General features: G+C 46.4%; 1 protein-coding gene across 2 annotated transcripts; it reads right to left on the bottom strand.

Annotated features, from left to right (window-relative positions):
* Positions 1-2524: 2524 nt before the first annotated feature.
* APMAP (adipocyte plasma membrane associated protein) lies at positions 2525-55789 on the bottom strand. Of its 2 annotated transcripts, none has more exons than XM_063918131.1 (9): positions 55623-55789; positions 45254-45370; positions 39022-39137; positions 36972-37064; positions 33608-33724; positions 33341-33515; positions 17322-17456; positions 5370-5562; positions 2525-4849 (listed from the first exon to the last, which is right to left on the bottom strand). In XM_063918131.1, exons 1-9 carry the CDS (start codon positions 55718-55720, stop codon positions 4640-4642), a joined length of 1254 nt encoding a protein of 417 aa, XP_063774201.1. In that variant the 5' UTR covers positions 55721-55789; the 3' UTR covers positions 2525-4639. The 2 variants fall into 2 exon arrangements, with proteins under 2 accessions (XP_063774201.1, XP_063774202.1); XM_063918132.1 differs by lacking the exon at positions 55623-55789 and adding an exon at positions 55479-55579.
* Between the last annotated feature and the right edge of the window lie 66107 nt (positions 55790-121896).

The raw sequence follows: 121896 nt of genomic DNA, 5'->3' as shown, positions 1-121896 counted from the left end.
TTTAGATGCCAGCCGGCAGATCTCCCTCTGTGCATCTCTCATGTATAAGACTGAGTCTTTTATATGCTCTATGATTAGGAGAATAGTATCCCTGTCTAGGGTGTCAATATTTTCTGACAGGGAATCTGACCATGCAGCGGCAGCACTGCACATCCATGCTGACGCAATAGCTGGTCTAAGTATAATGCCTGAGTGTGTATATACAGACTTCAGGATCGCCTCCTGCTTTCTATCCGCAGGCTCCTTTAGGGCGGCCGTATCCGGAGACGGAAGTGCCACCTTTTTAGACAAACGTGTGAGCGCTTTATCCACCCTAGGAGGTGTTTCCCAACGTGCCCTATCCTCTGGCGAGAAAGGGAACGCCATTAGTAATTTTTTAGGGATTACCAATCTTTTATCGGGGAAAGCCCACGCTTCCTCACACACTTCATTTAATTCTTCAGATGGGGGAAAAACTACGGGTAGTTTTTTCTCCCCAAACATAATACCCTTTTTAGTGGTACCTGGGTTTATATCCGAAATGTGTAATACCTCCTTCATTGCCTCAATCATGCAACGAATGACCCTAGTGGACATTAGATTTGACTCATCGTCGTCGACACTGGTATCAGTATCCGTGTCGACATCTGCGTCTGCCATCTGAGGTAGCGGGCGTTTTAGAGCCCCTGATGGTCTTTGAGACACCTGGGCAGGCACGAGCTGAGAAGCCGGCTGTCCCGCATTTGGCATGTCGTCAAATTTTTTGTGTAAGGAGTCGACACTTGCACGTAATTCCTTCCATAAAACCATCCACGCAGGTGTCTGCCCCGCAGGGGGTGACATCACTTCTATAGGCATCTGCTCCGCCTCCACATAATTTTCCTCATCAAACATGTCGACACAGCCGTACCGACACACCGCACGCACACCGGGAATGCTCTAACAGAGGACAGGACCCCACAGAAGCCCTTTGGGGAGACAGAGAGAGAGTATGCCAGCAAACACCAGAGCGCTATATAATGCAGGGACTAACTGAATTATGTCCCCTATAGCTGCTATAATATTTACTGCGCCTAAATTTAGTGCCCCCCCTCTCTTTTTTACCCTTTTCTGTAGTGTAGACTGCAGGGGAGAGCCAGGGAGCTTCCTTCCAGCGGAACTGTGAGGGAGAAATGGCGCCAGTGTGTTGAGGGAGATAGCTCCGCCCCTTTTTCACGGACTTTTCTCCCGCTTTTTTAAGGATTCTGGCAGGGGTAATGATCACATATATAGCCTCTGGGGCTATATATTGTGATTGTTTTGCCAGCCAAGGTGTTTTTATTGCTGCTCAGGGCGCCCCCCCCCAGCGCCCTGCACCCTCAGTGACCGGAGTGTGAAGTGTGTATGAGGAGCAATGGCGCACAGCTGCAGTGCTGTGCGCTACCTTGGTGAAGACAGAAGTCTTCATGCCGCCGATTTTCCGGACTTCTTCTTGCTTCTGGCTCTGTAAGGGGGACGGCGGCGCGGCTCCGGGACCGAACACCAAGGCCAGTTCCATGCGGTCGATCCCTCTGGAGCTAATGGTGTCCAGTAGCCTAAGAAGCCCAAGCTAGCTGCAAGCAGGTAGGTTCGCTTCTTCTCCCCTTCGTCCCTCGTTGCAGTGAGCCTGTTGCCAGCAGGTCTCACTGTAAAATAAAAAACCTAAATTATACTTTCTTTCTAAGAGCTCAGGAGAGCCCCTAGTGTGCATCCAGCTCGGCCGGGCACAGAAATCTAACTGAGGCTTGGAGGAGGGTCATAGTGGGAGGAGCCAGTGCACACCAGGTAGTCTAAAAGCTTTCTTTTAGTTGTGCCCAGACTCCTGCGGAGCCGCTATTCCCCATGGTCCTTACGGAGTTCCCAGCATCCACTAGGACGTCAGAGAAAGGGGGGAGGTCAGTGGGTAGGAGGACATGAGGGAGCTGAGGAACATACAAAGTTGGAGGTGAGAAGGGCATAGGGATGGTCACAGAGGAGGGGTCAGCCCATACTAAATAGCCACACACTGTAGGGGTTGGAGCTGGATGCAGGGCGGAGGGGGGCCCTGGAGGTAGGCAGAGAAAGACTATGGGGAGGGAGGCGGTGGAGCAGGTGGAAAGGGTATTATCCATCTTAAGAGTAGATAATGTAAAATACAAAACATTGTATGTTTTTTAACATATAGCTGTAAAATCAACCAGCTGGTGGTTATGCATCGTTAATATATATTTTTATGTGTTTTAAATAAATTTTTCATATTCAATCTATATGCGCTGTAATACCAGTCTATTATCCATCTTGACATTGCTCGTATTGACTGTAGATGGTGGCCAGACTGTGCCCACCACCCAGGACATGATTGGCGCCTCTCAAATATTTGAAGGGGGGCGTGAGCCGCCCCTTAACCCCCTTTTTCAGCACCTATGCATTTAGTATATTCAGTCTATTTCACAAAAAAAGGTTTAGTACCTCTTTAATGCACAAATGGAAAGGAATTGCAATAACTGAACAAGAGTCCACAAAAAAAAAACAAATATACAAAAATATGTTTATTACCAAAAAAAAGTTTATTAGATTAACATTATGTAGAGATGCAAGTATCTCTGCTACTATATAAATACATTTTCTGGGGATTTAATATTGTCTTATGTATGTGGGTGATCACAATAATGCACACAAGTCTAATGCTAATGACCAAACATTGCCAGTGATTATAGTATGTGTGTCAGTCCTATTAATAAGACTTCTGATTTATGGGAAATTAACAGTCCTGTGTAGAAATGCATGGCTACATCATGTGTGGGGCAACATGGGAGGGAGCATGATCAGCTGTACATATGACCCCTGGCCTGCTTGGTCTTTGCTAGCCCTTTTCATAGCAGTGTGACAATGACATAAATTATATAACACATGAAACTACTGAAAGAACAAATAATTACCAGAATAGCATTATTCATGGATCTGAATAAATTGTACAAATTACATGTTTTTAATGAATAGCATTTTCCAATATTGTTAGATCAAAAGCATCCACAGTACTTGTCAGGGCAAGTTTTAGGGTATTAGGTTTCTCCTAGTCCGTCAAAGAGTGGCCTTGGCGAGGAAACACCTTAGTTGTGTTGGGGCACAAACTATAATCTGGGGTCTTTCCTAAGAGCCGCTTACAGCAAGTGGCTATCACCTGCCTCTATCCCTCATAAATACACGATGACTGACACTATTAAAGCCCCATGTAAAGTGCTAGGATACTCATCCGAAAGTCCCCAGTATTCCATTTGGGATTGGTATGAAATCCTAGTCGTCGGGATGCCGGTGGTCACATGACTGATACCGGCATCCCGACATTGAAGATCTCGACGTTGGAGGGGGCAAGTATTTTTTTTTTTTTTTTTTAACACCCCCTTCTCTACCCCTCTTGGGGGTGGCGGCTAGGGCTAAAAGTAGTGCCTAACCCTAACCTCCCCTTCCCCAGGCTCTAACCTTAACAGATACCCTGATACTTACCTTGAGGATGTCTGCCGTCGGTGTTCCAGCGTCTGTCTCCCAAGTGGTGTTGGGATTCCGGCGTCAGTCACGTGACCGCTGGCATCCCATCCATCAGGATGCTAAATGCATCCCTTACATTTAGGTATTATAGGTTATTGTGCTCTAGTAACATAATCCAGTTACATTTATCTGTAAACTGGATCCATCAAGAAGAGATATGTGAGATAAGCTTCCGTTTTCCCCAAAGTCAGGTAGATTTACCTCTTTCTGTATTTCTATTAGTGCTAGCTTGCTGCATGCACTACCAGTGTAGCTTCATGCCATAACGCATGCATATGCAGGAAATATAAATAGGTTTTTCTATAAAAACCCCACCAGCATCGTATGCTGCAGTGTTTGATCATGTCACTGTTTCTATACATTATAACTTCATCATCCTAAAGTAATGGACTAAACTGAAATCCTATTAAGAAAGAAAAAATAGTCGATTAATCAGTGCTCTAAAAATTATTAGAAAAAAAATAAAAATAAAAAATATAAACAATCCTTCATTTCTAAAAATAAGAATATGGCACGGACTCAGGTAATGGACTAAAAATAGAAAACGAATCTCTATAGATTTGTTGTGGCTGAAACACAAGTCACAAGCTCAGTACTGCAGCAATTCCTATTGTACATTAATTAAACCTTCTAGTTAACTGCCATAAATGTACTGTTATGTACCATGAAATGTACCAAATCGCAGCTTAATTAAAAAGTATAAACATTAATCATTTCCTTGTGTTATAAAGCAAGTGTAAAACCCTTATTGTGCTTCTCAGCAAGAATAACAAATGGCTGACCCCTTTCTGGCAACCTGGCGGAGCATTCTACATCCTGTAGGAGCCGTTCAGGGCAAGCCAGTTATGCAGTATCTGTACACTTAAACCACATGCTTACAGAATGTCTAAGACAGGGAAGGAACAAACCGATGTTGCCAGACTCCTCTACTATCTGAATACTCAACATACACTGTAAGCCAAAATATTTCACAAAAATCATAGTATGCCTCTACAATCCACAACAGAGAGTGGTCAGGGGCAGCAGACATGATGAGAGCGGTCTCCTTAGTCAGATCACGGGCGCATAAGTCCACTCTATGTCCTGCTCTTAGACAGAAGGGCTGACTTGGCCAACCTCAAACATCTTTAAGGTTCAGTTTACACAGGAAAGGTGAGCGGAAGGATCCCAAGTACAAGTATCCATCATGTTCGTGTGCCTCGCTGATATACGTTGCCACCTCTCCATTGGGATCATGGAAACTTCTCCTGTAAGAGCCTTTCTCGCCAAGTTCCACGACCAGGCTGTACCTTGGGACAAACTTCATAACGGTCTCTTGGCTGAGCAGCTACAATTAAAATAAAAGCCTTGGATTAGGAGTAATAAACAGACCATGGAAGATGCTGCACAGGTTTAGGACAATCCGCTTCTTGTGACAATATCGACAAAACTCTGCATCCTGTACCTTAGTTCAAGCCAGGTGTCAGAGTACAGAGATACATGAATTACTGAGCAAAGCTAACAGGGGTGGCTCAATCTTATTACAAAACCACAGAGATCCATGTTGGGAAATCACAATGTGACAGTAATATCTATTACAGGATGTCACCTATTATGTAACATGTAAGTGCAACATTCCACTAAGAACGTTGCTTGGTCTATATAATAAAAGGACCCCCTGTAAATGATAGAAATAGCAACATGAACTTCATGCCACTACAATTATTGTAGCTGATTTTTCATATGGTATTTTAGGACAAACACTTGGAAGACTTCTGGTTTTACAAGTTCCTTGGCTGGTTTATTTTTTAGCTTTGTGTGTTCAAAGGTTGAATTATGTTCAGCAATCTAAGAGATTATTCACATACCTTGAAAATAATTTTTTTAATCCACGGTTTGTCCGCTAAGAAATCCATCATAGAAAAGCCAGGATTGAGTCTCACGGCAGACATGGCCACCCAGTATCCACCTGTACTACTAAGACGAATATTATCAGGAAATCCTGGCATGTTGTCCACAAACATGTCTACGCCTCCTTTAGTGAGACCGGAAACATAGTATCTAAAGACACGATAAAATAAATAAGATTTTACTTACCGATAAATCTATTTCTCGGAGTCCGTAGTGGATGCTGGGGTTCCTGAAAGGACCATGGGGAATAGCGGCTCCGCAGGAGACAGGGCACAAAAAGTAAAGCTTTTTCCGATCAGGTGGTGTGCACTGGCTCCTCCCCCTATGACCCTCCTCCAGACTCCAGTTAGGTACTGTGCCCGGACGAGCGTACACAATAAGGGAGGATTTTGAATCCCGGGTAAGACTCATACCAGCCACACCAATCACACCGTACAACTTGTGATCTAAACCCAGTTAACAGTATGATAACAGCGGAGCCTCTGAAAGATGGCTTCCTACAACAATAACCCGAATAAGTTAACAATAACTATGTACAATTTATGCAGATAATCCGCACTTGGGATGGGCGCCCAGCATCCACTACGGACTCCGAGAAATAGATTTATCGGTAAGTAAAATCTTATTTTCTCTATCGTCCTAGTGGATGCTGGGGTTCCTGAAAGGACCATGGGGATTATACCAAAGCTCCCAAACGGGCGGGAGAGTGCGGATGACTCTGCAGCACCGAATGAGAGAACTCCAGGTCCTCCTTAGCCAGAGTATCAAATTTGTAAAATTTTACAAACGTGTTCTCCCCTGACCACGTAGCTGCTCGGCAAAGTTGTAATGCCGAGACCCCTCGGGCAGCCGCCCAAGATGAGCCCACCTTCCTTGTGGAGTGGGCCTTTACAGATTTAGGCTGTGGCAGGCCTGCCACAGAATGTGCCAGTTGGATTGTGCTACAGATCCAACGAGCAATCGTCTGCTTAGACGCAGGAGCACCCATCTTGTTGGGTGCATACAATATAAACAACGAGTCAGATTTTCTGACTCCAGCTGTTCTTGCAATATATATTTTTAATGCTCTGACAACGTCCAGTAACTTGGAGTCCTCCAAGTCACTTGTAGCCGCAGGCACTACAATAGGCTGGTTCAGATGAAATGCTGACACCACCTTAGGGAGAAAATGCGGACGAGTCCGCAGTTCTGCCCTGTCCGAATGGAAAATCAGATATGGGCTTTTGTAAGATAAAGCTGCCAATTCTGACACTCTCCTGGCAGAAGCCAGGGCTAGAAGCATGGTCACTTTCCAAGTGAGATATTTCAAATCCACCTTATTTAGTGGTTCAAACCAATGAGATTTTAGAAAATCCAAAACTACATTGAGATCCCACGGTGCCACTGGAGGCACCACAGGGGGCTGTATATGCAGCACTCCCTTAACAAAGGTCTGGACTTCAGGGACTGAAGCCAATTCTTTTTGAAAGAAAATCGACAGGGCCGAAATTTGAACCTTAATAGATCCCAATTTGAGACCCATAGACAATCCTGATTGCAGGAAATGTAGGAATCGACCCAGTTGAAATTCCTCCGTCGGAGCACTCCGATCTTCGCACCACGCAACATATTTTCGCCAAATTCGGTGATAATGTTGCACGGTTACTTCTTTCCTTGCTTTAATCAAAGTAGGAATGACTTCTTCCGGCATGCCTTTTTCCATTAGGATCCGGCGTTCAACCGCCATGCCGTCAAACGCAGCCGCGGTAAGTCTTGAAACAGACAGGGACCCTGCTGAAGCAAGTCCCTCCTTAGAGGTAGAGGCCACGGATCTTCCGTGATCATCTCTTGAAGTTCCGGGTACCAAGTCCTTCTTGGCCAATCCGGAACCACTAGTATCGTTCTTACGCCTCTTTGCCGTATAATTCTCAATACTTTTGGTATGAGAGGCAGAGGAGGAAACACATACACCGACTGGTACACCCAAGGCGTTACCAGCGCGTCCACAGCTATTGCCTGCGGATCTCTTGACCTGGCGCAATACCTGTCCAGTTTTTTGTTTAGGCGAGACGCCATCATGTCCACCATTGGTCTTTCCCAACGGGTTACCAGCATGTGGAAGACTTCTGGATGAAGTCCCCACTCTCCCGGGTGAAGATCGTGTCTGCTGAGGAAGTCTGCTTCCCAGTTGTCCACTCCCGGGATGAACACTGCTGACAGTGCTATCACATGATTCTCTGCCCAGCGAAGAATCCTTGCAGCTTCTGCCATTGCACTCCTGCTTCTTGTGCCGCCCTGTCTGTTCACATGGGCGACTGCCGTGATGTTGTCCGACTGGATCAACACCGGTTTTCCCTGAAGCAGAGGTTCTGCCTGGCTTAGAGCATTGTATATTGCTCTTAGTTCCAGAATGTTTATGTGAAGAGACGTTTCCAGGCTCGTCCATACTCCCTGGAAGTTTCTTCCTTGTGTGACTGCTCCCCAGCCTCTCAGGCTGGCGTCCGTGGTCACCAGGATCCAATCCTGTATGCCGAATCTGCGGCCCTCCAATAGATGAGGACTCTGCAACCACCACAGAAGAGACACCCTTGTCCTTGGAGACAGGGTTATCCGTAGGTGCATCTGAAGATGCGACCCTGACCATTTGTCCAACAGATCCCTTTGGAAAATTCTTGCGTGGAATCTGCCGAATGGAATTGCTTCGTAAGAAGCCACCATTTTTCCCAGGACTCTTGTGCATTGATGTACAGACACCTTTCCTGGTTTTAGGAGGTTCCTGACAAGCTCGGATAACTCCTTGGCTTTTTCCTCCGGGAGAAAAACCTTTTTCTGAACCGTGTCCAGAATCATCCCTAGGAACAGCAGACGAGTTGTCGGCATTAACTGGGATTTTGGAATATTCAGAATCCACCCGTGCTGTTTTAGCACTTCTTGAGACAGTGCTACTCCCATCTCTAGCTGTTCTCTGGACCTCGCCCTTATTAGGAGATCGTCCAAGTATGGGATAATTAATACGCCTTTTCTTCGAAGAAGAATCATCATCTCGGCCATTACCTTTGTAAAGATCCGAGGTGCCGTGGACAATCCGAACGGCAGCGTCTGAAACTGATAGTGACAGTTTTGTACAACGAACCTGAGGTACCCCTGGTGTGAGGGGTAAATTGGAACGTGGAGATACGCATCCTTGATGTCCAAGGATACCATAAAGTCCCCCTCTTCCAGGTTCGCTATCACTGCTCTGAGTGACTCCATTTTGAACTTGAACTTCTTTATGTACAGGTTCAAGGACTTCAGATTTAGAATAGGCCTTACCGAGCCATCCGGCTTCGGTACCACAAAAAGAGTGGAATAATACCCCTTCCCTTGTTGTAGAAGAGGTACCTTGACTATCACCTGCTGAGAGTACAGCTTGTGAATGGCTTCCAAAACCGTCTCCCTTTCGGAGGGGGACGTTGGTAAAGCAGACTTCAGGAAACGGCGAGGTGGATCCGTCTCTAATTCCAACCTGTACCCTTGAGATATTATCTGCAGGATCCAGGGATCTACCTGCGAGTGAGCCCACTGCGCGCTGTAATTTTTGAGACGACCGCCCACCGTCCCCGAGTCCGCTTGAGAAGCCCCAGCGTCATGCTGAGGCTTTTGTAGAAGCCGGGGAGGGCTTCTGTTCCTGGGAAGGAGCTGCGTGTTGCTGTCTCTTCCCTCGACCTTTGCCTCGTGGCAGATATGAATAGCCCTTTGCTCTCTTATTTTTAAAGGAACGAAAGGGCTGCGGTTGAAAAGTCGGTGCCTTTTTCTGTGGGGGAGTGACTTGAGGTAGAAAGGTGGATTTCCCGGCTGTAGCCGTGGCCACCAAATCTGATAGACCGACTCCAAATAACTCCTCCCCTTTATACGGCAAAACTTCCATATGCCGTTTTGACTCCGCATCGCCTGTCCACTGTCGCGTCCATAAAGCTCTTCTGGCCGAAATGGACATAGCACTTACCCGTGATGCCAGTGTGCAGATATCCCTCTGTGCATCACGCATATAAAGAAATGCATCCTTTATTTGTTCTAACGACAGTAAAATATTGTCCCTGTCCAGGGTATCAATATTTTCAATCAGGGACTCTGACCAAACTACCCCAGCACTGCCCATCCAGGCAGTCGCTACAGCTGGTCGTAGTATAACACCTGCATGTGTGTATATACTTTTTTGGATATTTTCCATCCTCCTATCTGATGGATCTTTAAGTGCGGCCGTCTCAGGAGAGGGTAACGCCACTTGTTTAGATAAGCGTGTTAGCGCCTTGTCCACCCTAGGAGGTGTTTCCCAGCGCTCCCTAACCTCTGGCGGGAAAGGGTATAATGCCAATAATTTCTTTGAAATTATCAGCTTTTTATCAGGGGCAACCCACGCTTCATTACACACGTCATTTAATTCTTCTGATTCAGGAAAAACTATAGGTAGTTTTTTCATACCCCACATAATACCCTGTTTAGTGGTACCTGTAGTATCAGCTAAATGTAACGCCTCCTTCATTGCCAAAATCATATAACGTGTGGCCCTACTGGAAAATACGGTTGATTCGTCACCGTCACCACTGGAGTCATCGCCTGTGTCTGGGTCTGTGTCGACCGACTGAGGCAAAGGGCGTTTCACAGCCCCTGACGGTGTTTGAGTCGCCTGGACAGGCACTAATTGATTGTCCGGCCGCCTCATGTCGTCAAACGACTGCTTTAGCGTGTTGACACTATCCCGTAGTTCCATAAATAAAGGCATCCATTCCGGTGTCGACTCCCTAGGGGGTGACATCCTCATATTTGGCAATTGCTCCGCCTCCACACCAATATCGTCCTCATACATGTCGACACACATGTACCGACACACAGCAGACACACAGGGAATGCTCCTAACGAAGACAGGACCCACTAGCCCTTTGGGGAGACAGAGGGAGAGTTTGCCAGCACACACCAAAAGCGCTATATATATATCAGGGATAGCCTTATAATAAGTGCTCCCTTATAGCTGCTTTGTTATATCAAAATATCGCCATAAATGTGCCCCCCCCTCTCTGTTTTACCCTGTTTCTGTAGTGCAGTGCAGGGGAGAGACTTGGGAGCCGTCCTGACCAGCGGAGCTGTGAGAGGAAATGGCGCCGTGTGCTGAGGAGATAGGCCCCGCCCCTTTTCTGGCGGGCTCGTCTCCCGCTATTTAGAAAAATTAGGCAGGGGTTAAATATCTCCATATAGCCTCTAGGGCTATATGTGAGGTATTTTTAGCCTTTATAGGTAATCATTTTGCCTCCCAGGGCGCCCCCCTCCCAGCGCCCTGCACCCTCAGTGACTGCCGTGTGAAGTGTGCTGAGAGGAAAATGGCGCACAGCTGCAGTGCTGTGCGCTACCTTTTGAAGACTGCAGGAGTCTTCAGCCGCCGATTCTGGACCTCTTCTGTCTTCAGCATCTGCAAGGGGGCCGGCGGCGTGGCTCCGGTGACCATCCAGGCTGTACCTGTGATCGTCCCTCTGGAGCTTGATGTCCAGTAGCCAAGAAGCCAATCCATCCTGCACGCAGGTGAGTTGACTCCTTCTCCCCTCAGTCCCTCGCTGCAGTGATCCTGTTGCCAGCAGGAATCACTGTAAAATAAAAAACCTAGCTAAACTTTTTCTAAGCAGCTCTTTAGGAGAGCCACCTAGATTGCACCCTTCTCGGCCGGGCACAAAAATCTAACTGGAGTCTGGAGGAGGGTCATAGGGGGAGGAGCCAGTGCACACCACCTGATCGGAAAAAGCTTTACTTTTTGTGCCCTGTCTCCTGCGGAGCCGCTATTCCCCATGGTCCTTTCAGGAACCCCAGCATCCACTAGGACGATAGAGAAAAGATTATAATCATTAAAAAAATGAGGGGGGAGGGGGGGTGTTTTACAACTGATGCTGTAAATCTAGACAGGAGCAGTGCTACTAGTAATGGCACAGATTACGTTTGGTTACACAGAAATATACAACGCTCTAGGGCCTTCATTCCGAGTTGAACGCTCGCTAGCTGCTTTTAGCAGCAGTGCAAACGCTAGGCCGCCTCCCTCTGGGAGTGTATTTTAGCTTAGCAGAAGTGCGACCGAAAGGATCGCAGGACGGTGGCAAAAATGTTTCATGCCGTTTCTGAGTATCTGCAGACCTACTCCTACCTTGCGAACACTTCAGTCTGTTTAGTTACTGTTTTGACGTCACAAACACGCCCTGCGTTCGGCCAGCCACTCCCCCGTTTCCCCAGGCACGCCTGCGTTTTTATCTGACACGCCTGCGTTTTTTAGCACACTCCCGGAAAACGGTCAGTTACCTCCCAGAAACGCCCCTTTCCTGTCAATCACTCAACGATCAGCAGTGCGACTGAAAAGCGTTGCTAGACCTTGTGTGAAACTGCATCGGCTTTTGAGAAAGTACTTCGAGCGTGCGCAGTGCGCACCATACGCATGCGCAGAAGTGCCGATTTTTTGCCTGGTCGCTGCGCTGCGAACAACGGCAGCTAGCAATCAACTCGGAATGACCCCCTAGGTTTCTAACCTTAACAATCGCTATCATTAAGACACCGATGGTGTATGAACACATAGTACATACATTAAGCATTAGCTGGTAGGTGGGCAGAGGTAGGGGTAATTTACATTAAGTGCAAGAACGCAGAAGCTCCTGAGGTCACAGGTTCTATTCCAACAATGGTCCTATATGTAGGCCCCCCTGATTGGGTGGGTTTCCTCCAGAAGCTCCAGTTTGCTCCAAAAATCCAATTAAGTAAACAAACAGGAATCTACAGCAATCTGTTAAATCTGCCCATAAAAAATAAGAATTTACTCACCGGTAATTCTATTTCTCGTAGTCCGTAGTGGATGCTGGGAACTCCATAAGGACCATGGGGAATAGCGGGCTCCTAAGGAGGCTGGGCACTCTAGAAAGATCTTAGACTACCTGGTGTGCACTGGCCCCTCCCACTATGACCCTCCTCCAAGCCTCAGTTAGGATACTGTGCCCGGACGAGCGTACACAATAAGGAAGGATTTTGAATCCCGGGTAAGACTCATACCAGCCACACCAATCACACCGTACAACTCGTGATATGAAACCCAGTTAACAGTATGAAACAACAGAGCCTCTCAACAGATGGCTCAACAATAACCCGATTTAGTTAACAGTAACTATGTACAAGTATTGCAGATAAACCGCACTTGGGATGGGCGCCCAGCATCCACTACGGACTACGAGAAATAGAATTACCGGTGAGTAAATTCTTATTTTCTCTGACGTCCTAGTGGATGCTGGGAACTCCGTAAGGACCATGGGGATTATACCAAAGCTCCCAAACGGGCGGGAGAGTGCGGATGACTCTGCAACACCGAATGAGAGAACTCCAGGTCCTCCTCAGCCAGGGTATCAAATTTATAGAATTTTGCAAATGTGTTTGCCCCTGACCAAGTAGCAGCTCGGTAAAGTTGTAAAGCCGAGACCCCTCGGGCAGCCGCCCAAGATGAGCCCACCTTCCTTGTGGAATGGGCATTGACAGATTTTGGCTGTGGCAGGCCTGCCACAGAATGTGCAAGCTGAATTGTATTACAAATCCAACGAGCAATAGTCTGCTTAGAAGCAGGAGCACCCAGCTTGTTGGGTGCATATAGGATAAACAGCGAGTCAGATTTTCTGACTGTAGCCGTTCTGGAAACATATATTTTCAGTGCCCTGACAACGTCTAGCAACTTGGAGTCCTCCAAGTCCCTAGTAGCCGCAGGCACCACAATAGGCTGGTTCAGGTGAAACGCTGACACCACCTTTGGGAGAAACTGGGGACGAGTCCTCAATTCTGCCCTATCCATATGGAAAATCAGATAAGGGCTTTTATAAGACAAAGCCGCCAATTCTGATACTCGCCTGGCAGAAGCCAAGGCCAATAACATGACCACCTTCCACGTGAGATATTTCAGATCCACGGCTTTTAGTGGTTCAAACCAATGTGATTTTAAGAAACTCAACACCACGTTGAGATCCCAAGGTGCCACAGGAGGCACATATGGGGGCTGAATATGCAGCACTCCCTTTACAAATGTCTGAACTTCAGGTACTGAAGCTAGTTCTTTCTGAAAGAAAATCGATAGAGCCGAGATCTGTACCTTAATGGAACCCAGTTTTAGGCCCATATTCACTCCTGCTTGCAGGAAATGCAGAAATCGACCTAGTTGAAATTCCTCAGTTGGGGCCTTTTCGGCCTCACACCATGCAACATATTTCCGCCATATGCGGTGATAATGATTTGCTGTAACCTCTTTCCTGGCTTTAATAAGCGTAGGAATGACTTCCTCCGGAATGCCCTTTTCTTTCAGGATCCGGCGTTCAACCGCCATGCCGTCAAACGCAGCCGCGGTAAGTCTTGGAACAGACAGGGCCCCTGCTGTAGCAGGTCTCGTCTTAGCGGCAGAGGCCACGGGTCCTCTGAGATCATCTCTTGAAGTTCCGGGTACCATGTTCTTCTTGGCCAATCCGGAACCACGAGAATTGTGCTTACTCCTCGCTTTCTTATTATTCTCAATACCTTTGGTATGAGAGGCAGCGGAGGGAACACATAAACTGACTGGTACACCCACGGTGTCACCAGAGCGTCCACAGCTATCGCTTGAGGGTCTCTTGACCTGGCGCAATACCTCTCTAGTTTTTTGTTTAGGCGGGACGCCATCATGTCCACCTGTGGACGACCCCACTGATGTACAATCATTTGGAAGACTTCTGGATGAAGTCCCCATTCTCCCGGGTGGAGGTCGTGTCTGCTGAGGAAGTCTGCTTCCCAGTTGTCCACTCCCGGAATGAACACTGCTGACAGTGCTAGTACATGATTTTCCGCCCATCGGAGAATTCTTGTGGCTTCTGTCATTGCCATCCTGCTTCTTGTGCCGCCCTGTCGATTCACATGGGCGACCGCCGTGATGTTGTCTGACTGGATCAGCACCGGCTGGTGTAGGAGCAGGGATTTTGCTTGACTTAGGGCATTGTAGATGGCCCTTAGTTCCAGAATATTTATGTGAAGGGAAGTCTCCTGACTTGTCCATAGTCCTTGGAAGTTTCTTCCCTTTGTGACTGCCCCCCAGCCTCGAAGGCTGGCATCCGTGGTCACCAGGACCCAGTCCTGAATGCCGAATCTGCGACCCTCCAGAAGATGAGCACTCTGCAGCCACCACAGAAGAGACACCCTGGTTCTTGCAGACAGGGTTATCAAGCGATGCATCTGAAGATGCGATCCGGACCACTTGTCCAACAGGTCCCACTGAAAGATTCTGGCATGGAACCTGCCGAATGGAATTGCTTCGTAAGAAGCTACCATCTTTCCCAAGACCCGCGTGCAGTGATGCACCGATACCTGTTTTGGTTTCAGGAGGTCTCTGACTAGAGAAGACAACTCCCTGGCTTTCTCCTCCGGGAGAAACACTTTTTTCTGGACTGTGTCCAGAATCATCCCCAGGAACAGTAGACGTGTCGTCGGGACCAGCTGTGACTTCGGGATATTCAGAATCCAGCCGTGCTGGTTTAGCACTTCCTGAGATAGTGCTACTCCCACCAACAACTGTTCTTTGGACCGTGCCTTTATTAGGAGATCGTCCAAGTACGGGATAATTAAAACTCCCTTTCTTCGAAGGAGTATCATCATTTCCGCCATAACCTTGGTAAATACCCTTGGTGCCGTGGAGAGTCCAAACGGCAGCGTCTGGAATTGGTAATGGCAATCCTGTACCACAAATCTGAGGTACTCCTGGTGAGGATGGTAAATGGGGACATGCAGGTAAGCATCCTTGATGTCCAGGGAAACCATGTAATCCCCTTCGTCCAGGCTTGCAATAACCGCCCTGAGCGATTCCATCTTGAACTTGAATTTTTTTATGTACATGTTCAAGGATTTCAAATTTAAAATGGGTCTCACCGAACCGTCCGGCTTCGGTACCACAAATAGTGTGGAATAGTAACCCCGGCCTTGTTGAAGTAGGGGTACCTTGATTATCACCTGCTGGGAATACAGCTTGTGAATTGCCGCTAGCACCGCCTCCCTGTCTGAGGGAGCAATCGGCAAGGCAGATTTTAGGAACCGGTGGGGTGGAGCCGCCTCGAATTCCAGCTTGTATCCCTGAGATACTATTTAAAGGATCCAGGGATCCACCTGTGAGCGAGCCCACTGATCGCTGAAATTCATGAGGCGGGCCCCCACCGTACCTGGCTCCGCCTGTGGAGCCCCACCGTCATGCGGCGGACTTGGAAGAGGAAGCGGGTGAGGACTTTTGTTCCTGGGAAACTGCAGTTTGCTGCAGCCTTTTTCCCCTACCTCTGCCTCTAGACAGAAAAGACCCTCCTTTCCCCGCTTGTTTTTCTGGGTCCGAAAGGACTGAACCTGATAAAATGGCGCCTTCTTAGGCTGTGAGGGGACATGGGGTAATGGAAACTAGGTCGGAGAGACCATCCCCAAATAATTCCTCCCCTTTATAAGGTAAAACTTCCATGTGCCTTTTGGAATCTGCATCTCCAGTCCACTGGCGAGTCCATAAGCATCTCCTAGCAGAGATGGATAATGCACTTACTTTAGATGCCAGCCGGCAGATTTCCCTCTGTGCATCTCTCATGTATAAGACTGAGTCTTTGATATGGTCAATTGTTAGCAGAATCGTGTCTCTGTCTAATGAGTCAATATTTTCTGACAGTTTATCTGACCACGCAGCGGCAGCACTGCACATCCATGCTGACGCAATAGCTGGTCTAAGTATAATGCCTGAGTGTGTATATACAGACTTCAGGATCGCCTCCTGCTTTCTATCAGCAGGCTCCTTAAGGGCGGCCGTATCCTGAGAGGGTAGTGCCACCTTTTTAGACAAACGTGTGAGCGCTTTATCCACCCTAGGGGGTGTTTCCCAACGTAACCTATCCTCTGGCGGGAAAGGGAACGCCATTAGTATCTTGCTGTGCGCTACCTTGGTGAAGACAGAGTCTTTATGCCGCCGATTTTCCGGACCATCTTCTTGCTTCTGGCTCTGTAAGGGGGACGGCGGCGCGGCTCCGGGACCGAACATCAAGGCTGGGCCTGCGGTCGATCCCTCTGGAGCTAATGGTGTCCAGTAGCCTAAGAAGCCCAATCCGGCTGCAAGCAGGCGAGTTCGCTTCTTCTCCCCTTAGTCCCTCGCTGCAGTGAGCCTGTTGCCAGCAGGTCTCACTGAAAATAAAAAAATCTAAGACTATTACTTTCTAAGAGCTCAGGAGAGCCCCTAGTGTGCATCCAACCTCGGCCGGGCACGAAATCTAACTGAGGCTTGGAGGAGGGTCATAGTGGGAGGGGCCAGTGCACACCAGGTAGTCTAAGATCTTTCTAGAGTGCCCAGCCTCCTTCGGAGCCCGCTATTCCCCATGGTCCTTACGGAGTTCCCAGCATCCACTAGGACGTCAGAGAAATTAAGATTACAGGGTGACCAGGTAATGACCCCAGCTAATGTCTGCGCACATCTGCAGATTACAATCACTGAACCCGATTTACAGACAGCCTTTATCTCAAGATGAGTAGCTGATAATATTGGGTCTCACAAAAGCAGAAATTGGCTCAGCAAACCTAAAGCAAATGATCTATGCTGAATTGCTGTGTGTGGGCAGCATCACTGTGCTCCAGCAGTACAAAGGTAAATCACACAGGCAGAATCTTGCACAATTTACTCTTAACACAAAGGTCAATAAATTTGTCCTACACAACTTTTTGGGACTGTGACACTGTCCTGTAACCAGGCTTTTCATACAGAGATGTTATCTAGGAAAACAAAAGAAGCGGTGTTTCCACATAGGCTGGATGCCAGCAACATAAATAAAGCTCCATGTGTCGTTGTGTGAATGCTTTGGCACGGGAACAAGCCATATAAGAGTGTGTAAAGCAGGCACCAGGCAGTGCGCACTCACCTCCTTACACGTGCCATTGAGGTTTCTGCAACAAGCAGGAAGTCTTCGGCGGGTGAAAGCTGCACGCCATTGGGAAAGCGCAGTCCTCCCATTAAAACCTTCACCTCCTTCGTCAGAGTGTCATACTCCAGCAAGCTACAAAGTAACACACAATTACAGGTTTAGCCTAATCCCTTTAGTATCATGTAGCTAAACAGGCAAGGCTTCATCCGTGTCAGAGAGACACCTTTCATTGTACCAAACACAATCCAGTATAATCTGTGTTTAGAAACTGACAAGTTAAATAATTCATTAAGTAGCTTCTCAAAAATGACTATACATCAGTCAGAGCTATGCAAGTTGTCACATGTTTGAGTCCATGTCTAGCATACACTCAGTGGCTTCAGAGAGGAGGAGGCCTGTGTGCAATCTACTTCTGGGCCCCCTCCTCACTAAGCGGCAAAGCTCTTGACTCTGGGCACTAGGGGACACTAACTAGCACTGTCCCAGAGTCTAGTACGCATGCGCAGGTCTGTGGGAAAACGGTGTGGTGGCCATTTTCCTACTGTGCATGCATAAAACACTGGGAAAATGGGCGCCTACCATTTTCCCAGTGATTTCTGCAGTACTGCGGGACTCCAGAGGGTTTTTGCATCGATTAAAAATGGGTGCAGGGTGTGCAGTGTGGGCCCCCCTGGATCCCGGGGGCCCGTGTGCACCACACACATTGCATCCATTATAAATATGCCAGTGCATACATTTCACTCTAAATCTGATCTATGGCTACCAGAATATAGGGGGAGATGTATCAAGCAGTGTAAACAGTGGACACAAAAAAAACCCGGGCAATGGCTGCCCCGTTACATCGGGCGCTAATAAATTAATTAAAGAAAACACCTGATATATAATGATTAATATAATAGCAGCTCCTACAGGGCAACTGGATGCCAAAGACAAAAATGTATACTTAATGTTCTATAAAAAACATTTAAGGAGCGCTGATATCCAATAAAAAATCTTTTAATATTAGAAACAGTGGAAAACCACTTATGATGATTAGTTTATGAGTTAAAAACATAAGCAGTGCAAATGCATATACATGTATAAGAAATCACATTCACAGTAAAAATAAGAATTTACTTACCGATAATTCTATTTCTCGTAGTCCGTAGTGGATGCTGGGGACTCCGTCAGGACCATGGGGATTAGCGGCTCCGCAGGAGACAGAGCACAAAAGTAAAAGCTTTAGGATCAGGTGGTGTGCACTGGCTCCTCCCCCTATGACCCTCCTCCAAGCCTCAGTTAGGATACTGTGCCCGGACGAGCGTACACAATAAGCAAGGATTTTGAATCCCGGGTAAGACTCCTACCAGCCACACCAATCACACTGTACAACCTGTGATCTGAACCCAGTTAACAGCATGATAACAGCGGAGCCTCTGAAAAGATGGCTCACAACAATAATAACCCGATTTTTGTAACAATAACTATGTACAAGTATTGCAGACAATCCGCACTTGGGATGGGCGCCCAGCATCCACTACGGACTACGAGAAATAGAATTATCGGTAAGTAAATTCTTATTTTCTCTGACGTCCTAAGTGGATGCTGGGGACTCCGTCAGGACCATGGGGATTATACCAAAGCTCCCAAACGGGCGGGAGAGTGCGGATGACTCTGCAGCACCGAATGAGAGAACTCCAGGTCCTCCTCAGTCAGGGTGTGCCCCTGACCAAGTAGCTGCTCGGCAAAGTTGTAAAGCCGAGACCCCTCGGGCAGCCGCCCAAGATGAGCCCACCTTCCTTGTGGAATGGGCATTTACATATTTTGGCTGTGGCAGGCCTGCCACAGCATGTGCAAGCTGAATTGTACTATACATCCAACTAGCAATCGTCTGCTTAGAAGCAAGAGCACCCAGTTTATTGGGTGCATACAGGATAACAGCAAGTCAGTTTTCCTGACTCCAGCCGTCCTGGAAACCTATATTATCAGGGCCCTGACAACATCTAGCAACTTGGAGTCCTCCAAGTCCCTAGTAGCCGCAGGTACCACAATAAGCTGGTTCAGGTGAAACACTGACACCACCTTAGGGAGAAACTGGGGACGAGTCCGCAGCTCTGCCCTGTCCGAATGGACAATCAGATATGGGCTTTTGTGAGACAAAGCCGCCAATTCTGACACTCGCCTGGCCGAGGCCAGGGCCAACAGCATGGTCACTTTCCATGTGAGATATTTCAAATCCACAGATTTGAGCGGTTTAAACCAATGTGATTTGAGGAATCCCAGAACTACGTTGAGATCCCACAGTGCCACTGGAGGCACAAAAGGGGGTTGTATATGCAGTACTCCCTTGACAAACTTCTGGACTTCAGGAACTGAAGCTAATTCTTTCTGGAAGAAAATCGACAGGGCCGAAATTTGAACCTTGATGGACCCCAATTTGAGGCCCATAGACACTCCTGTTTGCAGGAAATGCAGGAATCGACCGAGTTGAAATTTCTTCGTGGGGCCTTCCTGGCCTCACACCATGCAACATATTTTCGCCACATGTGGTGATAATGTTGTGCGGTCACCTCCTTCCTGGCTTTGACCAGGGTAGGAATGACCTCCTCCGGAATGCCTTTTTCCCTTAGGATCCGGCGTTCAACCGCCATGCCGTCAAACGCAGCCGCGGTAAGTCTTGGAACAGACATGGTACTTGCTGAAGCAAGTCCCTTCTTAGCAGCAGAGGCCATGAGTCCTCTGTGAGCATCTCTTGAAGTTCCAGGTACCAAGTCCTTCTTGGCCAATCCGGAGCCACGAGTATAGTTCTTACTCCTCTACGTCTTATAATTCTCAGTACCTTGGGTATGAGAAGCAGAGGAGGGAACACATACACTGACTGGTACACCCACGGTGTTACCAGAGCGTCCACAGCTATTGCCTGAGGGTCTCTTGACCTGGCGCAATACCTGTCCAGTTTTTTGTTTAGGCGGGACGCCATCATGTCCACCTTTGGTCTTTCCCAATGGTTCACAATCATGTGGAAGACTTCCCGATGAAATCCCCACTCTCCCGGGCGTCGGAATGAACACTGCTGACAGTGCTATCACCTGATTTTCCGCCCAGCGAAGAATCCTTGCAGTTTCTGCTATTGCCCTTCTGCTTCTTGCGCCGCCCTGTCTGTTTACGTGGGCGACTGCCGTGATGTTGTCCCACTGGATCAATACCGGCTGACCTTGAAGCAGAGGTCTTGCTAAGCTTAGAGCATTGTAACTTGCCCTTAGCTCCAGTATATTTATGTGGAGAGAATTCTCCAGACTTGATCACACTCCCTGGAAAAAAATTTTCCCTGTGTGACTGCTCCCCAGCCTCTCAGGCTGGCATCCCTGGTCACCAGGACCCTTCCTGAATGCCGAATCTGCGGCCCATTAGTAGATGAGTACTTTGCAGCCACCGCAGAAGAAACACCCTTGTCCTTGGAGACAGGGTTATCCGCTGATGCATCTGAAGATGCGATCCGGACCATTTTTCCAGCAGATCCCACTGAAAAGTTCTTGCGTGAAAACTGCCGAATGGAATCGCTTCGTAAGAAGCCACCATTTTTCCCAGGACCCTTGTGCAATGATGCACTGACACTTTTCCTGGTTTTAGGAGGTTCCTGACTAGCTCGGATAACTCCCTGGTTTTCTTCTCCGGGAGAAACACCCTTTTCTGGACTGTGTCCAGAATCATCCCTAGGAACAGCCGATGTGTCGTCGGAAACAACTGCGGTTTTGGAATATTTAGAATCCACCCGTGCTGTCGTAGAACTACTTGAGATAGTGCTACTCCGACCTCCAACTGTTCTCTGGACCTTGCTCTTATCAGGAGGTCGTCCATTTTCTTTGAAGAAGAATCATTTCGGCCATTACCTTGGTAAAGACCCGGGGTGCCGTGGACAATCCAAACGGCAGCGTCTGAAACTGATAGTGACAGTTCTGTACCACGAACCTGAGGTACCCTTGGTGAGAAGGGCAAATTGGGACATGGAGGTAAGTATCCCTGATGTCCCGGGACACCCTATAGTCCCCTTCTTCCTGGTTCGCTATCACTGCTCTGAGTGACTCCATCTTGATTTGAACCTTTGTAAGTGTTCAAATATTTCAGATTTAGAATAGGTCTCACCGAGCCTTCTGGCTTCAGTACCACAACATAGTGTGGAATAATACCCCTTTCCTTGTTGTAGGAGGGGTACTTTGATTATCACCTGCTGGGAATACAGCTTGTGAATTGTTTCCAATACTGCCTCCCTGTCGGAGGGAGACGTTGGTAAAGCAGACTTCAGGAACCTGCGAGGGGGAAACGTCTCGACTTTCCAATCTGTACCCCTGGGATCCTACTTGTAGGATCCAGGGGTCCTGTACGGCCCCAGCGTCATGCTGAGAAACTTGGCAGAAGCGGTGGAGGCTTCTGTTCCTGGGAATGGGCTGCCTGCTGCAGTCTTCTTCCCTTTCCTCTATCCCTGGGCAGATATGACTCTTATGGGGACGAAAGGACTGAGGCTGAAAAGACTGTGTCTTTTTCTGCAGAGATGTGACTTAGGGTAAAAACGGTGGATTTTCCAGCAGTTGCCGTGGCCACCAGGTCCAATGGACCGACCCCAAATAACTCCTCCCCTTTATACGGCAATACTTCTTTGTGCCGTTTGGAATCTGCATCACCTGACCACTGTCGTGTCCATAAACATCTTCTGGCAGATATGGACATCGCACTTACTCTTGATGCCAGAGTGCAAATATCCCTCTGTGCATCTCGTATATATAGAAATGCATCCTTTAAATGCTCTATAGTCAATAAAATACTGTCCCTGTCAAGGGTATCAATATTTTTAGTCAGGGAATCCGACCAAGCCACCCCAGCTCTGCACATCCAGGCTGAGGCGATCGCTGGTCGCAGTATAACACCAGTATGTGTATATATACTTCTTAGGATATTTTCCAGCCTCCTATCAGTTGGCTCCTTGAGGACGGCCCTATCTGGAGACGGTACCGCCACTTGTTTTGATAAGCGTGTGAGCGCCTTATCCACTCTAAGGGGTGTTTCCCAACGCGCCCTAACTTCTGGCGGGAAAGGGTATACCGCCAATAATTTTCTATCGGGGGAAACCCACGCATCATCACACACTTCATTTAATTTATCTGATTCAGGAAAAACTACAGGTAGTTTTTTCACACCCCACATAATACCCTTTTTTGTGGTACTTGTAGTATCAGAAATATGTAACACCTCCTTCATTGCCCTTAACAAGTAACGTGTGGCCCTAAAGGAAAATACGTTTGTTTCTTCACCGTCGACACTGAAATCAGTGTCCGTGTCTGTGTCGACCGACTGAGGTAAATGGGCGTTTTAAAGCCCCTGACGGTGTTTGAGACGCCTGGACAGGTACTATTTTGTTTGCCGGCCGTCTCTGTTGACATTATCACGTAATTCCTTGAATAAGCCATCCATTCCGGTGTCGACTCCCTAGAGAGTGACATCACCATTACAGGCAATTGCTCCGCCTCCTCACCAACATCGTCCTCATACATGTCGACACACACGTACCGACACACAGCACACACACAGGGAATGCTCTGATAGAGGACAGGACCCCACTAGCCCTTTGGGGAGACAGAGGGAGAGTTTGCCAGCACACACCAAAAACGCTATAATTATACAGGGACAACCTTTATATAAGTGTTTTTCCCTTATAGCATTTTAATATATATAGTCATATCGCCAAATAAGTGCCCCCCCTCTCTGTTTTAACCCTGTTTCTGTAGTGCAGTGCAGGGGAGAGCCTGGGAGCCTTCCCACCAGCATTTCTGTGAGGGAAAATGGCGCTGTGTGCTGAGGAGAATAGGCCCCGCCCCCTTTTCGGCGGGCTTCTTCTCCCGTTTTTCTGAGACCTGGCAGGGGTTAAATACATCCATATAGCCCCCAGGGGCTATATGTGATGTATTTTTAGCCAGAATAAGGTACTATCATTGCTGCCCAGGGCGCCCCCCCCAGCGCCCTGCACCCTCAGTGACCGCTGCTATGAAGTGTGCTGACAACAATGGCGCACAGCTGCAGTGCTGTGCGCTACCTTATGAAGACTGAAAAGTCTTCTGCCGCCGGTTTCTGGACCTCTTCACTTTTCGGCATCTGCAAGGGGGTCGGCGGCGCGGCTCCGGGACGAACCCCAGGGTGAGACCTGTGTTCCGACTCCCTCTGGAGCTAATGGTGTCCAGTAGCCTAAGAAGCCAATCCATCCTGCACGCAGGTGAGTTCACTTCTCTCCCCTAAGTCCCTCGGTGCAGTGAGCCTGTTGCCAGCAGGACTCACTGAAAATAAAAAACCTAACAAAACTTTTACTCTAAGCAGCTCTTTAGGAGAGCCACCTAGATTGCACCCTTCTCGGCCGGGCACAAAAATCTAACTGAGGCTTGGAGGAGGGTCATAGGGGGAGGAGCCAAGTGCACACCACCTGATCCTAAAGCTTTTACTTTTGTGCCCTGTCTCCTGCGGAGCCGCTAATCCCCATGGTCCTGACGGAGTCCCCAGTATCCACTTAGGACGTCAGAGAAAATAAGTTTAGATTAACTGCAGTTGGCCTTTGTGCCAATTATTTAGGTATTTCAGTCCACAGTCATAGATAAGGCTGGTGGCATCCGTACTGATACAGGGGTAAGTAAATTGTCTCCACAAGGTAATTAGGATTTACTAATGGATTTATGCAAAGGGGTTGTTATATTTGTAGTATGCTGTTGCTCACCCCTGGCATTAGGATCCGGTTTCTCACTCGTAATTGTAGACGCTGATTCCCGTCAATAGCAAGTAGCGGAGGTGATTCTCGACAGCCGACAGCGTCTATAACGGGTTACCCGGCAAGGGAATACCCGAGATGAGGCAGCACCTCAGCAGAACGGGGCTTTTCCAAGCACAGCAACAGGAGTTGAGCAGGAATGGATCCAATAATCGTGATGGAAAGAGACCGTACTAATCCCTTAGTAACAGTAACGGATGATCCGTGGAAGTCTCCAGCAGTGGACAAGCAGTTAGAATGACCCTCTACGCGTTTCTCCGCCCACGATATCGGCGGTTTCCTCAGGAAGTGTGTATACTAGTGATGAGCGGGTTCGGTTTTACTCGGTTTTACTCGGTTCTCAAAACGGCATCTTATTGGCTCACGGATGTCACGTGTTTTGGATAGCCAATAAGATGCCGTTTTGAGAACCGAGTAAAACCGAGTAAAACCGAACCTCGCTCATCACTAGTGTATACCCACTTTGGCAGGTGTGGATGTATTTAAGTAGATATCAGCCAACCAGCTTTAGAGTCTGTTTATTCACACCTGAAGATTGTAATTGGGTTTCACACTATATTGGGTCATTTGCACAGATTGAATTAATTAGTTTTGTTCAGGTGTAGACATTATATAGATTCCAAATAATATAGAGAAATAAATATATATATATATATATATATATATATATATATATATATATATATATATACTAGAGCAACAAAAATGATACAAATAAGTATAAATATGGACATTATATTGTCGCTGTCGGCAAGGGGTGTCGAAAAATGTGTATAGGTTGTCTAATGAATATATATATATATATATGATTTGCTAAGTGTAAAATAAGCTTAGCACTCCCGCATTATAGGTTGTAATTAATTTCATATGGGGGATCAAAGTACATTGACTCATTAATAATTTTAGTGCATCATGATTGAATTTTACTTTTTTACTTTATAATAATCAACATTGTTTCGTCACCCTTATATCGAAAAACGACTGATAATATAGATATGGCATCCCAGAGTTTAGACATATAGGAAACTTGTACAATTCTCATGGCTACAATAGCCCAGTGGATAGAGAAACGGACTACGGTCAAGAGGTCACCGGTTCAAGACCGAAGCCAGAGATGATACCCTCACATTTTATTTTTTTATTATTAATAATATATATATATATTCATTAGACCTATATAATGTCTACACCTGAACAAAACTAATTAATTCAATCTGTGCAAATGACCCAATATAGTGTGAAACCCAATTACAATCTTCAGGTGTGAATAAACAGACTCTAAAGCTGGTTGGCTGATATCTACTTAAATACATCCACACCTGCCAAAATGGGTATACACACTTCCTGAGGAAACCGCCGATATCGTGGGCGGAGAAACGCGTAGCGGGTCATTCTAACTGCTTGTCCACTGCTGGAGACTTCCACGGATCATCCGTTACTGTTACTAAGGGATTAGTACGGTCTCTTTCCATCACGATTATTGGATCCATTCCTGCTCAACTCCTGTTGCTGTGCTTGGAAAAGCCCCGTTCTGCTGAGGTGCTGCCTCATCTCGGGTATTCCCTTGCCGGGTAACCCGTTATAGACGCTGTCGGCTGTCGAGAATCACCTCCGCTACTTGCTATTGACGGGAATCAGCGTCTACAATTACGAGTGAGAAACCGGATCCTAATGCCAGGGGTGAGCAACAGCATACTACAAATATAACAACCCCTTTGCATAAATCCATTAGTAAATCCTAATTACCTTGTGGAGACAATTTACTTACCCCTGTATCAGTACGGATGCCACCAGCCTTATCTATGACTGTGGACTGAAATACCTAAATAATTGGCACAAAGGCCAACTGCAGTTAATCTAAACTTATTTTTACTGTGAATGTGATTTCTTATACATGTATATGCATTTGCACTGCTTATGTTTTTAACTCATAAACTAATCATCATAAGTGGTTTTCCACTGTTTCTAATATGAAAAGATTTTTTATTGGATATCAGCGCTCCTTAAATGTTTTTTTATAGAACATTAAGTATAAACAGTGGACACATTTACAAGTGGAGAAGTTAGGCATTCAACCAATCAGCTTCGAGGTAGCATTTATCAATTATGTTCTATAACATATGTAGAATCTGACTGGTTGCTAAGGGCAACTTCTCCACACTTTATACAGCTTGATACATCTCCCACATAGTTCAAATCCCACCTGCAGCTAGTGATCTAGACAGCTGCTGCTAGTGTTGGAGGGAAGAAGCAACAATTAAACAAGAACATACAATGTAGGACAGAATAATTAGAAAAAGATAATTATTCTTTTTATTGCATTAGCAACTCTTCTAGGAGATTATGTGTACAAAGATAATAAGATTTTACTTACCGATAAATCTATTTCTCGGAGTCCGTAGTGGATGCTGGGGTTCCTGAAAGGACCATGGGGAATAGCGGCTCCGCAGGAGACAGGGCACAAAAAGTAAAGCTTTTCCAGATCAGGTGGTGTGCACTGGCTCCTCCCCCTATGACCCTCCTCCAGACTCCAGTTAGGTACTGTGCCCGGACGAGCGTACACAATAAGGGAGGATTTTGAATCCCGGGTAAGACTCATACCAGCCACACCAATCACACCGTACAACTTGTGATCTAAACCCAGTTAACAGTATGATAACAGCGGAGCCTCTGAAAGATGGCTTCCTTCAACAATAACCCGAATTAGTTAACAATAACTATGTACAATTATTGCAGATAATCCGCACTTGGGATGGGCGCCCAGCATCCACTACGGACTCCGAGAAATAGATTTATCGGTAAGTAAAATCTTATTTTCTCTATCGTCCTAGTGGATGCTGGGGTTCCTGAAAGGACCATGGGGATTATACCAAAGCTCCCAAACGGGCGGGAGAGTGCGGATGACTCTGCAGCACCGAATGAGAGAACTCCAGGTCCTCCTTAGCCAGAGTATCAAATTTGTAAAATTTTACAAACGTGTTCTTCCCTGACCACGTAGCTGCTCGGCAAAGTTGTAATGCCGAGACCCCTCGGGCAGCCGCCCAAGATGAGCCCACCTTCCTTGTGGAGTGGGCCTTTACAGATTTAGGCTGTGGCAGGCCTGCCACAGAATGTGCAAGTTGGATTGTGCTACAGATCCAACGAGCAATCGTCTGCTTAGACGCAGGAGCACCCATCTTGTTGGGTGCATACAATATAAACAACGAGTCAGATTTTCTGACTCCAGCTGTCCTTGCAATATATATTTTTAATGCTCTGACAACGTCCAGTAACTTGGAGTCCTCCAAGTCACTTGTAGCCGCAGGCACTACAATAGGCTGGTTCAGATGAAATGCTGACACCACCTTAGGGAGAAAATGCGGACGAGTCCGCAGTTCTGCCCTGTCCGAATGGAAAATCAGATATGGGCTTTTGTAAGATAAAGCTGCCAGTTCTGACACTCTCCTGGCCGAAGCCAGGGCTAGAAGCATGGTCACTTTCCATGTGAGATATTTCAAATCCACCTTCTTTAGTGGTTCAAACCAATGAGATTTTAGAAAGTCCAAAACCACATTGAGATCCCACGGTGCCACTGGAGGCACCACAGGAGGCTGTATATGTAGCACTCCCTTAACAAAGGTCTGGACTTCAGGGACTGAAGCCAATTCTTTTTGAAAGAAAATCGACAGGGCCGAAATTTGAACCTTAATAGATCCCAATTTGAGACCCATAGACAATCCTGATTGCAGGAAATGTAGGAATCGACCCAGTTGAAATTCCTCCGTCGGAGCACTCCGATCTTCGCACCACGCAACATATTTTCGCCAAATTCGGTGATAATGTTGCACGGTTACTTCCTTCCTTGCTTTAATCAAAGTAGGAATGACTTCTTCCGGCATGCCTTTTTCCTTTAGGATCCGGCGTTCAACCGCCATGCCGTCAAACGCAGCCGCGGTAAGTCTTGAAACAGACAGGGACCCTGCTGAAGCAAGTCCCTCCTTAGAGGTAGAGGCCACGGATCTTCCGTGATCATCTCTTGAAGTTCCGGGTACCAAGTCCTTCTTGGCCAATCCGGAACCACTAGTATCGTCCTTACGCCTCTTTGCCGTATAATTCTCAATACTTTTGGTATGAGAGGCAGAGGAGGAAACACATACACCGACTGGTACACCCAAGGCGTTACCAGCGCGTCCACAGCTATTGCCTGCGGATCTCTTGACCTGGCGCAATACCTGTCCAGTTTTTTGTTGAGGCGAGACGCCATCATGTCCACCATTGGTCTTTCCCAACGGGTTACCAGCAAGTGGAAGACTTCTGGATGAAGTCCCCACTCTCCCGGGTGAAGATCGTGTCTGCTGAGGAAGTCTGCTTCCCAGTTGTCCACTCCCGGGATGAACACTGCTGACAGTGCTATCACATGATTCTCTGCCCAGCGAAGAATCCTTGCAGCTTCTGCCATTGCACTCCTGCTTCTTGTGCCGCCCTGTCTGTTCACATGGGCGACTGCCGTGATGTTGTCCGACTGGATCAACACCGGTTTTCCCTGAAGCAGAGGTTCTGCCTGGTTTAGAGCATTGTATATTGCTCTTAGTTCCAGAATGTTTATGTGAAGAGACGTTTCCAGGCTCGTCCATACTCCCTGGAAGTTTCTTCCTTGTGTGACTGCTCCCCAGCCTCTCAGGCTGGCGTCCGTGGTCACCAGGATCCAATCCTGTATGCCGAATCTGCGGCCCTCCAATAGATGAGCACTCTGCAACCACCACAGAAGAGACACCCTTGTCCTTGGAGACAGGGTTATCCGCAGGTGCATCTGAAGATGCGACCCTGACCATTTGTCCAACAGATCCCTTTGGAAAATTCTTGCGTGGAATCTGCCGAATGGAATTGCTTCGTAAGAAGCCACCATTTTTCCCAGGACTCTTGTGCATTGATGTACAGACACCTTTCCTGGTTTTAGGAGGTTCCTGACAAGCTCGGATAACTCCTTGGCTTTTTCCTCCGGGAGAAAAACCTTTTTCTGAACCGTGTCCAGAATCATCCCTAGGAACAGCAGACGAGTTGTCGGCATTAACTGGGATTTTGGAATATTCAGAATCCACCCGTGCTGTTTTAGCACTTCTTGCGACAGTGCTAATCCCATCTTTAGCTGTTCTCTGGACCTTGCCCTTATTAGGAGATCGTCCAAGTATGGGATAATTAATATGCCTTTTCTTCGAAGAAGAATCATCATCTCGGCCATTACCTTTGTAAAGACCCGAGGTGCCGTGGACAATCCGAACGGCAGCGTCTGAAACTGATAGTGACAGTTTTGTACAACGAACCTGAGGTACCCCTGGTGTGAGGGGTAAATTGGAACGTGAAGATACGCATCCTTGATGTCCAAGGATACCATAAAGTCCCCCTCTTCCAGGTTCGCTATCACTGCTCTGAGTGACTCCATCTTGAACTTGAACTTCTTTATGTACAGGTTCAAGGACTTCAGATTTAGAATAGGCCTTACCGAGCCATCCGGCTTCGGTACCACAAAAAGAGTGGAATAATACCCCTTCCCTTGTTGTAGAAGAGGTACCTTGACTATCACCTGCTGAGAGTACAGCTTGTGAATGGCTTCCAAAACCGTCTCCCTTTCGGAGGGGGACGTTGGTAAAGCAGACTTCAGGAAACGGCGAGGTGGATCTGTCTCTAATTCCAACCTGTACCCCTGAGATATTATCTGCAGGATCCAGGGATCTACCTGCGAGTGAGCCCACTGCGCGCTGTAATTTTTGAGACGACCACCCACCGTCCCCGAGTCCGCTTGAGAAGCCCCAGCGTCATGCTGAGGCTTTTGTAGAAGCCGGGGAAGGCTTCTGTTCCTGGGAAGGAGCTGCCTGTTGCTGTCTCTTCCCTCGACCTCTGCCTCGTGGCAGATATGAATAGCCCTTTGCTCTCTTATTTTTAAAGGAACGAAAGGGCTGCGGTTGAAAAGTCGGTGCCTTTTTCTGTTGGGGAGTGACTTGAGGTAGAAAGGTGGATTTCCCGGCTGTAGCCGTGGCCACCAAATCTGATAGACCGACTCCAAATAACTCCTCCCCTTTATACGGCAAAACTTCCATATGTCGTTTTGAATCCGCATCGCCTGTCCACTGTCGCGTCCATAAAGCTCTTCTGGCCGAAATGGACATAGCACTTACCCGTGATGCCAGTGTGCAGATATCCCTCTGTGCATCACGCATATAAAGAAATGCATCCTTTATTTGTTCTAACGACAGTAAAATATTGTCCCTGTCCAGGGTATCAATATTTTCAATCAGGGACTCTGACCAAACTACCCCAGCACTGCACATCCAGGCAGTCGCTATAGCTGGTCGTAGTATAACACCTGCATGTGTGTATATACTTTTTTGGATATTTTCCATCCTCCTATCTGATGGATCTTTAAGTGCGGCCGTCTCAGGAGAGGGTAACGCCACTTGTTTAGATAAGCGTGTTAGCGCCTTGTCCACCCTAGGAGGTGTTTCCCAGCGCTCCCTAACCTCTGGCGGGAAAGGGTATAATGCCAATAATTTCTTTGAAATTATCAGCTTTTTATCAGGGGCAACCCACGCTTCATTACACACGTCATTTAATTCTTCTGATTCAGGAAAAACTATAGGTAGTTTTTTCACACCCCACATAATACCCTGTTTAGTGGTACCTGTAGTATCAGCTAAATGTAACGCCTCCTTCATTGCCAAAATCATATAACGTGTGGCCCTACTGGAAAATACGGTTGATTCGTCACCGTCACCACTGGAGTCAGTGCCTGTGTCTGGGTCTGTGTCGACCGACTGAGGCAAAGGGCGTTTCACAGCCCCTGACGGTGTTTGAGTCGCCTGGACAGGCACTAATTGATTGTCCGGCCGTCTCATGTCGTCAAACGACTGCTTTAGCGTGTTGACACTATCCCGTAGTTCCATAAATAAAGGCATCCATTCTGGTGTCGACTCCCTAGGGGGTGACATCCTCATATTTGGCAATTGCTCCGCCTCCACACCAATATCGTCCTCATACATGTCGACACACACGTACCGACACACAGCAGACACACAGGGAATGCTCCTAACGAAGACAGGACCCACTAGCCCTTTGGGGAGACAGAGGGAGAGTTTGCCAGCACACACCAAAAGCGCTATATATAACAGGGATAGCCTTATAATAAGTGCTCCCTTATAGCTGCTTTATATATATCAAAATATCGCCATAAATTTGCCCCCCCTCTCTGTTTTACCCTGTTTCTGTAGTGCAGTGCAGGGGAGAGACCTGGGAGCCGTCCTGACCAGCGGAGCTGTGAGAGGAAATGGCGCCGTGTGCTGAGGAGATAGGCCCCGCCCCTTTTCCGGCGGGCTCGTCTCCCGCTATTTAGTGAATCCAGGCAGGGGTTAAATATCTCCATATAGCCTCTGGGGGCTATATGTGAGGTATTTTTAGCCTTTATATAGGTTACATTTGCCTCCCAGGGCGCCCCCCCCCAGCGCCCTGCACCCTCAGTGACTGCGTGTGAAGTGTGCTGAGAGGAAAATGGCGCACAGCTGCAGTGCTGTGCGCTACCTTTAGAAGACTGCAGGAGTCTTCAGCCGCCGATTCTGGACCTCTTCTGACTTCAGCATCTGCAAGGGGGCCGGCGGCGCGGCTCCGGTGACCATCCAGGCTGTACCTGTGATCGTCCCTCTGGAGCTGATGTCCAGTAGCCAAGAAGCCAATCCATCCTGCACGCAGGTGAGTTCACTTCTTCTCCCCTCAGTCCCTCGTTGCAGTGATCCTGTTGCCAGCAGGACTCACTGTAAAATAAAAAACCTAAGCTAAACTTTTTCTAAGCAGCTCTTTAGGAGAGCCACCTAGATTGCACCCTTCTCGGCCGGGCACAAAAATCTAACTGGAGTCTGGAGGAGGGTCATAGGGGGAGGAGCCAGTGCACACCACCTGATCTGGAAAAGCTTTACTTTTTGTGCCCTGTCTCCTGCGGAGCCGCTATTCCCCATGGTCCTTTCAGGAACCCCAGCATCCACTAGGACGATAGAGAAAGTTTATTAGTTTATGCCATTAATAAATGTAATTTTTTTTTTTTTAAATGGTCTCCCTGGTCACGTTTTAAATGCCCTAGAAGAGGTGGTTATATCCTATTAATAATAATCATTTTATTTATATAGTCCTCTTTCTCCAATAGGACCCAAGACGATTTACAGTTAGAATGGACATTGTCCCTCATTCAGCTTGGATCGTTAAAGGCCAAAAATCGCACTTCTGTGCATGCGCTGCTCGTGCGACTAACAAAGTGCAATCGTATATCAGAGGGATGCGATCACACTTTGAGTGACAGCGGCGGCTATGTACCGTTGCAGGGAAGTGGTCCGCTCAACGCAGGCGGCCGCTCCAATGGAAAAGATGGCGGCAGTGCAGCTGCCTCCGCTATTCCAGTGTCAGTGATGCGATCACAAATAGATTGATATCGCAATGCTTGTCGGGACTTGGCATGCTGGGCGTCCCATAGCATGTGATCACAAGCTGTAACAGATTCTGCTATTTAGCAGAATCTGCTACTGAACCTGAATAGGGTCCATAATACAGGACAGAAACAATGAAGTACAGAAAAGCTTTTCATAACATACAGAGAACAAGGAGATACTAAAGGGACATTCAGGAAATGCTGAGTAAACTGGAAAGTCTTGAGTCTGTTTATGAAGGACTCTAGAGTTGGGGCCTCTTGAACTGTGTGGGAAAATAAGTTCCATAGAGTCGGAGCCACGTGGCTAAAAAGCTCGACCCCCAGATAAATTCAGGGAGATTCTAGGTACTGCTAAAATTGTTGATTGGTTACAGCCTGGCAGCTGCTTTTTGTACCAGCTGTAAGTGGTCCAACTCTTTTGCTGGGACACCAAGGTAGAGGGCATTGCAGTAATGTAACCGATATGATACAAATGCTTGTATGACTTTTGGCAGATCTTCTGAGGGAATTAAGTGCTTCATTCTGGCTGTGTTCCTCAGATGAATGAATATTTGATTGTGGCTGATATCTGATGTTTAATGACATTATTATTTTTATTATCCAATTATCCTGTCCTGCTAGCACTGTGATATACCATATTGTTTGTTCACATTTAGTTGACACTAAAGTGTCTGTATTTTCTTTCAGTACACGACCTTGAAGTGGTTTTCAGTTAACTGTGGACAGTAAAACTTGTAATATACTGTACCATCTGCATTAAAAAGACCTATGACTAGATGCACTACTTGCCGGCCATCGTCTGTGCCCTCCATTACTAGATAAGCGTAATCCCGTCTCTGCCATTTACTGCTGGAGTCTGTGAAGTAGATCTTCCTGCCATCGCTGGTCACTGCAAGATCATTGACAAAAGACATCTTCTTCCCCTGAACTGGTGTCTGGGACGATACAAGCATCTTCACTGCACCTACATAGGCAAGCAGACTGTTACTATAACATACTGTACAACATCACCACAGCTTTTGCACAGAACACACTGGACTGTCACATATACAGTACCTGTTACAGGATTCACTTCAAATATTCCCTGGTAAGCATCTGCAACATACAGTGTACCATTAGGGCCCACTCTGAGACCCAGTGGCCTTCCACAGTTTGGTTCATTTTCCCTTGTTCCTGTTAAACGGAGAATCAGAAGGGGCGGAAAAATAAAATGTAAAACAGCTTTTAAGATTTTCACTGCATATCCAAATAGATAAACATGCCGATATCAAAGTAACACGAGTACGGCTGTTGCATGTTTCAAGTCCCTTCAATTTTCTACTGTAAAGATGCCCTGCTACCCAGTAAGTGCACACTCAAACTCACACTTACAGCTACAGTGGGGGAAAAAATGAAAGTCAAAAAATGGCAGCTACTGATTGGTCCTCCTGCTTCCACACCCCCTCTTTGGTAGTGCTATGCAAAGAGTAGCCTTAAAATTATGATCTTGTATTTGTTAGGCGCCACATAGGTGCTGGGTATATACAAAGTAACAGTGACACCTGACATATAAGTACAGTACATATAAAGTTGATATATTTTAGGAACAACACAGAAATAAAAAGAAACAGTATATTGGGTAGAACAAAGACTAGGGACAAGGGTTGGCTGTCTCACTGTATCTTGACAGGCAAGCGGAAGTGAATCACAGGGAGCGAAATGCAGATCACTCAATGAGCCTGTATCCAACAAAAGGCGAGCACACAGTATCCGAGTCACTGAATGAGACAGAGGCCAGGTGCATCTCCACCACAGGAGTTATTTTAATTCAATAGAATTCATTAGAATGATAAATTGGCCTAGGATGGTCAAAATTAACATGCAAGGATATAATAGTCTTGATTTCCATAATAAAATAAAAAGCCTCAAAATTACCTCCTGCCGCTCAAACCCCCTCACCCCCAAATCTCAACACAATATGTAACCCCCTATATTCACTTCCACTCAGACAAGACTCATCAGATTGGCTACTTGGTGCAGACGGCACAGAACTATCTCCCCCGGCATTGTATGGAGGTGGTCACTTGGATGCAGAGGTCAGCTCCTCCCATCTTCAGTCTTATTCTCTTCATTATGACCAAGCAGAAAATAACTCAGAGGAGGGGTTGCAGCTGACCGGTTGCTGGGAGGTGTACAATGATGCAAGAGATAGCCTTAATGAGTTCCAGGGTATTGCAAGACATCAGAAACTTCTCTATAAGTGTTAACGCAATCTCTGGAAAACTGATAAGCCACTTCTGTGTTATGCAGCTGTTTTTCCTGAGAAACTGGTTAGTTTGGTATGGGAGGGGTGTATAGGACGGGGTATACAAGCAGGTACTGCAGCTTTATTGTATGTGTATTTGCCTAAATGGGAAAAGGTTTGGTTTTAGCTGTCTCCCATCTGTTGACAACCTTTAAGCTGAGCTATGTACAGCCAGTCACTGCCCACTTCTGCATCGATGGGTCTTACTGGTACTGTAAGTAGATGAATGCACAGGTCAATAGAGGTCATCTTCCAAACACACCTAACAATGATCCATTCCAGAAGATTATCACCCCCAGACATAGCCATAATTGGCCAACTGCTTCTATAGCAGTGTGGTGAACAAAACTGCTATACGCCACTAGCACTGTGTACCATGAGACTCTTTGCAAAGTAAACAGAAAATAATCACAGCCATGTGAAAGTGATGTAGACATTAATGCATGCACACAAAAAAAGTAACTTGTTCTATGAATTTTAAATTGCCATTACTCCCTGTACAACTATAACACCATGTACAATTTATTGGCCTCAGGCATCAACATACATCCTAATCTCAGATAATTCCTACAAATATCTGCCATGCCACTATCCTGTAACATGCTACCTCAGTGAGAAGGCACTTATCCCATTTATGAGCTAGACCTGGTTAATTGCAAGATTATTAGACAATAACAGCGACAGAAACTGTACTGGAGCCTTTAAATGCCTATTATGTCGTTGGGATCATTTAACAATAAAAAGCAATTTACCAAACTAAAGTATTTTTTGCAAAATGTTTCCTGCTTTCAGTCATCTGTCAGAACTGTTTCACCCTCAGAGCAGCTGACACTGCACGATAACCTCAGGTGATGTCTTGTCTAAGCATGCACAGTGGGAACACATGGCAGAGATTCTTACACAAAGCAATCCTGTCTATTACGCCTTGTGCTGTACACTGAAACATATACCAAAACCAATTCACTTCCATTACTATATAGATTGTAATACTCCAAATGATGCTGCATTACATAAATTACACTTTCTTAGAACACAGAACAGTTCAGAAGGACCTTTAAAAAATACCTCCCTACACTGTGCTCACTGAACAGGGGTGTGTCCGTGCGTGACGCCCGTTTTTTATCATGCCCAGTTCATCTACCCAGTATCTGGATGTCTCACACAGGCAAACCGCCTCCATTCACAGCTGCTCTGCTATGCCCATTCCTAGTACGGCAAGACAGTGCCCGAGAAGCGAGACTGTCCCGCCAAAATTGGCACAATTAGGAGGTTAGCATTAACGAACTTTTACTCAAGTCGTATTTCCACACCTAGCCTAATACATTTTAGAAAAGTGCAAATGTTAATTCAAATCAGTAAGTATGAAGACATTGCAAAGAAGTAATATATTTCTCTATTTTGACTAACATATTATATAAAAGGCCTGATGTCCGTCTTGAGCAGGCTCAGTAGAAATCTGCTGGGAGCCCCGGCCCCCCACAACACTCACTGGCTGTCTGATAGCACACGGCCCCCTGCCACCTCCTCTCACATCTGATCCCGATTCCCACCTCCCCCTGCTCTGCAAGTCACAGCCAGAAGGCTGGCAGGTCAGACATAAGTCTCCCTGTGCTGGCAGCACCTCAGGGCTGAGGTAGGGACAGATCTCAGACACCTAATATAGTTATAACAATATCCAGAGATCAAGCCTTACCCCGATATATCATCTGTTCGATATTGTGCCAGCTGTACGCAATTAAATAATAAAGGAGAGAAAAGAGGGGAAGAGATACTTGGGGGAAGAGAGAGACACAGAGGTAAGAGACCGGGGCAAAAGGGGAAGTATAATGGAGGGCAGAGGGGTGGCATGAGGAGAGAGACACAGAGGTAAGAGACCGGGGCAAAAGGGGAAGTATAATGGAGGGCAGAGGGGTGGCATGAGGAGAGAGAGAGAGAGAGAGAGAGAGAGAGAGAGAGAGAGAGAGAGAGAGAGAGAGAGAGAGAGAGAGAGAGAGAGAGAGATACACACACATATGTACTGCCTTATGGAATATGCAATTAAATTCTGTATGAATTTGGTACTTTGTTTCTCAGAAATATTGATTAGACATCTCACTAAATTCCGCTAGGTCACTGGCATTCGAGACACTTTCTTACCACAGGGTGGTTTCCCAAGTCTTGCTATAGTGTGAATGTTGCCATCTTCAATTTTCACAATCTGTCCATCAGCAGTACCAGTAAACAGGACGTCTACAAGAAAGTGACAGCATTACAGCCATGGTGGAATGCACAAATCAAGCGTTACTGTACATGCAATGTTCTGGTACTGTCAAGACATAAGTATATTATAAACGCTGTATAGTCATGAAGGGAAAACAGCAGCAATTCAGGTAAAATTAAAAAGACCAAGGGGGATATTCAATTAACAGCAGTAAGTTACCTCAGCTAATTGACCCACCCGGGACTAACCAATTACCCCTGATGCCGGCACTCATCGTGCATTTATTTCACCCAGAAATATGCCATGTTTTTACAATTGCAGCCATGAAAAACACATAGGTCCAGGATCCCATGCGTTTTTCGACCAAAAACGGATCAGTTTTTATGTGGGAAAACCCAGGTTGTAATTGAATTCCCAGGAGAAAAAAAAAGTAAAAACTAAAATAAAAAACAATTACGAAAGCCCCCTGTTTTTCGTGACCAAAATATTACAGCAGCTAATTGAATATCCCCCTTAAGCTGTTTCACCTCACATCAAAATAAGGTTCAGAAATCTTTCAGCCAACATACATTACTAAATGAATTATTACAAAACTTTTCATTTATTTATTTTTTTAAAAACATTTCTCTGTCAACTCTTATTTATCATGCAAATCAAGGATTATTTTTGGATAATTTCTGTCAGAATTCCCTGTGCTTACCAGTGATATTTACGCTGTGGATGCAGCTACATTACTGGCTGAAGAATTATTCATGAGAACATCAATTCATTATACACTAGTGAAACCACTGAGACATGAGGCATTTAGAATGGCCTATGTAATCATTTCTAGAACATAAATGATATTGCTTTAGGGCTATGCGACAAGAGTTACATCCTAGGTACGAATGAACCCTGTTACAGGCAGGTGCACAACCTGTCGCCACTTTGAATAGTGCCCATGTGGCATAGCCTTTAATTAATTCATAGACGAAACCAAAGACTAGAACGGTGCCATAAAAGACAATGTTACAAGTCAGTGAGCGCAATTTCTCTGCTCACTGACTGCCATACACATCTCTTAAACTGTATTTACTATAGTCAGGGGAGACAGATTACACTGCGAGGGAGGCATAAGATGGCTGTGCAATTTCTTTATTAATCTAAATTCCTCTTATTTTGCTGGATATGATAATCCATCTAAATCGTCAATATTCCCTCCTGCCGCATAGAGATGTGCAGGACATTTTTCAACATGGTGTTGCCATACTCCATGCGTAGCCACACATCGCAGAGACTGGAATATGGGCCCAAAAGCCTATCAAAAATGAAGTCATGCATCCAAAGCATATAGGGGGTCATTCCGAGTTGATCGCTCACTAGCAGTTTTTAGCAGCCGTGCAAACGCTAAGCCGCCGCCCTCTGGGAGTGTATCTTATTTTAGCAGAAGTGCGAACGAAAGGATCGCAGAGCGGCTACAAAAAAAATATTGTGCAGTTTCTGAGTAGCTTCAGACCTACTCAGCGCTTGCAATCACTTCAGACCATTCAGTTCCCGGATTTGACGTCACAAACACGCCCTGCGTTCGGCCAGCCACGCCTGCATTTTTCCTGGCACGCCTGCGTTTTTTCGAACACTCCCTGAAATCGGTCAGTGGCCACCCAGAAACACCCACTTCATGTCAATCACTCTGCGGTCAGCAGTGCGACTGAAAAGCTTCGCTAGACCTTGTGTGAAAATACATCGGCCGTTGCGAAAGTACGTCGCGCGTGCGCACTGCGCCGCATGCGCAGAAGTGCCGTTTTTTCCCTTAATCGCAGCGCAGCAAAATTTTTCAGCTAGCAATCAACTCGGAATGACCCCCATAGACGTCTACATGTAATTATGGTACGCAACTGTGCAACACATCTCTTCAATTACTACTATCTAAGAGCCCAAATAAGAATATAGCTCACTTGTAATTTAGCTAATTTATTATTAGATTCAAAAACAAAACAGACTAATTACCTCCGATGTTTGCAATGGATTCTGGCCCCAATAGTTGTCCTTCATACAATCGTTCGGCTTTTCTCAATTTCAAGTTTGCCTCCAGGACACCAGTCATAAGAGGTGGTGTTGGGAAACTATAAGAATATAGAAGAGATTAGGGTAATGGTATGTTGTGAACATAGGTGTGCGCAGGGGGGGTGCCTGGTGCGCACAGGCACCCCTAATGTCTGGCACCCCGATCTCACATGCCTGATGCAGCAATCACCGAGCAAGCAGATTACTGTCCCCTTTGCGCTGCACCCTGTCAGGACTGCATTACTGACCGGACGTCTGGGTTAATCAAGGGTGCCACTGCCACCGGCTTTCAAATTCCCAGCTCCACCTCCACGTACAAAAACAGTGTGATGTGACGTGATTACGTCATGCTGCTCGTACGCCCACCCGTCACACCCGCCACAAGCCCACCTCTCTCCTTCTATGCTATGCCAACGCCAGCCACTGATGAGGAGCAGCATGCAGCCAGCATTCCTCTTAGGAAGACAAGTTCAATACTGGCAGGGGGTCTGCAGCAGCATTGACACGTCACTCGTTTTTCCAGCAGCAGCAGTAACTAGTCTGCGACTGTCAGTGTCAGTTTAGTTACCGACTTGTAAGTAAGCTGCTGCAGCTTGCAGGGGAAAGTGAGGGGGAGCCAGACCAGGCTGAGGAGGAGCAGTGTAATTGCAGTGAGTGCCATCAGGGGTGTTTGTTTGGTGCACACCACAACATCTGACAATGTATCTGCTTTATTAGGATTGGTACAAGGGTGGATATTTTATATGCGTTGACCATCAATAGATGTCAATAGATGGTGCAAGACACACCCAAAAGGCGGTGCTAGACACACCCCTCCGACGGTGCACCCCCAAATAAAATGTGCTGCGCACGCCAGTGGTTGTGAAGCACATAAATTAACATATCAAATAAAATCAGCCATAAATTATAGCAGATGCTGGTAAAAGGTAATGGCGATAATTAAATATGTATTGTCAGGCTTTTTCTGGTAAGTTCAGTCCATAAACAGTACAGAGCAACCTGCCATACTATGGGGGAGGGGGATCTGGCTGATTGAGTTTGGAGAAAGAAAAAAGGTGCTTTTGGATCTGACACCCTATATTGCAATGCAAAGGAGCAAATCCTTTTTTTCATGCAGGGTAAATACTGGCTGCTTTTGTATGTAGCCCACAGATACTGGACAGGTTTATTTTTACACTTGAATTTAGATTTGAGTTTGGACACAGTCCTCTCAAATAAACGGGATGCAGTTAATTTGCCGGCAGTCGGGATCCCGGCAGTCAGGATACAGACTCCGGAATCCCGACTGCTGACAATACAGACAGCCGGAACCCCGGCTTACAAGGGCTATTCCCACTTGGTGTGGGAATAGAACCTGTAGCGAGCCACCAAGCCCGCAGCGTGGCGAGCGCAGCAGACCCACAAGGTGACTCTTTGCACTCGCCCCGCTGCCGGCATACTGGCGGTCGGGATGGCGTTGTCAGTATACCGACCGTCGGTAAATCATACTGAACTCAAATGTCTCTGCACATTTTACATCTTCCCCTCCTGCAATATGATATTTGGAAGCCAGATAAGGGGGAGATCTTCCCCCATGCCTTGACTGGTTGATTATTCTGCAGTATAGCAGGTTAATGCCGCCTGATGATCCCACTGGTCATCGGGGATTAACTTCTAACGAGGAACCTTGTTTAAAAGTGTGGACTACCCTCTTTCAAATAAGACTGCCCGTGCCCCCCATCTCTTTGCCAGGGTTTGTGAGACAGAACCCATCCCCCGATATTTTTGCGCAAAACAAATGTCAGCACACATGCACACACAGTGCCCAGAATCTGCCTGGTGACTGCTGCAAGTCCAGACCAGTAGCGGATGATTTTTGTCTACATTTTTGTATTGCAAACCTTCCTTTGTAGCGGACAATGGGGGTCATTCCAACCCGATCGCACGCTGCATTTGTTCGCAGCGGTGCGATCGGGTCAGAACTGCGCATATGTCAGCGCCTCAGTGCGCCGACATGCCAGATGGCCGAAGGCCGTCGTTGCCTAGCGATTGCCTCTGCCTGATTGACAGGCAGAGGCGGTCGCTGGGCGGGAGGGGGCTGAACGGCGGCGTGGCCGGACCGTTGAGGGGGTGGGCCAGCTACGATCAACTCGGAATGACCCCCAATGAGCGGAACTAATCATGCACATGTGACTTGGGGGGAAATGTATCAAACTTTCTAAAGAGTGGACACGTGGAAACATTGCACATAGCAGCCAGCCAGCTTCTACCCATAATTTTCTAGTATAGTCTTGATAAATGCTAGTCAGAAAATGATTGGTTGCTATGGGCAACTTCTGCTTTCTTTAGAAGGCTTGATACATTGCCCTCATAAGCCTATTTTGGCTAATTGGCTGTGTCAGTAATTATACTAACTGTTCACACTGACAGAAATCTTCAAAACACAACCAGGAAGGGGTGTGTGAGGACTAGAGTTGAGCAACACAAACTTTTATATGTTTTTTTATTTGTGACCTTGAACAATCCTTGCCTACCACTCCTTTCTGTAGTGTTACAGAACACATTTTGCACAATTATACATAAATAGAATGGGGCCATTCCATGAAAAGGAGTAAAAATGTCCCATACGTGACAATGTAAAAAAACAAACAAAAAAAAACACTTGTAGCGGTGTATGTTTTCAGTTTCCATCTAAGGCTAAAATATAGCTCTTTCCCATAGTTTTGGAGTTCAAGGGAATTATCAAGAAGTTTCCTTCACAAAACTGTGGTGGACTTGGTTGTCCTGTACGTGACAACTACACTTTGTGATATCGTGGAGGGGTGGGGTGGGGGGTGGGGGGGGGGGGGGGAGTACAATTAGAAGCGATAACGCAGTTTCGTGATAAAAACAGGGCTTTTTATCGCATTTGCAATAACTTTTTATCCAATTAGCTGCAAAAAATTATCGGCAAAAAGTCTCCATAGGGTTTATCGCAAATGTCTCTTTACCATCTCTGAGCAGATGATAAGTAGTGCAAAATCCCTATTTTAAGGTACAAATATGGGGATTTGGTTCAGAACCCCTGGTTCACCCCCCTGAATGACTAATAAGTTACTAAGATGTTTTTAATTATTTTTTATTGGCCAATAAAAAAAAAAAAAAATTTGGGTCAAAAAAAGCAAAGCGATGGAAATTTGTGTACAAGTAAGGGGACAGGTATATTGGGATGCTTTACGAGTAGGACAAGTGTCTTTAGAATTACAGATGGGAGTAATTGGTCTAATTCCACTTTTTTTTTTTTTTTTTTAAAGTACCCTAAAATTACTCAAATGTATACTTATACCCATTTTATGTACCCAACATTTAAGGAGAGCACTTATTTTGCTGAAACAAAAATAGCTTTCTATATTTTTTTTTTACATTTTTAAAAAACTGCATTTAACAGCTATTTGACGCTATTGAAATTACAGACAATAGTTTTATTATGGGCACTAATAGACTTCTTTAATGTTTTCCTATATTCGTTTGGATTGGGGGATACAGGCAGGTTTCACCATTTTCTTCTATACTTCTCTCTTGTTTTGACATCTTGAATTATCGCATGAATCTCATTTTCGCCATTTTGGAATATGATAGGTGCAGAAAATGGAAGCGTTCAGTCGGCAATAAGCTGTTTTTTTTCGGGAGATAGGTGCAATAACTTTAGCTGTGATCGTGGATTGCATTATTGCAGCTAATTGGGTACCCCCTGTGTTGGCTATAATGAAGATTTTTTTTTCTACCTAAAATATAAGCCTAGTTATGAACTTTGATATTACACCCACCTTCTAAAAAAAAAAAAAAAAAAATTTGATATGTTAAAACTTGTACAAAAGCCCCATACGCGACAGTGGAATGGGCATATTGGGGGTAATTCCAAGTTGATCGCAGCAGGAAATTTTTTAGCAGTTGGGCAAAACCATGTGCACTGCAGGGTGGGCAGATATAACATTTGCAGAGAGAGTTAGATTTGGGTGGGTTATATTGTTTCTGTGCAGGGTAAATACTGGCTGCTCTATTTTTACACTGCAATTTAGATTGCAGATTGAACTCACCACACCCAAATCTAACTCTCTCTGCACATGTTAAATCTGCCTCCCCTGCAGTGCACGTGGTTTTTCCCAATTGCTAACAAAATTCCTGCTGTGATCAACTTGGAATTACCCCCATTGTTCTATACCAGGAATGCTATGGATGCAGTCTTAGAGGACTTTCACTTTAATCAGCAATCATAACAAAGCCTTACGTATGCCCCTTGTATGTATGCAGCCAATTACCAATAAGTACATTGCTCCCCTTGGAAATGTTACACAGCAGCAAGCAGTTTATCCCAGGCACAAGTAATCGTGGTGAAATAATGAAATTGCTGACACTAAACATCCATGTCTCAGATACTGTCACCACCCACTGTGACTCGCATCTGCTGCTTCTACTGTACCAAGCTCCCCTGGCAGCTTCTGATGCTCCCATAGCCAGACACAGGAGGACTAAAAGCCAGAGATAAGATGGTTAGGGCTCAGTAACGCATGGACATTTATATTATGTTATGGCTGTCCGTGGGTGGGAGCAAGATTGTGGGGTAAGCTGAGCGTGTTCTGTCCCATTGCCCTGGGTGATGGGAAGAAAACACCAGGGATCATTTTCAGGTGCACAGTGGTCATCAAACCTCACAATGTGCAATAATATTAATAATATGTCATAACAAGGATATTGCTTACTGTGTGTAGCTGGAACAATCTGCCGTTACTCTGTCTACTTTAGAAAGGTGTGGGGAAGGGGGGGCTCTCCTCCTTTGGAATGGTACAGACTTTTTAATATGTCATTTCGATTGATCGACGAACAATAGATCACTAGCGGATCGTCGTTCACAGACATCAGGTGGGCTCTGCAGTACAGGCAATGCCAATAAATATATTATCCAAATATTTCCATACATCTGGCTGTGTGTACGGCCGTGGAACATGAGGTCAAAAGTGGGCGGGCATATTTAAACGACTCTGCTGCCAGACATATCGGACGCTTATTGGTAAGTGCGTACACATTTTACATCGATCAGCCGGGCTGCCGATCCATCATCTAAATGCGTACACAGTCTATGGTTCCTCAAACCTTCACCATAAACAGGTTTCATAGCCCAATGCAAGAAGATATTCAAGAACTGACACAACAGTTACCACGATATTGAAGTGTAATGGTCTTAAATTTTGTAAAAAAAAAAAAAAAAAAATGTAAGTAATCAAAAGTGTTTCCCCCTTCCCCAAACAGGCTTCTTAGAGCCTCACATCTTTGATCAACCACTTTTTTAATTGTGGGGAAAAAGCTTAACATTTAAAATGGGGGGGGGGGGGGGGGGGGACCACTACCGCCATTAGAACCATAATCACTATAACATATGCTCTTCATGTTCATATCCAATGTCTGAAATATAATTGTCTGCTTTGCAAGTGAGCAGATGTAAAGCAGGAAAGCACATTTCAAGCTGTTTAGGCAACAAGCTGTTACCAGCACACACTCTGTGGGGAAATAAACGCTTGAGGCCCACTATAAAAGCCTGCGTTTTGCTGGAGTCTGCGCAATTCAGTAGAGACCAGATTGGTTTTGCTTTTAATCTAACTACTGCTTGAAAACCTTTCCAAATTTGCGCCGGCAAATCATGAGCTAGTATATTTGGCTTTAAACAGACAGCAGTGTTATTGATGCCCCTTCCACTGGCACAAACTAAAATGGAGACTTCACAGGTGAGGTGCAGCTAAAAATTCCTGCCCGCCCAAATAATGTGAACAGTTAAAGCATCGCACAGACCAGGACCATTGGGAGCATATTTTCGCGTAACACTCTCAATTACATCCAAAGCTAGCTTGTATGCCTTGGGTGGAATTTACCTTTATAAGTGACTGTAAAAAACCAATGGCTATACAATATACACACAGATCTTACTGAGGGGTCTATTCATGAAGTAGTGATAAGAGTGGAGAAGTAAGCCTGTGGAGCAGTTGCCCATGGCAACCAATCAGCTGCTCCGTACAATTATATAGTACACAAATTATAAATGTTACTTCAATGCTGATTGGTTGCTATGGGCAACTTCTCCACTGGCTCACTTCTAAACCCTTTTCACTGCTTCATGAATAGACCCCTGAAAAACAAACTTAAGAGAAAGCATAGTCGCACCTACCTCAGAGAATGTGGCTCTATCGGACTCTCGAGGAGACAGATGGCTGCCAGCGTAGGTAGAACCAGTAACAGGGCTAGGCATGTAAAGGTAGCGCGGAACACCTTCCCACTGTACGTGCTGCAGAACATAGAATGTCATATAAGGCACATCACTTGTCACAACACTTTACAGGGAAACAAAGCTCTGAAAATATTGTATATGAATTAGAGAAGAGTAAACGCTATGACCACGTCTCCCACAGGATGTAAGATTTACAAAAGACTGTTTGCCTTATTCAGTGCACTGGCCAGGAAGTACTACAGTCCCTGCTTCTTATAATTCCCATGACTGGCTTTTCCTACGGGTGATGAAGACTCTGGCAACTACTAGAGGTGTGTTCCCAGCATGAATCCTCCTATCTGGCGATAACCAGAAAATGCATGGGGCATATAGATTCATGGAAAGATTTAGGGAAAAATTTACTAAAGTGAGAAATTACAAAGTACATGGGTTGCCCACAGCAACCAATCAAATTCTAGCTATCATTTTCTAAAATGCACAATACAAATGTTAGCCAGTAACCGATTGCCTGATATGGGCAGCACCTCCATTTTTGTAAACCTGCACCTTAGTATATTAACCTCTAAGGGGGTTATTCAATTAGGGCTGTTTTTTCGCCTAGGCAAAAAAATTGCACTTTTCGCTATTTTTAGGGCGAATGGGGACTCGCTCTATTCAATAGCAGAGCCATTTTTTCGCCTAGGTGTAAAATCCGGCAGGAGCGAAAAACGTGTGGCTAGGTGAATTCACGTGTTTTTACGCACCTCTGCCACCAGAAATGGAGGCCAGTTTCGCAGATTTTGAGGTATTTTTTGCTAATGCCTTTTAAAGTGACATTTTGGCGAAAATGACTTAAAAATGGGCGAAAATGATCCGCAATTCAATAGCTCTGAAACTTGTCAGAGCCAATTGAATGCCCCGCTTTGTGTCCCATGCACAGGAGCAATGGCAACATATGACAACACTGCTGGGGCATTAGCACAAGCTCCAAAGATAGCACAAGAATCCCAAAACAATGCTGAACATGCACAGCAAGTATGTTGGCATGTGCACCATGAAATAATAGTGTGCATGCCGACGTACAGAATGCATATTTATATAACAAGTAAAAAGTGTCTACAGAAGAGTACAGGATTGGTGTCTCAGTGGGGTTACCTTCAAGGGTTGTATGTATAAAGTAGTATAAATAAGGGAGGAGTTTGTATAGTCTCCCTGTACTGTACCTGTGTGGTTTCCTCCAGGTACTCCGTATAAAGTGGTAGAAATAAAGGAGGAGTTTGTATAGTCTCCCTGTACTGTACCTGTGTGGGTTTCCTCCAGGTACTCCGTATAAAGTGGTAGAAATAAAGGAGGAGTTTGTATAGTCTCCCTGTACTGTACCTGTGTGGTTTCCTCCAGGTACTCAGTATAAAGTGGTATAAATAAAGGAGGAGTTTGTATAGTCTCCCTGTACTGTACCTGTGTGGGTTTCCTCCAAGTACTCTGTATAAAGTGGTATAAATTAGGGAGGAGTTTGTATAGTCTCCCTGTACTGTACCTGTGTGGTTTCCTCCAAGTACTCTGTATAAAGTGGTATAAATAAGGGAGGAGTTTGTATAGTCTCCTTGTACTGTACCTGTGTGGGTTTCCTCCAGGTACTCCGTATAAAGTGGTATAAATAAAGGAGGAGTTTGTATAGTCTCCCTGTACTGTACCTGTGTGGGTTTCCTCCAGGTACTCCGTATAAAGTGGTATAAATAAAGGAGGAGTTTGTATAGTCTCCCTGTACTGTACCTGTGTGGGTTTCCTCCAAGTACTCTGTATAAAGTGGTATAAATAAAGGAGGAGTTTGTATAGTCTCCCTGTACTGTACCTGTGTGGGTTTCCTCCAAGTACTCTGTATAAAGTGGTATAAATAAAGGAGGAGTTTGTATAGTCTCCCTGTACTGTACCTGTGTGGGTTTCCTCCAGGTACTCCGTATAAAGTGGTATAAATAAAGGAGGAGTTTGTATAGTCTCCCTGTACTGTACCTGTGTGGGTTTCCTCCAAGTACTCTGTATAAAGTGGTAGAAATAAGGGAGGAGTTTGTATAGTCTCCCTGTACTGTACCTGTGTGGTTTCCTCCAAGTACTCTGTATAAAGTGGTATAAATAAGGGAGGAGTTTGTATAGTCTCCCTGTACTGTACCTGTGTGGGTTTCCTCCAAGTACTCTGTATAAAGTAGTATAAATAAGGGAGGAGTTTGTATAGTCTCCCTGTACTGTACCTGTGTGGGTTTCCTCCAAGTACTCTGTATAAAGTAGTATAAATAAGGGAGGAGTTTGTATAGTCTCCCTGTACTGTACCTGTGTGGGTTTCCTCCGGGTACTACGTATAAAGTGGTATAAATAAAGGAGGAGTTTGTATAGTCTCTCTGTACTGTATCTGTGTGGGTTTCCTCCAGGTACTCCGTATAAAGTGGTAGAAATAAGGGAGGAGTTTGTATAGTCTCCCTGTACTGTACCTGTGTGGTTTCCTCCAAGTACTCTGTATAAAGTGGTAGAAATAAGGGAGGAGTTTGTATAGTCTCCCTGTACTGTACCTGTGTGGGTTTCCTCCAAGTACTCTGTATAAAGTGGTAGAAATAATAAGATTTTACTCACCGGTAAATCTATTTCTCGTAATCCGTAGTGGATGCTGGAACTCCGTAAGGACCATGGGGAATAGCGGCTCCGCAGGAGACTGGGCACGACTAAAGAAAGCTTTAGGACTACCTGGTGTGCACTGGCACCTCCCACTATGACCCTCCTCCAGACCTCAGTTAGGATACTGTGCCCGGAAGAGCTGACACAATAAGGAAGGATTTTGAATCCCGGGTAAGACTCATACCAGCCACACCAATCACACCGTATAACTCGTGATACTATACCCAGTTAACAGTATGAAATATAACTGAGCCTCAACAGATGGCTCAACAATAACCCTTTAGTTAACAATAACTATATACAAGTATTGCAGACAATCCGCACTTGGGATGGGCGCCCAGCATCCACTACGGACTACGAGAAATAGATTTACCGGTGAGTAAAATCTTATTTTCTCTGACGTCCTAAGTGGATGCTGGGACTCCGTAAGGATCATGGGGATTATACCAAAGCTCCCAAACGGGCGGGAGAGTGCGGATGACTCTGCAGCACCGAATGGGCAAACTCTAGGTCCTCCACAGCCAGGGTGTCAAACTTGTAGAATTTAGCAAATGTGTTTGACCCCGACCAAGTAGCTGCTCGGCAAAGTTGTAAAGCCGAGACCCCTCGGGCAGCCGCCCAAGAAGAGCCCACCTTCCTCGTGGAATGGGCTTTTACAGATTTAGGATGCGGCAGTCCAGCCGGAGAATGCGCAAGCTGAATTGTGCTACAGATCCAGCGAGCAATAGTCTGCTTTGAAGCAGGAGCACCCATCTTGTTAGGTGCATACAGGATAAATAGCGAGTCAGTTTTCCTGACTCCAGCCGTCCTGGAAACATATATTTTCAAGGCCCTGACTACGTCCAGTAACTTGGAATCCTCCAAGTCCCTAGTAGCCGCAGGCACCACAATAGGTTGGTTCAAATGAAAAGCTGATACCACCTTAGGGAGAAACTGGGGACGAGTCCTCAATTCTGCCCTATCCATATGGAAAATCAGATAAGGGCTTTTACATGACAAAGCCGCCAATTCTGACACACGCCTGGCCGAAGCCAAGGCCAACAGCATGACCACCTTCCACGTGAGATATTTCAAATCCACGGTTTTAAGTGGCTCAAACCAATGTGACTTTAGGAAACCCAACACCACGTTGAGATCCCAAGGTGCCACTGGAGGCACAAAAGGGGGCTGAATATGCAGCACTCCCTTAACAAATGTCTGAACTTCAGGCAGTGAAGCCAGTTCTTTCTGGAAGAAAATCGACAGAGCCGAAATCTGGACCTTAATGGAACCCAATTTTAGGCCCATAGTCACCCCTGACTGTAGGAAGTGCAGGAAACGGCCCAGCTGAAATTCTTCCGTTGGGGCCTTCCTGGCCTCACACCACGCAACATATTTTCGCCAAATGCGGTGATAATGGTTCGCGGTCACTTCTTTCCTAGCTTTAATCAGCGTAGGAATGACTTCCTCCGGAATACCCTTTTCCTTCAGGATCTGGCGTTCAACCGCCATGCCGTCAAACGCAGCCGCGGTAAGTCTTGGAACAGACAGGGCCCCTGCTGCAGCAGGTCCTGTCTGAGCGGCAGAGGCCATGGGTCCTCTGAGATCATTTCTTGAAGTTCCGGGTACCAAGCTCTTCTTGGCCAATCCGGAACAATGAGTATAGTTCTTACTCCTCTTCTCCTTATTATCCTCAGTACCTTTGGTATGAGAGGAAGAGGAGGGAACACATAAACCGACCGCTACACCCACGGTGTCACTAGAGCGTCCACAGCTATCGCCTGAGGGTCTCTTGACCTGGCGCAATATCTTTCTAGCTTTTTGTTTAGGCGGGACGCCATCATGTCCACCTGTGGCCTTTTCCAACGGTTTACAATCAGTTGGAAGACTTCTGGATGTAGTCCCCACTCTCCCGGGTGGAGGTCGTGCCTGCTGAGGAAGTCTGCTTCCCAGTTGTCCACTCCCGGAATGAACACTGCTGACAGTGCTAACACGTGATTTTCCGCCCATCGGAGAATCCTTGTGGCTTCTGCCATCGCCATCCTGCTTCTTGTGCCGCCCTGTCGGTTTAAATGGGCGACTGCCGTGATGTTGTCTGACTGGTTTTGAAGCAGGGGTTTTGCCTGACTTAGGGCATTGAAAATGGCCCTCAGTTCCAGAATATTTATGTGTAGGGAAGTCTCCTGACTTGACCATAGCCCTTGGAAGTTTCTTCCCTGTGTGACTGCCCCCCAGCCTCGAAGGCTGGCATCCGTGGTCAACAGGACCCAGTCCTGTATGCCGAATCTGCGGCCCTCTTGAAGATGAGCACTTTGCAGCCACCACAGCAGAGACACCCTGGTCCTTGGAGACAGGGTTATCAGCCGATGCATCTGAAGATGCGATCCGGACCACTTGTCCAACAGGTCCCACTGAAAGGTTCTTGCATGGAACCTGCCGAATGGAATTGCTTCGTAGGAAGCTACCATTTTTCTCAGGACTCGCGTGCAGTGATGCACAGACACCCGTTTTGGTTTTAGGAGGCCTCTGACTAGAGATGACAGCTCCTTGGCCTTCTCCTCCGAGAGAAACACTTTTTTCTGTTCTGTGTCCAGAACCATCCCCAGGAACAGTAGACGTGTCGTAGGGACCAGCTGTGACTTTGGAATATTTAGAATCCAGCAGTGCTGTTGTAGCACCTCCCGAGATAGTGCTACCCCGACCAACAACTGCTCCCTGGAGCTCGCCTTTATCAGGAGATCGTCCAAGTACGGGATAATTAAAACTCCCTTTTTTCGAAGGAGTATCATCATTTCGGCCATTACCTTGGTAAATACCCTAGGAGCCGTGGATAGACCAAACGGCAACGTCTGGAATTGGTAATGACACTCCTGTACCACAAATCTGAGGTACTCCTGGTGAGGACGGTAAATAGGGACATGCAGGTAAGCATCCTTGATGTCCAGTGATACCATGTAATCCCCCTCGTCCAGGCTTGCAATAACCGCCCTGAGCGATTCCATCTTGAACTTGAATTTTTTTATATATGTGTTCAAGGATTTCAAATTTAAAATGGGTCTCACCGAACCGTCCGGTTTTGGTACCACAAACATTGTGGAATAGTAACCCCGTCCTTGTTGAAGTAGGGACACCTTGACGATCACCTGCTGGGAATACAGCTTGTGAATTGCCTCTAGCACTGCCTCCCTGCCCGAGGGAGTTGTTGGCAAGGCAGATGAGGAAACGGTGGGGGGGGGGGGGGGGGGACACGTCTCGAATTCCAGCTTGTACCCCTGAGATACTACTTGAAGGATCCAGGGATCCACCCGTGAGCGAGCCCACTGATTGCTGAAGTTTTAGAGACGGGCCCCCACCGTACCTGGCTCCGCCTGTGGAGCCACAGCGTCATGCGTTGGACTTGGAGGAAGCGGGGGAGGACTTTTGCTCCTGGGAACTGGCTGTATGCTGCAGCTTTTTCCCTCTACCTCTGCCTCTGGGCAGAAAGGACGCGCCTTTAACCCGCTTGCCCTTATGGGGCCGAAAGGACTGTACCTGATAATACGGTGCTTTCTTTGGCTGTGAGGGAACATGGGGTAAAAATGCTGACGTCCCAGCTGTTGCTGTGGAAACGAGGTCCGAGAGACCATCCCCGAACAATTCCTCACCCTTATAAGGCAAAATTTCCATGTGCCTTTTAGAATCTGCATCACCTGTTCACTGCCGAGTCCATAACCCTCTCCTGGCAGAAATGGACATTGCACTTATTCTAGATGCCAGCCGGCAAATATCCCTCTGTGCATCTCTCATGTATAAGACTGCGTCTTTAATATGCGCTACGGTTAGCAATATAGTGTCCCTGTCTAGGGTATCAATATTTTCCGACAGGGAATCTGACCACGCAGCTGCAGCACTGCACATCCATGCTGAAGCAATAGCTGGTCTCAGTATAATACCTGTGTGTGTATATACAGACTTCAGGATAGCTTCCTGCTTTCTATCAGCAGGCTCCTTTAGGGCGGCCGTATCCGGAGACGGTAGTGCCACCTTCTTTGATAAGCGTGTGAGCGCTTTATCCACCCTAGGGGATGTTTCCCAACGTGACCTATCCTCTGGCGGGAAAGGGTACGCCATTAGTAACCTTTTAGAAATTACCAGTTTCTTATCGGGGGAAGCCCACGCATCTTCACACACTTCATTTAATTCCTCAGATGGAGGAAAAACTACTGGTAGTTTTTTCTCTCCAAACATAATACCCTTTTTTGTGGTACCTGGGGTAACATCAGAAATGTGCGACACATTTTTCATAGCCTCAATCATGTAACGTGTGGCCCTATTGGAAGTTACATTAGTCTCATCGTCGTCGACACTGGAGTCAGTATCCGTGTCGACATCTGTGTCTGCCATCTGAGGTAGCGGGCGTTTTAGAGCCCCTGATGGCTTTTGAGACGCCTGGGCAGGCACAGGCTGAGAAGCCGGCTGTCCCATATTTGGTATGTCGTCAAACCTTTTATGTAAGGAGTCGACACTGTCACGTAATTCCTTCCACATAACCATCCACTCAGGTGTCGGCCCCGCAGGGGGTGACATCACATTTATAGGCATCTGCTCCGCCTCCACATAAGCCTCCTCATCAAACATGTCGACACAGCCGTACCGACACACCGCACACACACAGGGAATGCTCTGACAGAGGACAGGACCCCACAAAGCCCTTTGGGGAGACAGAGAGAGAGTATGCCAGCACACACCAGAGCGCTATAATAATACAGGGATTAACTGAATTATTTCCCCTTATAGCTGCTATATAAGTTATACTGCGCCTAAATTTAGTGCCCCCCCTCTCTTTTTTACCCTTTGTAGTTTGATACTGCAGGGGAGAGCCTGGGAGCGATCCTTCCAGCAGAGCTGTGAGGGAAAAATGGCGCCAGTGTGCTGAGGGAGTTAGCCCCGCCCCTTTTTCGGCGGACTTCTCCCGCTTTTTTCAGGAATTCTGGCAGGGGTAATTTATCACATATATAGCCCCTGGGACTATATATTGTGATGATTTGCCAGCCAAGGTGTTTATATTGCTGCTCAGGGCGCCCCCCCCCAGCGCCCTGCACCCATCAGTGACCGGAGTGTGAGGTGTGCATGATGAGAAATGGCACACAGCTGCAGTGCTGTGCGCTACCTTGTTGAAGACCGAGGTCTTCTGCCGCCGATTTTCCGGACCACTTCTTGCTTCTGGCTCTGTAAGGGGGACGGCGGCGCGGCTCCGGGACCGATCGATCGAGGTCGGGTCCTGTGTTCGATCCCTCTGGAGCTAATGGTGTCCAGTAGCCTAAGAAGCCCAAGCTAGCTGCAAGCAGGTAGGTTCGCTTCTTCTCCCCTTAGTCCCTCGCTGCAGCGAGTCTGTTGCCAGCAGATCTCACTGTAAAATAAAAAACCTAAAATATACTTTCTTTCTAGGAGCTCAGGAGAGCCCCTAGTGTGCATCCAGCTCAGCCGGTCACAAGATTCTAACTGAGGTCTGGAGGAGGGTCATAGTGGGAGGAGCCAGTGCACACCAGGTAGTCCTAAAGCTTTCTTTAGTTGTGCCCAGTCTCCTGCGGAGCTGCTATTCCCCATGGTCCTTACGGAGTCCCAGCATCCACTTAGGACGTCAGAGAAAAGGGAGGAGTTTGTATAGTCTCCCTGTACTGTACCTGTGTGGGTTTCCTCCGGGTACTACGGTTTCCTCCCACAATCCAAACATATACTGGTAAGATAATAGGCTGCTGACAATAATTAACCCTAATCTATAAGTGTGTACATGGGCAGACTAGATGGGCCAAGTGGTTCTTATCTGCCGTCAAATGCTAGGTTTCTATGACTAAAGTGGGCATTAGGATAAATAGCACAAAGAAAGCGGTGGAACGGTTTCAAGTAATTAACAAGGTTATCTAGAAAGACCATAATAAATAGAGATTTTATACAAAGCCATTAATGAACATACTGTGCTCCTTTTATACTATACATTAATTCCCTTTTTCATTCCACTTATTAATGCGGAAGCTGAAATATAATGTGTCCAATATTCAGTTTTGAAAGCAAATCCCTACATACTAAACTGCAGTAAAACTATTTTGGATGTCGTAAGTTAGGTGCAGCAAAGTACATATGAATCATGATGATTCTTTTTCCTACTGGTTGCAAAATTCTCTGTCTTAAATGGTTATTGCCAGCATGACATCTACTATAGCAGTGCTGTAATACAGAGCATACTATTTGCACACACACCGTACTAGATTACAACACGTGTCGGAGTCTGCCATATAAACGGTATGCAGTTATATTCCTGACTGTCGGGATCCCGGCGGTTGAAATCCCGGCAGTTATTGAAATGCAGACGGTCAGAATCCTGACCGCAAAACGCACTTGGGTGGTGGTCCATGTCACCACCCAGTCGCCCCCGGGCCCAAAGCGTAGAGAGCTCAGTGAGCCCGTGAGGGGACACACTGCGCTCGAGGTCGGGATTCTGGCATCTGTATTTCGACCGCCGGGATTCCGTCAGTCAAAAAATCATACTGATCCCCTGTAAACAGCAGAACCTCTAATATGTCCCCTCTTGCTTGGTCCAACATGTTCTGCAGCAGAACTTCCCACTTCATTTACTATTGCAGGTACCTGCGCTGAAATAATTACATTTTAAAGACCTCTGCTCCTCTACTAACTATGTCAAACAAGACAATAAGTTTTGGATGCACAGCACACTATATTGTAAGGTTTGGAAATACAAGTGGTGCAATTTTATTTAAACTACATTTTTTTAAATGGGTTAAATTTCAGAACATGGGACCGCCTGGGTTAGTATAACTAAACTGGCTCAGAACATCATTAAACTTGCCCCAAACATTAAAACGTGTATCCTCACTTCACTCGCCACGCTTCGGGCAAGATGGCGCACTCCGCTCGCCACAGGTTACTATTCCCAGTAGATGTCCACATGGATAGTAGCAGTAGTAGTAGTATTGTTCTGAAGCAGTGAAGTTACGACAGCCCCCTGTCCCATTTTACCGAATTTGAGCCTTTAAAATGTCCCAGAAAGCCTCACGTTACAGAAGTAAACCCATAAACAGCTAAAATGTGATATAAACGCAGCTTCAGTCTATGACCTCACATAAGGCTGGGGTATGCTTGTAGCTTATTTTACTTTGTACCCTTTAAAGACTGAAAGACAAACACAGCTTTGCGCAATATAATGACAATATGACAGGTCACGTAACTATTATTAGTCATACATATATGTAGTCTGATGACATATCATGACAGTAAAAAATATAAGTTACTGTATGTGTCAGTCTGTAATTGTAGGAGCCTGGTAACATCCCAGGCAGGATTAACATTACACATACACACACTTCAAAAGAGCATTACAGGGTATGTATGTATGAATATATATATATATATATATATATATATATATATATATATATATATATATATATATATATATAATCTTATGTCACACTAGTACCGGCCCGGTGCAATGCTATCTTGTAAATGCCCAGCATCCATTCATTCAGCAGCACACTCGGCTACTTACAGTAGTGTCATCATTAGACGTGCAGTGTAGAGCGGTACAGAGTATGCTGGGGCTATATACGTACACCCTGCCTACTGGGATCAGGTGGACCTAGAGGAAAGCCCTAGATGATCCCCCCCCACTCTACGGCTTGTGTGTCCTCACCTAGTGCTCTCTGTTTCCTGTACAAAGGTCTCATCGGTGATGACCTGGGGGCGGATAGGCCTCCGCTGCCGCAGCCCGTCTCCCTCCTCCATGGTCATTAGCAGAAGCGCACCCTGCACTCACACCGAGGGCACGAGCAGCAGCAGCAGCAGCAGCCAGCGGGAGGAGGAGGGCAGCGTCAGCGCGCCGGGGCCAATAGGAAAGGAGCTGTCAACGCCACCAGCCAATGGGAATCGCTCCTTGTTGTCATTACGGTCTGGCCAATGAAAGCAAAGCCAGTAGAGAGCTTGCCAGTGAATGTGACCTCCTCACCTCGGGCCGGGCCGGGGGCGGTCAGTCAGTACCGAATCGATCATATCAGCTGTTGGGGCGTTTTGTGATTGCTGTCTCCAGCACATAATGTAGCTACATACAGTGCTCTGCCTCTTAAAAAAGAGTATACCTCCACAAATAAATGAATATCTAATTTATATATATATATATATATATATACATACATACATATATATATATATATATATATATATATATATATATATATATATATATATATATATCCAACATCAGCCGGCACTCACTAAAATCAGCTTCCTCAGGTGCCAGAATGAGTAAACAGATAAATATCCAAAGAAAAACGGCACTCAGAGATATAAAGTGAAAAAACTGGATGTATACATCCAGTTTTTTCACTTTATATCTCTGAGTGCCGTTTTTCTTTGGATATTTTTATATATATATATATATATATATATATATATAATGTGGGTCTAGTGATTTATAACAAGTACTATAATGAAACAGTTTATTTAATAAATGTGACCGCTCGAGTAAAAAGGAAGATATAAGGGCATATGTACTAATAACTTCTGCAATTTTTAACACTTTTGCTGCTGATATTTTCATTTTTAATGGAAATTTCTCTGCTATGTATGTGTGAGAGTGGCGGTGCGGTGTAGTGCCTGCTGCCGTGCAGGTGTAGACTCAATACTTAACCTGGCGCCACACCCTCTCACCTTCAGGCCGCGGAAACTCCACCAGACCTGGAACTCCAAATGGACCCGGACACGACGACCTAAGGGGAAGGAGATGGTTGAGTGCCGTTACTCCTAACTGTGGACCGAAACGCCCTCCAAACCGTGAAAAGAGCTTTCTGGCTAGGCGAAGGTCATCCTCGGCAGTCTGCCTCAGAGCCCGAATTTCACCTATCGGTACTCTCGCACCAGGTGTAAATTCAACCATGCATCGGCTTGCAAGGTCCACCGTTCGCCCTGAAGGAAGGGAGACAGATAGGGACAAACACACGCAAAAGGAACACATGGACAGAGATGTTTCTCACCGTCACAAATCTTGCACTCCAATCCTCTCCACTTACAGGTCCCTGTAAGGAGGCAAAGGGAAAACAACAGCCGTGCAGGGCCAAGAACTACTGTAGTGTGCGTCCGCTACACTAGCTACATGAACAGAGCCCTCAAACTAGCTCAGGTGTGGGTGGTGCAACACAAACTCTATGCACAAATGTTAAAACAAACACTTTGCCATGCACGGTAACAACACGCATCACAATATCACAGTACAAGATTAAACAGTACTGTCCCTTTAAATCTCTACCTGCCGCTGGCCAGCCCTTCCTTGTCCCTGAATACTATTGTGGCTATGAGTGTGGAGCTGGACCGCTCCTCCACACAGGGAAAAACCTACTTGGATTACTGGGAAGTGGGCGCCGTACAGCCTACCCACCTCCCCTTTCTGCTTAATTGGGCTTACTGCCCAGAACCTTGCAACGGGCACTGTATTATACTGGGCCTAATGCCCCCTGACTGCGCACAGGCCAGAGGCCTGACTTTTTCCTACGGGCCTAGAGCCCGCCTAACATGCGTCCGGTTGGGTGACCTGGGCCTAATGCCCAGGGTCACCTTATATACCTGACTGGGGGGGGGGGGGGGGGCTTACTGGAACTAGAGCCTAATGCCTTCTATCAGTCCCCACAGTCCTATTGCTTGAATTATGGCCATGGGCCTAGTGAATGGGGGCCACGAGCCTGGAGGGCCAGACTATATGTGGCCACGGGCCGAGAGGGCCCGACTATATGCCCACAGGCCAAGAGGGCCTGACTGTGCCTACAGGCCTAATGCCCGAACCCTGATGGTCTAGGGAGGAGGGGTGGGTGACAGGCGCCCTCACCAAGGGCCTACCTGTACCGGTGGGAGAGGCACCGCGGCTGCTTCCTATTGGCCGGCGCTCCGCGAGCCGTGATTGGCTCACGGAGGGTGCTGGATTTGAAAATCCACAAGAGGCGCTTCCAATTGGCTGCCGAATCAGCGGCAAGTTTGAAGCGCCGCTTCCACGGCACTGCCCATCGCCGTACTTTGACTGGCGCTGGGGACAGACACACCGCCCCAGCGCCGGCCACCGCTGCACCTTGCAGGGGACGCAGATCCCCTGCACTCCGCCGCTGCACTGATGTGCCCTGTGATACAAGGCACATCTCCACATTTACAGGGAAACCCACAGGGACAGCGAGTTACTTCCCCGGCATTTAAACTCCTCCAGGGAAATCTGACACTTGCACATGCTCACAGTGTCAGTTTCCGGGATCGCTGGACGTAGGCTGTGGGATGGAGATCAAAAGATCTCTCTCTCACTTAAAGCAGATATAGGGCCTAATTCAGCAAAATCTTTCTCTAACGGGCAAAACCATGGGGGTAATTCCAAGTTGATCGCAGTAGGAAATTTTTTAGCAGTTTGGCAAAACCATGTGCACTGCAGGGGGGGCAGATATAACGTGCAAAGAGAGATAGATTTGGGTGTGGTGAGTTAAATCTGCAATCTAAATTGCAGTGTAAAAGTAAAGCAGCCAGTATTGACCCTGCACAGAAACAAAATAACCCACCCAAATCTAACTCTCTCTGCAAATGTTATATCTGCCCCCCCTGCAGTGCACATGGTTTTGCCCAACTGCTAAAAAAATGTCATGCTGCGATCAACTTGGAATTACCCCCCATGTGCACTGCAGGTGGGGCAGAGTCGACCTTTTGGCTAAGATCAAGTGTAGTACCTGCTCGAGGGAAACACTTGGTGGAGTACCTCTTCTTACACTGGGGGCGTGAGAGGTCCCTAGTGTGGAATGGAGAAACACCTTGGGGGTCATTCTGACCCGATTGCACGCTGCAGTTCGCAGCGCAGCGATCAGGCCGGAACTGCGCATGCGCCAGTGCCGTAGTGCGCTGGCGTATGCCAGATGTCCGAAGGCAGAGGTGGTCGCTGGGCGGGAGGGGGTGGCATGGTGGCATTTGGCAGCCGTTTTCGGGGCGCGGTCCAGCCAACGCAGGCGTGGCCGGACTGTGCGGGGGGCGGGCCGCAGCGGCTGTGTGACATCACACGCAGCAGCTGCGACCTGCGGCAGCGACGATTAGCTCCCGGCCAGCCGCTTTAAATACAAAAGCGGTGATGCTTTTGTACTTGTGCGGGGGGGGGGGGAGGGGCGGACTGACATGCGGGGCAGACTAGCCCGCATGTCTGGGACGATGATCATAGCTGTGCTAAATTTAGCACAGCTACGATCAACTCGGAATGACCCCCCCTTGTGGAGTACTGTGCTGGGGAGGGACTGGCCCTGGTCGAGAGCGGAGAATAACTGGGCTTAGTATCCGCCGTCCTTCTAAGGCTTACCGCCCAGCATGACCCTCTCCAGGAGGGATAAAATGCTCTGCTCCTGGACTTTCCTATTAATGTATGTTTGCCGACACCTGTTTTGAACAGGTTAATGGATAAGAAAGGTGTTTCACCACAGGTGAGGGCAATCATAACTTATGAGGGAAGTCCAGGAGCAGAGAATTCTGTCCCACCTGGAGAGGGTCATGTTGGGAGGTATGTTCTAAGGGGATGAAATAGGGCCTCTTGCATGGAGTGGAGAACGGCCTGGTTTAGTATCTACTCTCGCACTGAGGGTTGGCCCTGTACCCTGGCATTGAGCGGGAATGAAGCTTGGTCTGGTTGGAGGTTGTGAGCAGCCTGAAGCCTGAGATGCTATGTGCCCCTGGTGCTGGAAGAGCCAAGGGTACCTGAAAATGCACTGGTGACCCACCACACCATGCACAAGTACGGCACTTTACACTAAGCACTTCATTCCTTCTGCTGCACCCACTTTCCTTTGCCACGGCCTTTTGACTAGTGTGATGTTAGTGTATTAGAATGCTTAATATTTGTAGACACTCCCTTAGTAATATGTGTGATAATGCTGATTATCTTACAGGAATGAAAGCTATACCTTAAACATACCTTAAATACTCTTTACCATGGAGCCGCTGCGGCCGCTATGCTTAATACACACTCTACGTACTTTGTCAGCTATTGGCGTACAAAGTCCCGTACTGTGTACGGACTTTGCGTACAAACGCTGCGCTGACGGTACAAAGTACTCACAGCGCGTACACACCCAGAGATACACTTTAAACCTTTTACAGCAATGCAATGATAATACACTTTAAACCTTAGCCACAATGCAATGCAATGATAATACACTTTAAACCTCAGCAGGGCAATGAAGACACGACACCAGATTGTAATTAAACCACTGGGTTCCGAAACCACAACGTATTATTGCTGAAAGGGGGTTACTATACAAATAATACAATACAATATAACAGAGTAAATGGCTACATTCAATGGTACATACGTGAGTGGATTCGCTTGCTCTATCCGGTCCGGTCCTCGGTCATCTGATAGATAACGTTGTGAGTCTTGTGTCTGACCAGGCCTGCAGCAGGCTCTCTTTATACAATTCTTCCAAAAAGCAATACAATAGATACTGTAGTTTCTTTGTCCATTGGACACAGGAATGCAAATTTACAGTACAGGAGAGGTCATAGGTCGGTTTGAATAGGTAGGCGATGTCTTTCCCAACTGTTCTTGTGGGTGGTCTCCTCTGGATTCCCGCCGCATACATAATGTACAGTAAATACAGTTTATATCTATATTCTGCTCCTGCACATAACTATCCGCAGGAACATGCGATTTTCCTCAAACAAACAGAGGAATGTTACCCTTATAATACCCTTCAGCTGGATACCAAACACCACCTTATAACCGTGTTCTGTCCCCTCCTATTCTGTAAAGGTGAATCCCTTTGTTCTGAAACCATTTAAACTGCTGTTACTTTCTGATGTGGTGCAGGGAGGCTATGTGTACATTGTGCACTATTTGGATTAAATATGTAATGTGTTTTGATAGCTTTCCATGCGTTCACAAACTCTACCATAAATACCCATACCACGCGCTAATGCGCAGGACCGCGGGAGCGACCATACGCAAATTGCGAATATGTGCATGCACGACAGAACAAGTACACGCGCGGAGGCCATCTGTGTGTAGTTTGTACGTGATGTGTGTACTGCAATATTTTTCGACTTTGACAATCCACCCTTTGGCAGTCACCAATAACTGCCACTATCTAATCACTAAACAGAAAAATATCTACACAATATCTACAGAAGTTTGGATGGTCGGGGGAGAGTGGTAGGTAGGAAATGTATGACCTAGTGGGATAGTAAAAAGCTTGTATGTATGAATCCATGTCTGAGGGGCATGTATCATCGTGCCGTATATGTTCTAAATAAGCTTCGAGGTATAGCGAAGTATACATTAAATCCTTCTCATCCCGTATCAAGGGTCTGTAAATGGGCCAACAAACACTACCGAGCTCTTTTCGGCTTCTTGTTAAAACAAATGGGGTGCACATTTAGTTGATGATACATGGAGGGGTAAACATATGTGAGTGCTAGTATATGTGGACATCACCTGTCGACTATGTGTGCTATTAACTGGAGGTTGCAGAGATGAAGATAAGACACATATCTAAAATACATTCATATAAACATTTTGGGTAGGGCAGATGTCTTTTCCGGATGGATGTATCTGGGCAGAGGGGGGAACAAAAGAAAAACGGGTGAAAGAAACAGGCCACGAAATTCATTTGCAATCCTTATCATAACACTGTCTCTATGGATGGGTCATAAATTAAGTCTGCTGCTATAACAGCGCCCTCGCTCCTTAGACTCATCAACTTTGTGCCGTGCTTGCGCCGTGTCAGAATTCGAACACACCTAAATATCAAACCAATAATTATGACGACTCCCAGGATACAAAGGAGAAACTTCCCTACACTCATAATAACATTTTGAGCCCACTCTCCTAAACCTGAGAACCAATTTTGTGGGTTCAACCATGAGACCCAGCCGGTCAGTTCATTACTCACAGTCGCCAAGGTAAGGTTGTGTTTTCTCCTGAACTCCCACTTCAACTGCAAGATATCGTCCATCTTTTGATCGATGATCTCCGTTGGGTCGTCAGTACTGTTCTTAATATACGTACAGCACTTCACCCCATATTGAGTTGCCAGAGTAACACAGTACCCACCTGTCACGGCTGTGATATAATTTAGGACCATCCTGTGCTGAATCAGTTCCTTCTTGTAAGCTTGTAACTCCCTTCCCGTATACCTGAAGGTGTCGTCATACATCTCAGTGATATTATCTATCAAATTCGCTAGCGCATGGATATACCTATAATTTATAATTCCTCTGGCAGTACGGGTGATGTCTAATGCGAGAAGGAATTGAATCCCGGTGGATTCGTGGATCAAATCAGAGGCTGCGTGCTCTGTCCTATCTATGAGGTGTCTCTTGATGATGTGTTCATAGTGAGTATGAGTATAAGGATCCTGAGCACTGCGGTGAACGTCTTTCATCTTATCATGGGTTATGGTCATGACCTCTGGTAGTACTCTCCCAATATAACACAATCTCTCTGAGCTCGGGGCAAGCCACTTGTGCGCCTTCCTCCCACATATGAAATAGGCATCATCTGGGAGAACATAGGGTACAAAATATGACATCACCATATTACAAACTTTCCAAGTAAAGAAACCTATCCCTAGTTCTCCCATCTGCTCAGTACAAGTATCGGGCTGGATGATATGAGCACAATACCCTGGCGATACTTTTCCAACCCACATGGACTTGCTTCCACGAGTATACCTATACCGAAAATACCTCCCACTGTTGGCTATTTGGCGTACAAGTTCAGAGTCTATGGGTATCCTATCAGCTCTGTGTGAAAAGGTCATTGTCTGGTTATTCCACATCACTTTCCAATTTCCCGGTTTTCGGTAATTGGAAATATTGAAACATAATAAGGATCTGTCTACATGATACTGGTGGAGCTTCAAACTAGGGGGCCTAGAAATATTGAATTTCTTATCCACCGGTCTCCCACCCCATAATTCGAGTACCTCATCTATTGCTAAAGGGTATGGTACTAATCCTGACTTTCTCTGACCTTGAGGTACCTGTGAGCACACCCAGCATTCTGTCTGGTTTAAGACCTTACCCACTAGTGAGTGGTAATCACTCAACGGATGACGGTCCATGTCGATATTAAGGTTGGACTGACATCTCTGGATGCACCCATCCTCAACTATATTCTCACAATTCCTACAAATACAATATTCATCAGACAATAACCCCTCACAGTGCCTCCGAGCTCCCTGACTACCAGAGCGCTTATTGATGCCAGCCTTTACCAAAATGCTGTGCTGATCCTGAGATCCTACAAATTCATACTTGCCATCAGAACCCATTCCAGATCCCTGCTCGACCTCTCTGGGACCCTCACCAAAACACACTGTCCTTATCAAAACCAGAATTACTAACAGAACCCAAAACGCAGTCTCTTGTGATTGATCCATTTCGTTAGGGGAAAGGAGGAAAATAAGAAGGAGAAAATAAAGGAAAAATGCAGGGGGAGGTGAAAAAAGAAAGTGGTACGACAACCGTTCTAGCTCTTGTTACTCTCTGTGCTCAGATGCCCTTCAACAGTCCTGCCTCTCAACTTTCCCAGAACAGACACTCCAGTGATACGAGATTCTCTACACTCTGCTCTTTGTCACGAGTTCTCTCCGGGTCAGCGACCTTCTTGCAGTGGGACGAGTGGATCCAAGTCTCTCTTTCGGCGACCTTCAATGCTGTTGTGCTGGTTAACAAGACTTGATACGGTCCTTCCCACCTGTCTATGAGGCAACCTGAGCATAAGAAATTTCGAGTCATCACATAATCCCCAGGTTCAATGTCATGACAATTACTGTTCGGCAGGTCAGGAATCACCAGCTTTAAATTTCTTTGTTGATTTCTCAGCTGCTGGCTCATCCCAACCAAATATTTCGCAGTCACTTCATTGTTACATTTCAAATCATCCTGGGGGTCTATCATTACATGAGGTTGTCGACCAAAAAGAATTTCAAAGGGTGATAAGTTAAGGGGAGACCTGGGAGGGGTTCTGATGCTGTACAACACTAGTGGCAAAGCTTCTGGCCACGACAATCCAGTTTCAGCCATTAATTTGCTCAGCTTGTTCTTAATAGTGCTATTCACTCTCTCCACCTTTGCACTCGCCTGCGGACGGTACGGAGTATGCAGCTTGCTATTGATTCCCATCAGTTTGCACATGACCTGATAGACTTCACCTGTAAAATGGGTACCCCTATCACTTTCAATTATTCTAGGGATACCATATCTACGCACAAATACCTGCACAATTTTCTTTGCAGTGAACGTAGCAGTATTTGTGGCAGCAGGGAACGCTTCTACCCAATTAGAAAATATGTCAATACAAACTAACACATATTTTAATTTCCTACAGGGTGGTAACTGTATGATATCGATTTGTATTACCTGAAAAGGTCCGTCTGTCGGAGGGATATGGGATGGCTCTGTTGGTATTGACTTTCCAATATTCTTCCTCAAGCAAGTAAAACATGTCATTGCTCTCTTACCTGCATAAGAAGAGAATCCTGGCGCACACCAGTAGGCTCTCACCAGCTTACACATACCCTCTTTACCCAGATGAGTCAGACCGTGTGCCGCCTCAGCTAAGCTTGGAAGATATGCTCTGGGGGCCACTGGCTTACCTTGTCAACCTGTCCACAGTCCCGAGGATTCCTGGCCATATCCCTTTGACCTCCAGACTGCCTTTTCCTGTAATGAACACAAATCTTGCATTTCAATTAATTGATGTGTGTTGATCGTGTTAAATGTCATCAGTGGTGTGATGTTCATTTGTATAGGGGTGCTGGCTGCTGATTTAGCAGCTTCGTCTGCCCGGCTGTTACCAAGTGAAATTGGGTCTTGGTTGTAAGTATGTGCTTTGCACTTGATAACAGCCACTCTGTCTGGTTCCTGTATCACTGTTAGAAGTCTTTTTATGTGGGACGCATACGCTACAGGTGTGCCAGCTGCCGTCATGAAATTTCTGAGGCGCAATAGGGCCCCGAAATCATGCACCACTCCAAAGGCATACCTAGAATCTGTGTATTGTAACACTGTAGGGGTGCAAGGCGCCTTTTCCTGGGGAATATGGCCGCACGCAGCAGCTGAGGAACAACACAAGTCCAGTTTCTGGTACAACTGACCCCGGCCAGTTTTATTGAAACAGAAAATAAAACAAACCCCAAAATAAAAATACCTTGCCTGTCCGGCACTAACTAAACATAAGATATTCCTAACTGTCACTAAACAAAACACAGAGTTCTTCAGTACATACTGTATAGCTTACTTGCATCAGAAAGCGTGTCTCTCACACACAGATCCTGCAGCCTTCCCAGGCAGTCTCCCCATACTAATCAGGTTAGAAGCACTATAACACTCTTACACAGCTGAAACCCTGATTAGCCCTCTGTGAGGCCAAAGACCCGAACTGGGCCCAATGTCTAGAACTCGCCTTATCTCTCTCTCAGAGCCTTTACCCAGCTTTTACAGCAAACTGAAAAGGTTCAGACAAAACAAAAAGCATTTTTCCTAGAAGTTAACATTTTCTAAAACATGTAAGACAAGAACCTGGGACAAATATACCTGCCCTCAAACACTATCCCAGTGTTCTTGTCACATATCCCCCTCCCCTGTTTCGACCTAGGGTCCGGAACACTTGTAGCCCCCAAACAGAAGATGCGAGACAATGCATCTGCGTTGGCCAATTGTGTTCCCGGTCTATGTTCGACAGTAAACTTAAAGTCCTGCAACGCTAGAAACCATCTAGTTACACGAGCATTCTTGCCTCTATTTACATACATCCATTTTAAAGGGGCATGGTCTGTCACTAGTCTGAATTGTCTACCCAAGAGGTAATATCTCAAGGTATCTAGTGCCCACTTAATGGCCAAAGCCTCCTTTTCCACAATGGCATACCTTTTTTCATGCTCATTGAGTTTCCTACTCAAATAAATGATAGGGTGTTCGTCCCCATCTCTGGTTTGGGACAGCACAGCACCTATCCCTACCTCTGAGGCATCTGTCTGTACCACAAATTCTTTTGAAAAATCTGGTGTTATCAACACCGGTTGTGAACACAAAGCCACTTTTAACGCTTGGAACGCCTTTTCTGCATCAGGGTTCCATTTCACCACATTTGACTGCTTCCCTTTGGTAAGGTCTGACAACGGCACCGCTGTGGTCGCAAAATTAGGAATAAACCGTCTATAGTACCCAGTAATTCCCAAAAAAGCCCTTACCTGTTTTTTATTCACTGGACGAGGCCAGTTTTGAATAGCATCAACTTTATTCAATTGGGGCCTAATCAGACCTCTGCCTATGGTGAAGCCCAAGTATTTGACCTCCTCCATTGCGAGGCAGCACTTCTTTGGGTTAGCAGTTAACCCTGCCTCTCTGATTGAGTCCAGTACTGCTTGTACTTTAACCAAATGGGACCCCCAGTCTGTACTGTGAATTACCACATCATCCAAATAGGCAGCTGCATATTTTCTATGGGGCCTCAAAATTTTATCCATCGCCCGTTGAAAGGTTGCTGGAGCCCCATGCAACCCAAAGGGTAACATCTTATACTGGTACAGCCCCTCCGGAACCGAAAAGGCTGTTTTTTCTTTGGCGCTATCAGATAAAGGTATTTGCCAGTAACCTTTGGTCAGGTCCAATGTGGTGAGAAACCTGGCTGTTCCCAGCCTTTCTACAAGCTCATCCACACGGGGCATGGGGTATGCGTCAAACTTGGACACCTCATTTAACTTACGAAAGTCATTACAGAAGCGTATGCTACCGTCGGGCTTCGGGATGAGCACTATGGGACTGGACCACTCACTGTCCTCTATGACTCCCAGTTCTAACATGGTTTTAACTTCCTTAGAAATAGCTTCTCGCTGAGCTTCAGGAATCCTATATGGCTTTAAATGAACCCTGACCCCTGGTTCTGTGACAATGTCATGTTTTATTATGGTCGTTCGGCCAGGCAGCTCTGAAAATACCTCCCTATTTTGGATGAGAAATTCTTTAACCTGATTGTTCTGATCAGCTGATAATGTCTCTGACACCTTCACTGCGGGAAGCAACCGGGGTGAAGACACCGAAGGGCAAGGCTCCGCTGACAGAGACAACCTATCTTTCCAGGGTTTGATTAAGTTAACATGGTAGATCTGTTCGGGTTTTCTCTTTCCTGGCTGGTATACTTTGTAATTAACCTCATTCACTTTTTCCCTAATCTCAAATGGACCCTGCCATTTAGCTAGGAATTTGCTTTCCACAGTGGGTACCAAAACAAGAACTCTATCTCCAGGAGCAAATTCCCGTATCTTGGCACTCCGGTTATAGACCCTCTGTTGAGCACTTTGGGCCTGTTACATGTGCTCTCTGACAACAGGTACCACGGCTGCAATCCTATCCTGCATTTGTGTTACATGCTCAATAACGCTTCTATAAGGAGTGGGCTGTCCTTCCCACGTCTCTTTGGCAATATCCAACAGCCCTCTGGGGTGTCTACCATACAACAAATCAAATGGAGAAAACCCCGTAGAGGACTGAGGAACTTCTCTGATGGCCATTAACAAGTAGGGCAACAAACAATCCCAGTTTTTCCCATCTCTCTCAACAACCTTTTTTAACATACTTTTTAATGTTTTATTAAACCTTTCCACCAACCCGTCAGTTTGGGGATGGTAGATGGACGTCCTGAGGTGAGTGACCTTAAATAACTTGCACAACTCTTTCATGATCCTTGACATAAATGGAGTACCTTGGTCAGTCAAAATTTGTTTTGGTATTCCCACTCTACTAAATACCTGCACCAGCTCCCTAGCTATCGCCTTGGTTGTGATAGTGCGTAAAGGGACAGCCTCAGGATATCGAGTGGCATAGTCCATAATTACCAGGATATACTGATGGCCCCGAGCAGACTTTAACAAGGGCCCCACGAGATCCATGGCTATTCTGTCAAACGGGACCTCTATAATAGGCATGGGAACTAGTGGGCTCCTGAAATGGGGTCTAGGGGCATGATACTGGCATTCAGGACAGGAAGAACAATATTCAGACACTTCTTTATAAACCCCTGGCCAAAAGAACCTTTGTAAAACTCTTTCAGTGGTTTTTTCTGCCCCTAAATGTCCTGCGGTAACGTGACTATGAGCTAAATCTAGTACCGTTCTCCGATAAGGCTGGGGAACTACCAGCTGTTCCACCACATCCTCACCCCTTTTGACAATGTGGTACAAGAGCTCATTACAGATGGCCATGTGGGGATACGTAACCCTGTCACCTGGTACCACAGGTTCCCCATTAACAATCTTAACATTCTCTCTAGCCTTTATTAAGGTAGGATCCTTTAACTGTTCAGACGCAAACAGATCCTTCTTTACCTCCAGGTCTGGCACGCTTTCAGTTCTAACTACTATGTCTCTGTTCCCGGCAAGAGGGTCCTCACTGGACTCCCCATCTGTCACTTCCCCAGCCAAACTAGCAAAAGGCAAAGGGCCAGAAAGTTCCGAAGACCCACGTACATCCATAAAATCACCGGTATTATCAACTGGCTTTTTACTTCTCACATCTGTTGATAACCGTGATTCCCACAGTTTCCAAAAATGAGGAAAATCCCTCCCTATTATGGCCTCATGCACCAAGGTAGGGACCAGTCCCACTTTAACCATTGCTGACCCACAACAAGTTTCTATATTCACCTCAGCAGTGGCATAATGTTGGGTATCCCCATGTATGCAAGTTACCCCAATAGGTATTTGCTGGACCTTTAAGGGGTTCACTAACCCAGCTTTCACGAGGGTAACTAAACTTCCTGAATCTAGCAAGGCCTCTACCCGGTTACCCTCTAAGAACACATCACACATTTGTTTTTCCAGCTCAGGTGAAGGTACCACAGTACAGGCTAACCTAGCAAAGAAAGACATTCTGTGACATTCAAAGGCAGCATCACATTGCATGGGTTCTTGCGTGACTGGGCAATTGGCAATAACATGACCTGGCATACCACACCTAAAACAATTAACCACACGATTATCAACCCGTTTGGGCAGCATAGAACGTTCTAGCCCCATTGGCCTGTCTCCAGGGCCAGTGTTTACAGTCTCTCCAGCCTTGCGTTCTCTTAACCGCCCAGCAACGTTTTCCCACGGAACAGTCTTACCAGTCTTTACTGAAGGGCGCTGTCGAGGATCTATGGGTTGCTGGGTGGTCATCAGTAGTTCCTCTGCTGCCAAATACCTCTCTACCATGTCCACTAATTGGTCAGCAGTACCCGGGTTTCCATGGCTCACCCACTTGCGCAGGACCATGGGCAAAGATCTCAAGTAGCGGTCCATGACGACTCTTTCCACCATCTGGGGACCAGTTAATGTCTCTGGCTGTAGCCATTTTTTTGTTAGCTGAATAAGGTCGTGCATCTGGGAGCGCGGAGGCTTCTCCATGGCGTACAGCCAACGGTGCACCCGTTGTGCTCGTACTGACAGCGTGACTCCCAGGCGGGTCAGGATCTCAGTCTTTAGTTTATCATAGTCCCGAGCCTCAGCAGGGCTTAAATCAAAGTAAGCTTTTTGGGGCTCACCTGACAGGAAAGGTGCCAGCAGACTGGCCCACTGTGCTTTCGGCCAGTTCTCACGCTCGGCAGTCCTTTCAAACGTGGTCAGATAGGCCTCCACATCATCAGCCTCTGTCATTTTCTGCAGGAAGTGACTGGCCCGTATAGAACTAGAGCTGGTTGGAGCACTGACGGCCACATCTCCAACCCGAGCTGCAAGTCTCTGCACCACTTCTGCTAAGGCCTCTCTATCCTGACGCTGTTGCCTGTAAAGTTCATCAACAACTGCCTGCTGTTGTCTCTTATTTTCCTCCATTGCCACCTGCTGCTGTCTGTTGGCCTCCTGCTGTAGTCTCCAATTTTCCTCCATTGCCACCTGCTGTTGTCTCCTATTTTCCTCCATTGCCACCTGCTGTTGTCTCCTATTTTCCTCCATTGCCACCTGCTGCTGTCGGTTGGCCTCCTGCTGAGCCGCTGTAGCTTGCAGCAAGGCTTTAAGCAGATCCTCCATGTCGACAGATTTTTCAGGCTGCTTTGTAGCTGCTTTCACCCAGGACATATATCAAACCCTCAGGGGTGAGTCTCAGTAACTTCACACTGGGCTGTATCTGCATAAACCACCGTTTTCTGCAGGCCTCACAAAGCTGCTGCTTTCACTTATGCGCAGAACGGTGTGCTCGCATTCTCCACCAAGTTGTAACACTGTAGGGGTGCAAGGCGCCTTTTCCTGGGGAATATGGCCGCACGCAGCAGCTGAGGAACAACACAAGTCCAGTTTCTGGTACAACTGACCCCGGCCAGTTTTATTGAAACAGAAAATAAAACAAACCCCAAAATAAAAATACCTTGCCTGTCCGGCACTAACTAAACATAAGATATTCCTAACTGTCACTAAACAAAACACAGAGTTCTTCAGTACATACTGTATAGCTTACTTGCATCAGAAAGCGTGTCTCTCACACACAGATCCTGCAGCCTTCCCAGGCAGTCTCCCCATACTAATCAGGTTAGAAGCACTATAACACTCTTACACAGCTGAAACCCTGATTAGCCCTCTGTGAGGCCAAAGACCCGAACTGGGCCCAATGTCTAGAACTCGCCTTATCTCTCTCTCAGAGCCTTTACCCAGCTTTTACAGCAAACTGAAAAGGTTCAGACAAAACAAAAAGCATTTTTCCTAGAAGTTAACATTTTCTAAAACATGTAAGACAAGAACCTGGGACAAATATACCTGCCCTCAAACACTATCCCAGTGTTCTTGTCACAGTATATATTAGCTGACTTACCCTTGGCCAATTCACACGCTCTGGTTAGGGCGACCAACTCAGCAACTTGAGTGCGGTGGGCCCAGGGGTTCAGCTTCTATGATACCTCTGTCGTCTACAACTGCATATCCAGTACACAGGTCTCCCGAGTCCATTTGTCTGTGGCAACTACCGTCAGTGTAGAAGGTAAAGTCTACCCCTTCTAGTGGGCTGTCACTGATGTCAGGTCTCGCAGTGAAAGTCTGATTCAGGTATTCCATACAATCATGCGTATCAGTGTCTGCACTAAATCCTCCTTCACCATCATTCTCATCCTCCACCCTTTGTGCCTGTCCAGGCACACTTGGCAAGTAAGTTGCAGGATTTAGTGAGCTGCATGTCTTAATGGTGATGTTTACAGGGGCCATCAGTGATAATTCCCACTTTGTAAACTGAGCAGATGAGACATGTCTGGTTTGGGCGGAGCTCAGTAAGGTTGATACTGCATGAGGTGTATGGATGGTCAGGTTGTGTCCTAACACTACGTCCTCGCTTTTACTTACTAGCAAAGCTATCGCTGCAACACTTTGCAAGCATGTGGGGAGAGACCGCGCTACGGTGTCCAATTGTGCACTGTAGTAAGCTACCGGCCTGCTGGCATCACCATGTCTCTGGGTTAAAACTCCTGCTGCGCACCCTGCACTTTCTGTACCGTATAATTCAAAGGGCTTCCCATAATCTGGCATACCTAATGCAGGTGCCTGTGATAGGCACTGTTTGAGTCTCTCAAAGGCCAGTTCGGACTCATCTGTGTGCGAGACCCATTCTGGTTTGTTTGAAGAGACCAATACTTGCAAAGGTAAAGCCAGTATAGGGAACCCTGGAATCCAGTTTCGGCAGTACCCACACATTCCAAGGAAAGTGTGGATCTGCTGCTGCGTTTGTGGCAGAGTCATGTCGCGAATTGCCTGTATTCTATCAGCGGTGAGGTGTCTAAGTCCTTGAGTCAAGCATGTCCCAAATATTTTACCCTGGTCTGGAACAACTGCAACTTATCCTTTGAAACCTTGTGTCCCGTTTGGGAAAGATGAAACAGAAGCTGTTTCGTGACTTTCAAGGACGATTCGAGTGAATCAGAACACAACAATAAGTCATCGACATACTGTATTAGCACTGATCCACTCTCAGGTTGAAAGGATTGTAAACAGTCATGCAAGGCCTGGGAGAAAATACTCGGGCTGTTAATGAAACCTTGGGGGAGACGAGTCCAGGTGTACTGTACTCCCCTGTATGTAAAAGCAAAAAGATTTTGGCTGTCAGGGTGTAGAGGGACAGAAAAGAAGGCAGAACAGAGGTCAATGACAGTGAAGAATTTTGCAGTAGGGGGAATTTCCATGAGGATGACAGCTGGATTGGGCACTACGGGGAATTGGCTCTCAACTATCTTGTTTATCCCCCTTAGATCCTGCACTAGCCTGTAACCCCTCCCCACACTCTTTTTCACAGGGAATATGGGACTATTGGCAGTGCTGGACATCCTGATTAGGATGCCCTGTTGTAGCAACCGCTCTATGACGGGGTACACTCCTAATTCTACCTCTGGCTTCAGAGGATACTGAGGGATTTTTGGAGCTATCCTACCATCTTTTACTTGCACTACTACTGGAGCTACATTTGCCATCAATCCAGTGTCTTGTCCATCTTTGGTCCAAAGGGAACCCGGTATTTGTGAGATCATTTCCTCTACCTTTGATGGACACTTGTCTATAACAGTAGAATGCGACATTAGCCTTTGAGGGGTGTCTAATATATCCTGTACTTCTTGAGCGTGGTTCCCAGGTATAGCCAAGAAGACACCCTCAGGAGTACAGTATATGACACACCGCATTTTACACAATAAATCTCTCCCAAGTAGATTAGTCAGAGCCGATGCAGCCAACAGGAAAGAATGTTTGGTTTGCAAGGGCCCTATCGTAATCTCTGCCGGTCTACTCAAAGGGTATTGTTGCACAGTTCCTGTTACTCCCATTGCCGAAATTGTTTTACCCGTGGTTTTTGTACCTACTGTTGAATTTAACACTGACCTGGCCGCCCTTATATCTACGAGAAAAGGTAATGGTACACCAGCTACATTCACCGTGACCTCAGGTTCATTACCAAGGCTAGCAATTAACTTCACTGGCTGTAGACTACAGGTGTGGCCCAATCCCTATTGTGTGTTGAGACCCTCCCGCAGCGCATTGGCAGCTACAATATGTGAGGGGGGTAGCTGTGAGTTTTCGGAGGCCTGCCAGTCTCTCCTTGGTGGGTACCTCCTTGTTTCCCCTGCATGTGGCTCATAACCTCTCCTATATGGTCCCTGATCCCAATTATGTGAATTGTAGTGAGGTCCGTATTCTGGTCTAGGGGGTCGGTTTACGTTATGTGTACTTCTATTCCTACACTCCTGGGCGTAGCATACTCTAGGTCTTTTCCAATCAGCAGGCGTCTGGGTTTTCGGCTGATGGGGTTTTGCCGTAAGGGCCTGTATACTTACCGTCATCAGCTTTTCCCCCTGTGACTCCCTGTGCTTACTGATGTTCCTATCATGCTCGACAGCGGACTCTCTCAATGCAGCCACCGAGATACCTCTCCAGTTTGGTAGAGAGGTCTGTACCCTTGTTCTCAGTGCCTCCTTCAACCCGTCCATTAATACTGAAACAGCTACCTCCCTGTGATGTACATTGTCTCTAATGTCCTCGATCCCAGTGTATCTAGCCATTTCCTGCAGTACTCGATGGAAATATTCGGATGCAGTTTCACCTTCCTTTTGTCTTATGGAAAAGATTTTATTCCATTTGACAACAGTAGGGAAATATACTCCTAATTGCAGATTGATTTGCCGTACATTCTCCTGATTGTATTCATCAGTGAGAGGTACTTCTGCGTCTAACTTACAATCGGTTATGAATTTCACGGGGTCAATATTTGAGGGTAAACATACCCGTAGCACTGTTCGCCAATCTTTGTTCGTGGGTTCGTTAACGTTACCTAACTCTTTAATGAACCTCTGGCATGCGACTAGATCTTTTCTGGGATCGGGGAATTCTGACATAATTGACCTTAACTCTGCCCGGGACCAAGGACAATGCATTGCAATGTTCCTGATGGGAGTGACTCCCTGAGCGTCAGTCTTCCCATTGGGGACTGCAATCACCCTGACAGGATTTAATTCAATTACATCATTCTGGTTTGATTCTACAATGTGAGGTGCTATTGTCTCTGCATAATGTATGGTACCGTACTTACCTGTGGACACGACCTCACTTATCCCTCCACTAGGGGGCCTGACTACTGCTCTTGTTGGTAGGGCCGTGCCCACCTCAGTGTCTTGTATGGTGGCTGCTAGAGAGAGTGCTGATATCGTGCTGGGCTCATCTTCCTGCTCGCAGTCCTGGGGAAAATTTAAATGGGATACAACTGGCAAGGGTTAGCATTAGTACATTTATCAATCACATTCCTATCCTGTACCAATGCACCATTGCTTGTAGCCACTTTCTCCCCCACAATATATGGTGGTGGTAGTGCGGTCGCCATTGCTTTCCCGCTAGGTTTGGAACCTGCTGCGCAAGCTAATACCCTTTGCATATCCCCCTCCTGTTGCCATAAATTTAAACAGTCTGTATGTTTAATCCTTTGTTTCTTGGATTTTATCAGACATATCCTTAACCTTAAGTTCTGTAATACCTCTGGTTCAAAGCTGCCCACCCTAGGGAATGGTACCATATCATTGTTAGTCATACATACTCACTCATTGCATAAAACTTCTGTGTGTGAACCAAATTTTTCACACATGATAAACCTTGCTGAGCCTTTTGGCCACAATTCTGCCTGAACCCTGTCTAAACGTCTCTTACTTGAGCAACTGGCTCCCATATTTGTGGGTCTCTTCTAATAACTTTTAAAAAATTCCCACAAACACCAAAATACTCAATATAAGTAGACGGTGGAAGTATACCCGAGCGCCTTCCACTCGCTCTCGCCCACGCTGGCCAGTACAACGATACACTGTTGGTAGCGGATCGCAATGTACCCAACTTAGGGCTCCTATCAGACCTTACACCGTAATTTCTTTCGGTGGAAGTTCTGTTTGGAATATTTTCCTGAGAGAGGCAGCGAAAAATTCCTTTTCGGTATCTTTCAACTGGAATTGTTTGTAGGGTGAAAAACAGAGAAATTAGATAACTATCCTTCACCCTTTCCAGTGAAACCCACCAGGGAGATTTCCCGACGTTGTCAAAGAAAAAACCCTTTTTGTCTATTCAATCACGTCTGCGTATGCTCTTCCATAGCGCATATGACACAATGGTATCACGTTGTGCTGTGCAGAACACACGGACATGCGATGCAATAGCACAGCCTATAGATACTAGTTATCTATATGCCCTACAATTACTGTAGACCACTTTAGCCTAGACCACTCCAGACCACTTTAGACCACTTCAGTTGTATGGGATACCACTTCAGACCACTTCAGTTCCTAATAACGCAGGGTAGCGAACCCTATGCCATTGGGCCTCTACTAACCCAGTGTTACCACTTCAGACCACTTCAGTTCTTGGGTTCAGTATCCACTCACTCCTGCATTCGCTCACTCAAATACACTTTATGTTTCTGTACAGAAACTTTGGATTCATTCAAGTTGGCAGCTTTACCCCCAGAGGCAATTAAAAAAATTTTTTATTTATACTAAATTTTGTTTTTATATTAAATTTCTTTAGAAACCGGGTAGTTTGGTGCTATTGTAGCGTGGCTACTGTCCCGCCTTTAAACTAAACGAACTATTGTGTAATTTGTACTTAGCGACCGTACTTCTTACGCAATTTGCGTAAACACGCTACGTGCGTGTCGCTTACGCCGCGTGTGCAGTTCCGTACTGTGTCCGAGACACGTGTACAAAACCGTACGTCCGCAATAGCACAAATCAAACAGTTCTATAAATGTGAGCAATAAAACTACTATTGCCCACTAAACACAACCCACACTTGTTCCGTTTTAACCCTCTTACTACTGGGCCAGAAATGCGTTTTGTGATTTTACTCTTACTTCCTTAAATACTTATTTTATTTTTAACTATATAGCAACAAATATCTCTGGTTTCACAGAGGTCTAAATGAATCTAGCAATCTGAATGTTATGGCAAGAATGTGAGAGAGTATGCAAAGTATGGGTGCCGTGTATGCTTTTGGCGCCAAAAAAAAAAAAATCACAGATTTTAAATAGCTTTTTTTTTTTTCCTGTTTACCTTACGAGTTCTACCAGCATCTCTACAAACCATACAGAGCAGACGCCATCTAATCAGCAATCAAGTAGGGTTTTCAGTGCATCCATCGACCAGGAAAAGGATACGTAGGATAACTTTCTGTCCACCCTTTGCTGATAGATTAAGTCTGCTGTGACCTGTTAGGTAGTAAGTATGTGGAAAACCGGAGGAGCCCCCAATTGATAATGCTGCTTATCTTACAGGAATGAAAGCTATACCTTAAACACACCTTAAATACTCTTTACCATAGAGCCGCTGCGGCCGCTATATTTAATACACACTCTACGTACTTTGTCCGCTATTGGCGTACAAAGTCCCGTACTGTGTACGGACTTTGCGTTCAAATGCCTCGCTGACGGTACAAAGTACTCACAGTGCGTACACACCCAGAGATACACTTTAAACCTTTTACAGCAATGCAATGCAATGATAATACACTTTAAACCTTAGCAGCAATGCAATGCAATGATAATACACTTTAAACCTTAGCAGGGCAATGGAGACACGACACCAGATTGTAATTAAACCACTGGGTTCCGAAACCACAACGTATTATTGCTGAAAGGGGGTTACAATACAAATAATACAATACAATATAACAGAGTAAATGGCTACATTCAATGGTACATACGTGAGTGGATTCGCTTGCGCTACCCGGTCCGGTCCTCCGTCATCTGATAGATAACGTTGTGAGTCTTGTGTCTGACCAGGCCTGCAGCAGGCTCTCTTTATACAATTCTTCCAAAAAGCAATACAATAGATACTGTAATCTCTTTGTCCATTGGACACAGGAATGCACATTTACAGTACAGGAGAGGTCATAGGTCGGTTTGAATAGGTAGGCGATGTCTTTCCCAACTGTTCTTGTGGGTGGTCTCCTCTGGATTCCCGCCGCATACATAATGTACAGTAAATACAGTTTATATCTATATTCTGCTCCTGCACATAACTATCCGCAGGAACGTGCGATCTTCCTCAAACCAATACCGGAATGTTACCCTTAAAATACCCTTCAGCTGGATACCAAACACCACCTTATAACCTTGTTCTGTCCGCTCCTATTCTGTAAAGGTGAATCCCTTTGTTCTGAAATCATTTAAACTGCTGTTACTTTCTGATGTGGTGCAGGGAGGCTATGTGTACATTGTGCACTATTAGGATTAAATATGTAATGTGTTTTAATAGCTTTCCATGCGTTCACAAACTATACCGTAAATACCCATACCACGCGCTAATGCGCAGGACCGCGGGAGCGCCCATACACAAATTGCGAATATGTGCACGCACGACAGAACAAGTACACGCGCGGAGGCCATCTGTGTGTAGTTTGTACGTGATGTGTGTACTGCAATATTTTTCGACTTTGACATGTGTAAGCCTGAATCTTCAGTGATGCTCCCTGGGACCAGGGGGATGCTGGGAAGTGGGTGGTCCAGTGTGCAGTGTGCCTGGAGTTGGTGAGGGAATAAACAGCACAGCAGTGAACTCACATGTCTCTGTGTCCTGATGACTGGATTTACAAATGTATGAACAAAACATGGTGTCAGAAGAAGTTTAACTTGGACTGCTAGTGCTCTCAGGGTGTGAAAGAATCTTGCAGAAGTCTATGGTTGTGATACTCTGTGTCTGCAAAGCCTGCCGTGTGCTGCTATCTTCAAACAGTGAGTAACCATGGATAAACTAGCTCCTCCAACCGGCATGCTGATGTCTGGTAACTTGTCTGAAAACTGGAAAAGATTTAAGCAAAGGTTTAATATATATCTTGATGCATGTGGAGCTGATTCAGAGGCTGACAAAACGAAGGCATCCATTTTTCTCCATGTGATAGGAGAGGATGTGCTGGACATTTATAATAGTTTTCAGTTTGATGAGGGGTAGAATATGGTGCTATCTTCTATAATGCAAAAGTTTGAAGATTACTTTGTGACAAGGAAAAATGTGACATATGAAAGATATAGGCCCTCATTCCGAGTTGTTCGCTCGCAAGCTGCTTTTAGCAGCTTTGCACATGCTAAGCCGCCGCCTACTGTGAGTGAATCTTAGCTTATCAAAATTGCGAACGAAAGATTTGCAATATTGCGAAAAGACTTCTCTGTGCAGTTTCTGAGTAGCTCGAGACTTACTCTTCCAGTGTGATCAGTTCAGTGCTTGTCGTTCCTGGTTTGACGTCACAAACACACACACAGCGTTCGCCCAGACACTCCTCCGTTTCTCCAGCCACTCCCGCGTTTTTCCCAGAAATGGTAGCGTTTTTTCAAACACTCCCATAAAACGGCCTGTTTCCGCCCAGAAACACCCACTTCCTGTCAATCACATTACGATCACCAGAACGAAGAAAAAACCTTGTAATGCCGTGAGTAAAATACCTAACTGCATAGCAAATTTACTTGGCGCAGTCGCAGTGCGAACATTGCGCATGCGCAGTTAGCGGAAAATCGCTGCGATGGGAAAAAAAATACAGAGCGAACAACTCGGAATGACCACCATAAGTTTTTCACATGTGATCAGAAGTCTGTAGATGGATTTGATCAGTATGTTACAGAGCTGCAATCACTCAGTAAAACCTGTGAGTTTGATGATTTAAAGGATTCACGGATTAGAGATCGTATTGTCTGTGGAATACCTGATAATGGACTCAGAAAGAGATTGCTGAGAGAGCAAGACCTTACACTAGAAAAGGCAGTGACTATGTGTAGATCTGCAGAAATAACTAGATTTCAAGCCAAAAAGTTACACAAGGAAGCTGATGTGCATGTAGGGGGTCATTCCAAGTTGTTCGCTCGTTGCCGATTTTCGCTATACTGCGATTAGTCGCTTACTGCGCATGCGCAAGGTTCGCAGAGCGCATGCGCTTAGTTATTTTACACAAAAGTTAGGTATTTTACTCACGGCATAACGAAGCTTTTTCATTGCTGTGCTGATCGTAGTGTGATTGACAGGAAGTGGGTGTTTCTGGGCGGAAACTGGCCGTTTTATGGGAGTGTGCGGAAAAACGCAGGCGTTCGAGTTGCAAAACGCAGAAGTGGCTGGAGAAACGGGGGAGTGGTTGGGCAAACGCTGGGTGTGTTTGTGACGTCAAACCAGGAACGAAAAGGACTGAGCTGGTCGCAACTGCTAAGAAATTTCTATTCGCAATTCTGCTAATCCTTCGTTCGCACTTCTGCTAAGCTAAGATACACTCCCAGAGGGCGGCGGCTTAGCGTGTGCAATGCTGCTAAAAGCAGCTAGCAAGCGAACAACTCGGAATCACCCCCGTAGTGCAGAAAAAAGAGCCATGCAAACCTCCATTCTCAAGAATGAAGCAGTCTAAGCCACAGTCTAATAAGGAAATGTGTAGTAGATGTGGAAATGCTCACAATCCTAAAATGTGCCCTGCTTATGGTAAAACCTGCATGAAATGTGGTAGACTTAATCACTTTGCCAAATGCTGTAAAATTAAAAGTAAAACAACCAAAGTGCATGCTGTTAAACAAACAGATGAATTCTTTGTGGATTGCATTAAACTTTGCAGTGCAGATAAGAAAGAATGGATTGTCCCTTTAACTGTGAACGAGATTGTCATTCCCTTTAAGCTTGATACAGGTGCGCAGGTGAATTTAATATAATTTCAAGACTATAAGACTTTTAGAGTAAAACTAAAATTCACCCAGCCAAAGTGAAAGTTACAGGGTACACTGGGGAGGAAATTCCTGTGAAAGGTACATGCTTAGTGACACTGAAATATAAGGGACAACAGTTTAAAACATCTCTACTGATTGTGGATAAAAATGTGCAACCGATTCTAGGATTAAGTTCCTGTGAGAAACTAAGCTTGCTAAAGAAAGTTTTTATGGTGACATCACAAGTAGAAGATGACTGCAAATCGATGTTTACAGAATACAGAGACTTGTTTGAAGGTCTAGGTTGTTTGCCTGGAGAGCATAAAATAAATATAGACACGCAAGTTTCTTCAGTGATACACCCCTGTAGAAAAGTGCCGTTTGCGCTGAGAGAAAAACTGAAACAAGTTAAATCGCATGGAAGCCTTGTGTCACGATCTAGGTAATTCCTTATCAGTATTTACCTTCCAAATGCCTCCTGAGACTGTCCCAGTGTTCCAAGCCTGGATTCCATCTGCACTGTCTGTGTGCAGCATGCTGCATCTCATTGTCTCAAATCTCTTTACTGTGATTCTGGCAGCTTCATGGTTAAAGCTCACATTCAAGTTACAAACAATCTTTCCCTCCAAAAGCTACCATGGGCGCAGCCATGTTTTCCTAATCACATGTTACCTTTCAGCCTATCAGCTGCACTCTGCTCTCAGCCTGATTACACAGCAGCTGCACTCTGGTCTCTGGTTAATCAGCCAGCCAATCCTTGCTTCCCAGCAGGTATAAATATCCTGTTCCTGGGGTGGAAAGATGTCAGTGCTTCAATTGTCTTCAGTGATTCCAGTGTGCAGTTCTCCCATGGACTTTCTCTGCAGTACAGCTTGACTCCCTGGTGATTATACTCTGCAGTGTAACCCGACACTCCAGTGATTAACCCTCTACAGTCTACCCTGATTCACCTGTGTCTGAACTCCGGCTTCCCAGCAGCCATTCTCCAGCTTCTTCTCCAGCGATCCCCAGCATCACTTCATGCTTCACCTGTGCTTCTAAGTACAATAGTGCATTTCTATCTGCGAACCCCAGCTTCACTCAAAGCTTACCAACGATCCCAAAGTAACCATCGGTGTTCCGTCATCGATTCCAAGTCACCATCGGTGTTCCGTCATCGATCCCAAGTATTTCTCTGAACTGTGTTTCCTATTACCAGTACCAAGTCATCAGTATTCCTCTGAACTGTGTTTAATAAAACCTTTGAACTTTCCCTTGTTGTCGTGGTCACGCCTTCGGGCATTTGTTCTAAAGGTTCCCTGCATGTCCAAGAACCCTGTACTGCCTCCCAGGTACACATATACCTCAGCCCCTACAACTGAGGCTTCCCCCTGGTCAGCACCAGCCCTCAGTTGTGACACCTTGGGTGTGATACAAAAAGTTGATGAGCTTACTGAATGGGTAAGCTCCTTTGTAATTGTTGAAAAGAAAAGATAAATGGACAACTCAGAATATGTCTAGACCCCAGAGATTTAAACAAAGCTATTAAATGAGAACATTTCAAACTACCAACCAGAGATAAAATCATGTCGTAATTTGCGGGAGCAAAACGGTTCAGTAAATTGGACGCATCTTCAGGATTCTGGCAAATAAAGCTAGATGAGGCCAGCTCAAAGCTTTGTACATTTAATACACCAGAAGGTCGATACAGATTTCTTCGACTACCACATGGAATATTGTCTGCTCCAGTAGTATAACACAAAAAGATACACATGATTTTTGAACATATTCCAGGTGTTGAAACAATGAAGGATGACATTATTGTCTGGGGATCTACAAAGGAAGAACATGATTCTAGATTGAGACAAGTAATGGAACTTGTCAAGAAAGTGAATCTAAAGCTAAACAAGGACAAATGTGAATTTGGCATGAATACACTTACCTTTATGGGCGACGTGGTCTCGGATCAAGGTGCAAAACCAGACCCAAGGAAAATATTAGCCATAGTGAACATGGAACGTCCTACCAACAAAGAGGACGTCAGAAGATTCCTAGGAATGATTACTTACTTAGAAAAGTTTATTTCTCAACTCTCTGAACGAACAGCCTCTCTTAGATGGTTGTTGGACAAAGATAACGAGTGGATGTGGTCACAAGAACAAGAAGAAAGTTGGCAAAACTTGAAACAGATCATTACAGAGCAACCAGTGCTAAAATTCTTTGATCCTGCGAAAAGAATAAGAATTTCAGCAGATGCTTCTCAACTTGGCCTAGGCTCAGTGCTGTTACAAGAACATGAGGATACATGGCAACCAGTAATCTATGCATCAAGAGCACTGACAAGTGCTGAAACGAGGTATGCTCAGATAGAGAAAGAACGTCTAGCGATCACATATGCATGTGAGCGATTTCATCAGTTTGTGTATGGTCAAACATTTACAGTGGAAACTGACCACAAGCCATTGATAGGTATCATGACTAAATCATTACATGATTGTCCCATGAGAATTCAACGAATGCTTATCAGACTACAGAAATATGATGTACACTTGCTGTACTGTCCCGGCAAATACATGTACATTGCTGATACACTTCCTCGTGCTGTGGACAAAAGTGAAGGTTCCAAAAGTCTGATGGATGAAGAGATAGAAGCCTATGTTAATTTGATCGTAGCTTCTCTACCAGTGTCTCTTGCAAGACAAGAACAGATTAGGAAAGAAACTGAGACAGATGACACAATGAAAGTGTTGAAAGATATCATTCTGAAAGGTTGGCCAGCAGAAAAACATGCGTGCCCGCTGTCTATCCATGATTATTGGATGTACCGCAGTGACCTTACAGTTGTCGATGGTATTATTTACAAAGGCAATAGGTTTGTCATACCTGCACGACTAAGAAAAACTATGCTGTGCAAGATACATGAAGGCCACTTAGGAGAAGAAAAATGTAAGCGGAGAGCGCGTGAAGTTATGTATTGGCCAAGAATGAACCAAGACATAGCACAGACTATGGCTACATGTGAATTATGTCTTATGTATAGACCGAAACAACAAGTCGAGCCACTGAGTCCTCACGCAGTGCCAGAGAGACCGTACCAGAAAGTTGGTGCAGATTTGTTTGATTGTAATGGGAAAACGTACATTGTCGTGACTGATTATTACTCTAACTACCCTGAGGTGAAGACACTACATACAACTACTAGTAAAGCCGTAATCAATTGCATGAAGTCAATCTTTGCAAGGCATGGAGTTCCTATGGAAGTGTTCACTGACAATGGTCCTCAGTTTTCCAGTGCTGAATTTAGGCAATTTGCTGATGAGTGGGAATTTGTCCATACTACGTCAAGTCCCCACTATCCACGCTCAAATGGGTTGGTGGAAAGTTCAGTAAAAACTGTAAAGTCTCATGAAAAAAGCTCAAGAAGGTAAAGAAGATTTCTACAAAAGTCTTTTAATCTACCGCAGTACACCTTTACAGAATGGACTTTCTCCTGCACAAATGCTGATGGGAAGGAGGATTAGAGCAAATCTCCCGATACATGATGAACTGCTTAATACACATAACTCAGCGTTGGTCAGACTGAGTAAGGAACGTCAACAGGCGAAACAGAAACTGTTCCATGACAGGCGAGCAAAAAGCTTATCTGATCTAAAATCGGGTGACCAAGTCCGTCTCAGAGATCACGAGAAAGGTATTTGGGTGCAGAAAGGTATTGTGCAAGCACAAGTAGCACCAAGATCTTATACTATACGTACAGAGCGTGGAACGGAAGTAAGAAGAAATCGGGTGGATTTAAGATCTCAACCTAACCATAATGAAGACAACATGACTGAAGAATACCCTTCATCTGACATGTATGATGATCCTGATAATGGTGAACAAACCACGATTCTAGAAAGGTCCAACATGGTCGATGAAACACAGACTGTGTATGAAGGACCCAAAAGGGAAATATGCAGACCTGAGAGACTCATTGAAACGTGTTAGATGATGTTCTTAATATGACATTGTTAATTGTTGCATTGAAGCGTACAGGGCTTATCTTTAAAGAAAAGAGGATGTGATGTTAGTGTATTAGAATGCTTAATATTTGTAGACACTCCCTTAGTAATATGTGTAAGCCTGAATCTTCAGTGATGGTCCCTGGGACCAGGGGGATGCTGGGAAGTGGGTGGTCCAGTGTGCAGTGTGCCTGGAGTTGGTGAGGGAATAAACAGCACAGCAGTGAACTCACATGTCTCTGTGTCCTGATGACTGGATTTACAAACGTATGACCAAAACAGCTAGGGCACGGTCAATTTTTAATTCCCCCCGGCCTTTTGGCTGGGGCCTATTAATTTATTTATTTTTTCACGTGTGTCTGCACTTTTTTGCACTTCACCACATATTTTTATGTTTTTCGGGTGTGTGTTCACGTTTGTGTGGGGTTTAGGTGAGACCCTTATGGGCCACCCTCTCTACTAGCTGCCGCGGCCCTCTTCTTTTGGGGAGGGCTGGAGGTTTTTCGTTCCCCAGGGGGAAGCTTCGGCCAACCCTGGGGAGAAAGGGACAACCCCAAGCTGTGAGGCGCCCTAAAGGGTCTTTTGGCTCCGGGGGTCGTGGACTCAAGTGCTCCCTCTGCACTTCGGCAAGGGGGGACCCTTCTCCTTTTGGAGAGGGTCCAAAGTCCTACGCCCCCAGCACTGTTTTTGCACAGATCACTGAGTGATGAAGCCACGCACCTCGGGCTTCAAGTAAAAAAAAAAAAAAAAGAATTAGATTTGGGTGGGGTGTGTTTTAAACTGAAATCTAAATTGCAGTGTAAAAAGAAAGCAGCCAGCATTTACCCTGCACAGAAACAAAATAACCCACCCAAATCTAAAGGTATGTACACACGGTGAGATTTTTTCTTACGATTTTGACTATATAGGCAAAATCGTAAGGAAAGTTAGGGCAGATCGCAAGGTGAAAGTCACCTTGTGATCCCGATGCGATGCTGATGTGCGGTCTTGCGCGGTCGGTATCGCAAGCTTAGATAGACTGTGCAGGCAAGTCAATTTTGTCTATCTCGTAGAAAAGATAGTCCAAATTGACACTTAGCCAAAATCGGACAAAGCCAGTATCACAAGTACAGTCTTTATATGCTTGCGAAACCAACCTAGGGGCTAATTCAGACCTGGTCTTAGATGTGCTAAATTTAGCACATCTACAATCAGTCACACTGGCATGCGGGGGGACGCCCAGCACAGGGCTAGTTCGCCCCGCATGTCAGTCCCTGCCCCGTCGCACAAGTACAAAAGCATCGCACAGCGGCGATGCTTTTGTACTGGAAGAGTAGCTCCCAGTGATATCACGCAGCCGCCGCGGCCTGTCCCCACAACGGTGTGGGCACGCCGGCATTGCCCGGACTTCGCCCCCTAAACGGCCGGCCGCCGGCACGCCCCCTCCGTGCCCAGTGACCACCTCTGCCGGTCAATCAGGCAGAGGCGATCGCAGGGCTAAGACAGCCGTCAGCTGTCTGGCATGCACGGTAGCACTGCGGCGCATGAGCAGTTCAGACCTGATCGCTGCTGTGCGTTTATGTCTGAATCAGCCCCCTTGTCCCTATCGCACAGTGAGAATCGGGGTTAGCCCGAATCTCACCGTATAGATGCACCTAAACTCTCTCTGCACATGATACATTTGCCTGACCTGCAGTGCACATGGGGCCTAATTCAGACCTGATCACCAGCAAGCGATTTTTGCACTTCTGCAATCAGATAGTCGCCGCCTACAGGGGGGAGGGTGTTTTAGCTGTGCAAGTGTGCGAACGCATGTGTAGCAGAGCTGTGCAAACAGATTTTGTGCAGTCTCTGCGCAGCCCAGGATTTACCCAGCCACTGCGATCCCATCAGCCTGTCCAGGACCGGAATTGATGTCAGGAACCCTCCCTGCTAACGCATGGACATGCCTGCGTTTTTCCATACACCCACAAACGCCTTCTTTCTGTCAATCTCCTTGCGATTGCCCGTGCGAACGGATCCGTGCGACGCGCCTGCGCATTGCGGTTCATACACATGCGCAGTTTGTGCCTGATCGTCCGCTGTGCGAAAAACGCACAGCAGCAATCAGGTCTGAATTATCCCCATGGTTTTGCTCATTAGATAAAGATTTTGCTTTTGTGATCCATAGGGGTCAGATTGTAGTCCAGCATTGATAATAATAGGGACTGAGATCTGCAGTGATAATTAGCACTCTGCAGGAGATTTCTATATAGTTTTAAGGTAAAAAGCTTGATACATATGCCCAGTACCGTTTCCAGTGGCGAAAGAGCTGTGCGACTGCACGGGGCACCCGCCGCGGAACTTTTTACTGTCCTCAGACTGCTCCCCCTCCTCCCTGTCATGGCACTCCACGCGGGGTGGAGTTTCGTGGAATGATGCACTGTGATGTCAGCGGGCTACTATGTGGCCGGCTGTACACACCCCTGACAACGAGCATTACCCCTGGCAACAAGCATTACATACTCCTGGCAACAACCATTACACACCCCTGGCAATGAGCATTACCTCTAGCAACGACCATTACACACCCCTGGCAATGAGCATTACCTCTAGCAACGACCATTACACACCCCTGGCAACGAGTATGATACTCATCCCATAGCATGTAACCCCTGGCAATGAGCATGAATCCCAGGGCATGAAACCCCTGGCAACGAGCAAGATACCCAGCCCATGAAATCCCTGGCAATAAGCATGACAGCCAGCGCATGAAACACCTGTCAACGAGCATGACACCCAGCACGTAAAACCCTTGGCAATGAACAGGTAATTTAAAAGTAATTAGAAGCTTTATTGCAGGGCATAATGTATCACGGGCATTGCAGTGTGTGGCATAATATGGTGCAGGGGGCATTGCTGTGTGGGGCTTAATGTGGTGGAATTCACTTTTTGTTTTCCCTGTTGTGGCCGAGGTCTGTTGGTGCAGGGTCAAAAGCCGTAGTGTACGGTAGTCTCTTCCTGTTAGGCCACACCCATTTTAGTGAGACCACATCCATTTCAGTGAGGCCACACACCTCCAGCCCCCCACACACACACACACACACACACACACTCCCCCGGGAGAGTACGTGCCCGCAAATTTGTGTTTTTTATATCTATAGGTGGGGAGGGGGGGGGGGGCACATTTTTAAATCTTGCATTGGGAGCCAAATGGTCTAGAAACAGCCCTGCATATGCCCCTTAATACTGGCACTTCTACTGAATCCAAATTAAGAGGGTTATTCAGGTTGGATTGCAGATTCTAGTAAAAAGTAGAATCTGTAATCCTTTCTTTCGCATGCTGGGGGCTCGCCCATTGCAGGGCAAGACTGCCCAGCATGCTGAACATCTTGCCCTGCCTGGCTGCGAAGGCAGGCACACCGCCGCCATGTTTTTCTTCAAAGTGGCTGCATGTGACGTCACACAGCTCCCCCGAAAACGCTGCCGACCCACCTCTGTTTTCCTCACGCCACCACCAGCAATGGTCCATCTCTGCCCCCTCTCACCCCACAAACACCTCTACCTGTCAATCAGGCAGAGGCATTCGCAGCCAATGCGTTGCAATTGCATTGGCCAGGCCACGTACGAGCCAGACGGGACCTGAGTGTGTGCACTGGTGCCGTCAACAAGGAAATTGAGCGATGCAACCTGAATAACCCCCGAAATCTGACTAATCGCAAACTGTTCTCTAATTTTAGGGACAGCTGTATATTCTACTTTTACATTTCTCTAACGTCCTAAGTGGATGCTGGGGACTCCGTAAGGACCATGGGGAATAGAGGCTCCGCAGGAGACTGGGCACATCTAAAGAAAGCTTTAGGACTATCTGGTGTGCACTGGCTCCTCCCCCTATGACCCTCCTCCAAGCCTCAGTTAGATCTCTGTGCCCGAACGAGAAGGGTGCACACTAGGGGCTCTCCTGAGCTTCTTAGTGAAAGTTTTAGATTAGGTTTTTTATTTTCAGTGAGACCTGCTGGCAACAGGCTCACTGCATCGAGGGACTAAGGGGAGAAGAAGCGAACTCACCTGCGTGCAGAGTGGATTGGGCTTCTTAGGCTACTGGACATTAGCTCCAGAGGGACGATCACAGGCCCAGCTTGGATGGGTCCCAGAGCCGCGCCGCCGGCCCCCTTACAGAGCCAGAAGGCAGAAGAGGTCCGGAAAATCGGCGGCAGAAGACGTCCTGTCTTCAACAAGGTAGCGCACAGCACTGCAGCTGTGCGCCATTGCTCTCAGCACACTTCACACTTCGGTCACTGAGGGTGCAGGGCGCTGGGGGGGGCGCCCTGAGACGCAATAAAAACACCTTGGATGGCAAAAAAAATGCCAGAATCCATAAAAAAGCAGGAGAAAAGTCCGCGAAAAAGGGGCGGAGCCTATCTCCTCAGCACACTGGCGCCATTTTCCCTCACAGCTCCGTTGGAGGGAAGCTCCCTGTCTCTCCCCTGCAGTCACTACACTACAGAAAGGGTTAAAAAAAGAGAGGGGGGCACTAATTAGGCGCAGTATTAACTATACAGCAGCTATAAGGGGAAAAACACTTATATAATGTTATCTCTGTATATATATAGCGCTCTGGTGTGTGCTGGCAAACTCTCCCTCTGTCTCCCCAAAGGGCTAGTGGGGTCCTGTCCTCTATCAGAGCATTCCCTGTGTGTGTGCTGTATGTCGGTACTTTTGTGTCGACATGTATGAGGAGAAAAATGATGTGGAGACGGAGCAGATTGCCTGTAATAGTGATGTCACCCCCTAGGGGGTCGACACCTGAGTGGATGAACTGTTGGAAGGAATTACGTGACAGTGTCAGCTCTGTATAAAAGACAGTGGTTGACATGAGACAGCCGGCTACTCAGCTTGTGCCTGTCCAGACGTCTCATAGGCCGTCAGGGGCTCTAAAGCGCCCGTTACCTCAGATGGCAGATATAGACGCCGACACGGATACTGACTCCAGTGTCGACGGTGAAGAGACGAATGTGACTTCCAGTAGGGCCACACGTTACATGATTGAGGCAATGAAAAATGTTTTACACATTTCTGATAATACGAGTACCACCAAAAAAGGGGTATTATGTTCGGTGAGGAAAAACTACCTGTAGTTTTCCTGAATCTGAGAAATTAAATGAGGTGTGTGATGATGCGTGGGTTTCCCCCGATAACAACGGATAATTTCTAAAATGTTATTGGCATTATATCCTTTCCCGCCAGAGGTTAGGGTGCGTTGGGAAACACCCCCTAGGGGGGATAAAGCGCTCACACGCTTGTAAGGGCTCTACCTTCGCCTGAGATGGCCGCCCTTAAGGATCCTGCTGATAGAAAGCAGGAGGGTATCCTAAAAGGTATTTACACACATACTGGTGTTATACTGCGACCAGCAATCGCCTCAGCCTGGATGTGCAGTGCTGGGTTGGCGTGGTTGGATTCCCTGACTGAAAATATTGATACCCTAGATAGGGACAGTATATTTTTGCCTATAGAGCATTTAAAAGATGCATTTTTATATATGCGTGATGCACAGCGGAATATTTGCCGACTGGCATCAAGTCTAAGCGCGTTGTCCATTTCTACCAGTAGAGGGTTATGGACACGTCAGTGGTCAGGTGATGCGTATTCCAAACGGCATTTGGAAGTATTGCTTTATTAAGGGAGGAGTTATTTGGGGTCGGTCTTTCAGACCTGGTGGCCACGGCAACAGCTGGGAATTCCACGTTTGTACCCCAGGTCGCCTCTCAACATGAGAAGACGCCGTATTATCAGGCGCAGTCTTTTCGTGGACAAGCGGGCAAAAGGTTCCTCATTTCTGCCCCGTGACAGAGGGAGAGGAAAAAGGCTGCAGAAATCAGCCAGTTCCCAGGAACAGAAACCCTCTCCCGCCTCTGCCAAGCCCTCAGTATACGCTGGGGCTTTACAAGCAGAATCAGGCACGGTGGGGGGCCCGTCTCAATGAATTTCAGCGCGCAGTGGGCTCACTCGCAAGTAGACCCCTGGATCCTTCAGGTGATATCTCAGGGGTACAAATTAGAATTCGAGACGTCTCCCCCTCGCCGTTTCCTAAAGTCGGCTTTACCGATGTCTCCTTCTGACAGGGAGACAGTTTTGGAAGCCATTCACAAGCTGTATTCCCAGCAGGTGATAATCAAGATACCCCTCCTGCAACAGGGAACGGGGTATTATTCCACACTGTTGTGGTACCGAAGCCGGACGGCTCGGTGAGACCGATTCTAAATCTAAAATCTTTGAACACTTACATACAGAGGTTCAAATTCAAGATTGAGTCACTCAGAGCAGTGATTGCGAACCTGGAAGAAGGGGACTACATGATGTCTCGGGACATCAAGGATGCTTACCTTCATGTCAAAATTTACCCTTCTCACCAAGGGTACCTCAGGTTTAGGGTACAGAACTGTCACTATCAGTTCAGACGCTGCCGTATGGATGGTACACGGCACCCCGGGTCTTTACCAAGGTAATGGCCGAAATGATGATATTCCTTCGAAGGAAGTGAATTTTAGTTATCCCTTCCTTGGACAATTCCCTGATAAGGGTAAGATCCAGGGAACAGTTGGAGGTCGGTGTAGCACTATCTCAGGTAGTGTTGCGGCAGCACGATTGGATTCTCAATATTCCAAAATCGCACCTGGTTCCGACGACGTGTCTTCTGTTCCTAGGGATGATCCTGGACACAGTCCAGAAAAAGGTGTTTCTCCCGGAGGAGAAAGCCAGGGAGTTATCCGAGCTAGTCAGGAACCTCCTAAAACCGAGCCAAGTCTCAGTGCATCAATGCACAAGGGTTCTGGGTAAAATGGTGGCTTCCTACGAAGCAATCCCATTCGGCAGATTCCACGCAAGAACTTTCCAGTGGGACCTGCGGGACAAATGGTCCGGATCGCATCTTCAGATGCATCAGTGGATAACCCTGTCACCAAGGACAAGGGTGTCCCTCCTGTGGTGGTTGCAGAGTGCTCATCTTCTAGAGGGCCGCAGATTAGGCATTCAGGACTGGGTCCTGGTGACCACTGATGCCAGCCTGCGAGGCTGGTGATAAAGCTAAATATTTATCTTATATAATACCCTTTATGAGGTCTAAGAACACTGTACGCTATCTACGTATGAAGTACCGTAAGGGTACGCACGTTGCGTAACAATCGCTTAGCCGTAGTCGAGACGCTCAAGCGTCACGTTCGCTCACGGCCAAGAGATCACTGGCAGGCACGCTATTGGCTGCTGACTAACGTAATGATTCGCTATAGCGTAGCGGACGCTCGGGACCACGAGGAGATCACCAGCGGCGCTGACGCTCACAATGTTAAACCTTTGTATCTAAACCATAAACAATGCAATATGCTGTAAAACCTTAGTGTAGAGATAGGGTGTAGATGCAACCTAGTGTAACCTTATTAACTTAAAAGCTGTTTGAGCGTCACCGACGCTCTGAGAATACTAAACACTATAAGAAATACACAGATACCTGGGCTTAGGGTCCAACACCTAATATATATATTTTGAATGATATACTTGCAAAAGATTTAATACAAATACAAATCATACACTACAATATAACATAGACTACCTAACCAGATAACTACACAGGAAATATAATACAATTACTATTTAAGAGAAAATAAGAGAGAAAGAGGAGGGGAGAGAGAGAGAGAAATTGGCCCACAATAACAAGAAGATCAATATAGTTGCGGAGAAACACTTACGCACAAGGGGAAACGATCGCATGCGCCTCGATATCCAGCTCCCGATTATCAGCAATGAGAACCGTTGAAGAGAGTGAGCTGGATATGGTCGGCCTGCCTATTTATGCCCCACACACAATGCAATTCAATGGTCCCTACAATCTTATTGTTCATTGGACACAGGAATTCGGCTTCGCATTATAACAAAAGGTCATAGGTTGATTCATACAGGTGGGCTGTGACTGCTTCCAACTGTTCAGGTGGGTGGGACAATGAGTTTCCCGCCGCATGACTAAATAAGAACAAATAATAGTAAATGGACATAAACTTCTTATGTCCATAACTATTCGCACGAGCGATTAATCCGCTCCAAACCAACACCGGAATATTGCTATTTAAATACTCTTCCGATGGGTACCAAACACCACTGTATGACCCCTGTTAGACCCTTCGTACAATACAAAGAGGGATCTCTCTGTTCAGGAACATGCTATGTTAACTAAACTTTCAGAATCTATCAAAGGGACCATGATCTACAAAATACATTATATAGTTAAAATATGTAACGATTGAGTCGCACGCTACGATCACATAAACTCTACCGTAAATACGCATACCGTGCGCCTGCGGGTGCCCGCGACTGTGAGTATGCGCACGTACGGGAGAGCGCATGCATGCGCAGCACGGACCTGTGTGAGGTGCAAATATGGTAGTGTGCATAGAGATATTTTTCTGACTTTGACAGTCCACCCTTTGGCAGTCAACAATAACTGCCACCTTCTAAAACATTTCAAAAAGAGAAAAATATATGTCAGGGGTTAATACATTTACATGGTTGGGTAGGGGAGGAGAGGATAAGGTAGGAAAAGGGTATGACCTAGTGAGATAGCAGAAGCATGTGTGTATGAGTTCATGTTTGGGGGGGTCATGTATCATCGTGCCGTACGTGTTTTAAATCAAGCTTCGAGGTATTGCGAAGTATACATTTGAATTCCTTCTTATCCCGTGGTACGGGTCTGTGGATGGGCTGTCAAACTTTACCGAGCTCTTTTCGGCTTTGGTTGTAACAAAATGGGGGAGCACATTTTAGTTGATGATACATGAATGGGGGAGATATGTGATTGCTGATATCTGTGCCTGTATTCCCTATCGACTATGTGTGTCATTACCTGAGGGTTGTAGAAATGAAGAAAAGACATAATTACGGTAAATGCGGTGGTATTCTATGTCAGGTAAATGTACATTCGTCGATTGAGGTCTTGTTTGGTGTCTGTTGAATGCAGTCTTCTTTGTGCTTTTGCCCATAAGGTGCGAGCAAAAGCTGTCAATGTCCATAGATTTACAAAAGTGTTGGGCTAGCGTAATTTTAAAATTTCTAGGGAAACTGGGGATCCATGGCATAGTTCATCAAAAATCTGTGTATCAGGTTGTCAAAACTTCTTCTTTAATCCCTCTGTTGTCTGTATATCGGCTCATCAAATTCCTCGTCCAAGTGGGTCTTTTTACCTTGGAGGAAACGGAAAAACAGGTGAAAGAAACGGACCGTAGAAATCGCATTTTCATCACATCATTGTTTCTACATTTGGGTCATAAATCAAGTCCATTGGAATTACAGTTTCCTCGCTCCTTAAACTCATTACCCTAGTACGACGATTGCACCTCATTAAAGCCTGACCGCATCTAAATATCAAACCAATCGTTATGATAACACCTAAGATACATAGGAGAAACTTCCCAACATCCATTATGACTCCTTGAGCCCAGTCTCCTAAACCAGAGAACCAATTTCGCGGGTTCAACCATGACACCCAACCAGTCAGCTCATTACCTACAGCAGCAAGAGTGAGATTGTGTCTCCTGCGAAATTCCCACTTCAGTTGGAGAATATCGTCCATCTTTTGGTCTATGACCTCGACCGGGTCCTCGGTGCTATTCGTAATATATGTGCAACATTTCACGCCGTATTGTGTTGCCAGTGTGACACAATATCCGCCTGTCACTGCTGTGAGGTAATTAAGAACCATTCTATGCTGTACCAGTTCTGTTTTATAAGCTTGAAGTTCCCTTCCAGTATACCTAAACGTGTCATCATACATTTCAGTGATATTATCTAACAAATTGGCGAGCGCAGATATGTATTTATAATTCAACACTCCTCTAGCGGTGCGAGTGATATCTAACGCGATTAGAAACTGAATCCCGGTGGATTCATGGATCATGTCAGAGGCCGGATGCTCTGTTCTTTCTATCAGGTGCCGTTTAACTACGTGCTCGTAATGGGTGTGAGTATAAGGAGTTTGGGCAACACGGTGTATGTCTTTCATTTTGTCATGTGATACAGTCATTACTTCAGGCAGTACCTTTCCAATATAACACAATCCTTCAGAGTTTGGGGCAAGCCACTTATACGCCTTTCTCCCGCATATGAAATATGCATCATCGGGGAGAACATATGGGACGGAGTAGGACATAACCATATTACACACCTTCCATGTGAAATCTCCTAACCCTAATTCTTCCATCTGCTTAGTACACGTATCAGGTTGTACGATATGTGCACAGTATCCTGGTGATACCTCTCCAACTCTCGTAATCCTATTTTCTAAGGTATACCTATACCGGAAAGATTTTCCTCTACTGGCTATGTGGCGTATAAGCTCTGTATCTGTAGGCATTCTATCTGCTCTATGCGAAAAGGTCATGGTTTGATTACTCCATGACACTTCCCAATTTCCCGGCTTTCGGGGATTGGAGATGTTAAAACATAATAGGGACCTATCCACATGGTATTGGTGGAGCTTCAAACTAGGAGGGCTGGAGATATTAAACCTCCTGTCCACCGGTCTCCCACCACTTAACTCAAGTACCTCCCCTAACGTTAAAGGAAATGGTACTAGCCCTGATTTGCTATGACCTTGAGGTACTTGAGAGCATACCCAACAATCTGTTTTATTTAACACACTACCCACTAAGGAGTGATAGTCACTCAATGGATGCCGGTCCATATGGATATTAAAACTGGATTGGCATTTCTTTATGCGCCCATCCTCAATGACATTGTTACAGAGCCGACAGATACAGTTTTCTTCAGCTAACAATCCTTCACAATTCCTTCTATGGTCAATGCTATCGGATCGTTTTCTGATACTCGCCTTTGCTTGTTGATTATGTTGTTCTTGGAAAACTACGCCTCCATCTCTGTCATCAGAACCCATACCAGAACCTCTCTCGACCTCCATGGTACTCTCGCCGGAACAGACTGCTCTGGTCAACATCATGGTCAACAGGAAAATCCGGATCACAGTCTCTTGGGGCAAGTCCATCTTGTAGGAGGAAACGGAGAAGAATGAGAAGGGGGAAAAAAAATAATTTGAGGGAGAGGGGATGGGAAGTTGGAGAAAAACAATAAAAGGGAACAGGGGATCGACAACTGCTTTTGGTCTTGTGATTTTCAATGCTCAGGTGCCGCCTCAATCTTCCTGGAACAGACACTCCAGTGATACAACCTCTACCGTCTGTTCCTTATCACGGGACCTCTCTGGATCAGCAACCTTCTTACAGTGGGACGAATGAACCCAAGTCTCTCTCTCAGCAACCTTCAATGCTGTAGTGCTAGTCAATAAGACCTGGTATGGTCCTTCCCATCTGTCAATAAGGCAACCTGAGCGTAGAAAATTCCGTATCATTACATAATCCCCAGGTTCAATGTCATGACAATTACTATCTGGTAAATCAGGAATCACTAACTTCAGATTATCATTTTGATTCCTCAACTGTTTACTCATGTTAATCAAGTATTTTACAGTCACTTCATTGTTACACTTCAAATCATCCTGAGGGTTAATCATAACATGCGGTTGTCGACCAAACAAGATTTCAAAGGGTGACAGATTAAGAGGGGACCTGGGAGTGGTTCTGATGCTGTACAGTACAATGGGTAAAGCTTCTGGCCATGTCAATCCTGTCTCTGCCATCACTTTACTCAGTTTATTTTTAATAGTGCTGTTCACTCTTTCCACTTTCGCACTCGCCTGTGGACGGTATGGAGTGTGCAGCTTGCTATCAATTCCCATCAATTTACACATTCCTTGAAAGACATCACCTGTAAAATGGGTACCCCTATCACTTTCGATAATTCTAGGGATACCATATCTACATACAAATTCCTGCACAATTTTCTTAGCAGTAAACATAGCGGTATTTGTGGCCGCTGGAAATGCTTCGACCCAATTTGAGAAAACATCTATACAAACAAGTACATATTTCAAATTTCGACAAGGGGGTAATTGAATAAAGTCAATCTGTATTACCTGGAAAGGGCCGCCGGCAGGTGGGATATGAGATGGTTCTGTAGGTATTGCCTTTCCGATGTTCTTTCTCAGACAGGTAAGGCATGACATTGCCCTTTTACTCGCATGAGAAGAAAATCCTGGGGCACACCAATATGCTCTTACCAACTTGCACATCCCTTCCTTGCCCAGATGAGTCAGCCCGTGAGCTGCCTCAGCTAAGCATGGAAGGTATGCTTTGGGGGCCACTGGTTTACCGTGTCCATCCGTCCAGAGTCCTGAGGACTCCTGACCATATCCCTTTGCCTTCCAGACTGCCTTTTCCTGTGTGGAACACAAATTTTGCATCTCACACAACTTCTGTGTGTTGATGGTATTAAATACCATCAGTTGTGTGGTGTCTGTCTGTCTGGGGGTAGCAGCTGCTAATTTAGCAGCTTCGTCTGCTCGGCTGTTACCAAGTGATACTGGGTCTTGGCTATATGTATGTGCTTTACATTTGATAACAGCCACTCTGTCGGGTTCCTGTATCGCTGTTAGAAGCCTTTTTATGTGAGCTGCATGCGCTACCGGTGTACCAGCTGCCGTCATGAAATTTCTGAGGCGCCATAGGGCTCCGAAATCATGGACTACCCCGAATGCGTATCTAGAATCGGTGTAGATATTGGCTGATTTGCCCTTAGCCAATTCACATGCTCTGGTTAGGGCGACCAGTTCAGCAACCTGGGCTGAGTGAGGTGGGCCTAGCGGTTCCGCTTCTATGGTGCCTTGGTCATCTACGACTGCGTATCCAGTACACAAGTCTCCCGAGTCTGACTGTCTATGACAACTACCGTCCGTGTAGAACGTAAGTTCTACATCTTCCAGTGGGTTGTCACTGATGTCAGGCCTTGCGGTAAAATTTTGGGTCAAATATTCCATACAATCATGAGTGTCTTCCTTTGTATTAAATCCTCCTTCCCCACCACTCTCATCCTCCACCCTTTGTGCCTGTCCAGGCACACCTGGGAGATATGTTGCAGGATTTAATGCACTGCATCTCCTTATGGTGATGTTTACGGGGGCCATTAGTGCCAATTCCCATCTTGTAAACCGCGCTGATGAGACGTGTCTGGTTTGGGCAGAATTCAACAAGGCTGACACTGCATGTGGTGTATGAATTGTGAGGTTGTGACCTAGCACGACGTCTTCGCTTTTCGTTACTAGCAATGCTATCGCAGCAACGCTTCGCAAGCATGTGGGGAGGGATCGCGCTACCGTATCTAGCTGAGCGCTGTAATATGCTACCGGCCTGCTGGCATCACCGTGCTTTTGGGTTAGTACGCCTGCCGCGCAACCAGCACTTTCTGTTCCGTATAGTTCAAAGGGTTTCCCATAGTCAGGCATACCTAATGCTGGTGCCTGCGTTAGGCACTGTTTAAGTCTCTCAAATGCTGTCTCAGACTCGTCTGTATGCGAAATCCGATCAGGTTTGTTTGAGGAGACCATCTCCTGCAAGGGTAACGCTAGGATGGAAAACCCTGGGATCCAGTTACGGCAATACCCACACATTCCTAAAAATGTTCTGATCTGCTGCTGGGTTTGTGGCAGAGTCATGTCTCTAATTGCTTGAATTCTATCAGCGGTCAGGTGTCTCAGTCCTTGTGTTAAACAGTGTCCCAAATATTTTACCTTAGTTTGGCATAATTGCAACTTGTCTTTGGAAACCTTGTGTCCTGTGTCTGAAAGATGAAACAGGAGCTGTTTCGTATCCTTCAGGGATGCTTCCAATGAATCAGAACACAGTAGTAGATCATCCACGTACTGTATTAATACTGATCCACTCACTGGTTGGAAAGACTGTAAACAATCATGCAAAGCCTGAGAAAATATACTTGGACTATCTATGAATCCTTGTGGTAATCGAGTCCATGTGTATTGGACTCCTCTGTATGTAAATGCAAACAAATATTGACTGTCAGGGTGCAGAGGTACCGAAAAGAAAGCGGAGCAGAGGTCAATAACAGTGAAAAATTTCGCAGTGGGAGGGATTTGCATTAGGATGACAGCTGGATTTGGCACTACGGGGAACTGACTCTCAACTATTTTGTTAATCCCCCTTAGATCCTGCACTAGCCGGTAACCCCTCCCCCCGCTCTTTTTAACAGGGAAGATGGGACTATTGGCAGTGCTGGACGTTCTTACCAGAATGCCCTGTTGTAGCAAGCGCTCTATTACGGGATACACTCCTAACTCCACCTCTGGCTTCAGAGGGTACTGTGGGATTTTTGGAGCTATCCTACCATCTTTTACTTGTACAACTACCGGAGCTACGTTTGCCATTAATCCAGTGTCCTGTCCATCTTTAGTCCAAAGTGACTCTGGTATCTGAGATGTCATTTCTTCTACTTGGGAGGGAGTCCTATTTGTCATAATGGTATGTGACATTAATTTTGACGGGGAGTCTAACATGTCTCGCACTTCCTGAGCGTGATTCTCAGGTATGTCCAAGAATACACCTTCAGGAGTACAATAAATGACGCACCCCATTTTACACAGTAAGTCTCTTCCCAGGAGATTAGTCGGTGCCGATGCAGCCAGCAAAAAGGAATGCTTGGTATGTAAAGGCCCTATTGTAATCTCGGCTGGTTTGCTAACGGGGTAGTGCTGGACTACTCCCGTTACCCCTATGGCTGGAATTGTCTTACCAGTGGTTCTCATGCCCACTGTCGAATTTATCACTGATTTGGCCGCCCCTGTGTCTACAAGAAAGTTTAATGATTTACCAGCTACATTGATTGCAATTTCTGGTTCGCTTTCAAGGCTTGCAATCAATTTTACTGGCTGCAGATTACAGGTATGGCCACACCCCTATTGGGTATGGTGACCTCCCTGAATCCCGCTGGCAGCAACTACTTGTGATGGAGTTAATTGGGAGCTACCAGAGGCTTGCCAGTCTCTGTTCGGGGGGTATCTTTTTGTTTCCCCTGTATGTGGCTCATAACTCCGTTTCTGCGGATCTTGCTCCCAATGTCGTGTGTCGTGTCGTTGTCTAGGGGGTTGGTATGAGTTTCGTGAATTCTTCATTCTACAATCTCGTGCCATGTGTCCCTGTTTATGACAAGAATAACAAGTAACCACATTTGACTTACCCACAGGGTTTGGTGATATAAACAAAGGCTGCCTTGTGGTCAGGGCCTGTATACTTACTGCCATTAACTTATCACCTTGTTGTTCCCTGTGTCTGGTGATGTTCCTATCGTGATCAATAGCAGCCTCTCTCAAAGTAGCCACAGACAGACCTCGCCAACATGGTTGTGTGGTCTGTACCCTAGTCTTCAATGACTCTTTTAAACCATCCATCAGTACCGATACTGCTACTTCTCGATGGTTTATGTTTGTTTTAATGTCCTCTATGCCTGTGTATTTTGCCATTTCTGATAATGCTCTGTGAAAATACTCTGCAGCTGTTTCTGACTCCTTCTGTTTAATGGAGAATATTTTGTTCCATTTAACTACGGCTGGGAAATACTCTTTTAACTGTAAGCTTATTCTTTTTACATTGTCTTTGTTGTACACATCTGTAAGAGGTACATCCTGATCTAATCCACAGTCAGCTAAAAATTGAGCTGCGTCGACATTGGAGGGTAAACATGCTCTCAGCAATATCTGCCAGTCTTTGTTGTTGGGCTCTACAGTGTTACCTAGGTCTCTGATGTATTTTTGGCTGGCAACTAAGTCTTTTCTAGGGTCAGGGAATTCCGACACTATGGTCCTTAATTCCATTCGGGAAAATGGGCTGTACATGGCAATGTTCCTAACAGGAGTGACTCCTGAAGTGTCTGTTTTGCCATTTGGAACTACTATTACCTTAACAGGATTAACTCTAACAACCTCATCCTGTGTAGATTCTACAGGCTGTGGTGAAATAGTTTCAGCATAGTGTATGGTGCCGTACTTACCCGTTGATACGACCTCACCTATCCCTCCGCTAGGGGCCTTTGTTACTAATCTCGGGGGTTGAGCTGTGCCTACTGTGGTCTCTGCTATGGTGGCTGCTAGAGAGAGCGCTGAAATTGTTGCCGATTCGTCCTCTTGATCACACTCCTGAGGAAAGTTCAAAACAGGGTACAACTTGCACGGGTTAATACTTGCATTGGTTAATTGGTTAACATTATCTTTAACATTTACACAGTTGCTAAGTGTTTGTTTGTTACACCTTAATGCGTCATTCTCCGCAACCAATTTTTCTCCCGATATATATGGTGGCGGTGGGGCCGTGGCTATCAGTTTTCTGATCGAGCCAGATCCCGCCGCCTGAGCCAATCCTCTCTGTATGTCACCCTCCTGTTGCCACAACTGTAAATAATCATAATGTTTGATTCGTCTCTTTGCTGATTTAATGAGACATATCCTTCTCCTTAAATTCGTTAACACTTCTGTGCTGAAGCTACCTACTCTTGGGAATTTCTCCCCGTCATGTACCGTCATTCTCTCCCATTCATCACATAAAGCTTCTGTGTGACTTCCGTATTTCTCACACATTACGTATCTTGCCGACCCGACTGGTCGGTTCACTGAATCAACCCGAACCGAGGTTGATCGCCCCCTACCTGAACAAGTGGCCCCCATAGTTCGAAGGTGTTGCTTTATTCAACCAACCCTTACGCAAACCAAAATGTTCAAAATAGGCTGACGGTGGCGGTTTACCGAGTACCCCACTCACTCGCCCACGCCGACCAATTCGACCTGATCACACCGATATGGTGCTGGCGTACTCGACCTAGGGCCCCTGCGACCTGAACCTCTATTTACTGGAACCTGTGAGGGTGATCCGAAGAACACTTACTCTTTCCAGTAACTATTGGTTGTTGGATAGTTCCTGAGTGAGCAGCGAACCTCCCTTAAAATAAAAAAAATTACACAAATCACGTTAGAATGTACAAATAGCGTTTATGACCTTCGTACACAAATAGTACCGGTCAGGTTTACTAATGCACACAATTACGTGCGGTACAATCGTTCAGCACATAAGCAACTAATCTTATGTACGGAGCGACCAGTGGAATCGAAAATTGCGGCTGCGAATTCCTTCAGCCAGAGCTTGTATGGCCTATATGGGTGTTGCACCAACCCTTTCTTGGTGTTGTGCCTGTGGACTGTATAGCGGACTTCCTTGTCTGCTGTACCTGAACCTGCTGGTCTGCTATGACCTCCTGGTCTGTTACAGTATGACCTCCTGGTCTGCTACACTCTAATGCTCAAATTGTATGTTTTAACCAGGGATGCCTCCCTAGCCACCATGTACGTCACTTACACGCATGTACCTCACGAGAACTCGACTTTTCTTGTGGTTCAACCTCAAAAATTGTAAAAACAAACACTCACTCACCACATATACACTTTTGTTTCTATTTCTATTTCTGCGCAGAAATTTCTCTTTAGACCAGATGTGTTACAAATTAGGAGAAGGATCTATTAATTTAAATTTCGAATTTTAAAATAGATTTGCGCGATTTATCGCCTTGCGTTATTTACCGCGTTGCGCTATTTATCGCGTTGAAAAAAAAATTAACGCTTGTGATTTGAGTTACGTGGGCGTACCCGTACGCTCCGTTGCGTAATATACGCTGCGTGCGTCGGCCCTTGGATTGCGTACACAAATCTCAGTCCTTTGTTAGAGACACGTGTACGCAAAGCAAAGATCCACCGTAACACAATTTATACGTTTATCAATGTAGATGATCCTTTATCATCTACCACGCACCACACTGACTTCGCCTTGTCTCTCAGGCACAGCTGTGTGTTTGTCTATACTTTAACTATATTACCTTTACTCTTAAACTATTAAAATAGCGGCAAATCTCTCTCAGCACGTTTATCAACTATAAAACTGGCAAACAGGAGAGTGATATACGAAAATACACAAATGAAAAAAAAGAAATGCAGATATATATGTGTGCGTGCGTGTGTACGCAAGACAGAAAAATAAACAATTTTAAAAGAGACTAGCGTGTTGTTCTTACCTCCGGTTCCCGGATTCCTTCAGCACCCTTTACTAAGAGAAGCAGACGCTTATCCAAACAGCACTACGAGGAATATGATCTCCCGCCCTTTGCTGCTGGATAATGTCTGCTGAAATTACCTAGTGCAGATATGTGAAGGACAGGACGAGCCCGCAATTGATAAAGCTAAATATTTATCTTATATAATACCCTTTATGAGGTCTAAGAACACTGTACGCTATCTACGTATGAAGTACCGTAAGGGTACGCACGTTGCGTAACAATCGCTTAGCCGTAGTCGAGACGCTCAAGCGTCACGTTCGCTCACGGCCAAGAGATCACTGGCAGGCACGCTATTGGCTGCTGACTAACGTAATGATTCGCTATAGCGTAGCGGACGCTCGGGACCACGAGGAGATCACCAGCGGCGCTGACGCTCACAATGTTAAACCTTTGTATCTAAACCATAAACAATGCAATATGCTGTAAAACCTTAGTGTAGAGATAGGGTGTAGATGCAACCTAGTGTAACCTTATTAACTTAAAAGCTGTTTGAGCGTCACCGACGCTCTGAGAATACTAAACACTATAAGAAATACACAGATACCTGGGCTTAGGGTCCAACACCTAATATATATATTTTGAATGATATACTTGCAAAAGATTTAATACAAATACAAATCATACACTACAATATAACATAGACTACCTAACCAGATAACTACACAGGAAATATAATACAATTACTATTTAAGAGAAAATAAGAGAGAAAGAGGAGGGGAGAGAGAGAGAGAGAGAAATTGGCCCACAATAACAAGAAGATCAATATAGTTGCGGAGAAACACTTACGCACAAGGGGAAACGATCGCATGCGCCTCGATATCCAGCTCCCGATTATCAGCAATGAGAACCGTTGAAGAGAGTGAGCTGGATATGGTCGGCCTGCCTATTTATGCCCCACACACAATGCAATTCAATGGTCCCTACAATCTTATTGTTCATTGGACACAGGAATTCGGCTTCGCATTATAACAAAAGGTCATAGGTTGATTCATACAGGTGGGCTGTGACTGCTTCCAACTGTTCAGGTGGGTGGGACACTGAGTTTCCCGCCGCATGACTAAATAAGAACAAATAATAGTAAATGGACATAAACTTCTTATGTCCATAACTATTCGCACGAGCGATTAATCCGCTCCAAACCAACACCGGAATATTGCTATTTAAATACTCTTCCGATGGGTACCAAACACCACTGTATGACCCCTGTTAGACCCTTCGTACAATACAAAGAGGGATCTCTCTGTTCAGGAACATGCTATGTTAACTAAACTTTCAGAATCTATCAAAGGGACCATGATCTACAAAATACATTATATAGTTAAAATATGTAACGATTGAGTCGCACGCTACGATCACATAAACTCTACCGTAAATACGCATACCGTGCGCCTGCGGGTGCCCGCGACTGTGAGTATGCGCACGTACGGGAGAGCGCACGCATGCGCAGCACGGACCTGTGTGAGGTGCAAATATGGTAGTGTGCATAGAGATATTTTTCTGACTTTGACACTGGGGAGCAGTCACACAGGGAAGGAATATCCAGGGCTTATGGTCAAGCCTGGAGACATCACTTCACATAAATATCCTGAAGCTAAGGGACATTTACAATGCTCTATGCTTAGCAAGACCTCTGCTTCAAGGTCAGCCGGTGTTGATCCAGTCGGACAACATCACGGCAGTCACCCACGTAAACAGACAGGGTGGCACAAGAAGCAGGAGGGCAATGGCAGAAGCTGCAAGGATTCTTCGCTGGGCGGAAAATCATGTGATAGCACTGTCAGCAGTATTCATTCCGGGAGTGGACAACTGGGAAGCAGACTTCCTCAGCACGACCTCCACCCGGGAGAGTGGGGACTTCACCCAGAAGTCTTCCACATGATTAAAAACTCGACAGGTATTGCGCCAGGTCCAGGGACCCTCAGGCAATAAGCTGTAGACGCTCTGGTAACACCGTGGGTGTACCAGTCAGGGTATGTGTTCCCTCCTCTGCCTCTCATACCCAAGGTACTGAGATTGATAAGATGGAGAGGAGTAAGCACTATATTCGTGGTTCCGGATTGGCCAAGAAGGACTTGGTAACCGGAACTTCAAGAGATGCTCACGGAGGACCCGTGGCCTCTACCTCTAAGAAGGGACCTGCTCCAGCAAGGACCCTGTCTGTTCCAAGACTTACCGCGGCTGCGTTTGACGGCATGGCGGTTGAACGCCGGATCCTGAAGGAAAAAAGGCATTCCGGATGAAGTCATCCCTATCCTGATCAAAGCCAGGAAGGATGTAACCGCAAAAACATTATCACCGCAATTGGTGAAAATATGTTGCGTGGTGCGAGGCCAGTAAGGCCCGACGGAGGAAATTCAACTGGGTCGATTCCTACATTTCCTGCAAACAGGAGTGTCTATGGGCCTGAAATTGGGGTCCATTAAGGTTAAAATTTCGGCCCTGTCAATTTTCTTCCAAAAAGAACTAGCTTCAGTCCCTGAAGTTCAGACTTTGTAAAAGGGGTACTGCATATACAGCCTCCTTTTGTGCCTCCAGTGGCACTTTGGGATCTCAATGTAGTTTTGGGTTCCAAAAGTCACATTGGTTTGAACCACTTAAATCTGTGGAGTTAAAATATCTCACATGGAAAGTGGTCATGCTGTTGGCCCTGGCCTGGGCCAGGCGCGTGTCAGAATTGGCGGCTTTATCCTGAAAAAGCCCTTATCTGATTTTCCATTCGGACAGGGCGGAATTGAGGACTCGTCCTCAGTTTCTCCCCAAGGTGGTTTCAGCGTCTCACCGGAACCAACCTATTGGTGGTGCCTGCAGCTACTAGGGACTTGGAGGCCTCCAAGTTGCTAGACGTTGTCAGTGCCCTGAAAATATATGTTTCCAGGACGGCTGGAGTCAGGAAATCTGACTCGCTGTTTATCCTGTGTGCACCCAACAAGCTGGGTGCTCCTGCTTCTAAGCAGACTATTGCTCGTTGGATTGGTAGTACAATTCAGCTTGCACATTCTGTGGCAGGCCTGCCACAGCCAAAAATCTGTAAATGCCCACTCCACAAGGAAGGTGGGCTCATCTTGGGCGGCTGCCCGAGGGGTCTCGGCTTTACAACTTTGCCGAGCAGCTACTTGGTCAGGAGCAAATACGTTTGTAAAATTCTACAAAATTGATATCCTGGCTGAGGAGGACCTGGAGTTCTCTCATTTGGTGCTGCAGAGTCATCCGCACTCTCCCGCCCGTTTGGGAGCTTTGGTATAATCCCCATGGTCCTTACGGAGTCCCCAGCATCCACTTAGGACGTTAGAGAAAATAAGAATTTACTTACCGATAATTCTATTTCTCATAGTCCGTAGTGGATGCTGGGCGCCCATCCCAAGTGCGGATTGTCTGCAATACTTGTACATAGTTATTGTTACAAAAATCGGGTTATTATTGTTGTGAGCCATCTGTTCAGAGGCTCCTCTGTTATCATGCTGTTAACTGGGTTCAGATCACAGGTTATACGGTGTGATTGGTGTGGCTGGTATGAGTCTTACCCGGGATTCAAGATCCTTCCTTATTGTGTACGCTCGTCCGGGCACAGTATCCTAACTGAGGCTTGGAGGAGGGTCATAGGGGGAGGAGCCAGTGCACACCAGATAGTCTTAAAGCTTTCTTTAGAAGTGCCCAGTCTCCTGCGGAGCCTCTATTCCCCATGGTCCTTACGGAGTCCCCAGCATCCACTACGGACTATGAGAAATAGAATTATCGGTAAGTAAATTCTTATTTTAAGACCCATATAATCTGGGTCAGAACAACAAGGAGTAGGAATAGTTACATCACTTTTACAGGGTGATCCCCAGACTGGGAATTTTCCAAAACATTTGGATTGATCCTATATCATCCTATAAGTTCTACTGAAGCATTTTTTATACACCCTTACGGATGTTGTATGATGACCTGTATAGAAAGCTCCTACAGAGCTTTGGGCCTGACAAAAACATTCTGGGACAGTAGAGAACCATATTTCTGCTGCGGGGTACACTGGGCTCCACAAGGAATAAGGGCCCTCATTCCGAGTTGTTCGCTCGCTAGCTGCTTTTAGCAGCATTGCACACGCTAGGCCGCCGCCTCTGGGAGTGTATCTTCGCTTAGCAGAATTACGAACAAAAGATTAGCAGAATTGCGAATAGAAAATTCTTAGAAGTTTCTGAGTAGCTCTAGACTTACTCCTACACTGCGATCAGCTCAGCCCGTTTTGTTCCTGGTTTGATGTCACAAACACGCCCTGCGTTCGGCCAGCCAATCCCCCGTTTCTCCAGACACTCACATGTTTTATCCTGGCACGCCTGCGTTTTTCCGCACACTCCCAGGAAATGGTCAGTTTCCGCCCAGAAACACCCACTTCCTGTCAATCACACTCCGATCACTTCAACAATGAAAATTCTTCGTTCGGACGTGAGTAAATCTACTAAGTTTTGTGCTAAAATACTTAGCGCATGCGCACTGCGTACCATGCGCATGCGCATTTTCACCTTAATCGCTCCGTTGTGAAAATCGGCAACGAGCGAACAACTCGGAATGACCCCCAACATCGGGGTGTAGAGTAGAATTTTGATCCGAGGCACCAACAGGCTCAAAGCTTTGATTGTTCCCAAGATGCATAGCGCCCCCTCCTCTATAACCCCACCTCTGTGCACAGGAGCCCAGTTTAGTTTGTACCTTGCAGTAAGCAGGCAGTCAACGGGGGTCTGCTCCTGCAGCCCTAAAAAAAAGCTATTTCAGAAGAAAGAAAATCTGAAGACTTCAAGGGCTGCAGCTGTGTCTGGATGTCAGTCAGGCATTCCATGCTACAGCTCCATCACTCCCCCAGCGGAGCTGTATACTCCCGCGCCTTGGTTGCCGGGTAATGACAGCGGAGGCTCCGGTGTTCTTCTAGTCAGTCACACACTCGCCACTGTCTTTCCGGATCACGTGGCCACATACAGGGGGAGGAAAGGGGTCTCTTTTTCCCGCTGTAATCACGATCTGGATGCGGCCGGTGGGAGGCAGGCTGTGCACGTGCTGGCGTGGACACTGTAAGGGGCAGGGGCTCCACTAGCCACCAGGACACTGGGCACAGGTTGGTTTTGTTCATAAAACAGTTTGTTTGACAGCCTGCAGTGCCTGGTGGGGAAGCCAGCACGGGGCATAAGGCATGACCTGTAGCCCCACCCCCCAGCCCCAAGGCGCCATTTAGGTAAATGTTCCCGCCCTGGAGCTTCATATCTCTCCCTCACTCCCTGTCAGCCGCCATTACACGGAGCTGCGCTGTTCCTGGGACTGCTTGGGCAAATCCTCCTTTGTAAAGCCACCTGCACATCATTGCTGTGCATTTTACAGGACACTTAAGTATTCTACCTGTCAGTGGACCGTGTTAGTTAAGAAAGAGTGCATACAGTCCAGTCGGGGCTGTGTGGTACAAACACCCTGTGATATACATCCAGTATTTGCTGTGTTTTGCTATATCTACTGTTCACACACACATATATATATATATATATATATATATATATACTAGTGATGAGCGGATTCGGTTTTACTCGGTTTTACTCGGTTTTACTCGGTTCTCAAAACGGCATCTTATTGGCTCACGGATGTCACGTGTTTTGGATAGCCAATAAGATGCCGTTTTGAGAACCGAGTAAAACCAAGTAAAACCGAGTAAAACCGAGTAAAACCGAACCTCGCTCATCACTAATATATACACACACACACTGCTCAAAAAAATAAAGGGAACACTATAATAACACATCCTAGATCTGAATGAATGAAATATTCTTATTAAATACTTTGTTCTTTACATAGTTGAATGTGCTGACAACAAAATCACACAAAAATTATCAATATTATACTGACTTCAGATATTACCTGCTGTAAATTGATTGAGAACAGCTAATTACATTGAGATCACTAGTGAGGATAAACACTGACTCATAGCTGTACAAGCATATGATTGCACATAAGTGAGGGGTCACAGCGCCCAAACTGAGGGGGAGCTTTCTATTGGAATATTGCACTTTACAGTACCCTCAGTAAGCCTATCTAGTACAACTGATCAGTGACTTCAAAGCGCCATTGGGCACTCAGCCTAACAACACATATAATTTGATTCAAGGGTCATAGTACCTATAATATATTATATATGTGTAGCACTACACAGTTAGCACAGTGTGTGTTTTTATTCACACATATCACACTGTGTTTTGTCAATTCATATGTTTTTGGTTTTAATATTTCACAGCTACAGGTCTTTTTAACAAATATACTCTAATAAAAGTTATAATTTATGTATCAATTTAATGTTTAAGTGCGCCACTTCAAGTCCAATCCTTCTCTGTTTCTTTTTGTGCATAATTTTAATTGGTCATGGACCACCAATCCAAGGCACCCCTACTAGTGTCCCGAGGCACTCCAAGGAGCCACGGCACACAGTTTGAGAACCACTGTATTAAGGTGAGTGAGCTTGCCATGGTGAGTGCTGAGCTCTCTGGTTTTTATTTATTTAAGAAATGTGGTCACAGGCCACTGCACTCCATTCCTAGCAGCGGTGAGTGCGGTGGACTTCTATATGTGTATATTTAGGTTCATTTCTAATTAACCTATTTGTGATCACAGCTTTCTCATGCACCCCTGTCTAAGATCATTTGCTTTAAGCCTGTGTCAGCTGCTTCCTTAGTGGTAATTCAGGAGTTGTTTTGGTGACTGTCTCACCTTCAAAGCCATGAGTTAGTTGGCAGGTGAGCTTTAAACCAGGTAGCATATCTTCAGTTTGACTTTGGTGTGATAGCAATAGCCAGGTTCTCAGAAAAATGGGTGACAGAGTAGGGCTTGAAGTGAGATGGAGTCCCTTGATTATACATCCCAACTGTCCCGATTCCAGCGGGACAGTCCCGCTATTCGGACACTGTCCCAGGTCGCACTGTCCCAGGTCGCACTGTCCTGCGGGCGGGCGCATGGGGGTGGGGTGGGCAGTTGGGAGAGCCTGTTATCACTGATGCTTTGCAGAGGTGACCGGTGTATAAATACACACACACGTCATCTATACACAGCAAGGAGGTGAGCCAGGGGCTGGTCAGCTGCTCAGGGAGAGCTGGCCACACACCAAAAAATGCAAAAGCTAGTCGCATTGCAAAGCCGCGCCCGCTTTTCACAAGACCATGCCCTCTCAACTGAGGCCACAGCCCCTTTTAGGGGATGCCACGCCTTCGGCGCAAGGGTCCCGGCTTCGTGGGACAGAAAGTTAGGAGGTATGCCTTGATGGGGTGTAGTAGGGTATGGCGGCGGTCGGGCTCCCGGCGGCAAGCATACCGGCGCCAGAATCCCGACCGCCGGCATACTGCACACCACACTATTTATTCTCTCTCCAGGGGGGTCGTGGACCCCCAAGACGGAGAAAAAGTGTTGGTATGCTGGCTGTCGGGATTGCGGCGCCGGTATACTGTGCGCCGGGATCCCGACAGTTGGTAAACTGAAGACCACCCCCTTGATGTTGGTCTGCTCTATCATTTATTTATTTAATTTATTTATTTATGTATTAAAGCGAGTTTGCTTACTATAGTGAGTGATGGGCTCTCTGGTTTCTACATTAGATATACAGTATGACTTAATGCTGTACAGGGTTTTAAAAATTTGGTACCAGAAGCACTATAATCAATCTTCTACAGTCTATTCACGTAGTTTTCCTGGATAGGACAGTCTACCTTATTACACAAGGAAATAAGGGGCTCATTCCGAGTTGATCGCTCGCTGTTGTTTTTCGTAGCGCAGTGATCAGGTAACTACTGCGCATGTGTATACTAGAGATGAGCGGGTTCGGTTCCTCGGAATCCGAACCCGCCCGAACTTCAGGTTTTTTTACACGGGTCCGAGCGACTCGGTTAACCCGAGCGCGCCCGAACGTCATCATCCCGCTGTCGGATTCTCGCGAGGCTCGGATTCTATCGCGAGACTCGGATTCTATATAAGGAGCCGCGCATCGCCGCCATTTTCACACGTGCATTGAGATTGATAGGGAGAGGACGTGGCTGGCGTCCTCTCCGTTTATAGAGAAGAGAGTGAGAGTGAGACTAGAGTAGAGAGAGACACAGTATTTACTTTAGGGAGCATTAGGAGGAGTACTACTACTTGCTGAAGTGATAGTGTGACTGTATATCTGACTTGTGGGGGAGACAGTGGGGAGCAGTTAGAGTCTGAGAGCAGGAGTACATATTTTAACGTACAGTGCACACTTTTGCTGACAGAGTGCCACACTGCCATTGTGACCACACTGACCACCAGTATATATTGTGATTGTCTGCTTAGGAGTACTACTTGCAAGTTGCTGATAGTGTGACCAGTGACCTGACCACCAGTTTAATTAATCACCACCAGTTTAATATATATATATATATATATATAATTGTATATAATATATATATAATTGTATACCACCTACCCGTGTTTTTTTTTTTCTTTCTTCTTGATACATACTACTATAGTAGCTTACTGTAGCAGTCTGCGGTGCTGCTGAGCTGACAGTGTCCAGCAGGTCCGTCATCAGTCATTACATAATAAATATATATACCTGTCCGGCTGCAGTACTAGTGATATTATATATATATATATATATATATATATATATTAATTTCATCTCATTATCATCCAGTCTATATTAGCAGCAGACACAGTACGGTAGTCCACGGCTGTAGCTACCTCTGTGTCGGCAGTCGCTGGTCCATCCATAATTGTATACCACCTACCCGTGTTTTTTTTTTTTTTCTTTCTTCTTGATACATACTACTATAGTAGCTTACTGTAGCAGTCTGCGGTGCTGCTGAGCTGACAGTGTCCAGCAGGTCCGTCATCAGTCATTACATAATAAATATATATACCTGTCCGGCTGCAGTACTAGTGATATTATATATATATATATATATATATATTAATTTCATCTCATTATCATCCAGTCTATATTAGCAGCAGACACAGTACGGTAGTCCACGGCTGTAGCTACCTCTGTGTCGGCAGTCGCTGGTCCATCCATAAGTATACTAGTATCCATCCATCTCCATTGTTTACCTGAGGTGCCTTTTAGTTGTGCCTATTAAAATATGGAGAACAAAAATGTTGAGGTTCCAAAATTAGGGAAAGATCAAGATCCACTTCCACCTCGTGCTGAAGCTGCTGCCACTAGTCATGGCCGAGACGATGAAATGCCAGCAACGTCGTCTGCCAAGGCCGATGCCCAATGTCATAGTAGAGAGCATGTAAAATCCAAAACACCAAATATCAGTAAAAAAAGGACTCCAAAATCTAAAATAAAATTGTCGGAGGAGAAGCGTAAACTTGCCAATATGCCATTTACCACACGGAGTGGCAAGGAACGGCTGAGGCCCTGGCCTATGTTCATGGCTAGTGGTTCAGCTTCACATGAGGATGGAAGCACTCAGCCTCTCGCTAGAAAAATGAAAAGACTCAAGCTGGCAAAAGCACCGCAAAGAACTGTGCGTTCTTCGAAATCCCAAAGCCACAAGAAGAGTCCAATTGTGTCGGTTGCGATGCCTGACCTTCCCAACACTGGACGTGAAGAGCATGCGCCTTCCACCATTTGCACGCCCCCTGCAAGTGCTGGAAGGAGCACCCGCAGTCCAGTTCCTGATAGTCAGATTGAAGATGTCAGTGTTGAAGTACACCAGGATGAGGAGGATATGGGTGTTGCTGGCGCTGGGGAGGAAATTGACAAGGAGTATTCTGATGGTGAGGTGGTTTGTTTAAGTCAGGCACCCGGGGAGACACCTGTTGTCCGTGGGAGGAATAGGGCCGTTGACATGCCTGGTGAAAATACCAAAAAAATCAGCTCTTCGGTGTGGAAGTATTTCAACAGAAATGCGGACAACATTTGTCAAGCCGTGTGTTGCCTTTGTCAAGCTGTAATAAGTAGGGGTAAGGACGTTAACCACCTCGGAACATCCTCCCTTATACGTCACCTGCAGCGCATTCATAATAAGTCAGTGACAAGTTCAAAACCTTTGGGCGACAGCGGAAGCAGTCCACTGACCAGTAAATCCCTTCCTCTTGTAACCAAGCTCACGCAAACCACCCCACCAACTCCCTCAGTGTCAATTTCCTCCTTCCCCAGGAATGCCAATAGTCCTGCAGGCCATGTCACTGGCAATTCTGACGAGTCCTCTCCTGCCTGGGATTCCTCCGATGCATCCTTGCGTGTAACGCCTACTGCTGCTGGCGCTGCTGTTGTTGCTGCTGGGAGTCGATGGTCATCCCAGAGGGGAAGTCGTAAGCCCACTTTTACTACTTCCACCAAGCAATTGACTGTCCAACAGTCCTTTGCGAGGAAGATGAAATATCACAGCAGTCATCCTGTTGCAAAGCGGATAACTGAGGCCTTGACAACTATGTTGGTGTTAGACGTGCGTCCGGTATCTGCCGTTAGTTCACAGGGAACTAGACAATTTCTTGAGGTAGTGTGCCCCCGTTACCAAATACCATCTAGGTTCCACTTCTCTAGGCAGGCGATACCGAGAATGTACACGGACGTCAGAAAAAGACTCACCAGTGTCCTAAAAAATGCAGTTGTACCCAATGTCCACTTAACCACGGACATGTGGACAAGTGGAGCAGGGCAGGGTCAGGACTATATGACTGTGACAGCCCACTGGGTAGATGTATGGACTCCCGCCGCAAGAACAGCAGCGGCGGCACCAGTAGCAGCATCTCGCAAACGCCAACTCTTTCCTAGGCAGGCTACGCTTTGTATCACTGGTTTCCAGAATACGCACACAGCTGAAAACCTCTTACGGCAACTGAGGAAGATCATCGCGGAATGGCTTACCCCAATTGGACTCTCCTGTGGATTTGTGGCATCGGACAACGCCAGCAATATTGTGTGTGCATTAAATATGGGCAAATTCCAGCACGTCCCATGTTTTGCACATACCTTGAATTTGGTGGTGCAGAATTTTTTAAAAAACGACAGGGGCGTGCAAGAGATGCTGTCGGTGGCCAGAAGAATTGCGGGACACTTTCGGCGTACAGGCACCACGTACAGAAGACTGGAGCACCACCAAAAACGCCTGAACCTGCCCTGCCATCATCTGAAGCAAGAAGTGGTAACGAGGTGGAATTCAACCCTATATATGCTTCAGAGGTTGGAGGAGCAGCAAAAGGCCATTCAAGCCTATACAATTGAGCACGATATAGGAGGTGGAATGTACCTGTCTCAAGCGCAGTGGAGAATGATTTCAATGTTGTGCAAGGTTCTGCAACCTTTTGAACTTGCCACACGTGAAGTCAGTTCAGACACTGCCAGCCTGAGTCAGGTCATTCCCCTCATCAGGCTTTTGCAGAAGAAGCTGGAGGCATTGAAGGAGGAGCTAAAAGGGAGCGATTCCGCTAGGCATGTGGGACTTGTGGATGGAGCCCTTAATTCGCTTAACAAGGATTCACGGGTGGTCAATCTGTTGAAATCAGAGCACTACATTTTGGCCACCGTGCTCGATCCTAGATTTAAAACCTACCTTGGATCTCTCTTTCCGGCAGACACAAGTCTGCTGGGGTTCAAAGACCTGCTGGTGACAAAATTGTCAAGTCAAGCGGAACGCGACCTGTCAACATCTCCTCCTTCACATTCTCCCGCAACTGGGGGTGCGAGGAAAAGGCTCAGAATTCCGAGCCCACCCGCTGGCGGTGATGCAGGGCAGTCTGGAGCGACTGCTGATGCTGACATCTGGTCCGGACTGAAGGACCTGACAACGATTACGGACATGTCGTCTACTGTCACTGCATATGATTCTCTCACCATTGAAAGAATGGTGGAGGATTATATGAGTGACCGCATCCAAGTAGGCACGTCAGACAGTCCGTACTTATACTGGCAGGAAAAAGAGGCAATTTGGAGGCCCTTGCACAAACTGGCTTTATTCTACCTAAGTTGCCCTCCCACAAGTGTGTACTCCGAAAGAGTGTTTAGTGCCGCCGCTCACCTTGTCAGCAATCGGCGTACGAGGTTACTTCCAGAAAATGTGGAGAAGATGATGTTCATTAAAATGAATTATAATCAATTCCTCCGTGGAGACATTGACCAGCAGCAATTGCCTCCACAAAGTACACAGGGACCTGAGATGGTGGATTCCAGTGGGGACGAATTGATAATCTGTGAGGAGCGGGATGTACACGGTGATATATCGGAGGATGATGATGAGGTGGACATCTTGCCTCTGTAGAGCCAGTTTGTGCAAGGAGAGATTAATTGCTTCTTTTTCGGTGGGGGTCCAAACCAACCCGTCATTTCAGTCACAGTCGTGTGGCAGACCCTGTCACTGAAATGATGGGTTGGTTAAAGTGTGCATGTCCTGTTTATACAACATAAGGGTGGGTGGGAGGGTCCAAGGACAATTCCATCTTGCACCTCTTTTTCTTTCATTTTTATTTGCGTCATGTGCTGTTTGGGGAGTGTTTTTTGGAAGGGCCATCCTGCGTGACACTGCAGTGCCACTCCTAGATGGGCCAGGTGTTTGTGTCGGCCACTAGGGTCGCTTATCTTACTCACACAGCTACCTCATTGCGCCTCTTTTTTCTTTGCGTCATGTGCTGTTTGGGGAGTGTTTTTTGGAAGGGCCATCCTGCGTGACACTGCAGTGCCACTCCTAGATGGGCCAGGTGTTTGTGTCGGCCACTAGGGTCGCTTATCTTACTCACACAGCTACCTCATTGCGCCTCTTTTTTTCTTTGCGTCATGTGCTGTTTGGGGAGTGTTTTTTGGAAGGGCCATCCTGCGTGACACTGCAGTGCCACTCCTAGATGGGCCAGGTGTTTGTGTCGGCCACTAGGGTCGCTTATCTTACTCACACAGCTACCTCATTGCGCCTCTTTTTTTCTTTGCGTCATGTGCTGTTTGGGGAGTGTTTTTTGGAAGGGCCATCCTGCGTGACACTGCAGTGCCACTCCTAGATGGGCCAGGTGTTTGTGTCGGCCACTAGGGTCGCTTATCTTACTCACACAGCTACCTCATTGCGCCTCTTTTTTTCTTTGCGTCATGTGCTGTTTGGGGAGTGTTTTTTTGAAGGGCCATCCTGCGTGACACTGCAGTGCCACTCCTAGATGGGCCAGGTGTTTGTGTCGGCCACTAGGGTCGCTTATCTTACTCACACAGCTACCTCATTGCGCCTCTTTTTTTCTTTGCGTCATGTGCTGTTTGGGGAGTGTTTTTTGGAATGGCCATCCTGCGTGACACTGCAGTGCCACTCCTAGATGGGCCAGGTGTTTGTGTCGGCCACTAGGGTCGCTTATCTTACTCACACAGCTACCTCATTGCGCCTCTTTTTTTCTTTGCGTCATGTGCTGTTTGGGGAGTGTTTTTTGGCAGGGCCATCCTGCGTGACACTGCAGTGCCACTCCTAGATGGGCCAGGTGTTTGTGTCGGCCACTAGGGTCGCTTATCTTACTCACACAGCTACCTCATTGCGCCTCTTTTTTCTTTGCGTCATGTGCTGTTTGGGGAGTGTTTTTTGGAAGGGCCATCCTGCGTGACACTGCAGTGCCACTCCTAGATGGGCCAGGTGTTTGTGTCGGCCACTAGGGTCGCTTATCTTACTCACACAGCTACCTCATTGCGCCTCTTTTTTTCTTTGCGTCATGTGCTGTTTGGGGAGTGTTTTTTGGAATGGCCATCCTGCGTGACACTGCAGTGCCACTCCTAGATGGGCCAGGTGTTTGTGTCGGCCACTAGGGTCGCTTAGCTTAGTCATCCAGCGACCTCGGTACAAATTTTAGGACTAAAAATAATATTGTGAGGTGTGAGGTATTCAGAATAGACTGAAAATGAGTGGAAATTATGGTTTTTGAGGTTAATAATACTTTGGGATCAAAATGACCCCCAAATTCTATGATTTAAGCTGTTTTTTAGTGTTTTTTGAAAAAAACACCCGAATCCAAAACACACCCGAATCCGACAAAAAAAATTCGGTGAGGTTTTGCCAAAACGCGGTCGAACCCAAAACACGGCCGCGGAACCGAACCCAAAACCAAAACACAAAACCCGAAAAATTTCAAGTGCACATCTCTAGTGTATACACCGCAATGCACAGGCGTGTCGTACAAAGTGGATCGTTGCTGAGTGATGGATTTAACAAAGAATCAATTCGCACAACCAATCGCAAGCAGATTGACAGGAAGATGGCGTTTGTGGGTGGCAACTGACCGTTTTCTGGGAGTGTTTGAAAAAACGCAGGCATGTCCAGGCGTTTGCAGGGCGGGTGTCTGACGTCAATTCCAGGACCAAAAAGACTGAAGTGATCGCAGCAGCTGAGTACGTCCAGACCTACTCAGAAACTGCACAAACTGTTTTTGCAGAGCACGGCTGCAAAGCCATTCGCACACTTGCAAAGCGAAAATACACTTCCCCCATAGGCGGCGACTATGCGTTTGCATGGCTGCTAAAAGTAGCTAGCGAGCGATCTACTCAGAATGAGGGCCTACTATCACTGAAAGAGAGATCATTGTCACCTTAGAGATGTTCTTGCAGACATTGCCAGAATGTTTCCCTAGTTACATAACATCAGACATGTCCTATCATTTTTATGTATTGCTAAGGTGAAACATTAGTGCCTTATAATGAGTCACACTCGCTACGGATGTGTTTTTACTTTGCACACGGAGTCGCAGTACTGAGTCAGATGCATGGTATTAGAAATGTATTGGGCATTCCTGGGCGGTTATGAGGGGTGGCAAGGGGTGGCTGATCAGACATACGGTGATGCTGCATCTTATGCGAGTGCTACAGTATAATAGTGTCACCAGATTGTCGCTAAAAGTGGTAAAGTACAAGGACGCTGCATCGGTCACACTGAAGGCCACACTCAGATGGAGACTCTGCATCTACGTCCGACTCAGAATCAGCACCTTAAATGTTGCTGTTACTTTCCCCCCAGATTTTTATTGAATTTTTGTGTTGATAAAAATATGTCCCTGTTTGCTTTACTTGATATTGTGTAGGGAGTCGGGACAAAGCTGAGTTGGAAACTGCAATTTGGCCAGATTAATGTGCATTGCTATACAGTACATGTAACTAACAGTCCCTCTTTTTTATAATGATTCTTTATTAAAGGAATAATGATTAACTGAAATTGTTGTGGTCTTTGAAAACATCCAATCAACAGGGGCACCAATTGGCTAGGATGGCCCTCTCCAGGGGCACAAGGTGAGGGGTGGTGCTGCCCAGCGGTGCCTCCCACAGCCAGGAGGTAGAATGGACAGGGTTTAGTGAGATCCGGGGAAGGCAGGGAAGCAGTCTCAGTGATGCTGGCGGGGGAGGAGCAGGCGAGTAATGGGGGAGTGTCGAGGCTGGCAGCAGCAATGCCAGGAAGCACTGCACACACCGGAGCTGAGGCTGCTGGGAGCCTAAGCGAGTGTGCAGGTAGAGAAGGTTAAGATGACAAATAGTAACATAGTAACTAAGGTTGAAAAAAGACAATTGTCCATCGAGTTCAACCTATTTGTGGTCTCCTATGCAGTCTTATTATAAGACTAGTTATTTTTATTTTAGGACTAGTTAAATTTACTATAATGCGTGCCTACACACTAGTGATGTGCACCGGAAATTTTTCGGGTTTTGTGTTTTGGTTTTGGGTTCGGTTCCGTGGCCGTGTTTTGGATTCGGACGCGTTTTGGCAAAACCTTACCGGAAATTTTTTGTCGGATTCGGGTGTGTTTTGGATTTGGGTGTTTTTTTTCAAAAAATCCTCAAAAACAGCTTAAATCATAGAATTTGGGGGTCATTTTGATCCCATAGTATTATTAACCTCAATAACCATAATTTCCACTCATTTTCAGTCTATTCTGAACACCTCACACCTCACAATATTATTTTTAGTCCTAAAATTTGCACCTAGGTCGCTGGATGGCTAAGCTAAGCGACACAAGTGGCCGACACAAACACCTGGCCCATCTAGGAGTGGCACTGCAGTGTCAGGCAGGATGGCACTTCAAAAAAATTGTCCCCAAACAGCACATGATGCAAAGAAAAAAAAGAGGCGCACCAAGGTCGCTGTGTGACTAAGCTAAGCGACCCAAGTGGCCTACACAAACACCTGGCCCATCTAGGAGTGGCACTGCAGTGTCAGACAGGATGGCACTTCAAAAAAATAGTCCCCAAACAGCACATGATGCAAAGAAAAAAAGAGGCGCAATGAGGTAGCTGTGTGACTAAGCTAAGCGACCCAAGTGCCGACACAAACACCTGGCCCATCTAGGAGTGGCACTGCAGTGTCAGACAGGATGGCACTTCAAATAAATAGTCCCCAAACAGCACATGATGCAAAGAAAAAAAGAGGCGCACCAAGGTCACTGTGTGACTAATCTAAGCGACACAAGTGGCCGACACAAACACCTGGCCCATCTAGGAGTGGCACTGCAGTGTCAGGCAGGATGGCACTTCAAAAAAATACTCCCCAAACAGCACATGATGCAAAGAAAAAAAGAGGCGCAATGAGGTAGCTGTGTGACTAAGCTAAACGACCCAAGTGGCCGACACAAACAACTGGCCCATCTAGGAGTGGCACTGCAGTGTCAGACAGGACGGCACTTCAAAAAAATAGTCCCCAAACAGCACATGATGCAAAGAAAGTAAGAGGCGCAATGAGGTAGCTGTGTGACTAAGCTAAGCGACCCAAGTGGCCGACACAAACACCTGGCCCATCTAGGAGTGGCACTGCAGTGTCAGGCAGGATGGCACTTCAAAAAAATAGTCCCCAACAGCACATGATACAATGAAAAAAAGAGGCGCAATGAGGTAGCTGTGTGACTAAGCTAAGCGACCCAAGTGGCCGACACAAACACCTGGCCCATCTAGGAGTGGCACTGCAGTGTCAGACAGGATGGCACTTCTAAAAAATAGTCCCCAAACAGCACATGATGCAAAGAAAAAAAAGAGGCGCAATGAGGTAGCTGTGTGACTAAGCTAAGCGACCCAAGTGGCCGACACAAACACCTGGCCCATCTAGGAGTGGCACTGCAGTGTCAGGCAGGATGGCCCTTCAAAAAAATAGTCCCCAAACAGCACATGATGCAAAGAAAAAAAGAGGCGCAATGAGGTAGCTGTGTGACTAAGCTAAGCGACCCAAGTGGCCGACACAAACACCTGGCCCATCTAGGAGTGGCACTGCAGTTTCAGGCAGGATGGCCCTTCAAAAAAATACTCCCCAAACAGCACATGATGCAAAGAAAAATGAAAGAAAAAAGAGGTGCAAGATGGAATTGTCCTTGGGCCCTCCCACCCACCCTTATGTTGTATAAACAGGACATGCACACTTTAACGAACCCATCATTTCAGTGACAGGGTCTGCCACACGACTGTGGCTGAAATGACAGGTTGGTTTGGGCCCCCACCAAAAAAGAAGCAATCAATCTCTCCTTGCACAAACTGGCTCTACAGAGGCAAGATGTCCACCTCCTCCTCATCGTCCGATTCATCACCCCTTTCACTGTGTACATCCCCCTCCTCACAGATTATTAATTTGTCCCCACTGGAATCCACCATCTCAGGTCCCCGTGTACTTTCTGGAGGCAATTGCTGCTGGTGAATGTCTCCACGGAGGAATTGATTATAATTCATTTTAATGAACATCATCTTCTCCACATTTTCTGGAAGTAACCTCGTACGCCGATTGCTGACAAGGTGAGCGGCTGCACTAAACACTCTTTCGGAGTACACACTGGAGGGAGGGCAACTTAGGTAGAATAAAGCCAGTTTGTGCAAGGGCCTCCAAATTGCCTCTTTTTCCTGCCAGTATACGTACGGACTGTCTGACGTGCCTACTTGGATGCGGTCACTCATATAATCCTCCACCATTCTTTCAATGGTGAGAGAATCATATGCAGTGACAGTAGACGACATGTCAGTAATCGTTGGCAGGTCCTTCAGTCCGGACCAGATGTCAGCACTCGCTCCAGACTGCCCTGCATCACCGCCAGCGGGTGGGCTCGGAATTCTTAGCCTTTTCCTCGCACCCCCAGTTGCGGGAGAATGTGAAGGAGGAGCTGTTGACGGGTCACGTTCCGCTTGACTTGACAATTTTCTCACCAGCAAGTCTTTGAACCCCTGCAGACTTGTGTCTGCCGGAAAGAGAGATACAACGTAGGTTTTAAATCTAGGATCGAGCACGGTGGCCAAAATGTAGTGCTCTGATTTCAACAGATTGACCACCCGTGAATCCTGGTTAAGCGAATTAAGAGCTCCATCCACAAGTCCCACATGCCTAGCGGAATCGCTCTGTTTTAGCTCCTCCTTCAATGTCTCCAGCTTCTTCTGCAAAAGCCTGATGAGGGGAATGACCTGACTCAGGCTGGCAGTGTCTGAATTGACTTCACGTGTGGCAAGTTCAAAGGGTTGCAGAACCTTGCACAACGTTGAAATCATTCTCCACTGCGCTTGAGACAGGTGCATTCCACCTCCTTTGCCTATATCGTGGCCAGATGTATAGGCTTGAATGGCCTTTTGCTGCTCCTCCATCCTCTGAAGCATATAGAGGGTTGAATTCCACCTCGTTACCACCTCTTGCTTCAGATGATGGCAGGGCAGGTTCAGGTATTTTTGGTGGTGCTCCAGTCTTCTGTACGCGGTGCCTGAACGCCGAAAGTGGCCCGCAATTCTTTGGGCCACCGACAGCATCTCTTGCACGCCCCTGTCGTTTTTTAAATAATTCTGCACCACCAAATTCAAGGTATGTGCAAAACATGGGATGTGCTGGAATTTGCCCAGATGTAATGCACGCACAATATTGGTGGCGTTGTCCGATGTCACAAATCCCCAGGAGAGTCCAATTGGGGTAAGCCATTCTGCGATGATGTTCCTCAGTTGCCGTAAGAGGTTTTCAGCTGTGTGCCTATTCTGGAAAGCGGTGATACAAAGCGTAGCCTGCCTAGGAACGAGTTGACGTTTGCGAGATGCTGCTACTGGTGCCGCCGCTGCTGTTCTTGCAGCGGGAGGCAATACATCTACCCAGTGGGCTGTCACAGTCATATAGTCCTGAGTCTGCCCTGCTCCACTTGTCCACATGTCCGTGGTTAAGTGGACATTGGGTACAACTGCATTTTTTTGGACACTGGTGAGTCTTTTTCTGACGTCCGTGTACATTCTCGGTATCGCCTGCCTAGAGAAGTGGAACCTAGATGGTATTTGGTAACGGGGGCACACTACCTCAAGCAATTGTCTAGTTCCCCGTGAACTAACGGCGGATACCGGACGCACGTCTAACACCAACATAGTTGTCAAGGCCTCAGTTATCCGCTTTGCAACAGGATGACTGCTGTGATATTTCATCTTCCTCGCAAAGGACTGTTGGACAGTCAATTGCTTACTTGAAGTAGTACAAGTGGTCTTCCGACTTCCCCTCTGGGATGACGATCGACTCCCAGCAGCACATGTCCGTGGTTAAGTGGACATTGGGTACAACTGCATTTTTTAGGACACTGGTGAGTCTTTTTCTGAGGTCTGTGTACATTTTCGGTATCGCCTGCCTAGAGAAATGGAACCTAGATGGTATTTGGTACCGGGGACACAGTACCTCAATCAAGTCTATAGTTGGCTCTGAATTAACGATGGATACCGGAACCACATTTCTCACCACCCAGGCTGCTAAGGCCTCAGTTATCCACTTTGCAGCAGGATGACTGCTGTGATATTTAATCTTCCTTGCAAAGGACTGTTGTACAGTCAATTGCTTACTGGAAGTAGTACAAGTGGTCTTCCGACTTCCCCTCTGGGATGACGATCGACTCCCAGCAGCAACAACAGCAGCGCCAGCAGCAGTAGGCGTTACACTCAAGGATGCATCGGAGGAATCCCAGGCAGGAGAGGACTCGTCAGACTTGACAGTGACATGGCCTGCAGGACTATTGGCTTTCCTGGGTAAGGAGGAAATTGACACTGAGGGAGTTGGTGGTGTGGTTTGCAGGAGCTTGGTTACAAGAGGAAGGGATTTAGTGGTCAGTGGACTGCTTCCGCTGTCACCCAAAGTTTTTGAACTTGTCACTGACTTATGATGAATGCGCTGCAGGTGACGTATAAGGGAGGATGTTCCGAGGTGGTTAACGTCCTTACCCCTACTTATTACAGCTTGACAAAGGCAACACACGGCTTGACACCAGTTGTCCGCATTTGTGTTGAAATAATTCCACACCGAAGAGCTGATTTTTTTTGTATTTTGACCAGGCATGTCAATGGCCATATTCGTCCCACGGACAACAGGTGTCTCCCCGGGTGCCTGACTTAAA

The sequence above is a fragment of the Pseudophryne corroboree genome, chromosome 4 (assembly GCF_028390025.1).
Source record: "Pseudophryne corroboree isolate aPseCor3 chromosome 4, aPseCor3.hap2, whole genome shotgun sequence".
NCBI classification, from domain to species: Eukaryota; Metazoa; Chordata; class Amphibia; order Anura; family Myobatrachidae; genus Pseudophryne; species Pseudophryne corroboree.
Note: the sequence above shows the minus strand (reverse complement) of the source record. Positions and strands in the feature narration are given on the sequence as shown.

Excerpts from the sequence above, each read along its gene's own strand:
- APMAP (XM_063918131.1), bottom strand. The coding sequence starts at position 55,720 with ATGACCATGGAGGAGGGAGACGGGCTGCGGCAGCGGAGGCCTATCCGC. Across the intron at positions 33,725-36,971 it reads ACTTGGGAAACCACCCTGTG|GAACAAGGGAAAATGAACCA; the intron begins GTAAGAAAGTGT and ends TCCGTTTAACAG. Across the intron at positions 4,850-5,369 it reads TTAAAAAAATTATTTTCAAG|CTGCTCAGCCAAGAGACCGT; the intron begins GTATGTGAATAA and ends TTTTAATTGTAG.